Source organism: Artibeus jamaicensis, unplaced genomic scaffold (assembly GCF_021234435.1).
Source record: "Artibeus jamaicensis isolate MK-2021 breed Jamaican fruit bat unplaced genomic scaffold, CSHL_Jam_final contig_465, whole genome shotgun sequence".
Classification (NCBI taxonomy): Eukaryota; Metazoa; Chordata; class Mammalia; order Chiroptera; family Phyllostomidae; genus Artibeus; species Artibeus jamaicensis.
The window spans coordinates 29,313,391-29,437,215 of NW_026521843.1; the positions used below are offsets into that span (position 1 = coordinate 29,313,391).

General features: G+C 54.7%; 1 protein-coding gene across 2 annotated transcripts; it reads left to right on the forward strand.

The window, feature by feature from the left end:
* Window positions 1-4,710: 4,710 nt before the first annotated feature.
* TTC7A (tetratricopeptide repeat domain 7A) lies at window positions 4,711-118,885 on the forward strand. 2 transcript variants are annotated; one of them, XM_037161180.2, is made up of 20 exons: window positions 4,711-5,205; window positions 14,636-14,799; window positions 19,867-20,035; window positions 35,726-35,856; window positions 38,359-38,474; window positions 49,606-49,684; window positions 50,456-50,613; window positions 51,219-51,282; window positions 60,313-60,450; window positions 62,065-62,148; window positions 66,041-66,145; window positions 73,381-73,498; window positions 74,551-74,608; window positions 75,777-75,849; window positions 78,696-78,856; window positions 92,483-92,599; window positions 96,249-96,346; window positions 97,915-98,049; window positions 105,711-105,913; window positions 116,788-118,884. In XM_037161180.2, the coding sequence occupies exons 1-20, from the start codon at window positions 5,022-5,024 to the stop codon at window positions 117,007-117,009; spliced, it is 2,577 nt and encodes an 858-aa protein (XP_037017075.2). In that variant the 5' UTR covers window positions 4,711-5,021; the 3' UTR covers window positions 117,010-118,884. The 2 variants fall into 2 exon arrangements, with proteins under 2 accessions (XP_037017075.2, XP_053522979.1); XM_053667004.1 differs by lacking the exon at window positions 14,636-14,799 and having other exon boundaries at window positions 5,132-5,205; window positions 116,788-118,885.
* The last annotated feature ends 4,940 nt before the right edge of the window (window positions 118,886-123,825 follow it).

A 123,825-nucleotide genomic window follows, 5' to 3' on the forward strand; every position in this document is an offset into this window, starting at 1 on the left:
GAACTGCAAATGCATCAGAACACGGTTGGATAAGGCCTAACTGTGAGGGTCATGAGTCACAAGAGGCATAAGTAACTCTCAACCCACCATTCCCAGACTCAGTATAAACCTCAGTCCATGACTTCCTGGGGCCCAACTTTTGCTTCTCACGTGTATTTATGCTATGGCCCAAATTTGTGCACTTATCTTCCTCAATAGCATCACCTCACCAAGGATAATTTACAAGTACAGTGGCCACTACAAGTAGTTTTTGATAAAAGAAAGTTATTCACTTGAGAAGTGACTAGAACAAAAAGAGAACACAATTCCTAACATCCAACGATCTTTATTTTTTTATTAGGTGAGAAAGCTTCCAAAAGAAGTTGGATTTCAAAATTACTTCCGTAACAGATTCCTCAGCCAAAGCAAAACCAAAAAAGAAAAAAGCAAATGTGAACAACCTGAAATTATCAGTCCTGTACATCCCGTCAAATCACAACGCAAACCTACTGTCCTCTTCCCCATCCTGTTACAGGGGAGATCTGGCCAGATCACTGGGAAGAGGGGAGGGAACCCCGAAATGAATTGAGAAGTACTAGAGGCTGCAGGACTGAAATCGCAGCTGGCATGTGATTGACTTCCATACCCCGGGGTAATGGTAAAGAAACTAGAGCAGCTTGTGATACAGCAAGAAGAAGCTTGCAGAGAGTATGTGCGGGCTGGAACGGTCATAACACAGGTGTGTGGTGGAGATTAACATGGTAACCAAAGGAGGGGCAGAGACACTGCGCCAGCCGATGAGCACGATGGACGCTAGCCTGGATCGGAGTGGCTGGGAACTTAGATGCTTCTGTAGTGCATGGGATTAGGGGCCAGGACTTTCAAATGGAGGGCACCCAGAGACTTGCCCTTCTGCTTCCCTCTCGATCACCCAGTTGGGTCCCGAGCATTCCCAGGCCAGTGGGCCCCAGAGACTGCATGGTCTGGCAGCATCCTGGGTGACTGGCACCGTGCTGCATGATCCAGTTCCACCAGGCACATGGACGCACTGGCCAGCCTATGGCCAGAGGGACAGAAGCAGGTGCTAGGTCAGTAGGCAGCCCAGGAAAGCAAGGTGAGTGTGCAGCGAATAGTCCGCCAGCATGCACAGTCTCCAAAAGACACCTCGAGCCAGACTGTGACTGGGAGCCAGCTCAAATGCCTGGATGATTATGATGCAGCCACCTGCATTTCCCAAGGGACAGTATTTTTAAATGGGAGAAGGAACTCAGGGCACAACCTAGGACTGGTCTGGCATGGCAAAGGGTGGGCAGGGTTGTTTTTCTTTGGGGGTTTTCAAGGGAATGGGCTCTAAGGCAGAAACCTGTCACTCTGTTAAAATTATGTAGCTTTTGAATAAATGACCCCTTTCCTTTTTCACCAAACCTCTGCCTCAGAGGCTTGCCTATTGGGCGGTGGACAATAGAACTCCAAGTGCTTTTTGGTAACAATCCTATGCTCCTGCTGCCCCATCTCTCCCTTTGGCCTACTCTCCTCTCCTGGCCAGCCAGATACACCAAATGTCATTTACCTTTTTAAGGTAAACCTCCTTCCACACAGAGAAAACCTCTTGTGGTAGTTTTTAAGTTCTGATTTCATTCTTAGCTGAAAGTCATTATCAAAGACTCTCTTCAAGGCCTAGAAAAGACAGAACATCACAGAGGAATTTAGGATAATTTGAGGGACATAAAGTTTAGAGCATCCAGATATCTACCAAATTAGTCCATATGTTTAGGAATGTCAGATGCAAAAAGATCAGTGAAAAAGTCAGAATTGGAAAACTTCCACTGGTGACTTAAAGACCTCAAAGTGCACTGGAGGCTGAAGAGGCTTAGAAAAGCTGCAGGTGTCGGTCGCTCTTTGAGAACTATCCTTTCTCTTTCCTGTGAAGATAGATTGTGGTCTGATTCAGCTGTTTGAACAAAAAAAAAAAGAGAGAAATCTGGTGGGGACTTCAGGAAGAGATTGTTTAATACCTACGGGCAACATTTAGGAATTCTGAAGCAGACATGACCTTGGCTCTCCCTCTTATTTATTTATTTTATTTTTTTTGTGAATGGCCTTATACCAGAAATAGGGAATATATTATGCAAGCAAAAAGCAGAATGGGAAAGAGCACTATGGTCAATTCTCTGAAACCTTGAAACAGCTCTATATTGAAAGAGCTCTAGAACTAAGAGAAAGAAAGAAAGAGAAAAAGAAAGAAAGAAAGAAACAAAGAAAATAAATTATCGGTGAAGGTGTTCAATTTCCCATTCTACTCTGAAACCTACAAGGAAACATTTCTCTAAAAATTAAAGGACAACTTTACAAATTTTTTATTGATATGGGACAATAATACTAATAATCTTCAGCTCAAGCACTACTTATTATACGGCCTATTCCTTGGAGTCAACGAACTACTCTGGTGATGCTCATGCATCTAATAATGCATACTATCTAATAATCCTCACACCTTCTTCCAGCATCCCCACCCCCAACCTTAACTGTCAGCCTTGAACCTTTAACCCAAGAAAGTTTTCTCCATTGTGACTCTACACTCATTAACTTAACAGCAAGGGATTTACTGTGTGAATGCTCTCCTGATGGCCTATTCCTTCCAGTCCCAGAAGACCTCCCTATTCCTAATGAGGTTCTGGCTAATTTGGATATTGATTTACCAGTACTTTTCTGTATGGCTCAAGCACAGATTGAAGCTCTTTGTGGGCAAACAATTCTACTGATATTCTACCAGACTAAACCCATCAATGCTGGTCACACCAGGACTGGGGTCTTGTTTCTGTGGGAAAAGAGCCAAGAAAGCAAGTACTGTGTCCCACAATAATGAGGAGCGCAGCCCATCAAAAGTTTTCATCATAATACTTGGCAGGTCTTCCCCTGCCAAGGTGTGTTCCAACCCACAAATATTGGAGCCCTGGGAAAAACAAGCAGCTGTTCCCCTCCAGAGCCCTGCAACCTGGAGGCAGGACTGGCAAAGGAGTGGAGAAAAGGGGGAGGAGGGAAGGCTTTCCTTTTTCCCAAAAGATTGCCTCCTTCTTATCAGCTCTGCTTTTCTTTGCCTGCCCTGGGGCTGACTGTGGGGAACCAGACCAGTAGTAAATCACAGGGTGCTCTCAGGCCACTGGCATCCTAAGGACATGCACAAATCACTCTCCTAGCAAAATGCGGTTCTGTTAACCAACCGAAAGCCAGCTAGAGGAGTTGACCAGAGTAGGCAAGGAGGAATGTATTGGGTAAGTTCTAACTGCCAGAGCTGTCCTAATTTTCCTTCACCTGTCTCCTGGCTTCGGAGAGTTCAGAACAGACCCCAGGTGCTCAGAGCAGCCTCCAAGGTGAGGAAATCTTGCCTGCCAATGGAGGAGTGAAGCTGCATTTGCAACCTGGAGAGGAGGGTACCCCGGGGGAAATTGGGGGTGGGGTGGGGGGGCGGGGTAGGGCAGGAAGACTGCCTTCAGTAAATAACCTCGTGTGGCTGCAAAGGGCCCAGTGGGACGAAGCACCAGGAGCCTGGGCTCCGCTTGACAAAAGGCCCTCCCACGGTTACGCTTGTTTAGAAGCGCCAAGCAGTCAGTCCCCTAACATTGAGAGGTCAAGCTCACTCCCAAGTTCACGTGACCGGCAGTGGTAAAGACCCTCGTGGAGGTGTCTGAGGAGCCTACGCTTAGAAGTTTGCTCTGACTCCCGTTTTTTGGAGTCTTTACTTAAACACAGGGTTTTGTTCGTTTGCTTGCTTGCTTTTTGTTTTGGTCTTGCTGTGATTTCTTGCGTGAAGACCTCAGTTTCTACACGGAACTGTAAACCATGTCACTGAGGAGGCGGGGCCACCATAACCTGTACCAGGGAAAGGGTGTTCGTGTGCCCCCTGCCTTCAGGCCACCAAATAATCCTTAAACTTCTTAGTACCCCACAGCGCCGGACTAAATAAACCCTCCAAAAGCTCAGTAGAGCGTTGATCGCAGTATTCGGACACCAGAATTAAGAAATAAATACCAAGTTGGATTAACCATTTAAAACCTTTAAGAAACCCAGGGAAAATGGATTCTGCAGAGAACAGGCCAACCGGTTAGTATGGGAGAGTCAAGTCGGAAAGAGGAACAATACAGTTTAAAAAAAAAGTTAAGACAAAATCTGTAGCAGCGGAGGCGTCCGGAGTCGAAGGACCTGAAACCGGCCAGTTTTCTCTCGCTTACGCCGGGGGTGGCGCTCAAGACCAGCGCGTTCTCAGCAGGGAGCCGGCCAGGTCACGGCCGGCAGCAGAGGGTTCCCCGGAAGGCTGGTTCTCGGAGTTGGGGACTCCGGACCGGCGGGCCTCTCCCTGGATTTGTGACGTGTCGAGGGCAGCAGTGGTGACGGGGTCACCACACAAAGCCGAGACCTTGGGGCGGAGGCCTCCCAGGCTAAGAGCCCCAATGGGATGGGAAGGGGGCGGGGAGCAAGGCGCCCCCGGGCGCCGGGGCTCCCGACAGCATTAAAGTGAACGCGGAGTCCGCTGCTTGTGGGGCGAGGGGCTGGCGCCGGGGCGGGCGCGGGCGCGGGCGCGAGCGCTCATCCCGCGCCCGGCTGCAGTGGCCACGGTGGCCGCCAGTGCGCCCAGCTCGCCGGGGCCACGCCACGCCCCCGCAGGGGTGGAGCAGAGGCCAGGGGTGGAGCAGAGGCCAGGGGCGGGTCCGCAGCTGGAGGCGCCCGGGCTCGGGGCGGGGGCTGTGGCAGCTGCTGCAGCAGCGGCGGCGGCAGCAGCGTCAGGAGCTGTTGCAGCAGAGGCGGAGGCTGCTCTTGGACGCGTCCCGGCCGCGCAGCCGGAGCCCCAGCCCGGAGGCTCCGAGCGGTGCACTAAGTGCTGCTGCTGCCCGCCCGCGGCCCCCTGGGGTCCCACCGCCACCAGGGCCCTTGCTGCCGTCCGCTCCCCCATCGACCCCGCCAGCGTGTGCACCCCAACCGGGACGCCGCCCCCGGCCGGGTCTCCCCTTCTTGGCCGCACCTCCCATGACAGCACCCGCTCGAAGATGGCTGCGAAGGGCGCGCACGGCTCCCACCTGAAGATAGAGAGTGAGCTGGAGCGCTGCCGCGCCGAGGGCCACTGGGACCGCATGCCGGAGCTGGTCCGGCAGATGCAGGCTATGGTCGTGCCCAGTGGAGGAAGCCACCGGCGAGCCATTCCGGGCACCTCGTTCACCTCTCTGGACACCGGTGAGTGAAGGAAGGGGCTGGTTCACCAGCTGGAGCGCGCGAAAAGCGCCGCCTCCTCCAGGAAGCGCACCGCGACTGCCCCCCAGCCCGCGACGGCCGTCTTCGGTATTACTCGTAGTGCTGGTCTGAGGAGTGCCAAGTCAGTTAGAAAGGCTCTTCTGGCCCAGGAGAAAAATCATGCAGATTGGGTGTTTTGGGGGAGAGCGATAAACGTCTTCTACTCTGTGCTCTTTAGGATCATGTGGGCAACTCCGTCTACTTTGAAATGATAGTATCAGCATGTGCCAGATTAGGGCTTGAGGTGGACTCTTGCACCGCCCGTCCACTACTCGCAATCCCTGCCCAGGTCTTTAAACTCCACCAGGTGAAGGTTGTGTGTCTGTCCTGGCCTTACCTCTCCTTCCCCCAAGTCAAGTTGACAGCAGAGCTCTGTCCACAGCAGACCTAGTTGGAAAGGTTGATAAGCACCAGGGTGGGGTGGTGAAGAGTGAAAGAGGACTGGTAGGCCTCAGTTTCCTCATTTGTGGCCAAACTGGGGAGCCTTCTAGTTTTGGTAGCCGGAGGCTTAAGCAGTAGGGTTGGTTTGGCTAGGCTAGACTCATTCTGCACTGAGGTGGGAAAGCACCCGGATGAGGCAGAGGGGGAAGCCCTGCCCAAGTCTCCAACCTCTACTCCTGTCCCTGGTGCCTTCAGCTCCATCTGGAGAGCCCTCCCTGAGCCCTAGCTTTGAACACTTCAGAGCCCTGTGGAAGTGGGTAAATAAACAGAGATAGAGAGTTTTGAAGGCTGCCTGTGGAAGGCTCTGTGGGGGGAAGGAATGAAAATAATGGGAATAGTAATCGCCAACACTTACCTAGTAATCACTATGTGCCAGGCACTGTTCGAAGCACTTTAATCACTTCATTAAGTCCTCCCAACAACCCTGTGAAGCAGGTACTCTCGTTTGCCTCACTTATAGATAAGGGCACTAAGGCACAGAGAAGTGCCTTGATCATCCAGCTGATAAGTGGTAGAATCAGTATTTGAACCCAGGCTTCTCAGTACATCTTTTTAACCACTTGCACTCCTACCTCAAAGGTGTGTAGTGCACAATTCCAGCTTGAAGAGTTGCCAAGGTGGATGGGGAGGCAGGGAGGTGGTCAGAGGGCAATTGTGTGTTAGACCGTGGAGCTCAGAGGAAGGGGAGAGGGTTTCAGGAAGTAGCAGAATGACCTCTCCCTGGTGCTGGGAAGAGCAGAGTGTGTCTGCCCAATGAGGAGGAAGGGTAGAAGGACACTGAGGGGGCCTAGGTGGCTGATGCATGGTCAGGTTGAACCTTTGAGGTAGGTCTAAGCATGACAGTGAGGGACAGTAGCCAGAGCTGGTACATATATGGGAGAAGCTGGTGAGCACCCATTTTCAGGGAAGAAGAGAGGAATTGCAAGTTCCCTTCTCTCCCCTACATGGGGTGATGTGCTGGGGTGAGTCTGGTAAGGGTGGAAATGGAAGTGACCTATGCAGAGGGCATTGGAGCCTGGGACAGGCATGGGAATGTGAGTGAGGTTGGCACTACGGAGAAACACACTGGGGCCCAGACAGGAACCGGGACTCCTCGAGTCCATGCAGTATTTCCCAAGTTCTTCTTTAGAGAAGTGTCCCAAGGGACACTGACTAGTTAATTCATTCGTACCCCAGGAAGAAAGGGTTCAGAGAGCCACTAGTTAAGAAATTGGACCTCATGGATTAAATATCGTTAACGGACTTTTTTAAACTGCAGGACTTCTCAGGGCCTTTAATAAGCTCACCTGCCCGTGATGTGCAAGCCGAGGGAAGAGTATAAATACCAAATTTCCCAAACTTACCATATTCTATGAAGCATTGTTGGGCAAAAATGCTATGGCCTCGTTTCTAAATGGTACGATATAAAGTGCTTTCTCTCTGTATTTTTAAATTTTTGTAAACAAGCCTGGGAGAAAGGCAGAAATTATTGTCCCCATTTAAACACAGGGACACCAAGACTCAGAGAAGTCACGTGTGAATGTGGCAGAGCCTCTACCCAAGCCTGAGTCCCTGCTACCAAATCTGCCAGTGACTGAGTAGGGTGCACGGAGCCCACCTTGGCTTCTCCGTGGGTCTCACCAGCACAGGGGAGACTGAAGGACGGTGGGGGAGTCTCTTCTGTCAGCTTTTGGGTTTGGTTCTGTGAGTGACTTTCCACCCCCTGCTAAACCCAGATACACTGTCCCAAAATGCACACACGCACATGAGCAAGGAAAACAAGTGACTCCCAAAGCCCGTGCATGGAGCATTTTGGTTCTCTCTCCATGGGGCTCTTTTCTGTGTATGGGTGTGATTTATCTTAGAAAGAGGAAAGGAAGAAAGGAGAGAGAGAGAGAGAAACACCGATTCGTTGTTTCACTTATTTATGCATTCACTGGTTGATTCTTGTATGTGTCCTGACCCGGGGTCGAACCCACAACCTTAAACTATCAGGATGACTCTCTAATCAACTGAACTACCCAGCCAGGGCTCTCCACAGAGTTCTTAATCACTGTGGGGACTGAGAGCCTATTTTCTGGGATGGGGAGGGGTGTTTGTGGTGATGCCCCTGCAACCCAGGAAGGAGATTCTTACAGTCCCACACCCGGCCTGTTAGGCCCCTACAGTCAGTGACCAGAAGCTTCAACAGTTATATAATTTGGGAGGGGGAGGAGGGTATGGGGAGGGCCCAAACCCCAGCTGAACCCCACTTTACAGACAGAGGCCCTGCTGTATCTGTGGGTTTTTTTCCAAAACCCAAAATCCCAGAACATGGATTTCACTGTAGGGAGTAGGATGTGAAGGCCCCGCCGGGGGTGCCTCTTTCTGGTCTGCTGAGAGTGAAGGACCAGGAGCACTCCCTCAGGTGGGGCCCCCACCCGCCTTTCCTGTCTGGGGACGCTGCGCCCCACCACCCACCCAGGGGGAAGGTACTGCTGCTTTTTGTACATTTACTTTCAAACTCACATCCGGTTTAGAGTTGGTCAGGATGGAGCAGAGTACGGCTGTTTGCGGTGAGGTTTGTTTGTGTAGAAAGAGCCCATCCAAGTGGTTAAAGAGAAAGAAAAGCAAACTTGATTATGAGAAATTTCCCAAACATCCAAAAAGTAGAAGTAGAGACGATGAGTGTCGCGTGCCCATCCATCAGCAGCGTCCCTGTCATGATCAAGAACAGTCTGTTTGAGCTATTTCTATCCTTGTTTCTCCCTTGCGCTGCATCATTGCAGTATGTATTATACTTGCTAAGTAAGAATTCTTGAAAAGTGTCACTGCCCTGCCATTATTGCAGCGGCCTCTCCGATCTATTTTTTATTTTTTATTTTTTTTATAAATTTATTTATTTTTTTTGAATTGATTATGCTGTTACAGTTGTTCTATTCCCCCCTTCATTCCCCTCCACCCTGCCCCCCCAACCCCACCATTACCCCCCTTTAGTTTATGTCCATGTGTCTCAAGTCCTTTAGGTTCTATATTTCCCATACTATTCTTGCCCTCCCCCCATCTATTTTCTATCTACTGTCTATGCTACTTGTTTTCTGTACCTTCTCCCCCCGTCTCCTCCTCCCACTCCCCTGTTGCTAACCCTCCTTGAGATCTTCATTTCTATGTTTCCACTCCTGATCTAGCTGTCCTTTTAGTTTGCTTTCATTTTAGGTGTGGTTGTTAATAACTGTGAGTTTGTTGTCCTTTCACTGTTCATGTTTCTTTAACTTCTTTTTCTTAGATAAGTCCCTTTAACATTTCATATAATAAGGGCTTGGTGATGATGAACTCCTTGAATTTGGTCTTATCTGAGAAGCACCTTATCTGTCCTTCCATTCTAAATGAAAGTTTTGCTGGGTAGAGCAATCTTGGTTGTAGGTCTTTAGATTTCATGACTTGGAATATTTCTTTCCAGCCCCTTCTTGCCTGTAAGGTCTCTTTTGAGAAATCTGCTGACAGCCTGATGGGGACTCCTTTGTAGGTGATTGTCCCCTTACCTCTTGCTGCTTCCAGGATTCATTCCTTCATTTTAATTTTGGCTAATGTAATTATGATATGCCTTGGTGTGTTTCTTCTTGAGTCCAACTTTTTTGGTACTCTCTGGGCTTCTTGGATTTCTTGGAAGTCTATTTCCTTTGCCAGATTGGGGAAATTTTCTTTTATTATTTGTTCAAATAGTTTTTCCACTGGTGGTTGTGTCTTTCCCCCTTCTGGTACCCCTATAATTCGGATATTGGAGCGTTTATAGATGTCCTGGAAGTTCCTAAGCTTCTCCTCATTTTTCTGAATTCTTATTTCTTCATTCCTTTCTGTTTGATGATTTTTTTCTTCTTCCTTCTGGTCCACTCCATTGATTTGAGTCCCAGTTTTTTTTTCATCTCTATGGGTTTCCTGTGGAATTCCATTCATTTCCCTTAATTTAGCCTTCATATGTTTCTCTAATTTGTGGCTATAGTCCACCAGATCTATGAGGAAGCTGATGACCAGTGTTTTAAACTGTGCGTCTGAGAGATTTGCTATTTCTTCGTCACTTAGATTTATCTCTGGGGCTTTGAGGTCTCCCTGTGACATTTTTGGTCTGTTCTGGCCCTTTAAGTGGGAGGAGCGGCGCCTTGGATTCCCAGGTCGCTGGGTTGTGACGTTGTATGTGGGGGCGTGGTCAGAGCGGGGAAATGGCCGCTGCCGCCGCCGGTCCAACCGCTCACTCCCTCACCCGTGTGCAACCAGGCAACCACAGTCAACTCGCTGCCACCGCCTCCCCACTGTCTCCTCCGTAGTCGCTCACCCGGTGGGCCGCTCGGTCGCTCACTAGGTCCAATCCTGGGTTTGGAACCCGTGCGACTGGATTCGCGCGTCTGGATTCCGCGCCCTGGTCGATCGAGCCCTCCTTTGTAACTCCTCAGCCGACGCCGGTTTCGCCCCTTACCGGTCGGGCCGAAGAATTTGTTGTTAGCGGACTTCCGAAAAGTTCAGTTTTCCGTGTTCTGGTTGTGTTTTCTGATGCTAATATTTAGTTGTCCCTAAACTTGGTTGTGTGAGGAGGCAGGCACATCCACCTAAACCTCCATCTTGGCGGAAGTCCTCCTCTCCGATCTAATCACTGCGTTTTATAGCTCCTCTGTCAGAACCAAGATCCAAGGAAGGCCACACATTGCATGTGGTTAATAAGTTGGGTCTCTCTTTTTTCCCCAACATTTTATCGTGACAATTTCAAGCATGTAGCAAAGCTGAAAGAACTTCGCAGCTCACCTCCTTGATTCTGATGTTCTTCTACTGCACTCGCCATGTCAAACCTGCCCCTCTCTCTGTCCGTCTTGAAGTCTTTCCTAGTCTGCATTCACCACCCTCCAACCTTTGTATTTTAACTGAATAATTCCTTTTGAACTGGAGATTGTTCTGAGTGTTTCTTCAGGTGAGTTAGGGGGGATGTTTGAGGCAGGTGGCCTCTCACTACTTTCGGCCTCTTCCTCGTCCATTGATGGTTGGAAAGCCCCACCGCTCTGCAGTCCTGTGAGGTGAGCAGCTGGGGACACCGCTGGGACCCCATGTGACCTAGTGAGGAAGGGCCTGGTCTGAACTCCAGGCTTGCTGGCTGGACCCAGGTTTCCAAACAGCCAATTGGCAGACTGTGGAGAGGGGGTTACCTTTCTGCAAATGGGGGTGCCGGGAGGAGGCAGGCGTTTTGAAGTGGCTCTCTGACCTGGCGCCCTGAGAGAAGCCTGGACAGGGGCGGGAGCAGAGAGGAAGCCAGCTGACAGAGGCCTGTCGAAAACAAGATGGGTGGGCAGACTGGGTGGCCACCAAGGGGTGCCTCATTCAGGTCTCTGTCAAGGGCAGGGGGCTGGGCTGGGATCCCAGAGTCCGTGTCACTCGGTTAGGAAGGCCTTCCTCATGCCCCTGGTGGGGGCCGGGAGAAAAGAAGCTGGAACAGTTTACCCAAACTGGGTAGGGGGTAAAATTTGGACAACATGATGATAAAAAGCAATTTGTTTCTCTTTAAAGAAGGACAGGAAAGCCGCTGTCCACCTGCATTCTTATTTCACAACTGAAAAATCTAGAACTTTTCATTCCAAAATATCCTTCAGTCCCATAGATTGGCCAGTTGAGAATAGTGGGATGGAAAGAATGGGGGGAAGGAGAAAGAATGGCACAGGGAGAAGAGTTGAGGAAGGAAGAAAAGAAAGTAAATTCCCAGCACTTACTGAGTGTCTGCTCATCCTAGCAAAGAGATCGAGCGGGGGCTGAAGAGGAGTGAGAAAAGCTCTGGAGAAGGACCTGAAGTGTTTACAATGTAGTCGGAAGCTTCTAGGTATAAAACAGTGAGAGCAGTTCTCATTCCTGTCCTTGGAGTTACTGTTCACTTTTTCACCCCCTGTTTATAGCTCTTACACTGTTCTTCATTTGTAAAGGCCCGGAGACTGCTCTGTGGGGTATGAAGGGAGAAGGACTCTTCTTTGGTTGTGTCATGTTACTGTTATGGGCTGTGGCCCATGGCGTATCTCCATTATCATCTATAAAATGGGAATAATATCTACCTTTGTGCTGATTAAATGATACTGTGTAGTAAAGTACCTGGTACTCAGTGGGCCCTCAACAAACATTAGTCCCCCTTTCTCTTTTTCCTACCCTTTCGCATTAAAAGGCCCTCTCAAGGTTTAGAGCAGCGCTTCTCAACTGGTCTGCGAAGGATCTCTTTTATGTTTTTACGTTCCCAGTCTGATGTGCTCCAGTACTTTCATGAGATACACAAACTTCTACCCTTCCAGTTTTTTACTGTTCAACAGATTTAAAATCATTCTGCCACATTATTATCAACCTTTGTGAATGTGTACTCTAAATTTCTGCACTCCCCTCCAGCGCCTGGGTCACAGACCCTCACAGACCTACCCGTTCCAGGCCACTGACAACACTTTGAGCAGCAGGTGTTCAGAGGCCACGCCCATCATTTTGAGGAGTGGCACTGCCCTGGGGAGTATTTCCAGATTGAGGGTTATCTGGAAAGAAGCTGGCTTCTCTAGGCTGGAAAGGAGTGGAGCCAATGAGCCGTGGGGAGCTCTGGGCAGGGCAGTTGGCTGGCGGAGGCAGAGCCAGGAGGCAGGAAGGCTCTGCTGCTGTGAACTGGGTGGGGAGCTGGCTGTCCCCAGCACCTGTGCACTTGAAGGAGGAGGGCAGGGACCAACCGCACAGCCCAGGAAGGGGCGGTGCCCTTTGAGGAGCAGGTTCCTAACCCCACCCCTGGTTTTGATAGAGGCAAAACAAGTGAGGAAGAACACTCTGCCTAGAGGCCCGCCTCTCGGGACTGCTGCTCAGACGCCTGCTGCTAAGCATCCCACCCCAGCTTCTAGCTGAGATGAGTGCCTTTCATTCCGGGGTTGATTTCAACTTTCATCTGTGAATAGGTGACATGTCCACAGGGGTCAACCTTCCAAAGGTACCCACTGAAAGTAAAAAGTCTTCCCGTTTCCACCCCCTTTCCCAGTAAACCAGAGGGATTCTCAGATATTTGTGTATCTTTTTCACATACAGACTCTGGCAGAAGTAACACCATTGAGCGTAGTTGGCAGGGTATGTGAATGTCTCGCACGAGATGGACAGCAATTTGAACGTTTCACCTAAAATATCATATGGTGTGCTTGAGTGTGATAGTGTTATGTTACAGAATTACATGCTTATGATTTTGTAATAAAATATTTTCATATAATAAGAAAGGGGTGTTATTTGTGTCGGACCCTGTATTTTTATGGATGCCTAAATACCAATGGCCCATTATGTCCACCGTGTGGACTCTGCTTTCATATCAATTTAGTTAGGAGTTTATGCCCTAATAGCACATACTGAGCTTCCTCACCCCTTTTTATGGCAGCGTGGTGTCCCTTTTTATGGGTGTACAATGCTTTGTTTGATCAGCTTCCTGTTGATGGACATACAAGTTGTCTCTAATTTTCAATTTATAAATAATGCTGCAGGAGTGACCTTATATGTAGGTGGCTTTACACATCTGTGGGAGCAGAATTGCTGGGTCAATGGGCATGCACAAAAATGATTTTGATATGTGTTGCTAAATTGCCCTTTGTAGATGTCCTACCAGCTTCTCCCCTGCCAGCAACGGATGATAGTTGGAACCCGGTACTTGCCTGGCTATGTCCTCCAAATGTTAGTTTTAGAAATTGTGAGGTGGGTAGAGGAAAGGATTGGCTAAAAGGTTTTGGTGTCCTCAGGGGGACTGTCTTCTGGGATCTGGGCTTTGGGGATGCTCTCTGCATGGAATCTCCCCTGCGGATGGAGAGTCTTCTTCAGAGACATGCAATCTGGGGCCAGTGGCTTTGAGTTGTGAGCAAACTGCAGTGCTCCTGAAAACGAGGAGTCAGTGGCATCCCCAGGCAGGTCTGAGGATGCCTACCTGACAGCAGAAAGGGCACTCTGAAGAGACGGGACCAAGCACACACTCCGCGCGCCATTTTGGATGCCCACGTGACTACCTGAGCCTCCTGGCTTCTTCCTGAGGTAGTAGAGAGGCTCCCATTCACTTGGCAGCTGTTTACTGGGCTCCTATATTGAGTGGTGGGCCTGGCCCTCGCCCTGATTGAAGGAGGAAGGTCAATGACCCAGTCACATTGGTCACTGCCACCCGAGGCCATCACGAAAGCACGCTTGACCTCTGGCCCTGCACAGTGAACACCTGAATCCCATCTCCACCCAAGTTGCTTTGGCCGTGGATAGCAGGAATATAATGGTCACAAGACTGGAGTTTTTAGTGTGGTAGGGGAGGCAGCAAATTAAACCAAGCAGTATAAATTCACCTGCTGAGTGGTGAGGTCTGCAGATAAGCTAACATAAAGGAGAGAACTCCAAAAAGTGTGTCAGTACTAAAGCTCTTCAAGGAATTGCCTTGGTGCACATGTAAATCTGCTTTCTACCTTCACTCTGCACTTCATTGCTAGGTTCCCCACTGGTCACATTAAATAAAATACCTCCAGAGTGGAGAAAACCCAGTCAGTATGGTTACATGGAAATTGGGAGCATGTGCAAACGCATTATTAAACTGCTTCACATTTTCTTCTACTTTGGCCATTTGGAGAAATTCCTTCTTTGTTTAAGAACTTGTTACCCACAGTGGGGCATGGGTATGACTTTGTCCCTCATTTTAAATTCTGGAATTCTGGGAATTTGTCCCAAGTCCTAGGAACTCTGCCTTCCCAACCATGAAACTAAAAAGCCAAAAGGGTGGTTTATGCTGGTACAATGGTAGAATGCCTGTTTTTGTTTTTTTTTCCTCGAGGCTATTTAAGTTTATGGAACTAGTGTCTTTATTGATTTTCTCAAACCTGGGCCATTTACGTGCTGGGGTGAGCGGTGGTTGGGTCAGTACAGGGACAGGTACCAGTCTCCACATTTGCCAAGTTCAGGGGACCACTGCCCCGTTTTTCAGATGACTTTGGAAAGCTGCTCCTGGCGGAGGCCCTCCTGGAGCAGTATTTGAAGGAGAATAATGCCAAGATAAAGGACTCCATCCCTTTGCTGGAAAAGAATGAGCCGAAGATGAATGAAGCCAGAAACTACCTGAGCGGCATCCTCAACCATGGGAGGCTGTCGGTGAGTTGTCAGCCCCTCCAAGCCTGCGGTCCCCTTTCTCCTCCTGCCTGCTGTCTGCCGTCAGTCTCCCTGGGTCGTTCGGTCACCCGAACAGCAAGTGTCTCTCAGGGTTGGCCTTGTGCTATTCAGGACAGTAGCCACTAGCCACACATGCACTTGAGATCTGGCTAGTCCACACTGAGATGTGCTGTGAGTATAAAACAGACACTGGATTTTGAAGACTTAGTACAAAACAAAGAATGTAAAAGATCATGAATTCTTTACATTGGTTACAGGTTCAGATGATACTGTTTTGGATAAATTGGGTTAAAGTGTTATTAAAAACTAATTTTACCTGTTTTTACCTTTTTTAATGTGACTAGAACATTTTCTAAGAAAATTTAGATTACACATGTGGCTTAAGTTATATTTCCATTAGATAGCGCTTGTTTGACCTGGTGTGTGCATGGTCCTGTGTGCTCCTTGGGGGTCTCGGGAAGGAAACCTGAGTGAGCCTAAGGTCTAGTTGGACACAGGCAAACACACAGAGCTGGCCAGTGACAGAAGAGCTTAGTAACAGGGCAAGCCAGTTTAAGTCCAAGTGCATTTATTGAGCACCTGCTGTATGCCAGGAACTGAGGGGAGGCATGGAGGGAAGTATAGTCACGGCTTTCTCTAGACCTTTGCTACTGAAAGCACGTCCACCCGACTGCAGATTGAGCATGATCTGGAAGCTGCTTAGGAATGCAAAATCTGAATTAGAACCTGCATTTAACAAACTCTATTGCACATTAAACTTTGAGACAAACAGATTACAGTGTATGCTGAGCTATAGTGCAGGTATTAGTATATCATTAGAGACCCAAAGAAGATGTGATTTTCAAGAGATGTTCTAAAGTCATGTATTTATTGACCTAAACTTTTGATTGCAACCAGCTATGTGAAAGGCATTGTGTTATGTACTTCGAGGGCCATAAAGATGAGTACAGATGGACCCTGTCCTCTGGGAGCTTGCAGGTCTCCTGAAAGATAAGTCCTATCAGCGCATTGTCCAGTGTGGCCTGTGACATGTGACATAGGCCACAGGCATGGTGTACATGCACAGGCAAGTCCAAGGGGAACACTCCTTAGAGTGATGGTAGCACTAGCACTGGACCCTTGGGGGAGAGCTGGACCTTGAAGGGTGAGGGCGACAGACACACAGAGGTAGGACAGGGCATTCCAAGCTCAGGAAGCTGTGTGTAATCTAAGGGTTCCTCTTACGAGAATTTCACTAAAATGCGTCAGTGAGCAAGAGTGAAAGGGAATGGTGGGCAATTGGGTAGTAGTACACTGGGGCCGGAGAAGCATCTGGCTTTTTCTGTAAGCCATGCAGAGAGGGTACACTGGAAGTTTGAGGTGCCTGCCTTTAGACTCCTCGACAGGGATTATTGTAGCTCTGGGAGACTTTGTATTGGATTAAAACAGCCACTTGACCCTGAGCATGTCCCTTGACCTTTTGGACCCTCCAGCTCCCCATCTGTCAGTCAAAGGGGTTGGATTTGATTGGCGCGTCCCAAGGTTTTCCTACTAAGACCACTTTTAATTTTTTTCTTTCCAGTAGACTCTATGAAATATTTTTAAGTTGTTTTTAAAATAGAGACGATTCTGGCTTATTATAAAAAGTTCACTATACAAACAAGTAGTTCGAATAATAAATCAAAGACCTTGTATGCCAGCCTGGCTCCCACACTCGTCCCCACCCCCAGTGTGGAGCACTGGTCCCCACCAGGTGTGTGACCCTCACTCCTTCCTCTGTTTTTTAACAAACACACATACACACATATAAAGCTTTCTCTCCTTACTAGAATCACAGGGTACATATTTGGCAGGCTGTGCTTTTGCACGAGAACTTTCACCTGGAGCTTTCTGCATGCCAACACCTTGTTCTTTGTATTGGCCAAACAGTATGCACATGTATTGTTGTGAAAATTGTTTTGCTCATCACATCACATCTATTAAATGCAAATTGGACCATGCTTTATTCATCAAAGACATACATAGGCACCGATAACATTGAGCAAGTCCCTGTTTTCTAGGCCAAAGCCAAAAAGCTTAACGCTGAACAGGCAAAATAAAATATTAAAAGTAGTGTATGGGATTCTCCATCTTACCCCAAACGCCAGGGTGTAGCTGGGGGAGGGGATGATCTTTCCTGGCAGCAGATGCAGCCCCAGGTGGAGTCCCATATATCCTGGGTGTCTGATGGGACAAGGAGAACAGAGAAGTCGGCCCTCAGGCACCTCCTCAGGGTAGCTTCAGACCTACTCTCGGTGACCTCTAAGATCCTGCCCAGCTCAGTTCTGTGGACTTCAGTGAAAAGGAACCATTTGTCATAACTTGTCATCCACCGAGCCCAGGCATCACACCATCTCCTGGTTGCCTCGTGGTAGTCCTCTCAGTGGTACTTCCTCGTATCCCCATTTTCCAGGGGAAGAGACCGAGGCCCAGGACAGGCCGGTCACTTAGCCAAGGGCCGGAGTCGCAGGTCCAGGACCCGAGCACAGGCCTGTTTGTCTCCCCCCTGAGTGCTCTTGGCTACTTTTCGGGGCTGTGTCCCTAAGTCCTGCAGTGGAGATAAAACAGTGACAGGGAGACTTGGATTAATGTAGTGATGATGGTGGCGACACTCCTGCCCTGACCGGTCCCAGTCTGCCTCTGTGAAGTATTTCCTCATCTGTTTTCCCCTACCCTGGGGATTCACATGTGGTCGTTCTTCCCTTTTTATTGACAGAGACGCCGAGGCACAGAGGCTGGGTGACACACCCGCTGCCCAGCAGAGGGACTGTTGCCCAGACTGAGCGACTTCCTGCACGGCATCCTCACCCTGGGCCAGGGCTCTGGGGTTCCCTGGCCACTGCTGGATTGACAGACCAAGAACATTTCAAATTCAAGTGCACGGGTCCCACAGCGTGTAGCCAGCTTTCAATGCTGCCAAATATGGGCATTAAAAAAATAACAGCCACACTGTACCATTTTCTGTCACCGTCACTCCCTAAAAGGGAATACATCTTAACACCAAAAAAAACCCAAGACAAACGTGCTTTCAGAATTGATGGCAGCTTTTTGAATGGTACAGATTCAGCTTTATGGAACATTCCCCACATGGTCCTTCATTTTTCCCAGTGAGGTGGAAGCTCTGTTGCGAACTGTCATTGGTCTACCAGGAACCACAGGGCTCCACCCTGGTGTCACCTTGTGCCCCGAAACTTGTCTCTCTGAGCTCAGCTGCCCTTTTCCCTGTTTACGGTAGAACCGGATGATAATAATTACTCATGCCCTGTATTTATCATGCTTCTTTCTAAAGAAAAGTTCAAAGCTCTTTTCTGGACTTTGCCCCATTCATGCTCTTGGCATTGTTGCAATGGGAGGTGAGGGGTGGGTGTTTGGGTGTCGCCCTCACGGTGGGGAAACGAGGCTGAGCAGGGAGGAAATGTGCCTGTGGCTTGAGACCAAGTAGAGAGAATGGCACAGGTGTTGCCTCTCTCGGAGGGACCGTGGGTGGCGTGCCCCTGGGGGGGTGTGACCTGTGGCCCTGGCCCAGGGAGTGGGTGGCCTACTGGGGTGACTAGCAAATGCCCTTGAAAAATTTAGCCTTTAAGAGTTAATCAGTAGTCTGAAGGTCAGGCTTATGGGAGCCAAATGGGTCCATTTGGTAGAGGCATTGTAGGAATTTAGCAGAGAGGAGTCCTCTGGTAGGTAGTCAGGGAGACTTCCAGGAGGAGGTGGGCCTGAGCCAAGTCCCAAAGGATGGAAGAGAATCTGTATATCTTGAGGGAAAGGGCAGACTGTTCCAGATAGGGGGCCTATGTGAGCAAAGGCAATGGTAGAATGTGTATTCACAAAACCCAAAAAGACCAGTGAGGAGGGAGAATTTGGCTGTGCCACACGCCATTTCTCTTAGTTGGCTTCTGAGAGGGCAAGAGCTAATGAATGGGGAGTGTGCAGGCTTCCCCTGGGGTCTGTCACCAGCATCTGGTCTCCCCCCACATGGAGTTAGGGGAAGCACCTTCCTATGTTACAGAGGCTATTGTGGGGCCAGTGAGACACCTCCAGGGAGCTGTGTGGACAGCATTGATGCTGTGTGGTGGGGATGGTGCCCAGACCCTGGCCGAAGGGGATGTGGGCATAAGCAACACCTGAAAAGTAGGGCAAAGAGAAGTGAAGTGATTCTGCGGATCACAGAAGTGAAGACGGCAGGCTCAGCAAGTAGCCTCGAAAGGTGGGCAGTCTTGTCCAAGGCCACGTAACTCTCGGGCAGGGCCAACCAGACTTCCTCGGGGCCTGAGCGTCCTGGTGTGGGGTAAAGATCTGGGCATAAGCGACACCTGAAAAATAGGGCAAAGAGAACAGGTTTGAATTTAGGCCCTTGATTGGGCACTTTTTTACCTGCTTCTGTTAAAATGGGACAGTAGTCCAGTAGGCCTTTCCTCTCCTCTTCTCTCCTGGCCCACACTGCTGATGTGGCTGTTCTCCCCACAAAGGTCCTACTTTTGTGGGGGCGGGGGGCTTCAGCTTGGGGCCTGTCATCTGTGTAGGCTCTTTCCAAGACTTTTCACCCATTGTGTATTTGTTAGTATGTGTATGTATACCTCCCAAATGGTATCAGGTCCCACAAAACTTGGCCTAATATCATGTGTGTGTGTGTGTGTGTGTGTGTGTGTGTGTGTGTGTGTGTGTCTATGAACAAGTGCCTGAACTCCTGAGTGCCAGCCTTGGGCTGAAGCCACTGGGGGCTGCAGGAGAGAGAAGACAGGGCCGGGTCTGCAAGCTGCCTGCAGCATAGCTGGGTGCATAAGACACACATGTGCAAGGGCTGGAGACTCATGAGAATTCCAGTAAGTAGGCCACAGACTGCAGGTGTGGAGAGAAGGGAGCCCTCAGCATGTGCTCAAGGGTTGGGGAAGGCTTTCTGGAGGAGAAGGAGATTTCTGAGCAGGGTCTTAGGCGAATTGTCATGGTGCTGTGAAAGGGTGTTCATGCTACCTCATGGGGGTGGCAGCAGGGACTTTAGGCAGGAGCCTGCTGATGTGGCCTTTGTCCTTTCAGCCACGGTACATGTGTGAGGCCATGCTGATCCTGGGCAAGCTGCACTATGTGGAGGGATCCTACCGAGAGGCCATCAGCATGTACGCGCGGGCTGGGATCGACGACCTGTCCGTGGACACCAAGCCTCTGTATCAGATGCGGCTGCTAGCGGAGGCCTTTGTCATCAAAGGTAGGTGTGGGTGCCGGATGGGACTCCCCCCCCCACACCCAGGCCCCCCTGTGCTGGGAGCAGGTGGCAGCTATAGGGCAGCAGAAGATGCTAGGTTGAGGGTGAGCCTGCTGTGCTAATGTCCAAGATATATCACCCCTGGTAGTGCCCAGGCACTGACCAGCCAGGTGGACACCAGTGGTGACCGGGCATCCTGGCTACCGACCTGCACTGGGCTGGATGCCAGAGGACTCAGATTCTCATGTTGGCTCTGTCAACAGCTGGCTGCCCACTGTGTACCTTCGGGTGAATTACCTCTTCACCTTTTGTAGCCACAGCTGATGTATTTGGAAGACAGGGTTGTAATACCTGCTCTCACCAGGTTACCATGACCAAGAGGAATCAGTTGTGTAACCAGGTTGAGAAAGGCTCGAACAATGTGCCATCCCCTTGTCAGGCTGGTGCTGGTGCCTGATGGTATAGAGCAGTCTGTCACTTCTTGGGCTTGTCAGGCACCCGCTGTGAGTGGCCCAGGGAGCTGGTACCAGGGTCCAGTGATGGGCAGGAGAGAACCAGTTCCCAGGGTGACAGGTGCTGGGGTGGAGACCCCAGCACACAGGGTCAGTGATGTAGGGATTTCCAGGTATAGGAGGCTGTGGGTGGCCTGACGGGGGTAGTAGTGCCACTGAGCTGGACCCTGAAGGTGTTTCACGCTCGTAAAAGCCCTATGCCCGCTTCGTGCGTCAGGCTTCTCCTCCCTGGATTCAGATCCCTGGGACCAGAGAGCCCAAGGCTTGGCCCCTGATGGCAGTGAGGTTCCGCGAGCCCTTCTGCCCAGGAATCGTGAATGTTTGATCAACTCCCTACTTCAGTACAAACCAACCCCCAGAGAAAAATCTAGAAATGCGTGTAGACCTGTGGGGATTTGGTGTCTGGCACTGGCAGAGTATCTGTCGCCCTCTTTCCATCACTGATAGGGATGTTCTCCCCATCTCATAGGTGGGGAAACCAAGGCTCAGAGAGGATGCATATCTTGTTCAGAGTTACCGAAAGATGTGAGATGGAGCCAGGACAGGAGCCCCCACTCTGTGACATTGGCTTTGGAATATGAGTCCCCCAACCCCATTCCTCTGTCTCCCTTGGACCCCTGTGCAGGGCACAGCCTCCTTGTCCCTGTTTGTCCACTGCTGGGGCCGTGGACCCCTTTCCCCAGTGAGAGACTGCTCTCCCCGTCCCAGGAAACCCGCTGAGCATGTCACCCTGGACGGACCCAGCACCAGCCTGCGGAGGGGCAGGTGCCCATCTCGGGCGCTCCAGTCTGCGGGCTCTCCTCCTTTTGCTCTCTCGTCCTCTCCTCTGGGCTCCTGGCACAGGCCAGTCTTGGGGTGGTCTTTGTTTGGTGTTTGGGTCTTTCAGGCCTCTTGGAAACCACTTCTGCTTCAGACTTCCTGAACCTAACACCCCTCCTCGGGGGTCCTTTCCAGCACTTCTTTTCCTGTAGAACTGGCGCGGTGCCTACCGCTCCCTGTCTCCTGCTCTCTGCTCTTTCCAGCACTCCTCCAGCTTCTTGGTGGTCAGAGGTGCTGCCGGGGAGGTAAGGAGCCGGGCGTGGGCTGCTCGGTCTTGTGCTGTGCCAGGTCCCCACCCCTCACTGACTGCGTGTGACCTCCCACTTGCCTGCTTCCTCTCTGCCTGTTCTCCCTGTCCTGTTGCAGTGACTGTGCCCTGCTGCTTGGCATGCTGAGGTTCACCTGACTATGTGTGTGCTTGAGACCATGCATGCGGCCTCCTGATATGCATGATGTTGATTTTCCTAGGTTTGGGGGGACCCAGGGGGTCTCCCCACGCAGAGACTAGGGGACAGGATGGCTGGTCATTGGTCCTGACTCCATTTATGAGCAGGAGAGTTGTATTAGTCAGTTTTATTACTCTCAGGAAGCTGGGAAGTTCAAGATCCAAGATACCAGTAGGGTCAGTGTATGTGAAGGCCGCCTCCTCCCTTGGGTTGCAGATGGCTGCCTTCTCCCTGTGTCCTCACATGGCCTTGCCTCCATGTGTGGGCATGGGGAGATCCCTCTCTCCCTTCCTCTTCTTATACAGCTGCTAACCCATCACAAGGCCCCTCCCTGGTGACCTCACCTAACCCTAATCACCTCCCGGAGGCACCATCTCCAAATACCAGTTCACTGGGGGTTAGGGCTATAATGTGTGAATTGGGGCATGTTGGGGGGACATAAACGTGCAGTGCGGAGAAAGGATGGTGGCAGCAGGCGGCCACAGAGTTCACATAGTGATAACACTTCCTCAGCCCTCACTACAGCCACACGGAACCCCCCGAGTGGGTGTTCTCTTCGTTCCTACATCGCTGTCGAGGAGCTATGGTCAAAGAGGTGGAGGGACTCATGTGGATTTCACAAGAGGTGGCAGGGCCAGGACTTGCACCCAGGCAGCCAGAGCTCCCAAACAGCCGTGGTCAGAATTCTAGACTGAGAGGAGTCACAGAAATGATCTAGGTCCCTGCCTTGCACTGTAGATGAGGAAGCCGAGGCTGATGAAAGTGAGGCGACTCACCCAGGACGTCAGGGAGCTGGTGTCTGCACTGGAATGCTCCACCCTAGGCAGCTTCTGTGCTGCAGGCTCTGTCAGGCCCCTGGTGGCCTCCGCGGAGCCTGCCTCGCCCGCTTCCGAGCACTGCCCCTGGCCAGGCCCTTACACCACAGCTTATTCGCCACTCTGCACGGGATTCTGCTCTGTGGTTCTGTTTGGTTCCACGCAGTGGGGCAAGGAGTTCTCGGGCACAGCAGGCTGGAAGCCTGGGCATGTGACCTGGGGGAGCTGAGCAGGCCAGGCCTGGAGACTCAGTGGGGACACTGAGTGGGCGTCTCTGTTGTGGAGCTCCTGTTCTCATCGAGGGGTAGGGAACAGGCTCTGGGGTTCTTCCCTCTCACCCCCCCACCCCCTAAAACATAAAAACTCACTGAACTCACCTGCTTTTGCCTTTAGTGCAGAGGGCTTGGCAGGGTGGCCCTCTGAGGCCTTGCTTGAGGACTTCGCCTTCTTCTGATGTGGGAGGGGTGGGGGCAGGGGGGCACGGATTGGATCAGAAGGTGCCTCCTGACTCTCCGGGAGGGCATTAGACACCGACATGGGGACAGAGAGAAGGAGGCGGTGGTAGCAGCCTTGAGTTTCTCTCGCCTGACACGCAGAGCCGGTGCGTGCGTGTTTGTGTACCCTGGATGGAGGGGTGCCTGACCGCCTCCTGTCTGGGAAGAACATTACCGTCCATGTCATTCTTGTTCAGAAACAACGTCAAACCACAGAGTTTTCCCTAAGGTAGAAGAATGAAACGGTTTGCCTGGGAAGGCCTGTTATTCCCTGTCCCAGCGATTTGTGCCCAGCCCCCAGCACTCCCTGTCCCAGGCGTTTTAGTCACACCTGTGCTCAGACCAACCTGGTCCTGCCAGGAGTAGAGAACTGGATTTTCGGGCCTCCGAGTGGCACCTGGGAGGTGGGCGGGGCCCGGTCAGAGCCTCTGGCTTTGGAGGAAGAACTTTTTTGGAGGTCCTGCTTCAGCCACGTTCACTTGTCTGCCACTCCGTAATGGGCCTGTCCTGTGGCCAGCTGCTCCCAAGTCGCATGTCTGCCCTGGGCAGAGCCAAGGGCCCTCTCTGTGCCTATCGGAGTCCCCTGTTCATTCAGTCCTTCATTCCCCAAGTGTCCTTTTCCCGAGCCCCTCTGGTGTACCCAACTCCAGTGGTGGGCCCAGAAATGGGCTGTGGACCCTTCCTTCCGGAACCTGAGGGCCTGATGGGGGAGGGGGACAGCACTACGGCTTGTGCACCCCCCAGGAGTTTGACAGAAATGCAGACTCTCAGGCCCCTCCCCAGACATATTGAATCAAAACCTGCACATCACCGGCATTTTCCCGTGATGGGAATGTACTTTGCAGTTTGAGAAACGCTGCCCTGGAACTCTTATTTAATAAACATTTGTTGACTGGCGAATTTGCCTCCAGCTCATCTCTGTAAGATGGGAGGTAGTTCTTAGGCTTGTTCTATGGATGAAGACACTGAGGCATGTCCGGTTACACTGCCTGTACGTAGCAGAGCCTGGACTGGGGCCAGGTGGTTGTCTCCCCAGCTTGTGTCCTGCCTGTGACAGAGGAGCCCAGCACAGGGTGATGAGGAGCAGTTATAGGTGCCCCTGAGATGGGTTCGAACAGACAAGGAAGATGCAGGAGGTGCAGGAACGCAGAGAAAGAGAGGTTCCTGGGATTACTGCAGAGCCTGGGGGGACAGTGCATTTGGGCACCATCATTCTGTCCCTGAGGGTCACCGAGAAGGGGCCCTCACTGGACCTTGTGGAGAAAGGGGACTCGAGCCTCTCCCTGCCCCGTCCAGCCCCCACTCTCCCGTGGGTCTGCTTAGTGCAGAAGCAGCCCAAGGCTCTGGTGTCAGAGGGCAAACTGTCTAGAAAATTTGCTTTTATATGTCAGCATCAGTCACCTTGGTTCAGAATGGGGACCCTGCCCCCTCCTACCCTACTCCCTTGGCCCTGCAGTAGCCCTACTGTGACTTCTGCCAGCCCTGTGCCCCCGGACCCAGCATGTCAGCTTAGCAGGGGAAGGCCCTGGGCAAGGAAGGCTCCTTACCTGGTCCAGGAGCAGAAGATAGATGGGGCGGCCCACCTCCATTTTGGTTTGTTGCGGGGGACACTGCCATTTACTTCGTATTAAAAGTAATACGAAGCCCTGACTGGTGTGGCTCAGTGGGTTGGGCGTCATCCCACAAACCAAAAGAAAGGTCTCTGGTTCGATTCTCAGTCAGGGCACTTGCCTGGGTTGCAGGCCAGGTCCCTGGTTGGAGGAGTATGTGAGAGGTAACCAATTGATGTTTCTCTCGTTCATTGATGTTTCTCTTTCTCCCTCTCTTCCCCTCTCTCTAAAAATAAATTAATAATCTTTGATTTATTTAAAAGATTTTAAATCTTTTTTAAAAGCCAGTCCAGGATAATTGGGTTTCGAGGCTCTTCTCAGAAGGCCTGAGTGCTGTCCACTCTCATGAGCCCGCAGCAGAACCTGCATGTTTGGCTTTGTGTGCTCGTGGCTGTCCGCCCTGTCTCGCCACTGAACTTGGAGCCCCATGAGGACGGTGGTCATTTCTTCAGCGCCTCCAGTTTCCTCTCCCTCCTTGCCCTCCTGAGGCCCCATGCTCCCGCCCAGTGAGGTCTGCTGCTGGTATACAGCATGGTCCACAAAGTTCTGCCCCTTCACCTGTTTTGAGCCACTGTCCTCGCACGCAGAAAGCCCTGACAGTCCCTCAGACGCAGCTCAGGCCCCTCTGCCTTCCCTGGGTGGTTCAGCCCACAGCGTTCTCTCCCCAGTCCAGTCTCACTGGACCTTGGCCCGGAGTGTCTCTCCGGTCACAGGCCGGTCAGCATGTTCCTCCTGCCAGGGGCCTGGCCTTTTGTGGTTGAGCCCCTTGAGGTCCCCAGCCCAGCTCCCACAGGAGAAAGTAAAATTTGCCAGGGAGGTAAAATTCAGCAAGAATCTACCGGGGACACCGAGATGAACAGTTCAGGTCGCTTCCTGTGAGGGAGGCGGGCAGGTGAGCAAAGCCTGCAGCTGGTGCGAGGTGTCTGGGGGACGGCGGCTGCTCGGTGGGAGGGCTGAGCACAGGCAGAACTGATGAGTCAGGAGCTCCCTGGTGCCACCCTTTCCTGTGCAGGCTCTGCACCCGCCGGCCGCGGTGCCAGTGCAGTGGGCACGAGAACGCCCCGCGGGTGACCGGTCTGTGGTTCACTACCATGGCTTGCTAGGGCAGGACAGGGGGCCTGCTGCCTGGCTGTGGCGCCCTGGCCACGAGCTGCCCCTAGTTCTGCGCTGTGGGGAGCTCTGCCTTGACACCCGAGAAGGGCATCTGTGAAGTCCCCTCTGGGGCTGGGCAGCCCACTTCCTAATGGGCCTGTCACACCTGGGGTGGCCTTGTGGGTTGAGCAGCCCGAGGCCTCTGCCAGGTCTGGGGTCTGACTGCCTCTGCAGCTCCTGAGAGCTCCCCAGTGATAAGCCTTCGGCATTTGGCTTATCTGGGTCATCTCTGTGAGGAGAAACTAGAGCCAAAGACTGTGTTGACCTAGGGTTCTGGGATCTAGATCCAGACCTAGAAGTTTCTTTCTCTCAGCACCAAACCCCAGGCTCCTCCCAGCGCCCCCGGCCCTCAGTGTGATAGGTAAACCATGGGCTAGGCCAGAATTGGCACACTCCTGGCCCCTCTGGTTGTGCAGCAGCCTGTGAGAACCACAGTGGGAGGCCTTGTGAAGTCGGGGGCAGGGGTAGGGGGCGGTGTTGGGCCTTCCCCAGGCCCCAGCCCTGGCTCTGATAGGGTCTGGTCTTTCTGCCTCCTCTGGCACCGCCTTCCGCAGGAGCAGAGTGTCCAGCCCTGATTCTGACTTGCCCCTCAGCCTGAGTTGTTGTCCACAGGGAGAAAGGGACCCTTAGCAAAGCTGCATCATTCAGAGGGGCTACCAGGAGTGAAGCTTGCCCACTTTTGTGGGCCCCACAAAAATATCCACCATAGGCTAATACCCTGGAATGTTTCACCAGGTGCCCTAAAGCTCCAGCTTCCGTGGCCCACGGTCTCACCTAAGACAAAATGCATTTTAACTGGTGCTGCTGCATTGTATCTGGAATTCCAGTTTCATATCTGAGAGACGGCAAAGTCCTCACTCCCAAACTTGACTTCCACTCAGCCAGTCCTGTACTCCAGGAACTGTCCCCTCTGACATTATGCTTCTGGGGTCAGTTTCCATATCGCCAGACTTATGGTTGTAATGACAAAAATGCAACTCCAACTATCTGGAAAAGCAGCAACCTAAAGGGGAGAGACTAGAAATTGACAGGCTCCTATAACTATTGAGCCGTTGGGGTAGGTGGCATCAGACATAGCTGGATCCAGAGGCTGTGTGTTGAGGGCTTTCTCTGTAGCTCCAGGTTTACATGGTCCTGCAGCGCAGCACTCAGCCTGGGACGGCTGCCTTGGGGCTCAGTCCCCTTGACCTGGCTTGGTCTCCCGCCCCCCTGGAATGAGTTACAGTGGCCGGCAGCCAGACTGCTGAGTTGGTGCCGAGGTGGGGTTTCTTCTCTTGAATCTCGTGCACGGTGGTTGAGGGATGGCTCCTCATAGGAAAACCAAGGTGCTGCTAACAGAGTAGGAGAAAGTCCTCTTTGTTCAGGGAGCAGAACCTCAGGGCCAAGGTAGAACTGGCTCACCTCAGGTTACACCAGTAGTAACCAGGTCAGGATCTGAACTTGGCTCTCTCTGAATCTGGCTTTGGGCTCATCCAAGGAGCAGTGGTTTGATCATAACCCTGAGTTCCAGAGAGGGGAGTGAACGAGACAGCGAGTGCGGAGCCTTCCCAGGTGGGCTGGGAGCTGAGCCCGATCTTAAGGGGGGATCACCTGCAGATGAGTGTGAGGGGCGCCTTCCGGTAGAGTCCAAAAAGGAGTGGCGGTGACTTGTTTAAAGGTTGGGTGTAGTCACACCTCCTTTCAACTAAGAGGGGACACATGTAGGAGTGAGTGGGACGTAAGGGGCACAGAAAACCCGGCAGTATGCTCAGGTGCCCCTTTCTGCCAGTGTTCTAGAACTTTGGCCCCAGCTACCCCACCATGTGGCCTGCAGTGCTGCACTGTGGCGGTGCTGTGAAAAGTCAAAATGTAAAAAACACTAGGCAGCTGTGAGAACTACAATCTGGAGGTTCTCCTCTCCTCGCCCCTCAAGATCTTTTTTCTCTTTTTCAATTCTCTTTTAGTTAGTGCAACCCAGCTATTCTGCTCTCACCTGGGATTTTGTGGCTAATAAAAGTTTTAAGAATAAAAGAACACCAGGCCTCCCCTAGGACAGATATGGTGACAGATTTGGTTCTGGTTTTTATTTTTAGTCTTGGTATGGCAGGAATTAGCTGTTCATTTCGGTTTTCTTCTCAAAGGGGTGTGGCCTGTTTGCCTTGCGGGGAAGCAGGTCAGCACTTGTGGCTCCACAGCCCTGGCCCCGGACTGTGGTCCGTGAAGTGGGAGCCTGGCTCCTGGCTGGCGAGGCAGGAGCAGGCGCTGCTGGGGCATCTTGGAAGGAGGGGGGTGTGTTCATTGTGTCCACACCGAGCCTTAATTGTGTGCCTTCCTGGGCTGCGGGATACAACACAGGACAAGGTGGTGAGCAGAATCACAGGAGGGGGCACCACGGGGCTGCAGGAGAAGAGGTTGAGGCGGCCTCCCCATATCTCCTGCTGGCAGCCTTTCCTCCACTGTGGGAGGCCACCCAGAGAGTAGTTGGTGGGCGTGAGGAGTGCGGAGCAGGCTTTGAAGGGTACATTTGAGAAACCGGCTTCAACACTAAGGTAGACAGCTGTAACTAACTCAACTGTCAGTGGGAAAGGTGAGCCACTGTGGGCTGGCCAGCAGCTTGAGATGTGGGAACCCCTGAGGGACCTGAGTGTAAGGAAAGACAGCTGGAGTTTGGGCCAAGAGAACAGACAGAACTGAAGCCGGAAGACCTGGATCTAGCCTGGACTCTGCCACTTTCAGCTAAGTGGCGTTGGAAAGACTCTCTTCTCCCTTCATTAGATTTTTCCTGTGTCCTTCTAGGGAAGGGCCCAGCCCCTACCTAAGAGGTCATTGTGTGAGCATCACCCCAAAACGTTTTCTAAAAGCATATGTTCTGCGCTTTATAAAACCGCCTGATTTAATTTCCCTTCACCCTACGAAGTAGCCATTGCTAGTTAGGTAATCCCATGTGTCTGGGGAAACTTTTATTTCTGCAAACATTATGAGGTAGGCATCCTTCCAGTTGCTTTATTTCTATAGGGGTGTGTGTGCGTGTGTGTGTGTAACAAAAATAAGTCCATACAATTAAATTTTTGAAAGTTAGTATTTTTATGAGCCAGTTTCCAGTACTCATCTGCATCACTCCACAGCAAGCATTCGCTGTAAGATCTGTTGTAATTGAGCAAACTTGTTCCCTGTGAGTGGACCTGTAGGCTAAATCTCTCTCTCTTTTTTTTTTTTTTTTTTGGCATTATAAACAGTGCTGCGGTAGGTATCCTTGAACCTAACTTTTTGCATATGAAGGGTGACCCCCCCCCCATACTGGAATTTATTTCTTAAAAATGGTGTATTCTCACATGTGCAAACTTCAGTGCCCTTCAGAGCACTCTCCACTCGATGCAACAACACACCTAATACACCTGTCGAGATGGTTTCTCCACTACTCACAACAGGTTTTGAACTTGTTGATTTTTATGCCTTTTAGTGCTTCTGCCATTTTTTTGTTCCACCTCTTCCACATTGGTAAAATGTTTCCCTTTGAGGACTTTTTTCTTCAGGGGAAGCAAAAAAAAAGTCACTTGGGGCATGATTGGGTGAATAGGGAGGGTGGGACAGGGGCTGATGCTGTTTTTTGCTCAAAAACTCAAGCAGTGTTCAAGCAACACTCAGTGCAGGGTGGGCAGCTGCACTTGTAAATCATCCATCATGAAATGGCCAAATGTGTTGCAAAGTCTCCAAAAAAAATTCACTTAAGCCGAACACAGCCTCTCACAACAATGCCAGTTGACACACAGATATAAATGGGTTCCTAGAACACTCACTTAGCATGGGAAGCCTGTATTGTACTACAAGGGACCCACCCTGCAGAAGATAATTTGAGGTTTTTTTGCCCCCCACCCTTGTACATCATTAATTTAAGATAAATTCCAAGAAGTAGAGTTACTGCATCAAAGTATGTGCAGTTTTTGGAGACTTTGAAAGAAGTCAATTTGCCTACTTTAAACAAATATATTCCATTGGTAAAATATACAGAACATAAAATGTATTGTATTAGCCACTTAAGTGTTTTATTGTGGTAAAACACACATGACATAAAACTTACCATATTAACCATTTTTAAGCGTACAGTTCAGTTGTGTTAAGTACATTTGCATGGTGCAGCCAATGTCCAGAACCCTTCACCTTGCAAAAGTGAAACCCCATGCCCTTTAAATAACTCCCCATTCCCCCCACCAAGCACCTGGCGACCACCATCCTACTTTCTGTTATGAGTTTGACTACTAGATACCTCGTGGGAAGTGGAATCACAGAGTATTTGTCTTTATGTGATTGCTTATTTCGCTTAGCATAGTGTACATAGGTTTATCCATGTTGTCCTGTAAGGCAGGACTTGCTTCTTTTTTAGGCTGAATAATATTCCACTGCATGCCGAGACCGCATTTTGTCCATCCATCCATCTACCAGTGGGCACGTGGGATGCCTCTGTCTTTTGGCTATTATGAATAATGCTGCTATAAACATGGGTGTGCAAAGATCTCTTCTTAGACCTCCTTTCAATTCTTTTGGGTATATACCCAGAAGTGGAGTTGCTGGGTCACACGTAATTCTATTTTTAATTTTTTGAGGAACTGCCAGGCTGTTTTCCACAGCAGCTGAACCATTTCACATTCCCACAGTTGCCAACTTTTGCATGTGATTTATGAGGGTTCTTCCCTACCTGGCCTCGAGGCTTCCTCCCTAGGGCTGAAGCAGTGACTTGCTTTTCTTGCTCTCCCAACCCTACCCCACCCTGGGATTCCCAGCTCTGGGCTTAGCCCTCCCTGGGTGCCCTGTGCTCTTGGATCAGCTCAGAAGGCGACAGGGAGGAGGTCCACCCGTGTGGAAAGTTCCACGCAGAGGAAGCACTGTGTTCCCCACCTCTGCACCCAGGGATCCCAGGGTGGGGCTTCTTGGAAGGGGCAGCTGTCGGGGATGTGGTGAGTCATCCCAGAAGGAGGAGGCTGGCACCAGGCTGAGTGCTGAGCCCCGGACTGTGCCAGGTTCGGCTTGCCTCCAAACCAAGAGTTTGGAGTTAATGAAAAATCGAGCACTTCTCTTGAAAGGGGCCCTCCCTTGGCTTATAGAGCTGAGTAGTTTCAGACAAAGGTGCCTCTCCCAGTGGGGACTGGGAGTCAGCGCCTGGCACTTCCTGGCAGCCCTGGCTTCCTGCCCGATCGACAAGGCTGTGCTTGGGCCACTGGGACCCTCAGAGGGCCTGGCTCAGGAGCAGTCTGTCTCCATCTGGATCCAGGGGTATAGTCTGGCCACTTGGGCAGAAATGCTCAGGGGCAGAGGGTGAAGGGAAACCCAAGGGTTGGAGTCCCCAGCCCATTTCCGATCAGATGTTCGTGGACAGGAAAAGGGACCTTCATATAAATCAAAGAGCAAATGGAAGGTGAAGACACCCCCTTTTTTTAGAGGGGGACTGGGTGATTGGACTGTGACCCTGACCAGGAAAAGCCATTGCCAGCTCCAGGAAATATTTGGTCTTATGTGTGTTGGAAACTGAGTTACAGAAGACCACCTCAGGGACCCTTTGGTTCTCCAGAATCAAAACTGCTTCCTTCTAAAAAGGCATTATGTCCACTCACTTTAGGTGACTTGTCATACCGTAAGATGCACAGGCCTTAGGTGTGTAATTTGACAGGGCAAGTGTAGACACCCCTACAACCTGCACCCCAGTAAAGACGGAGGCTGCTTCCATCACCCCGGAAGTGCCCTCAGGCCCTTTCCCAGCTGGTCCCCTTCCCAGCCCCGCCTCAGGCAGTGATGGGTCGGTTTCTATTCATTTAGATTGACTTTGCCCTTTTTTGAATATCATCTGAGATATTACAGCATGTCCTTTTTGGTGTCTGACTTCTGCACAATATCTCTGAGAGATTCATTTGCGTTGTGTGTATATCAGGAGTTTGTCCTTTTATTTCTGAGTGGTATTCCATTGTATAAACATGCAGTTTGTTTGTGAATTCTGCAAGGACTGTTTTTTAAGTGCAGACGGAGAAAGAAACCCGCTGGGCTGGACACGCAGCAGGAGTGTGTGTGTACATTCCCTGCGCGCCCCTCCACTTGCTCAGGGCCGGGCCCCCCTCCTCGGTGCAGAGGTCAGGCAGAAGTGGGCAGAGAGGATGGTGACAATGTAGGACAGAGGCCACACAGCTAAAACGTTTTGCTGGTTCAAGGTTGGGAGGCTTAAGAAGGTTTCGGAGAGGAGGTGGTTTGTTTTGCTGAGAGCTTTCAAGGAGAATGGGGTTCAGAATCCCCAAAGAAGCAAGGTGGAGAGGCCTCTGCTGGGAGCAGAGGGAGCAAATGAAACACAGGCGGCCCCACAGACAGATGTCACTAAATTCCCTGCTTTGCAGCGGCCACTTGACTGGAGGCTTGGGAGCTGCAGCCTGAACCTGCCGGGCAGCTGGCATCATCCTTCCCAGTTTCGGGCCCGGAGGAGGGGACAGGGTAGCCATGTGAAAATAGATCCCTATTTTCTTCTAGTGTTAGCAGTGTCCTGCCATCTGCAGTTGGTCCCCCAGGCCAGGCCCCTGAACAGTGCGTGTGACTCTCCCATCTTCCTGCAGGGTGGACAGGCCACATGACTGGGCCGGCGGCTGGGCCGACACGGCAGCGCACGGCGGGGCCTCCTCTGCCCGCCTTCTCTCTGCGTCTGCTCCAGTACTCCCTCGTTCCTCCTCCCCCTTCCGTCCTCTCCGGCGAGGAGCTGAATTAGCTGTGAGTCATTTGGCAGGAAGCACACTGACACCCAGTGACACGGGCAACAGTCTTTGTGTCGAACCAGGGCCTTCACGTTCTGCACCTGCCTCCACCCAGGCCGAGGCACCCCAACCTTCGGACCTGTTCACACCCCAGCCTGGCAGAGGGCAAGGTCACTGACTCTGTATGAGTTGGGATGTAGCCAAGAAAACAATAATAATCCCTCACCTGGTATTGGCAGAGCACTTTGTACCGTCAGACATGATCGGGCTTGCTGTTTCTTCCGCCAGCCGGTGCTTGCTGAGTGCCTACTGTGTGCCGGCTTGTGGAAAGGTGAATGCAATAAGGTCAATGGCTTTAGGGAGTCTACAGTCTAGCTGGGCAAATGTGTGAACAGATAAGTCTAAGAAATGGTGGGGTAGGTGAATGTAAAGCATAGACTGCGGCCCAAGAAGGGACAGTTGGTTATACCAGGGTTATGTTGGGAGGGGCTCCATGGAGGCGACTCTGGGGCAGAAGGGGAGAGGTAATTTGGGGTGGACTCGGCAGGGAGAGGGTGCGTTCTAGGTAGCAGGAGCAACCAACCAGAGCAGGGTCTGCAGTTGGGCTCGGGAGTTTGGGTGTGGGTGTGGCAGTTAAGGGACACTAGACAGTTCAAGCTGCAGTAACAAAAGACCACAGACTGGGCGGCTTATATACAACAGACATTGATTTCTCAGTTCTGGAGGCTGGAAGTCCAAGATCAAGGCACTAGCCTGGTCAGGTTCTGGGGAGAGCTGTCTTCCACACTGCAGGCTGCTACCTTCTTGTGGTCTCCTGTGGCGCAAGGAGGATGCAGGGAGCTATCTGGGCCTTTTTTAGAAGGACATAGTCCCATTAGTGAGGGGTCCACCCTGAGGACCTGCTGTAATCACCTCCCAAAGGCCCCACCTCCTAATACTGCCACACTGAGTGTTAGGTTGACAACAAGTGAATTCGGGGTGCAGGGGAGATACTGACACTCAATCTACAGCATATGTTTAGAGACAAGGCTGGAGGAGTGATGGGGATGGATCTTGGAGGGCCTGGTTGGGAGCAGTAGGGTTCAGACCTCACCCTGAAGCGGTAGACACTCCTGGAGGGTCGTTAAGTGGTGGGACTTGGCGGCCTCACCCTAGGAGCCCTGTGCAGGGCGGATTAGAGTGAGACTGGAGGCAGGGAGGCCAGTTAGGAGGCTGACGGGGTCATGCTCTGAAGAGACAAAGCCTGAAATAAGGAGTACGAGGAGGGAGGGGAGCGGAGGCTGAAATGTTAGGGGCCCGATTATCCGTGGCATGCGGGGTCGTGGGGCAGGAGGGAGTTGAGGACTCTGTTCTTACAGTCTCTTCGGTCAGTTCGACTTGAGCACCCAGTACATGCCGAGTACTGTCGGGGCGCAGAGGTGAGAGTGTCCTGGATCCCGCCCACCGGGGGGCGCCCACAGCCTAGGACAGCACCCCCGTCGGGTCTGTGTGAGTTGCACACGACGGAAACTCAATTTGAAATGACTTTGACCCAAAAGCGGGTGGCAGGGAGGGTTTATTGTCACCTGTGCTGGAAAGTTTCAGAGGCTAGAGCTTCAGGCAAGGCGTTCAAACAGCATCTTTAATTCCCGGGTTTCTCTTCAGATGGTGTAAATCTTTCACCTTTTACAAACAGCACCTTTAAGAATCTGCCCTTTTCCATTATATCAGTCTCTCATCTTTACTCTGTGCAGACTTCTTTGCTTTTTTTTTATGACTAAAACATTATTCATTCTTTCCTGTCTTAAAAACACTCACACAAATACAGTTGTTTTCTTTTACAACCTTCACTTCTAGTAAGTATAACAACGTTTCCCCTTCTTGCCTTCCTACAGTTTTTTTTTAATTTATTTATTTATCTTTAGAGGGGAAGGGAAGGAGAAAGGGAGAGAAACATCAATGTATGGTTGCTCTTTGCGCATCCCCTGCTGGGAACTGGCCTGCAGGGAACCGGCCTGCAACCCAGGCATGTGCCCTGACTGGGAATCGAACCGCGATTGTCTGGTTCGCAGGCCCGAGCTCAATCCACTAGCCGCACCAGCCAGGGCTCTTCCTACAGTTTTTTGTTTTGGGTTGTTTTTTATTTGGTTTTGATTTTTGCTTTAGAGCTTTGCTTTTATTTTAATTTCAAAGAGATATTTAATTGTGGTAAAGAACACATAACATAACATGCACCATCTTCACCACTGTCGGGCATGTGGTTTGGGCATGCAGTTTCCGTCGTGTTGACTGCGCTCACGTTGCGGAGCTGCATTTGAAGACAGGCTCCCCCCGGCACTTCCAGGCCGGCCTCTCACCAGCTCACCAAGCCCAGTGGAAAGAGGGAAATCTCCGGGATTGGCTTGCCAGGCCATGTGCTCCTCCTCAGCCCCTGACTGTGGCCCGATGTTGGCTCCTGTGCCCCTCTGGAGGTGCAGCGGGGTCATCGCCCTTGAACCACACAGGCTGAGACTGCACAGGGTTGCTCAGAGGGAAAGGGAGGTGCTGCTGCTGAAAGAATGGGAGGCGGGTGACCGGGAGGCACACACAGCAGATGTCCATCCACTCTAGGCAGCTAAGGCCTGAGCGCAGATCGCTTAGGCAAGGTGGCAGTTGGTTCCATGGGAGAGGTTCATGTAAAAAGCTGTGTAACTCAAGTATCTGCTGTGTGCCAGGGATGCGGAGGTCCAAAGTGAACCACGTTTTGTCCATATGGAGTTTTTAGCTGCTGGCGGAGAGGGAGCTGGGCATAAATAACCGCTCTACAGTGCAGACCTGGTGAGGGCCTGGAGGGTGGGTGAGTTCTTCTAGCAACTGGAAGGAGGGCTGGGAATGGTTCCTGGGGAGGTTGGTCTGGCTGCATAGGCACGAGTTGGACCTGGGGGTGTCACAGTGTGGCTCCCCATGTGGGGCATGGGTGCCTGCCATCTGCCCGCTGCTTGATTCCAGCTGCTGCTAATACCACCAGCGCTTAGCCTCCTCATTCCCCTCCGCAGACCTCCACCTCCCGCTGACTGCTCCGGAATGTAGGCCTCCTCTGTCGAGCCCACCCTGGGCCCGTGGGAAGGGCCTGGAGGCAGGGGGGCCTGAGCAGGGCAGGTCTGAGGGACTCTCCTCCTCCCGCAGGCCTCTCCCTGGAACGCCTGCCCAACTCCATCGCTTCCCGCAACCGCCTGACTGAGAGGGAGGAGGAAGTGATCACTTGCTTCGAGAGGGCCTCCTGGATCGCTCAGGTGTTCCTGCAGGATCTGGAGAAGGTGAGCTGGGAATCAACAGCACCGTGTTCATAGCTGCCCTCTACTGAGAACCTATACCCAAGGCCCCCACTAAGCCCATAGGTCCGCCTTGTGCAAATAAGAAAAAAGCACCCTGTACCCCTCCAAAGGCACGCTACCTCACCTATTGGAGAACTCGTAACAAACTGCTTCTGTTAGAATGAGACTCTTGACTGCCAGGGTATAGTTTTAATAAATAGATGAGTCCACATCATCTGAGTTTCACTCTCCTTGGTGAGCTCAGCTTGGACAACCAAATGTGACAGCCCCGTTTGTGCCCGTTCGCTTGGTTACTCCTCACATCTCTGAAGTGGCTCTTCTATTCATCCCTGGTGAGGTTTGGAGAGGTCAGACCATTTGCTCACCACGGTGCCCTTGGAAAGGGTACAGTCAGGCAACCCTGCAGGCACTGTCTTGTTCTGGGGCACCCAGGCAGCTCCCTAGGGGCTCCCCTGGGGGAAGTGAGGTCTGGGGCTCATTCTCCAAGCCTTGCAGAGCCTGGCAGGGAGACTGGGAGTTCTCAGGCCCCCTCATTTCCCAGCTCCCCCTGGGTGGGGGGAGGCATATGAACTGTGTGGGATGGCAGCACACTGTGGTGTTACCCCCGTTCCCCTTTTCTGCGGGGCTCTTGGTTCACTGGGGGCAGAACAATCAGGCATATACAACAAGGATACTGCTGACAGTCACCAAGCCCCTGCTTTTTTGTCAGGCATTGTGTGAGTACTTTCGAATCCTTCTCTAACCCAACCCTCGCACCGAGGCTGGATGGAATAGGTACCGTACTCATTCCCAAACTGAGAAAACTCAGTTTGGCGAGGAATTAAATAGCTTCTCAGAGTTCAGACAGTTAATATGTGGCCTCGGCAGGATTTGGACCCTGGGAGTGTGGCTCTGGCCCCTTGTGGGGGAGAATCTGGGGGTGGTGCTCAGGCATTCTCTGTAGCAGATGTTCATGGCCACTGGTGCACAGGCGTGATGGCAGAGTAGGTGAGGATTGGCGACCTGCAGGAGGAGGTGATTGTGAGCTAAGTGACTTAGAGCCCTGGAGACACTTGAGCCTCACTCACCTACATTGGCAAATGTCAAAATGTCAACCCATCGCCTACTTTAGTGACAGGGCTTTCTGGAGGAGTCTTCCCCAGGCCGGGCCAGTTCCCTTAGAGCAGGGTTTTTCAGCCTCAGCACTCCTGACGTTTGGGGCCTGATAATTCTTGGTTATCGGGGCTGCGTTTCGTAAAATGTTCAGCAGCATTCCTGGCCTGTACCCACTGGATGCCAGCTGCCATTTTTGTTGGTGACAGGCGAAAATGTCTTCAGATACTACCACATGTCCTTAGAGGGCAAAATTGCCTCCCTACTGAGAGTTACTGCCCTTGGGTCCCTGTCCTTGATCGGACTTCAGGAGGAAAGGAGCAGAGATGGACGGGCTCAGCCGACAGGAGTTCTGGCAGAGGTTCATGTGCAGAGCTGGCAGGGTCAAGCTGACCTCTGCTGAAGTCAGTCACGTGGATCACTGCTAGCCTGCAATGTTTTAGGTGCCCTTCACATTTGAATTGCATGGGTTTGGAGGAGACCTTCCTGAAAAAGATCAAGGTCTCCCATTCAGCCCAAAGCCTAGGCTTTGGACTTTTGAAAGGGGATCACGGGGATGAGCTGTAATGGTGCCCAAGCCTGGAGTCGATGCCCATGGCGGTGGGCACACCAGTGGCCCTCCTGGCGGGTTGTCCTGGGTTGAAGGAGAGCTAGCCAGAGAGAGAACCCTGTGCGTTCCCAGAAGTGCTGTGTGTTCCTCCTAAGGCCCAGCCCCAACTGCTGAGGAACTGAGAACATCTACCTCTTAAATCTGCCTTGATTTCTGAATGATAAGGTGGCTGGCTCATCGATTTTTGTCTTGAATCAGAGAAGGGAAGTGACATCATAAAAGCAGGCCGATTGGGCTGGGTGGCCCTCTTAAAGCTGCGGCCTAAGGACAGCTCAGTTAATAACATAATTGTTCCCCAGCTTTTCTAGAAGCCGGGGTGCCTGCCCTTCAGCTGGTTTGATGTTTCATGATTATATAACAGGGACCCTGGGGCCTGGCATGTGGTAGGCACTCAGGTGTTTGTTGAATGGATGAACCGATAAGTAGACACGGCCTGGAATCTGTAGCTGCCCAAACTTGAGTTTGAAGTTGGGGTGCATGCCAGCTTTGTGACTTTAGAGCATTTTCTGAGCCTCAGTTACCTCATCTATAAAATTCAGACAAAACCAGTTTCATAGGTCTATTGTGGTAACCCAGCCTTTGGATGGGGAGAGGGTGTTATAGACATATTTTAAATTCAGGCAAGTTAGTTTGGATTTGGTCTGAAAATTACACCACGTTCCCATTGAATGGCTGGGGACTTGGGACAGTCCGTGGGGCTGCCTGTTCCTGGGCTGACCCTCAGCCCAGCCCCTCTGCCACAGAACTCTGAGACAGTGGCTTTCTCTGTGCTCTCTTCCCAGGTCACAAATAACACCACTTCTCGGCATCTGAAAGGCTATCACCCTGTTGACTACGAGCTCACCTACTTCCTGGAAGCTGCCCTCCAGAGCGCTTACGTGACGAACCTGAAGAAGGGGTAGGTCGCCGGCAGCCGAGTAGGGACGTGGAAGTTTTTCTCGGGTGCTCCTGGCACTGGTGGTGTTTAGTCTGGTCTCCCTCATCTCTGTGTGTGCATGTGTTTTGGAGGGGACACGTGTTGCCAGACCAAGCTTTTCAGGAGGGGGAGGGCCAAGCGTCATGAGCAATAAAGCCTGCATGTGCTTTGGGGGAGAGCTGGGACTCTTTAGAAGGGACAGAGCGAAGGACAATGAGCTGGGCAGCAGGTGGCCATCGATATTGTTCACTGTCACCTCAACTGTTAGGTAAATAATTTTGCTTTCCTGAGCCTCAGTCTGCCCAAAAATGAAGTGAGGAGGTCGATTCCTGCTCATTCCAGCTTTCAGGGAGCAGTGAGATGTGAGAGGGCCTGTGGTGAAAATAAAGGCCTGCCGTTGTTCTGGGGGTGCCAGTGTCTCCGCTGATGAGGTGGCGGAAGAGGGGAGGCCGTCGTGCTGTGTGTGGACAGGGGGACCTGGGCGTACTCGCCTGCCTTGGACCCGGGAGCCCTGGTGCTGGACACCTTCCGCAGTCTGGGCTCTCCCACCTGAAGGGCCCAGTGGGTGCTTCTTCTCTGGGTGGGAGGGGCGATGGCGTGAGTGGCGAGGACAGAGGGAGAAGCTACAGAATCAGGAGGACGTGTGACAGGCAACTGGCTGTGCGGTGGTTCCTCCGAGGTCAGTCCTGCCGGCAGGAAATGCCACCATCTCTCACAGGTGGGCCTGGGGTTTCCTGTCTGTCTCTGCAGCAGAGGCCTTGTGCCCCGGCAGCCCCCTCCTTGGCATCAGCACCACGCTCCACAGACACCAGTCTGGGGCTCTGAGGACGCCCCGGGCAAGCCAGGGTCTCCGTGTGCTCGGGACACACCTTGCCCCACGTGAGCCTTCCTGGGGCCTTGGGCAGCCAAACAGGTATTAGTTACCTGTCCCTCACAGTAAGGGAACGGGTCAGGACCACAGAGCATTCTCCACTCTGCTGGCTAGAGCCCTTCGGAGCCTGTATTTTATTTCCAGTATGCTTTATTTCGCTAAATTTCACCCTATTCATTCTTTCGATTTAACATTTTTTGAATAGGCCATTCTTGTACATGATACCATGCTTGAACTTTATACCTGTAGCTTTTCTTTTTCTTTTTTAGAAAATTCTCAAGTGCTAGGCCAGGGAGGCCGTGGGGTCCCCGTTTGGGACTTGTGTACAAGGAGGCTGAGAGCAGTGGCAGCTGGGGCAGGGGGAGGGGGGTCTGGCCCTGCCACCCTGAGCCCCCCAGGCCAGCCTGGGGCCCGGGTGGAGGGTCTTGGGGGGACATCACCAGGACGCTGGGGAGCACGCTGCTTCTGTAGTAGCTCTACCACCTGGGGGTTTTTTTGTCCTTTTTTTCATTGCTGAGCTTCACTTTCAGAGAGACAGTGGCCCAGAGGGCTGGCTCCTATTTTTCCTGCCCAGGCAGCCGTGCCTGGCCACCTAGTTGGAGACCACCATGGCCCCAGCTGGGGCCCTCCCTCGGCGTGGGGGGGGGGGCAACCTCAAGTCAGCAGTTATGGCTCAGGGGGGACGAAAAGAGATGCCACCCTCAGCCCCAACCTGCAGAGATTTGGAAGGAGGGAGGGGCTGCTGAACCTCTGCAGTCTGCTTCTGCAAATAGAGTTTCATTGGAACATAGCCACGGCCCATGATTTACATATAGTTTCACCTGCAGAGCCGAGCAGTTGAGAGTGAGATGCCATAAAGCAAAGCCTGAAATATATACTCTCTGGCCCTTTATAGGAAAGTGTTTGCTGACCGACACCTGCTTTATGTTTGAGAAGCCCTCCCTCCCGAGGCTCTTGCAGAAGAGGTGCCCCCCTCCTTCTGCGTGGGAGCCCTGTGGGGTAGATTTTTGTGGGGAGGGGATGGTTCTAATTTCAGTGTTCTGTCCCCTCCATTCATTCATTTAACGAATATTCATTATACTGATTCATGGCACTTACTGAGTGCCCAGTTTGTACCAGGGACTTAAGTGCTTTGCTCACATGCGTGTTTAGTTTCCCCAACATCCCGTCACAGTGCGTGCTGTCGTCAGCATCCCCGTGGTACAGGTAGGAAACTAAGGAACAGAGAACATAAGCGAGTCATGGGCAGAGCCAGGATTATGGATGGATGGATGCAAGGCCCTTCTGACACTCTTACCCGCCAGGTACCCCGCCCACAACAGAAACCCTGGGGTTGACAGGACCCTGCTTCTGACAACCCTGAGTGCACTCAAGCTTGGTAGGTGTGGTCCCAGCTTCTGGTTCGAAGAGCCTGGTGGGCGCCCTCACCTAGAGGCCATCGGGACAGGGCAGGGGAGATGGAGGCCACTCGATGGCCTTGAGCAAGTCCTCTCTAGCCTCCAGCTCTGCTTCCTCCCCTCTAACAGGGGGCTTCTGTGTGTCCTGCATCCCAGGGTGTGAAGGTCCAAGAAGAGGGAGGGAATGAAAAGACACCTTGAGCACAGGAGACACTACTGTGAGCTCCCTCTGCCCTGAGCACCCTCCTCTCCGCCCCTCAGGGCTGCCTGCTTCCCTTCCCCACACTGTCTTTCTGCAGGTGTGATGAGGTTAAGGGGAACAGAAGGACAGCTGGGAGGGAGAAGACCAGCAGATTCCAAGCACCTGCTGCATGCCAAGCTGGGCCACATGCTCTGTGCACAAGGTCATGTGGCCCCACTTCACTTTCAAGGGGACGAAGGCTCAAAGAGGTTGAGTAGCTTGCCCGACCTCATCCACTGGGATTTCACCTTCAGTTCTGAGTGGCCTAGAAACCCATGCCCTTTCCAGTTTGGGTTGTGGAAGGGCAGCCAGAGCAGCCTGTGGGGGGTGTAGGAGAATGGTGGCTATGAGTCTCTGGGCTAATTCTTGGTGTGCTGACCAGGGGCTCCCATGGCCCCTCTGGGACTGGAGTCACCATAGCCAGAAGTGGTGGCTCCTCTCCCTTTAGAGGTGCCACACCCTTTTCAGACTGGGCCTGCTTCCTCCCCTGTCTTCTGCATTGTACACGCTCAGGCTGTGCGTGCATGCATATGTGTGTGTGTGTGCCAGCAGTGAGCAGAGGCATTAAGCAACCATCACTCTCCAGGAAAGCCCAAGTAATTTCAGTAACCTCTCTGTTCCTGTCACTCTGTTCCCCTCCCTTCAAACTGTTTTCCTCCTGAAGCACAAACTTAAGTCCTTGAAACTGGGATGCTGACTCTCTGCCCCCTCTCCCTCCCATCCTCTGGCGCCTCTCAGATAGAGAGGAATGGAAATTGAATCATCATTTCTTTCCAAGCAAACAGCCCAAACATGTGGACGCCTGGGTGTGAGCAGCAGTCTCCAGGACACGTGGCAGCCACTCAGCCCCTCGGTGGGTTTCCTGGCACCACACCCAGCTCAGAGGTGGCCCCAGAATGTGACAGCAGGGGCTGCAGCCCTGTGTGGCCAGTGGGGCTTTAATTAGTTTCCTCATGTCTTTCTTCTTGATAGTAGCTAACTATCTTCTTGATAGTTTGTTGAGTACTTACTGCATGCCAGACCGATGCTGTGAAGTAGGAATACTGTCCCCGTTTTACTAAAGGGAAGGTGAAGGACTTGCCCAGTGTCACAGGGCTGCCAGGTCGCGACTCTGGCGGAACCTGGTCTGTGGGGCCCTTTCCTGTACCTTGTGGGTCTCAGTGGCCTCCACCCACAGATACTGGTGGCTCCCCCGCCCCAGCGTGTGACAGCCAAAAAAAGTCTCCAGACACAGACAAGTGCCCAGGGGTGGGGTTCACAACGTTGCCCCCGGTTGTAATCCACTGTCCTAGCCTGACAGTGAGAAGCAGAGGTCAGAAGGGGAGACTGCGTCCCAGATGGCGGACACTGAGTCTTCTCCGCCAGTGCAGCTCTGAGAAGTTCTTCAAAGGGCTCCAGGGCCATTTCCCTCTGGTTACATTTACACACACACACACACACACACACACACACACACACACTCACTCACTCACACACTCCCGTTTGCTGGGCTCTGGGTTTGTTCAGGGGGATGTCAGACCAGTCGGGGGCAGGGCCAAGGTAAGAGCCCACTGTGTGCCAGGCACCCTGCCTGACTTGCAGGGTTGGAGCTGGGAACAGGACCAGGTACCCTCCTATGGAGCTTACATCCCAGTGGGAGCCAACAGTGAAGAAGTAAAAAGTGGTCTCTGACCTTGAGCTGTGCCAGGAAGGAAAAGCAGGGAGATGGGGATGCTGCCTGAACAAGGTGGACCCTGAAGACATGAGGGGCCAGGTGGAGTGGAGCTGGGAGCTAAGGTGCTGCTTAGGTATTGGAAGAGGCTCCTTAGGGCCTAAGGAACAGGGAGAGATGGTGGGACCTGCCTCTGGGTAGGAATCTGAGATCTGGAGCTCGTTCCCACCTGGGCCTGGGGTGGACGCAGCTTTCAGAGCTCCTGCAAGAGCCCCTGCTGAGAAATAGTGTGTCTTTCTGTGTCTCTCCACCCGCATCCACCCAACCAGATGGCTGCAAGCTGTGCCCTCTGGTAGGATCCAGCCCTGTCCCTCCAGCGGAGGGTTTGACATAACCTAAAGGGTGTGGTGTTCTCTGCTGTGCAGAGTGGGTGACGTTTGCTTGAGCTCCAGACAGCACTTCCTTTCTTCTGGGCTTCAGTGAAGCCTGGGCCCCCCCAGGCTGGCTGGGTCTGAAACCACTGCCCAGTTACTCATTTAGTGTGTCTGAGGGACGTTAATTTTTTCCAGGGGCCTTGCCCTATTGATCCAGCAGTTAATTCCCCCCAGATAACTCCTTCCCCTTGCTTTGTGGCTGGTGACAGGGTTACTAATTGACCTGGAACTGTAGGTGCTTGACCAAAAGGACAATCATGAATTGGGAGCTCCCACACACACACACCCAAAGGGCAGGGCCCCCCCCTCCCACCAGACGCCTGGTGTTCGAGTCCCTTCTTGGCCACAAGGGGGCAGCCATAGACTCTGGTTGGAGCCTCGCCTCAGGCAGTTTTGATGATGCCAGCTGCCGGGAGGGGGCACCTTTCTGGCATGTTCTCCTGGGGACAGTGGTAGCTGGGCCCAGGGCACTGGCTGCGAGGGAGGCCTGGTTCTTCTTTGTAGGAAAGAGCTCCAGAGGTGAGGCAGTAGGGGGGCTGGGACAATGCAGTGCCCCAGAAGCTGACTGTCCCTCCCTCTGTGGCCTTGACCACGAGGTCCAAGTCTCCAGGCATATCACAAGAATAAGAATGTGAGCTGAGTTGCCTTTTTTCCCCCAGAGTGAGCAAGGGGCCATTTTTCTTTTGGGGTTGTTTTTTCTCTTCTTTCTGCCTAGCCTTGCAGAGCCCATTCTTGGCTCAGAACTGGGAGTGTGCTTAGGCCATGTGTGTTGAACCAGGTTGGCTGTATGTTTTGTGCATGTTCTTTAAAAAAAATTTTTTTTAAATAGTAAAGCAATATGTACTCATTGTACCAAAACCAAACAATAGAGAAGGGAGTGTGGTGTTTTCTAAGGGAGTTCCCAGGAGCTTGGCAGGTTGCTCAGCCTTATAAAAGCACTCTCCCCTTCTGGGGGTGTGTGTGTGTGTGTGTGTGTGTGTGTACGCACACATACTTCACCTTGCTAGCTAGGTGCTGGGTCGAGAAGCCACTAAGGCAGTTCAGGCTGCAGGTGGCTCTGCAGAGGCACCTTAGAAAACCCAGGCTGCCTTCTTCTCAGCAGCCACCCGGGATCTGCAGTGCTGGGGGAGGGCTCTCGGGGGATGTACAGGCCAGAATCACTCAACAGGGAAGCCCGGGAGAACCTCCTGGTGACCTGTGTCCCCCACTGTGGGACACAGGGAGATCTCTGAGCCCGACGGGGGAGAATGTGCTCTTCCAGCCTCTCTTACTGCACAGCCTTTATTTATCGTTTCCGCCCACCCCCACCTCACTAGAAAGGAAAGAGCCCCTTGCCCGGAATGTCTCAGTGCCCCACAAGGACAGTGTCACAGCCTTTTTCTGGGGCTGGGGGGTGAAGAGGAGAGCTTTAATTTTTAAAACGAATGGTGGGGATCTATGACAGCAGTAAACAGCACCTGGCTGTGCTGAATTTCACCTGACTGTCTCCCGATGCAACCCTTCTGCTGTCGGGATCTGTCAACCACCTGTGCTCTTCGGAATCTCTGACCGGAAACCTCTCGCGCGCAGTTTCCAGTGCCAGCCCTGAGACAAGGACTTCCAGTCCGGGGTCGTGCGCACTGCTGTCTGTGTAGGTTCCGTTCAGCCTGTTTCAAGTAAAATTAAAAGCCCCAAATTATTTTGTCGAGCACCTACTATATGCAAAACACTTTGCTAAGCTCTGAATGCATCAAGGATGTGGAGAATTTAACAGACTGAGCTCCTTCCGTTCAGGGCTATGAATGAGATCCTCGTCCACTCCTTCAGTCTCCTGGTTCATTCCACCAGGACTTGGGGGACGCCTGTTGGGAACAGGTCTGATGACCAGGCGCTCGCATGCAGTGGGCACTTCAGAAAGACTCAGGTAGTTGTGTCCTGGGAGTCCTGGAGTTCTAATGGCTGGGACAGGAAAGCGTGACCACGCGAAGTGGAAAAACAGGGTGACACTGCCTGGTGTGGCTCTGTGGACTGAGCATCAACCTGCCAAACAAAGGGTTGCTGGTTCGATTCCTGATCAGGGAACATGCCTGGGTTGCGGGCAAGGTCCCCAGCTGGGGGCAGGCAAGAGGCAACCAGTCAGTGTTTCTTACACGTCTATGTTTCTCTCCCTCTCTTTCTGCCTTCCTCCCCTGCCTCTAAAAATGAATAAATAAAATATTTTTAAAAATGAAAAATAAAAACAGGCATCTTTCTCAGGGATCTTTTGAGTTAAAGGGGAGTAAAAGCTGAACATCTAGGTGCCTGTGGCAAGCCTGCCTCGCCCCTTGGGTGAGTGACAGGCCAGGGAAACAGTGGGGGGGGGTATTTATTCCACCCTGATTTCTCGAGTGCTTTCTGTTACAAAGCCTGCCTCACCCACCTCATCAAAAGCTACACACACTGAACGAGATGAAGCACTTTGAAGAATCTGTACTGCTGCCCGCTGCCGACGAGGGGACCCAAGAAGCTTGCCACCTCCCTGCATGTCCCACCGGGAAGCCTCCCTAAAGCGAGCTGGTGTCCTTGACCCCTCGCTGCATGCTCATCTTTCTTTCTGCTCCTGGCCAGCTGTTAGTATATTGTTAAAAGTGGCAGCTTTGCTCAGAAAGGTCAGGGTGAGAGACCAGAACAAAGAGATCTTTCAAGCTACCCTCTCACGAGACTTGGAAGAGCCCCAGCTGCACCTGGCGCGGGCAACGGTAGACCTCGAGGCAGGATTGCTCAGGCTGGTGGGAGAAACCCCATCTGGTTTCCCGTTTTCCCAAGGGGTGAGCCGAGGGGTGCCCCCAGCCCTTCGGAACAGGTCAGCGCCAGCTGAGAGCCTGAATCTGTCCCTGTTCAGTCCAGGCCACTGGAACCCCTGTATTAGTTTTTCTCTATGTGCACTTAATAAAATTCGGGATTTGCCCAAAAGGTGTCTGAGGGTGATTGTTTTCCTTAGCTAAAGAATTCTAAAATTCCTCATTGATTTGAAAATGGTAAAAATGCACAATTTTTTGAACACAGGATCTTGTTTATATGTGGTTCTAATTCCTTAGTTGTGTGTGTGCTTTGGGGGAAGCAGGGACTCTGAGATTCTGCCCTTCTCTCAAGCCCCCGGGCAGTGCCAGGGCCGCTGGCCTGGCAGCACTGTGGAGTGGGAATGATGTGGAGACTAAAGGCAGAGGGAGGACAGTCCTTGCACTGGACTGGGAAGATGGGGACACTGTCCCTCTTGGCTCTGGCCGCCTGGTCTCAGCCTGGGCCAGACTCCAGGAAGGACGCTGGCAGGTGGCCCACAGAGTAGAAAGTCACCCCCAGGTCCCAGGAGCCACCAGCCTCTTCAGCCAGTGGGCACTGGGGCAGCCCCCACCTCCAGCTCATCTCAGCCCATGGCCATTGGGCCCAGCGGCCGGGGCGGAACTCTCCAGCAGCCCGAGTTCCCAGAGCTGGCCAGTTCTGCTCCTCTCGGAGCTCGTGCGCTCTGGGTCCTTTTTCTCTCTCCTGGTGGTGGCCTGCTGTCCAGCTCCGGGTTCCTTCCGAAGGCGGAGGTCTCAATGGCACGGAAGAGCCTCTGCCGTGAGTTCTTCCCACTGGACTCTAGGGCCCCCCCCCCCCCCGTCTGTCCCCGGGTGCGGTTTGTCGACCAGGGAATCCTGTTCCGCGGCCTCCGTGGGTGGGGGATGGTGGAGTGGGAAAGACGAATGCAAAGCTGGAGGGAGGGTCTCCCCGGGCACGTGCTCTCTCCCCCTACTTCATTAGCTCCTGGGCATCCATGCAAAACAACGTGGCAAATTAAGTCATAAGTAATACATGAGGCTTAGGGCCCAAATTAAAAGGGGAGAGGAAAGTAGCTAACATTTGGTGGCCCTCTACCGCCTGCCTTGGCGTGCTTGGGGCTCCTCAAGTATGCGTCTTCCCAACGCCCTGGGAGCAAACGAGGAGCCTGCCTGCCGTGCGTGGGGAGCCAGGACTCAGAGGGGCTGCTTTCCTTCCCAGGGTTACAGATTTAGGATCTGGCTGCAAAACTGGGTTTTTCACGCCTGGTTGTCCCTTCTACAACCTGGCTCTGTGGCACAGGAGAACTGGAAGACCCTGGGGGTCCTCTAAACCCCAGTGGTTAATGGTTCTCAAACTCGAGTGTCCATCAGAACACTCTGGAGACTTGGAAAACCCAAGTTGCCAGGCCCCACCCTGGAGTTTCTGATTCAGCAGGTCTGGGTGGGGGGGTCACAGAATTTGCTTTTCTGATAAGTGTTCAGGGTGCCGATGCTGCTGGTTCAGTGACTTTGAGGACTTTGAGAACCTATGGTTTAAGTTAATGTCTCTCAAAGTATAGGACGAATAGCTCTCACCATACACAAGGCAGTCTTAAGTGATACACAAACTTTTTAAAAGTGCTTCTATATTTAATGTCTGTTAGCAATAACAACAACAACAGCTAGCACACGAAATCCATGATTTTGGGTATTTTTTAAAGATTTTATTTATTTATTTTTAGAGAGTGGGGAAGGGAGGGAGAGAAACATCAGTGTGTGGTTGCCTCTTGTGCACCCCCTTCTGGGGACCTGGCCTGCAACCTGGGCATGTGCCCTGACTGGGAATCGAACCAGCAACCCTTTGGTTCGCAGGCCCACACTCAATCCACTGAGCCATGCCAACCAGGGCTAGGGTATTTTTGATTAAGATAAGGTAGCTACTGAAGTAAAAAGAAGCTATAAAGACAAGCGTTACATGAGTAATAACTGATGGTGTGCAGCTAGGAGGAAAAGCTGTAGATGCGGTATGCAGACAACACAAGTCTGGAGCCGTTGGCCCAAACTACAGGCCTGACTCTGTAGAGCAGCCGACCACACACGGCCCACAGGGGAGAGCCTGCCTCCCTGGGCCACTCGGCTGAGAGTAGCAGCGTCAGACTTGAACCGTCTCCAAGGACACTGTGGTGCCCTGTCCCACTGGCCCCTCCCGGGTCTCAGAAGCTCAGGGTGGACTAGAGAGGGTCACTGTGACTCTGACTCCGCCTCACAGGTCTTCATCTCTGTCCTCAGCCTCCCAAACAAGGCTCTGTGTTCTCTAATGCTGGTAGTTTGCACATTGGGAACTTGTTTTTGTACAACCAGAGGCCCCAGAAGACAGGACTTGATCTACACACCTGTCCCTTTATGGCTCCAGCCCCCGAAGCCCCCAGGAGTCTATCTTGTGTGTGAAAGTTGCAGGAGGGGCCCACGTGACTTTCCTGGCTGCTGCCTTTGGCCTTTCACCCTCTGTGATCTTTCTTAACTTGCGGGCCTATCAGCCTCAGCTTTCCCTTCTGTACCATGACACGGAAGCCCCAGGACAAGTGAGAAGAGTGGCCCTCAGACACTGGCCTTGCACATGCTGTGCACCAGGGCTGTCCCAGGGCTGAGCTTCTGGAGCAGACAGGAGTCTTCAGGGCTCCAGGGGCCAGCCTGTAATCAGAAAAAGACTGAAAAATGCTGTGCCTGCTCCAGAAGAGGAATTAACAGGGTGCAAGAATGATACAGCATGGCCAGCGGCCTGGGAAGGCTGCAAGAAAGAAGTAATATTGGAACAGTGTTAAAGGATACATACAGGAAAGGCTGTTGAAGGCCATGTGAGAAGCCTGTGCCAAGACTGGACATGGGGAACCGTGGCCAGTCACTGAGGAAGGACTTGAGTGGTGGGTGATAGGATGGGAGGGAGACGGGAGGCCAAAACAGGACCCCGTAAGCACCAAGGGCACCAACAGCGGGGCCGGCCTGGGGAGGAACGAGATGACTTCTGCATGTCAAGCAGACCCTTCCAGGGACAGCGGAAGCAGTGTTTCAAACTGCAGGCCACAGCCCATTAGCAGGTTGCAAAATCTATTTAGTGGGCCTCAGCCCACGTGTTTCAAAAGGGGGAGTGGGGGAGGCATAAAATAGAACTGTTAGCGTGGATTGCAGGTAGTAGAGATAGGTAGTGTCAAGAAACTTGCTTCAGTTGTGTGTAAGGAAAATGTGTATATACCCCGGGTTGCAATGTCAAATATATTTTTACTGGGGGTCACACTTTTAAAAACTTGAAAATTATCTTAAGCACAGAGGGCTGACTGGAAGGGGTGAGACTGGCCAGGGTGGTTATCCAGGCCCAGGGTGATGCAGGCCAGTCTGGGCCCTGGCGGAAGGGACCGAGGTGGGGATGAGTTCTAGCGTTGGCCCATTGCGGAGTGAGGGTGGAGGATTTGAGACTGACTGAAGTCAGAAAGTCTGACACCAGCTCAGGGCTTTTGGGCCAAAATAACCTCTCGTTTGAAACACTTGGTCTTGGTCTCCTTCAGGGGGACCTGGAGAGAAAGATCCCCCCCTTCTTTGATGGCTGATGACCTGGCCTTCTAGGGTCCTTGTGTTACAAGTCTGACCTCCCATTCCAATTACTGAGTGTTTTCAAATAAAACTCAGGCAGGCGCCTGGTTTGATGAGGATGTCCTTGGGGGAACGAGGCTGGTGGTGAGTGACGCCGCCTGTGCTGTCTTCCCACTAGGAACATCGTGAAAGGCATGCGAGAGCTCCGGGAGGTCCTCCGGACGGTGGAGACCAAAGCAACTCAGAACTTCAAAGTGGTAACGTGGAGGGCCGGGGCTGGGGGCTGGCTGTAGCTGATTTATTCAGGGGTCAAGTTCAGGAGCAGACAGCAGAAGTCCCAGTGGGCAGCCCCTGAATCAGGGACGGCAACATGTCACGTGTGTCCTTTTACTCTCCCTGTTTGTGCTTGTGGTGCACACTGTTTATTGGTCTCGGTCCTTCCCGCTGAGCCTGGGAAGCACCTCAACACCCCTCTCATCTCAGCACTGCAGGGGCCCTGGCCTTGGATCAGTTGAAACCTACGGCCACCATGTCCTGGCAAGATGGTGGGCTAATTCTTAGGGATTTTTGACTGTAGTAAATAACCTTGACTCTGCTTTGCTGCCCAACGCAGGCCCGCCTTCTTGGGCTTTCAGTCACCCCAAATCAGAGCCAGAGCTGCTTTTCACTCTAGAACTTTTGGTCAAATATGAAAAAGGCATTGGGTAGCGAGAGCTGCCTGAGCCTGTGGCTTCAGGCTCTGCAAAGGCCTGTGAATACTCCGAGTTATGCCAGGCTCCACGGGCCCAGGAGAAGGGGGAAAAGCACTCTTGTCTAGGAGAGGATCAAGTAGGAGCCATCAAAAGCCAATGGGAAGATCGGGTAACCTCAGTGCTGGAGGGGGCCCGTGGGAGTGGAGTGGTGGGGCCCCCTGGAGGGGCAGCACTTTGCAAGGCTGGCGGATTTGGTTGGGAGGCGGGTGGAGGACATTCTGGCCACATCAGGGGAGAGCCAACCTGTGCCTGGGTCTGAGCCTTCCTCTCTGCCAGGTGGCGGCGAAGCACCTGGCGGGGGTCCTGCTGCACTCGCTGAGTGAGGATTGCTACTGGAGCCCCCTGTCGCACCCTCTGCCCGACTTCATGACCAAAGAGGAGAATTCCTTCATCACGCAAGCCCTGCGGAAACCTCACCTCTATGAAGGAGACAAGTAAGCTCTGCCGGCCCCACCGGACCACGCCTGTCTCACCCCACACCCAGGGTTCTGCCCCTGCTGGGGCCCTGTCTCTGCCCCATGCTTTCCTCCAGCTGCCACCCAGCTCTCTGCCAGGCAGGCTCTTCAGGGTCAGCAGGAGCCAAGCAGACTAGGCAAGGCAGGTCTCAGGTGGGTGTTGGCAGGAGACTCCTATGGGGAATCCCAAGGCCGCACAAATTATCTGGGGCTTTCCTCTCTGTCTTGCTTAATACCCATCTCTCTTGTTCGTGCCGGTGATTGAAGGTGGGGTCTGTGCCCGCCCAGTGGAGCTCCTTGCCCCAGCCTCTTCATGTAGTGCTGGGCACCGAAGGGGCCATTTCTTCCCCGGGAGCATTTGCAGCATTTCCAGCCTGGCTGCCCACAACAGCCTTTCGGATCGTAACTCTGGGGCGTGCTACAGGCTGCAGGTAGTATCCGGTGCCTGTGAATTATGCAGGAGGGGGTCACCTTACGGGGGCTGGTGCTGACTCCAGGGCAGAAGGGCCAGTGTGGCAGGTGTGGCAGGCCAGCCGTGCTGCGTGGGGTCGTGCTGCAGCCACGCCACCTTTTGTGTCTTGCAGCCTCTACTGCCCAAAGGACAACATTGAGGAAGCCCTCCTGCTGCTCCTCATCAGCGAGTCCATGGTAAGCAAGCTCCAGGGCCTTGCTCTGCCCCATGGCGGTAGGGCTGCAGGGCTCACCACGGGCCACCAGGTCCTGGCCGAGCTCCACCACTCAAGGACATCCCTGAAGCACGATCTGTAGGTCTGCCCTCCTCCCGCACACTCAGGGGTGAGGTGCACAAGGTGTGGGTCAGGTGCATAGGCTGCCTTTGGGAGACTGGGTCCTGCCTCCAAATGAGTCAAGACTGAGCCAACAAGTCCCCACCCACTTCTTCTGGGATTACAAGGGATGGTTATCAGCAAGTCGGCAGTGCATGTGGAACAACCTGTGCTGGGTCTGGGGCCAAGTACAGGAGCGGAAGGAGCATGTGTTCCCAATGCTCGTGGCCTGGGCTCAGGTTCCAGCCCTGCCCCTCACTCACTGAGGGCCCTCCACAAGCCACCTAACCCCTCCGAGCCTCAGCTCCTCACTATGCAATGATGGTCACTGCCAGAGTAAGTGCGCCTGTAAGAGGAACTCACTTGTTCGCAAAAGTGTTTATCGAGCCTCATCTACTTTGTGGCAGGCCACGTGCTAGCTGCCAGAGCTGCAGTGGCAAACAGAACGGAGAAAAATCCCCGCCCTCCTGGAACTTGCATTCTAGTGAGGGAGTGGGGAATAAATTCACTAACTGCTAAAATATCCCGGGCACCAGTGTCTGCGTGCCATGGAAAAATAAAGCAGGGTGGGGGGAAAGATGTGCTGGACAAAGCACATGTTAAGTGCTCTTTAAATTTCTTTTTACGAGACCCATTTCCCCTGGCCTGGGCAGGGAGACACGTGCACACTCACGCACACATGAGCACACACACAGGCCTGGGCCTGGGAGGCACAGCAGAGGAGAGGGGTGTGGCTGGGTGGCCCAGGAAGTGGTGAGATGACGCTTGCCCTGCACTGGTCCAAGGGGGTGGAGTGGGGAGGGCAGGAGCCGCAGAGGCCAGGTGTTGGAGGTGCCACCGATACGGCGTGATGCTGGGGAGTCTTCTGACTGAGGGGCCCCTTGGAGCTTGTGAGCTGGGGACCCCCAGGTTGAGAACTCAGTTTTTAAAAATGGTGCATGTCATGGCAGTGTGTGGAAGTGAAGTTTAAAAATCTAAGACCTCCTGAGCTGGATCCTTGAGCAGCCTGATACAAATGTTCTTTTGGATACCCGGGACCGTGTGGTGGTTTGGAGGACTTGGGTCAGTGGTTACCTTTGGCCCGACTGGTCCTCCGGCAGAAGGAGGGACGCTGGGCTAGGGGGCAAGAGAGTGTGTCGTTCCTCAGCCAGCTGCATTCGCATGTGAGAGTTGCGGTGGAGGGGCGTGGGTATTTGTGTCCGAGTGCCACTTGGCCAGGGCGCAGTCCTGACAGGTTTGCAGGGTGTGGGCTTGTGAGGGGGAAGCAGTTGCTGCAGGGAGGGGACACCTAGCTGCTTAGCCTGATGTCACAATGGCAATACCAAGTGCCAGACCGGATTTTCACTGGAGAACAGTACACTTTCCACAGAAGAAGGATCCTCAGTCTCACCTCAGACTGAACCCCAGTTTCTATTTATAGAATGTCGGGCGTAGACCAGTCCCCACTGGGTCCCCTGCACATACCTCAGTTAGCCATCTCACCCCTACACCCTCGGACAAGGTTGGGCTGAAGTCGCCTGTCTCAGGAAACAGGGGTCATTATCATCGCCTTCTTGAGCTGAGGGTTACCGTGCGGTCCACAGGTGGGGTCAAAGGGGAAACAGGAGCAGTTCTCCGGTCCTTCTCCGCCCGGTTCCACGCTGATACTGCATAGAGGCAGGCACTGTGTTGGCCCTGGGAGAACTAAGTCTCACATCATTCAGTGTAATAATTATGTTCCTGGCTTACCGATGAGATAAGTAAGGTCCAGAACAGGTACGTGTCTCGGTTAAGGTCACATTGTTAGAATCCTTGCAACCAGGATTCCAATCACATCTGTTTCTCTAAATAGCTTCCAAAGCACAGGCTGGGATCAAGGCTGTCTCCCCATCAATTTTCTGTGGCCTCTGTTTGATCTGGGTGCCCAGGGCCAGAGTTCAGATACCTTTCCATTAAGGTTATTCCTCCTCAAACCCTCAAGCTGCCCTAAAACAAGGCAAAGAATGCCTTTTTCCGAAAAGGTGGCCCACACTCGGAGCCAAGGTGAGTTTTCCTGAATGTGTGGTTTCCCCTCTACATAGCTCTTTCCCTTCTTCGCAAGGCTGTGTGGCTGGCTGGCCTGCTCAGGAGACTCAGAGGGTCCAGGCCTGCAGGCCAGGTGGTGTCCTGGGAATTCCCTGCAGCAGGCAAAGCAGAGGAGGTGCTTGGATGCTGGGTGCACCGCAGCTAGGAGGAGGCACCTCTCCCGGGACGGGCTGGCTGGCTACCTCTTCCTCACACCCAACCTGTCACACACATGTAGCAACCTGAGCAGTTCTGGGGGAGAGCTTTGACAATGGACTTAGCTTTGGTGTCTCATCTACAGAGGGCTTTCCACCCGGGATCTGGCTGTGTCTCAGAGCACTTTCTTAGAGTGACCAGGCCGCTTCTGGCTTCTCTCTTGTACTTGTTGCCTGGGTGTCACTGTGCGTGCCTTCTGGGCTCCTGCTCTGACCCCTCCAGCAAACCAAGGTTCAGTCTGGCCTCCTTGTACCTGCAGGGTTTTCCTTACCTCCTGTAATGCTGGCTGCGTTTGCGTGCAGCAGCGGGCTGCTGTGGCTGCTATTTGGATTCCCCTCATACCTACAGAATTCACTAGGCTGCAGTGAAAGGTCTTTCAGCACAGCCAGCCCAGGAGGTGGCATCCTAGCGTTCCACCTCCAGGATCGCCCGGGCAGCTGCTCCAAGGAGGGGTGTCTGCATGCTTCCTGCGCACGCAGCCCCTGTTTTGTGGTTTGGAGCTCAGAGGAGTAGCCTGAACGGGATCTGTGTGTGAGGCTGGTGCCTGGGGATATGGTGTTTGTTATGGGCCGACTGAGTGTGGTCAGAATGAGTAAGTTCTTGTCTTCCAAGAGGTAAATAGACATCCTACAAGTGCTTCCACGGAAACGCAAGAGATGTGAGCTGTAACTGGTTGAAGATTTGTGTTTTGGATTCAGTTTAGGGGCCAAAAGAGCATTCTAAAATCCACTCCCCCACAGCCATCTCTCATCCTCCCAGTCTGGTTTGAGCAGCACGCCAGGCCGTGCTCAGCACTGGAGACACAGTGGGGAGCAGCTCAGTCAGACCTGTCCCACACGTGCTCCCAGCCAGCGGAGTGTGTGTCCAGAGCCACGGAGGGAATCCTGGCCCCCCAGTCAGATGGAATTAACTCCAATCTTCTGAATCCCAAATGCATAGTCTCAGTTTTTAAAGAACCATGTGTCAAAACCGGCTTGATTTTTCTCGAACAGTTGGGAAACCAGGGGACCAATTTCTAAAATACTGATCTATGGCATAAAACTATGTGCAACAGCAAAGTAAACCCTTGGGTCCCTGTTCATCAGCTGCCGGAAAGGTTGCTGCCGCTCTCAGGGTCCTGGGAACTGAAAGAGCAACAAAGGCCTGGTGGGGAGTGATGGGGGCGGCCCTTACTGACTGATTTTTTGCCATACCCAATGTCAAGCATCCGCAACTTGAATCTCAAACTTGCCATTCACAGCCTCCATGGCCTGTGAAGAGGAGTTACCTTCCTGATCCTCAGGTTTCTCATTTGTAAAATGGGGCTAAGAGGCCTCTCCTGCAGGGACTTGAGCAGATTACGAAAATGATCATGAGAGTACCTGGGACACTGGGGGTGTCCAGCACGTGTCTGTTTCATGCTTGGTTTGACTTAGTCGTTTTAGAAAATGTTTAGGTTCGGATCTGGTTGGGAGAAAAATTGGTTTGAGAATACCATTTGGTTTAAAAAAAATAAATAAGTGAAGTGCTTCCTGGGCTTGATTCCATGTGGGACTCAGCAGAAGAGCACAGACTGTTCCAGCTCTTGGCACCTGCTCCGCGCTCACCCGAGGCCCGGCTCTGCGACGGGAAGGGTCTGATCACACTGCCAGCTCAGAACACTCAGTTCAGTGGGGGGAGAGCCTCTCGCCCTGGCTGGCAGGAAGAGCTGTGATTTCTGCGGCAGGAGCCCGATGCAGCTGGCGTGGGCCTGGCCCAGGGCCTTGGGAGATGGGACGCGTCACGGGGCATGCTATTTCTTGGCTCTGGATGGGCAGCTCGAAAGCCGGTGGTAATCATGTCTTCCACTGGGGGACAACAGCCTAAGTGGACCATGACAGCGTCCTCCAAGGAGGGGCAGGTGCCACACACGGATGCTTTTGGGAGACTCCTTTCTGGGCCAACTGCCGTGGGAGGCCCTGAGGCTGGGTCCTTGGCCAGTGGAGAAGCCATGTCTGAGAACAGGGCTGAGTGGGACCCTGGCCCCATTGCCCGAGGCCCTAGTTCTGTGCAGAGAAGCAGAGGTTCGGAAAGCCTGGCCTTGGATTTTGCTTGGGTTCTTCCATAAGCAGACGTATGCGAGGCCCTCTGATGAACTGGGCGAGCTTATTGGGCACTTTCTCAGAGGTGCCTGGAGGCCAGGAGAGAGCCAGGGAGTGAAGCCAAAAGCCCAGGCCCCGATCTGTGTCCCAGCCATCTGTCTGTAGCCCCTGGCGCCCCTAGGCCTCAGCCTTCTCGTCTGTAAAATAGGTCAGTGGTATGTGAAAAAGTCATTGTGAGAATTAAGAGAAGCCACTTACAAAGTGTCCACAAGTTCATTCCCTTTCTTCCTCCTGCCCTGTTTGTGCCCAGGGTTAGAGAGGAGAGACAGGGCTGGACAGAAGAAAAGGTTATTACTCTCTGGCCAGTAGAGGGTCAGACCAGGGCTGGCAGAGGAGGAACACAGGGTAGCAGAAGCCGCCCTGAACTGGCCTTAGCCTGAACTCCAGGGACCTTCCAGGGCTCAGTTTCCCCATCTGTGAAGGGCCCACAGTAATTTCATCCTGCCTGTCTATGGGGTCACCGTGAGGCCCGAGGAGGTGACGAACTTGAAAATTCAGCTCCTGAACGGTTGTTCATGTCACACACAGAAGGGATGGCCGTTTGAATAGGAGTTGCCTGCCTTACGTTTCCCAGGGGCTGGCCCACATGAGAAAATGCACAGTCCCTCATGGACCTTCTTATAAGGCCCGTGTTTGCTTCCTGGGTATTTGTCCAGAGACCAGATGTGGTTCACACTGGCCGCGGTGATGGGACATATTGAGGAGCACATTTCTTTGGCGTTGTCTCTTCTGACCTTCTGGAAGGCCTGGGATGAATGTCTGTTGGTTGAGGGGCAGCCACCCCTGGAAGAACAGGCAGAGCATCCAAAGCTAGCAGCAGGGACAGTCCCAGGAACCCTGCCCGGGATTAAATGCACGGGTTAAACAAAGCAGGGCATCCCCAGAGGCTGGTGGCCTGGGGGGGGGGGGGCGGTGGGGGCTGGGGGTTATGCAGGGAGAATATTCTGCCATGATTCCAAGACTAGTAAGGACCATGATGGTGAGAAGAAAACTGAGGGTCTGTGTTGCTTTAAGGGTCACAGGCACATTCACATTCATCACTGCATTTGATCTGGAGGATTTTCTAGTAAAACCGTTTAAATGGGGGAAGGAAAAGAGTGTGACTGGGCAGGTTCCTGATGGAGCTGGGAGCATTGCGGGACTTTAATGGTGGTGGCCCCCAGGGAGGAGGGACCGGGACAGCCAGGGCACCCCGGGCAGGGACTGGAAGCTCTCGAGTGTCTGGGGCCCTGTCCTCTGAGGCTTCCTCGGGCCCCTGAGCTGCTCACGAATCTGATCTGACCCTGTTGCTCCCCCCACAGCTTAGGCTTCCTTCTTTCTGCCCCATTTCTCCCACCCCACCCTGTTGCCATGGTTACATACACAGGCCAAGCCCTGCAAGCACTGGAGCATTTCACCGCAGCCCTGCCCCGGAGCCATAGCAACCACAGGGCAAACTTCTGCTTTCGGCTTTCCTTTGGGGAACCACGCTTCCTTCTTGGCACAGGCCTCAGGTCCTGAGGACCCCTGGGAAGGTGCTCTCAGCCGAGGAGATGCTGCTGCAACCCCCTCTTCTGTTCCTGTTCTTACGACCTAATTCCTCCCCAACGTGCTAGAAATCCACCCCTCCCTCCTACCAGGCCCACACTGGGAGACACTGTGTTCTTAAAGGTCAAGGTCTAGAGCAGACAGGAGGAAGTTCCCACACTCGGCCCAGAAATGTTTCTCTCCCAAATATCACTCATTCCACGCACGTGAACGGAGGAAAGTGATTTGTATGAGCCCGTACAAGGCCTGGGAATCTAGAGAAACGTCTCTGCCTCAAGAACTGGGGAACCACTGGATGTGTGAGGGTTGAGGTGGGTGCCCGGTGTTAGGGCAAGACAAGGGGGGGTCCAGCCTCGCCTGGCAAGATAAGTCAGGGATGTCACTGAGGGGGCGAATGCCCTCGTTGAGTGGTGAGGAGGCAGCAGGCATCCACATTGACGGAGGGTGGCAACAATGATAGGCTGTGGGGTGGATAGGGAGCCGCAGGGTGAGGATGGAGAGCTGCGGGGGGCATCCCACTTGGGGCTTGGAGGACCTTGACTTCATCCTGGGGCAGTCTGGAGGGGGTTGGGAGCTGGGTTCTGGCAGGGGCTACTCTTCAAGGACAGACCAACCAGAGCTGAGACCTTGTTGACCGCTTGCTGCTCACCTGCCCTGAATGAGACTGGTCCGCATGGGCAGGTCCCCAGATCCCAGATGTGCCCTGCCAGACTGCTCCCTCTGCCCCACAGAGAAGCTGCCCTGCAGGCTGCCTGCCCTGCTCCCTCCGTATCAGGACTGCTCTTCTGCCAGACCCCTAGCTCAGATCCCACTCGCACATGCCTGTGTGCTGCTGCTGAGGGTGGGGACCGTGTCTCCCAGCCTCTTGTTCCCTAGCACCCCATACCCCGAACGCTGCCTTGTGGAAGCTGCCTCTCCACCTCGTCCTGGGCAGCCGGAGCTGGGGAGCTGCTGGAGGTAAAGGCTGGAGGTGGGGGAGTGGGGAGGAACATGGCTGGGCACAGAGCAGGTTCTGGAGTTTTATGTTCCTACTCAGCTCGGTGAAACAGCTCCTGCCAAGCATCTCCTTAAAATTTCTTCTCCCTTCCTGCTGGTGCCTGTGTGGGTGGATTGCACCAGGAAGGAGGGGGTTTCTCTGGCACTTTCCCTCTCTACGCCTCTCCCTTAACCCTTTCGAGCTCCTGACCTGCTCCTGTTTACCAGGCTGGCACCAGTGCTCAGCCCTTCTGGGGGTCTCCTGGCCTCCTGTGCCCTCTCCTAGGGCTGGTCCAAGTCCATGGTGGCAGTGGGCAGCTCTCGCCTATTGTGGACCCCTGGCCCCTGGCCTGCCTTCTGCCTGAAATGCCCCTATGGGTGAGTCGCTTCCTTGGGTCTTAGAGGCATCGTGACTTCCAGAAGCCTTTATTGGAATGCAGTTCAGGTCCGCACAGCAGGACATTCAGAGCCTGCAGTCCAAAGGCCACTGGGCTTCTGCCTCTGCAGCCATGTGGGAGCCTTAGCCCCTGACCTGGAGGGGGGGGGGTTAGTCCTGCCCAGGAAGAGGATGTGAGGACCGTCAGTGATGGGAAGTTTTATCTGGAGCTGACCAGAGGGGTCTGGCTTTTAGGGGCCAGCAGTTCCCCTTAGTCAGGAAGGCCGGTCCTTGGTCTGAGGTCTGTGTGGAGGAGCTTCTGACCTTCTAGAGAGGGTGGGAGATGCTGGCCAAAGGACAGGTGGGAGAGGGAAGGATGCTGAGAGCAGCCAGTGGGGGTGTGTGGTCGGAACTCAGCTTTGCCTCAGTTCTCGGAGTGTGTGTTGGGGAGTGGGGTCCCTGCCCTGTAGCTGCTCTGCTCAGAACCCCCCATAACTTCTGTTCAGCTATTCCTGAACCCGGGTGCCATCCCCAGGTATGGGTCCCCAGGTAGGGCTACATGCCACAGGCCACAGAACAAGAGGGTCTGGGATCCCTGATGGTGAGATTTCAGGCTTGGTGAGCAGACTGCCCCCTTCAGAGTGTGGGCCTCCCTCCCGAGCAGCTCAGAGCTATTGAACTCCTTCCTGAGTTCTGGGCGCCTGCTCAGAGGCCTCAAGTTTAGGGGAGATACCTTGGGGAAGAACAGAGAGGAGAGAGCTCCATGGTTAGAGGGAGTCAAGAATAGACCTGTGGGTGATGGGAAGGAAGTAGGGGGGTCCTTATCAGAGGGACTTGGTAAGGGGGGTGCGCCGAGGGCCCACCGCCCGAGCTTGCCTCTGTGATCAAGCAGCAGAGCCACCCACCTGATCTGGACAATGCCACATGTTCTCTGAAGCTGTTTCTGTGAGTGAGCAGTTACTGCACAAACACAGGGAGCTCTTCCACCAAACAACTGGTCTAACTCCTGAAAACTGCCAGTGTCCCGAAGGCAGGGTGAGGCTGACCTGGCGCCCGAGTACAAGGCATGACCCTGGGTTGGATCCTAAAGTAAGGAAAAGTAAAGGGCTAGAAAGGTCATCAGTGGGACGGGTGGCAGTCTGGACGTGAACTGGTATTGGGCGATAGTGATGACAGTGTCGCATGCCCTGACTCTGTTGTGGTTCTAAAAAAATGTCCTCTCGTGTTGAGGGGTAAAGGGTCCTGTCGCTATAACTTATTATCGTGATTGTTATTACATATCAGAGAGAGAAACAAAGCAATTGTGGTGAATGTTAACCATTGGGTTTACTGTGATGCTTCTAGGCTTGCAACTTCCCTGTAGGTTTGAAATTTTGCAGAAGAAAGCATTGCCTAGCCGAGCTCGAGCCTTCCGCTCACTCCCTCGCCCCAGCCTGGGCTGAGAGGGGTGGGCTTTCTCTCTGGAGAGGGCCTCTGTGGGGAAGAGAAAGGAGCTGGCTGCTTCTGGGCAGGTGGCCACCTGCTTGGCCTGGGTCAGTGGTAAAATGGTGATGGTCCCTGGGCTGGGGAGGCAGGGGCCCTGTGGGGACAGATTTATTATCCGTCCTCACCTTCCCAAACCCATGTTCCCCCACAGGCTACTCGGGATGTGGTGCTGAGCCGGGTGCCGGAGCAGGAGCAGGACCGGGCGGTGAGCCTGCGGAACGCCGCGGCCATCTACGACCTCCTGAGCATCACGCTGGGCAGGAGGGGCCAGTATGTCATGCTCTCTGAGGTACGGCTGGCCCGTCCCAGCCGGGACTTGGGTGGAGCACAGTGGGAGCCAGATGGAGCCACCAGCTGTCCTCCTCCACCGTCCCTTCCCTGTCCCCACCCAGGGCGCAGCTCGGATCTGGGGAGGCCAGGCTTGGGACCGTTCCTTCTCCAGGGCCGAGGGAGCTGCCCTTCACTGGCTGGGTGTTTTTTGGTTTTGCTAATGGTCTTATGTGTTTTTCTGTTGAAAGTAACACATAGCATTGTACAGGCACAAGAAGAAAACTATGCATCCCTCAGTTTCCCCCAGACATGATACTGTTGTTTTGTGGCTGCCTCTCTTGGCCAGGTTCTAAGCTGCGTAGACAGATGCCCCCCTCCTGCGGGGAAACCCTGCTGGGACCGTGTCCCGTGGGCCGTGCCCAGGGGGCGGAGCCTCTTCGGGGTGGTGGACTAGGAGTACTGAGTTGCCCCTTTTCTTCTGCCCCTGCCCACAAGGCACGTGATACACACATTGTTGAGATTTCCAGTGTAAGCTGAGATGAAGGTGGTTTGGGGGCCCTCGTCTCCTTGTGGCAGGAATGAGCCTCGGAGCAGTAGATTCTTTCTGTGTGTTTTGGAGGGCTCCTGAAAGGGGGGCCATGCCACCCTCCAAGCCCCCGCTCACACCAGGCTCCATACGAGGTGCCTTCTAAGGTGATCCCCCGCTTTAATGTGGAAGGATAAGGGGTGTTCTCTCAAGTTTACCACGAGGAAGGCGAGGCCCCAAGAGCTGGTTTCTGCCTGAGAAGGTGCAGGGAGTGCGCGCCGAGCCAGCACGTGACTCCAGGCCCCTGAGCCCTTCCAGTGCCTGGTGTCTGGTCCTGTGCCCCGCGCCCGTCCCCTGCCTCACCAGACCGTGGCCACATGGAGATCCTGTCCTCAAAAACTGGCAGCCTCTGCCTCTAGCCCCTAGAACATGAAGTACAATGCAGTTCTGCTGGGGGCTGTCGGGTACCATCAGGCATCCCCTGGTGCAGGCTGCCCAGGACTGGCCAGGCCAGCGGAGCAGTAGGTTTTCTCCGTGGGCGCAGAGAACAAACAGCAGAATGAAGAGCAGCCTTTACTTTTTGGCAGCATCCTAACCACCGGCTTTGCAGTCGGCCTGCTCTGCCACTGCCAGGCCCCAGGACTGGCAAGTCATTCAGGCCCCAGCTTCCTCCTCTGAGAAGTCAGGTGACCCACCTCGCAGGGTGGTCGGGAGGAGTGAATGAGTTCAAGCATGTAAACCACCGAGAGCAATGCCATGCGCAATATTAACAAATGTCGGCTCTTACATTTTCATCGATGTCTCCATTTTGAAAGTACTTTCACAAGTCTCGTTTCATTCGCTTTTCACCATTGCCTTGTGAGATCATTCACATGCTATGGAGGTGGGAGCCGAGGGTCAGAGAGGGTGAGAGACTTGTGTGGGCTGACACAGCATGCCAGGTGCACAGACAGGTTTCCCCTGGAGTTTTCTAGCCAGAACCGAGTCCGGGCCTCCTGCAGCCTCCCAAGGGTGGTGACTTGAGCAGTGATTACCCTGGAAGAGGGGGCTGGACTGGGGGGGGCTGTCCAGCAGGGAAGTGCTGACCAGACGTCTCCCTGCCCCCAGTGCCTGGAGCGGGCCATGAAGTTTGCATGTGGAGAATTTCACCTTTGGTACCAAGTGGCACTGTCCATGGTGGCTTGTGGAAAGGTAAGGCTGGGGGTTGCACGTCACTCTCAGGAGACTCTGCTCCCCTCTGGTCCCTCCCAGAGGGGGAGGTGGGGGACGGCAGGCAGGCAAGCGGGTGTTCAGAAATGTTGTCAAGCAGCCGATTTTCATCTCCAGGAGAGTGAGGGCACGGGAGGGCACGCACAGACCCCCGTGTGCATCCAGTGTGCACACATGAGTTACGAGTGTGCCAGATGTGCAAGTACGCGTCTGGGGGTGCTTTTCTCTGAGGATGTGTTCATGATGGGGCATTGGGGCAGTTCCTCAGGTGAACTGACGGGTACAACGGCATGAGACAGGTGTGCGGAGTAGGTTCCAGCAAGGGGAACATTGTTTCATTGAGGTTGTAGCTGTCTTCCGGCCCCCCGAGCATGGAGTCAGGAAAGGACCTGCCCGTGGACCTGGAACTGACCATATCCCAAGTCGAAGGGCTGCATTTGCTCTCCACCCACCAATTCCTGTTTTAACACCCCTCATTTTTCCTCGGATGAGAATCACACTTACATAAGCCTCTATTTTAAGTAGTGACATGATCGGAAAAGCTTTCCGGGGCTGGGTGCTGGGGCTCTTGGAACTGAGGATGCTTCGAAGGCAGGAAATAAGATGGCATGAGCTCGCAGATCATTCCAAGAGCTGTAAACACCCAGGGCCCTTTCATGGGGCTGAGGGAATTCCTTGCCCGCCCGCCCATCTGTGCCACCTGCCATTTCTAGCCCTACAGCCGTCTCCAGGGGGGGCCCTCCTAGGCTTGCCAGCTCCTCCATCACGCATGGGGGCTGTGCAGGCTGGGTCCTGGCAGGGAGAGGGAAGGAGAGCAGGTGCTGTAGCCTGGCAGGTGGGAAATACAGCCGAGAATCAAGGGGGGAGCCTTCTCTGCCCCCGTCCCGCCTGGCACTTGTCTCAAACCTCTTCGCCCTCCCCTACGAAGCCGTGGCATGATGTGCCCTGGCTCCACGCTTAGCAGGACCTGGTCAGGGCTCAGGGAGAGCTCAGAAGAGATGGGGAAGCAGGAGCAGGGGCCAGAGCATACATGGAGCTGGGCAGCCAGCTCATGGTGGCACGTGACAGTTTCTTCCTGTCCCCAGGAAACAGAAAATGCCTCTAGTTTTGTAATAGTGAGCATGGACCAGGCTACAGGGGTCCATAGCCTTCTGTGAGTCACAGGCCCCTGTGAGATGCTAAGGAAAGCTGGCGACCCCTGCTCAGAAGAATGCATCACACGCAGGAGTTGGCTTTAATTTCTGCAGTTGCTCCTGGAAGGCCCCAGGCTCAGGAGAAGGTGTCACGTTGGCCTGGGAGGGGTGGGGTCTTCCACCTCCTTACTGAGAAGAACCAGGCACCAAGGGGTCCAGACACAGTCTGGCGCATCCCGGGATCCAGGGAGCTGGTGTCCCGGCCTAGCTCCTTCACATACCAGCAAGGTGCACGTGAGAATGGGCTCAAGATGGGAAGTGGGGTGATTGATGTGTTCCTCACACAGGAGGCCAGAGACCTTGGGCTATGCCCACCCTTGCATTCCAAGCGGCAGGGGATTTTCCCAGAAGCACACTCTCCACCTCCCTCAGGAACCCTGCCTACCAGATGGGTCGGCCTGGTTGGCCAGACCTTGCTGTTTCCAAGATCCTAAGGTTCAGTACCTGTGATTGTGCCCGAAAGGTCTTCCAGGAGGTGAGGGCGGGCAGATATAAATACCTCTGGCGCGTCAACCTGCAGGAAGAAAAGATGAGTTCCATGGCACAATTTAGGCTGCTCTTTCTTTTGGTCTCCTCAGCAAGCACATTGGCTGTGTTGCTAGGTAACCAGCATGACAAAAAGGAAGAAAAGAGCCGGCTGCTCTGACTGTGGAGTCCGCAGATGGCTCCTTAAATAGCAGCGTTCGTGGTCTGTGTAGGGGTAGATGTGAATTTGGGGGGTCAGGGCTAGAGAATGCTGTATTTTAACGATGCAGAGGTCAGTGGCCAGCGAAGGAAGTTTGGAAGGGCCTTGAAGCTTGCTGGGGTTGTGGCCAGAGGGGCCGTGTTGAGAGTGCTGGGAGCAGCGTTCACAGGACAGGGTCTCGGAAGAGGCGGATGGCCTGGCCGCTTGTTCAAGCACCTCCTGCAGCCTCCCTTGCTCCAGCCTGCGCAGGGCACCCTGTGCAATCTCCCAGCCTGCCAGAGAGTGTCATCTGCTAACACCCTCTTGTGCATGGTCCTCATGTTTCCTGGGAGAGCAGTGGGGGATGGTGGTATTTGCTCTCCCCAGCTCTCCTGACAGCCGAGAGCCAGGGCCTCTTCCCCGTTCCCACAGAGACTCCACGAACCCTTGCCCGGTGCTGGGCACAGAGCTGGCTATTGGCTGGGACATCTGGTATTGGCCTAATAAGCCTGAGCCCAGAGCCCAGGGAAAGCTATCACATCTGGGCTGAGAAAAGCTCTTCTTCCTTAGCTAGTGGCAAAAGGATGGGTAGTTAAGAGGCAAGGGTCGCAGGTCTGCACCTGCCGGTTCCTCACACCGCGCTGTGGCCGGGTGAGTCCCCAGCTCCTCAGCACCACCTCTAGAGGTGCCAGGGAGGGAGAGAGCTGATTATGGTGAGAAACGCAGCCCAGCAGCCCACGACAGGGCCCCGCACGTGGGAACCACTGTAGTCACAGACACATATCCCTGCCTACCTGGGGCTCACATGGGAAGGGGAGTGTACACACGGGGTGGTGGGTACTGAGGATCACTGCTGAGTTTCATGGAAAAGTACTGGACTCATTCAAAAGGTTCCAGCCTTGAGTGAGTATGTGTGAGGGGTGGGGGGACACACAGGCCTCCTCTCTGGCCAAGTAGGCACCGCAGAAATAGGACAGGGCAGTGGATACAAGCTAAGAGCCAGACTGTTCAAACCCCCCCCCCCCAGCTACTTGTGGGCATTGTGGCTTTAAATAAGCTACTTAACTTCTCTGCATTTGTTATCTCATCTGTGAATAGGGACGTAGCCCCTACCTCATAGGAGAGTTGTGAAAATCAAATGCTTTATTATTTATAAAGCACTCAGAACAGGGGTGAGCAGGCTTTCTCTAAAGGGTCAGAGAGTTACATGTTTGAGTTTGCAGGCTAAACAGTTTCTGTGGGAACCACTCAGCTCTGCCTTAGCACCATGGAAGTAGCCACAGATAAGACGTATGTAAGTGGACACAGCTGAGTTCCAGTATTTACTCACAGGAGCAGGCGGAGGGCCAGTTTGGCCCTCTGACTTACAGCTGCGTTTGGTCCGTAGTAAAATCTAGATACGTGTTGCCGGTGTTCTTCTCATTGCTGTGATTGGTTATATCCCTGTCTGGCTCTGGATGCTTTCCCTGCCTTGGCCCTCTGTCCACACTCGGCCACCCTCGGTGGGCCCAGTGTGACCCCATCTCCATGGCTGCAGGCCCTCTCTGGCTCTGCCATTGCGCCTTCTCTCCTTGTCTGCCAGCCTTTTCACTTCTACCCCACCCCCCACCACCGGCCCGGCCTCCACGTCCCCACGTGGTTTGGGCCTGATCTCATCATCTGTTCACCTGAGAGCGCTGGACTCAGAGGTTTACGAGAGCTCCTTTCTGCCTGTCATGTATATGTGGTTCACGTCTGAATTCCTTTTAAGGAGCTTCTACCTGTTGTCACCTTAGCTGCTGTCATCTCACTCTGGGCAAGGGTCACAGCCTCCATTCTCCAGATGAGGCAACGGAGGCCCAGGAGGGACTTGCCTGCCCACATTGCCTGGGTTCCTCCTGGGCCCTCTTCCTGGCCCTTGGGAGGAAAGGGGTGCAGAGCAAGGACTGGCAATTTTGGAGCTCCCACACTGTGTAGGAGGTGCCTGGTCGGTTGCCACCTAGGGCTGTGCATGATGGCATTGCCTGCTCTTCTGCAGTGGGCCTACGCTGTGTCGCTGCTACGGGAGTGTGTGAAGCTGCGGCCCTCGGACCCCACCGTACCCCTGATGGCTGCCAAGGTCTGCATTGGATCCCTGCACTGGGTAAGTGAGCTTCAAGGGCAGGGCAGCAGGGCCCAGGTCCTGGCAGCTTCCTGCAGGAAGATGGCAGCAGGTGGGCACGAGACAGGGACATGTCCATCTTGCTGTGTATGTGAGGGTGATATAAATGACAAAGTATGGAGAGAGCTGGATGGGTCAGGGAGACTTCCTGGAGGAAGAAGCCTTCTGAGGAAGGCTCGGAATTCTGGGAAAAATTCACACAGGCTGGCAGCGAGCCCTTCTGTCACAGCTCGCTTTCCCCAGGCCCGTGATTAGCAGGGAAACCTCTTGCTCCCCAAGTCTTTTCAGGGAGACTGCTGGCGTCTTGCACCCTAGAGGGAGAGCAGCCTTGGGATGTGGGTGGCACGTGGGTGCTGGCAGAAAGGAGCCACCCAGGCTGAGCAGTGCAGCAGAGGATGGCGGTAGAGCTGGAGAACACAGCGAGGGTGGGCTCGCCAACCGCTCGCTCACAGTCCTGCGTATTCCTAGGGCTCCAGAGGGGCCTCAACCCCATCACTGAGATGAAGCCCAAAATACCCGCCTTGCTGAGGTGGGGCGGGGGAGGGCATCTGTGCGCCCAAAGGCTGCCAGTTCTGAGGTGTCTGTGGGTCCGCCCAGCCAACGGCCGCCCTTGCCAGGAAGTCCTAAATTTAGGGCTTCCCGCAGTAGAGGAGCTGTTTCCCTCAGCAGCATAATTACAGTAATTATGTGCATTCAGATTACATGGTAATAAAATTAGGATCAAATCAGTCCAAATTGAAATCAGATGAGTTAGGAGCAAAGTAATCAATGACAACATAAATAGAAAAGCCCAAAAGGAAACTTAAGCACGCAGACTTGTCATCAGAATCGGGGAGGAGGGTGAGTTGTTTAACCTCAGCTGAGAGCATATTTGGGTTAGGGGGCAGGTTGGAGCCTGGGTTTAAATCGGGTGCAGGCTAGGGTCCTGCAGGGTTGGGGGCTGTCCTGGCAGCCTTCCCTGACCCAAACTCACTTCTGCAGCTCCCTAAAGCCTCGCTTATACCTGCCTTGGACACTTAGCGCCTCACATGGTGATCATTGGTATTTCTTGAGGGCAGGGCCTGTCTCTCTTCCTTCTTGAAACCCCAGCCCAGGCTTGATGCCTGGTGCTCATTGGGATGAGCACAGACACGGGGCACCGGGTTCTCCCCCATATGGGACTTGCCTTCCCAATTAGACAGGGAGCTTCTTCATGCACCGTGTCCTGCCCCCTGAGCCCCTCTTCCCCACACAGAACCCTGCACATAGTAGATGTTCACTAATATCTTATAGAACGACGCCTACCCCAGCTGGCCAGGAGGGCCAGGTGTGGGGGGTGTGCATCTGATTCAGTGGTTCTCCCTGGCTACCCGCCTTGCTGCTGGGCCGAAAGCAGGCTGCTGGTAGCCAGGGGCAGCCTGTTCTCCAAGGAGGCCAGGGAGAGACGGCCTCGCACCCTCTGTTATCAAGGCTTCCAGCCGAAAGAGTGGGTCTGACTGCAGCACACTTAGGGGATCTGGTGCTCGGGGCAAGGCGTGGATCCTGAAAGGTGTCCGACATCACCTCTGTCCCCTGCTTTCGTAGCTGTGCTGACTCACATCAGTCCCTGGCAGGCCCAGCCGTTGCCCAGCCAAGCTCTGTTAGCAGGGGACAGAAAGCCAGGGGTGGGCAGCTTGGCCCAGGCTGCAGGAAGGGAGGCTGAAACTGGGACATCTGAAAAACGGGTTGTGCTGGATAAAACCGGACTGGGTGGCTGTGTGCCCAGAGGCGGAGCACCTGCTGTCCCCACGTCCTGTCCGTATGCCAGAGCCAGTGTGGGACATCCCAGGCTGGCTCTGGGCCTGGAGGTGGTTAGGGAGGGGGGTGGCAGAGGGATAGTTACATGCTGGTTGATAGGGCATTTGTAGTGGGGTAGGAGCAGCTGGGGCAGCTGTGGGACAAGGTGGGAGGCTTAGCCTAAAGCTCCCCTGGGTGACAGTCATGTGTGGCCTGCTTTGGCATGGCCAGCATCCTGCCAAGGTTTCCAGCCAGCTACTTGGGGGGGGGGGAGAAGAAGAGGGAGATGTAAATATTTTTTAATATCCCTTCAAACGCAGTTATTTAGAATCCCTGTAATTTGAAGTGTTGACTCTCTTCTAGGAGGACAGAGGTGGGCTAGCGCACGTGTGCTGTGCCAAGTACAGAAAGAGAAGGAGAGGTTGTGAAACAGAGGCAGGCCGTGCTCCTCCTTGGTGGTACTGTCTCTGGGCCTCTTTGCCTGACAGGACTGTGTGGGTGGTAGAAAGGGTGCAGGCTTTGGAGGCAGAAAGGATGGGGTTCAAATCCCTTGCCTGCCCACTCAGTGCTGTGTGACTTTAGGGGAGTGCTTCACCCTCGCTGTGCCTCACCTGTAACCTGGAAACACCGACTGAGGAGTGTCCCTACTTAGCATGTTGCAGGTGCCAGGTAAACGGCCGCTGTCCCTGCGACAGCCTCTTCCAAAGAGCAGGCTCCCGCAAGGGATGTGCTTTTGTGTCTTTGCCTTCATTTTTCAGATTCAGGGGTGGGCAGAGCCAGGGAGAGGGACGACCTGTTGATGAGGCAGGGAAGGAAGAACGGCAGCTCTGCCGCCATGAGCATGTGGGGATTAGGAAGAGTGCCTGCTCCTCCTGGAGAATAAAAGTGCATTTTCGGTGGAGCAGATAACACCAGGTCCCGGGCCCTGTGGGACGGGCCTAAGGAGAAACTGGAGGTGCTCTTTAAACAAGCTCTGCAGGCTCCGAAGCGACTGCTCTCCAGTTCCCAGGAAGGGAGGAGGAGGGTGGAGATCCCCAGGGACGACCTCTCCGGCCCACAGCCGGAGGAGGGAGGCAGCCTGCCGGTGGGCAGTGAGCGCAGCCAAAGCCAGTCTTAGGTGGGGACCAAGTTAGGACACCTAGAGAGATGCAGGAACTTGTAAAGTCACTTTTTCTACTTACGGGAAGCAAAAAGCATGACAACCTCCAGTGCATCTTTCCCCAGAGGGTCAGAGAGAAGAAAAAGGGAGAACCACAGAGGACAGCCGTGATTCGGGCAGCTCAGACAGAGCCAGACGTAGATCAGGAGACCTGGGTTGAACGGCAGTTCTGCCACTTGCTAGCCAGGTGACCTTGGGTGGGTCCCCTAAGCTCCCTGTGCGTTAGAACCTTCAACTGTGAAACAGCGGTCCCACCAGGTGGCCACCATGTCAGGAAAGGTCAGGTGAGCAACAACTCCCTCTAGAATTGCAAGGGAGGCCGGGGACCTCCACCTGGGTTTTGTGCAAAGTTACACAGCTGCCATAGGCAAAGGAGACATTAAAAACAGTGTATCATGGGGAAGGGAATGACTAATAACATTTTTGAGGACCCCTCATCCTACAAGTATTTTGATGAGTGTGCAGGGCCCAGTGCTGTGGCCTGAGCGGGTCTTGCAGAAGCAGGAACCACAGCCACAGAGTTACACGCAGTTGCTTCTAAAGCCACAGGAGGAAACGTCTGGAGATTGGAAAGGACCAATGAGGTCCTGGGTAGGAGAAAGATACGGCTAGGGTGGGTGTAGATGGACAGATGCTGAGCCAGCACCGGGCAGCTCAACCCAGGTTGACACCCATTGGCGGGTTGTGAAATAGAACTGTTTAGAAAATGGAAATAGACTGTTAGAGAAGAGGATAGAAAATATCCACGTGTGCCCCACAGTGGGGGTGAGTGCTGGGACAGGGGGTCAGTAGTGTGTGTGTGTGTGTGTGTGTGTGTGTGTGTGTGTGTGTGTGTCCTGGACCACCGGTCAGGGGTTGGGGGTCGGGGTTTGGGCAGCCTGGCACAGTGGACCGCCTAGGGCTGTAGGGACCCAGCCTGCCCTCATGCAGTCGCTTCTCTCTGGTGACTAAGGGTCAGGCAGAGACAAAGGCAAGCAGTCATGTTCCCTCTCTGGATTCAGGAAGGTCTTTGATGTCACTTCTTGATTTGTCGCTGAGATTATGTAGTACAGGGGAGGGATCTGGTCAGATGGCACTTGTACATCTATCAGGTTGAGACTAAAAATCCTGGAAGATTGAACTAATTATAGGTATAAAATTACAACTCATAATGACAGTTTATACTTATTCAGACATTGCTCTGAGCATTCACCATTGTCATCTGAGAAGCCCTATGAAGCAGACAAGCATTATCCCCAATTCACAGAAGAGGGACCTGCCCAAGGTCACACAGTGGATAGCCACACTGGGATTGGAGCCCAGCAAGTCTGGCCCAAGAGCATGGAGAGCTGTTCCTGGGTGTGGAGCTGACTCTGGACTTAGGTTGGATGATATAGTCTTCAGGACAAAGGCGGAAAAGCCACGTTCTCGAGGGCGGTAGGAATCCCAACTCTTGTCTTAGATGAAGGGGAATTGTGCACTCTCTTTTTCTGTATGTGTATATATATGTATGTTTTCTTTAAATATATATATATTTTGTTTTAACACATTTTATATTTAAAATGCATATGCATGTGGGGGTTGTTTACCATTGTATATTATCATACTTAATACACCTGATTTTATTTCTTTTCTTTATAATCACTGAGTTGGCTCCACATGTGAAAAGCTGCTTTGTTTCTGGTAATGGAAATCAAAATAGTGTTCACCATGTAGGAAACCGGTGCGCTGAAGCCTCGTGAGTTTGATTTGAGACAAACACCATGCTTAGTGATTATTTTAAACACGTGGACTTCGGGCTGGCGAGTAGTGGTGACGGAAGGCTGCTGGCCTAGGAGTCAGAGTGGACCACAAGTTGGACAAGGCAAGGATGTACGTTTTCAATTTTTAAAGCTCAAGGATGGTGAGCTCTATTAATCTAGAACGTGATGTGCTTAAACTGGGCGGTAACTTTTCCCTGCTTTCCAGTCACCACTGGGCCTTCTGCCCAGCACCCTCTCTACGTGGGTTGCAGGAGGTAGAAGCTGCAGTTGGCCGAGTAGAAGGGCATGGGAAGAGTGTTTACACTTGGAGTGCAGTAGGTTTCTGGATTCTTTTTATAACTTGTACTTGGAGGTTTATAAAAAAGCCTGTTCCTTTTGCATGAGGCATAATGAGACCCAAAGACTGTGCAATGAGTTGCGTCGCAATGGGTTATGAGGAAGGAGAAAAGGCGCCGTTTGCTCACTCACCCTTCCTGAGGTTCCTTATGCCCCCGACCCCCCACTGTGAGGCCTCCTTAGACACCCCCAGCCACATGATGGCCCCTCCGTGAAAGCTCCCGTGTCCCACGCCAGCTTCGTAGCCTTAGTTAAGAGCCACCTTGTTCTGTGGGATCTCGCCCTCCTTTGTGTCAGCACATAGGGTCCCATGAGAGCTCTCCAGACATCCTACCCTCTTGCCACTGGGCAGCCCCAGCCGGGCCCAGCACAGAGTCTGGTGCCCCAGAGGTCTCCATGGAGGTTTGTAGGGCGGAGCAGTTAAAGTGAGGGGGGCAGCTCCACGCTGTGCAGGTGAGGATCTCTGGGGCCCGGAAACTAAGTGATTTGCTGAAGGTCCCATGGCTCTCAGGTGCCATGCCAGGATCAGAGCTGGTATTGAGCGGCCTGTGCTTTCCTTCCAGCCTGGCTCTGACTCGGGCCCCTGTAGCCCTCCTTAGTCTGCAGGGCCTGGTGCTCCCGAGACAGATCTCAGCATCTCCAGCCTTGGCCCTACCCAGCCGGTCAGGGCTGGGCAGTGGGCAGCAGGCAGTTGTGGGGTTTCCTAAGCTACTGCCTCCCCCTTAAACCCCAGATCCTCGGCTCTGATGGAGTCAGAGGCCCAGCTCCCCGACTCCCTCATTTTTTTTTAATGACCAGCCTGTCAACCTGGAGGTTGCCCACTGCCCCTGGTCAGCATGTGTCACGGCTGGTGGTTGGGCCCTGGAGGGATTCAGCCCCTCCCAGCTATCTCTCTCTGGGCTGTCTGCTCCCCTCTCAGGCTCCATTGGACTTTGGTTTTCCTCTCTGTTCACTGACTGGGTTCTTGGCTCCATCAGCCTTCTTCCTGCAGGCAGCTCACACAGCTACGCCCAGATGGTGGACTTAGCTGAACTCACTTTTTCATGCTGCCGGGCTCTGTCTCAGCATCTCAACTGCATGCTCCAGGGAGAGAGAGTCCACTGTCCCCTCTACCCCCAGCTGTGACCAGTGGTCAGACCACAAGATGCACGGAGCTGCTCCTCTCTCAAAGGAGTGGGGCTGGGCCTAGGCAGGAACACGAGTGGGCCAGGGCACACTAGGTTGGCTGGAAGCCACTTTAGGTGCAACTCTGCTCCCTGGTTGGTTGACTTCGTGGGCCTCTCCTGGGGGAAGACACCCCACAGGGGGCCTTGTGTGTGGCAGTGGGCTTTGGCACCGATTTGGTAAGCCCCCTTCTTTGTTCTTGGTGACACAGACTTGGGTACACTGCCACGCCAAGCATGTAGGCAGTTAACATTCCTGGGCATGGGGGGGGTGAGGTGGGCAGGGGCGAGGGCATTTCTTAGAGGCCTGTGGGCTGTGAGTGGGCACGGCTGAGGCCCCCAGCTGTCCCCTGCCTCCCTGACTGGCCTGGCTGCCGGGGTCACCCAGAGGTCTCAGGAGGCATGCCTTGTGGATGCCCCTGTCTTTGTGTCACATGTCATATATGATTATATGAGCACATGCAACCCGTGCCAATTGGTCCCTTTCCAACTGGAATAGGACAAAAACAGCCCCCGGCCTTTTCCCCCCCGAAGAAGTTGAGTTCCCTGTGTCAGGGAGTGAGCTCACAGGCAGAGGACAGGCAGCCTGACCACTCTGCAGGGTGGGTAGTGTCCCCCAGGCCAGTCTCAGACCCCTGCCTGTCCCCCCCGCCCCTGGCTTCCTTCTGCTGAGCAGGGACAGATCCAGGGACCTACAGAGGCCAGACGAGGAAAGGAGCTGGCACGGACTGGCCTGGTCCTGGGTCCTTGTTCTCAGCAGGGCAAGTGATGGGAGGCGGCGGTCCCTGGGGCGAGGGACGCTTCCTGTGAGAGACATAGTGCCCTGCAGCTGAGAGTGCAGGCCCCTGGGTGGGTGAAAGGGTCCTGGGAGTCACAGGTAGAGGTAACAGCTGTGATCCTTCCACTCTGGCTGCGTGGCCTCAGACACGCTGCCTGGCTTCTCTGGCTGTGCTGCGCACACAGGGGGACCTGCAGTCCCGAGTGACCAGGCTGGGCTGTGAGTGGGCCGCATGCTGAGGCCAGTGAAGCCCTTCCAGTGAACTGTGCCTCTCCTCTTCACAGCTGGAGGAGGCCGAGTGCTTTGCCAGGATGGTGATCAACCTTGGGGAGGAAGCTGGGGAGTTTCTCTCCAAGGGCTACCTGGCGCTGGGTCTCACCTACAGTCTTCAGGCCACCGATGGTGAGTGCCACCTCGACTTCTGCTTGGGGTGACCCTAGCCCCCCAGGCCTCTTGTTCTATCAAGTCCACCTACCAACATACCCCCTGGGATCCTCCCGGGCTCCTCCTGGGTAGGTGCACACACATCTCAGTCCCAGTTCCACTCTTGCCCAGACTTCACCTCTCTCAGGGACGCCTTCTTCGTCCACCAGTTCTTCCCGCCCTTCAAGGCCCAGCCCAGCTCCTGGCAGAGCCTCTGCCGCCCCTGCCCCTGGGACTCCAGAGGTGCCAGCAGCTGTAACGGGCCACCAGCCTTGACCCCAAATTCCACCTCATTCTGGTTCACCTTTAACCTCAGCACTGCTGTGATCTTCTGGAGTCTTTGGAATCCTCTATGTGTGGTGTAGAGCTGGGTACCCAGCAGGTGTCTAATAAATGCTTGTGCTTCATTCCTGCTACCCAGAGCCCAGCACTCTCTCCCCAGTCCTGCCAGCGCAGCTGTGTGGCCCCCACGGGTCAGGCAGCCACATACTTCTGTCTCCCTAGAGCTTGAGGGGAAGGGGCTAACAGCCCCCCTAGACTACACATGGTATAGGCATCAGCCTCTGAAAGTACAACAGAGGTTACTGGAGTGGGGGTGGGGGGCGAGGAGCAGAAATCCAGAGGGGAGAGGGGAGTTAGCGTTCAGTGAGTGTGGACTTTCTGTTGGGGGTAATGAGAGTTCTGGAGGTGGATGGCGGTGATGGTTACACAGCATTGTGCATGGACTCACTGCCATTGAACTTTACACTTAAAATTTGTTGGCCTAGGTGGTGAAAACCACGGTGGAGGGGAAGGGCGGGCCCGGTGTGTGGGAGCCCTGCTGGGAGGCTGGGGCCAGGTGGACTCCTCGCACCTTCGCTCCGTAACCGGACCACGGGGTGGCATCAGTTTGGAGCTGCTTGAGCGCCAGCATTTGCCAACAGGGCCTGATGGGGTCTCTTCATGCAGAGCCCGTGTGGCCTGCAGTGAGGCAGGGCTGGGCCGGCACCCCTCAGCACCCCTCACGGCTGTCCCCACCCTGTCTCCTGCAGCCACACTGAAAAGCAAGCAGGATGAGCTGCACCGGAAAGCACTGCAGACGCTGGAGAGGTGAGGGGCCCGAACGGCGCTGAGGCACAGGTGGTCAGTGCACAGAGGACCCTCTGGTGTGACGTGGCAAAGGTCTCCGTCCCCATGTTATTGACCAGGCAGCAGAGGCTCTGAGAGCTCACACACAAAGCGGGGCAGGCCTTTGGGGTTGAGGGGCCGGGGGGTTGAGTCTTTCAACACCGGTGGACCATCCCCACCCCAGGCTCAGCCCCAGCCCTCCTGAGTCATGGCTCTAAAATGGGAATAATAACCCATTAGTGTTGTGATAAATACCTGATGTAAATTAGGAAAAGCACCTTGCACAGTGCCTTACCTATAGCAGGAGCTCAAAAATTCAGGGGCTGTGAGGACCCTCCACCCATAGTCCCCCCAGGAGGTTTGCTGGCCACCCAGGGTCCAGAAGGCAGGGGGGGAGGCGGAGGCAGAACAGCCCCTCCCCCGGCATCGTCCCTCCCGCCCTCGAACCCATGCTGGCCGAGCCCTGTCTCCGCCACAGGCCTAAGCCCTGTCCCCAACATCACTCCCCACTCCTTCCTCAGCCCTGCGTGTCTTGTCCCCCACACCTTCATCCCCTAGCACCTGTGTGGAAGCTGCCGGGCAGGGCCTGCCCCAGACTCCTTGTGCCGGCCTCCTCGGGACACATAGCACATCTGACTCCCTTCTGAGGCAGGCAGTTCCCGAGCCCAGGGAGGTCGGACAGTCCCGTCCTGGGCACCTGGGACAGGGGAGCGTTTCCTTCCGTCCCCTGCCACCTCTTCACTCCTGAGGCTTCTTGCCCAGAGAAGCCATTCCCAGCCCCTCCACCCTCAGGAAGGTGTTCCCTTCTGTCCCGTGGTGGAGAGGGCAGCTCCAGACTCTGCACAAGGCCATAGCAGGGCCACAGCCAGGGCCAACAGCTGCCCAGAGGTGACAGGCTTCCCCAATCCTCCTCCTCCCGGGAAACCCTTGCCCCTCCCACCCCAGCCAGAGCCAGCCCTCTAGGAACCTACTGCTCCCGCTGGTGGCTTTGTGCCCAAGCCATAACCTCCCAACTGGTCCCTGTTCTAAGCGGGGCCAGGCAGAATCCCCAGCAATTTGCCCCACAGCATGCTGGTGTGCGGGAGGCTCCTGTCACACACTGGTCGCTCAGCCCCTGGCGACTGACCAGCTGCTCCCTTTCTCCATACAGAGCCCAACAGCTGGCGCCTGGCGACCCCCAGGTCATCCTCTATGTCTCCCTGCAGCTGGCCCTGGTCCGACAGGTGAGTCCTAACAGTTTCTAACCCCCAGGTCTCTGGCACCACTGCTTTTACCAGCTGTGTGACCCTTTGCAAGTGAGCTGACCTCTGTGAGCCTCTATTTCCTTACCTGTTACGTGAGCACCTTCAAACTCCTCCCCAGACGACTCAGTAGGACTAAATCGGGCAATGTGGTACAGCCCCTGAGCCTGTGGCAAGCACATGGTGGGCAGATAATTCTCTGCCTTCCTTCCCCTTAGAACATGTCATACTCATGAGAGGTTGACAAGAGGTCACAATAAGCGTTTGTTGGTGTCCTCACCTACACCGAGCTTTCTCCATGGATCGGGGTAACCAAGTGCATTTCCCTGACACTCTGGATACCACCGTCAGTCATGGCCTCTGGGGCCTGATGGGGGGGGCTTCTGCCCACTGACCACTTTCACCCCACGGGGACCACCACCACTGCCTGAGGCTCTCTAGGCTGGCCCGGCTCCCTTCCCCACATTGGTCCCGAGAATGAGACCAGACAGTCGCCCGCCCAGCAGGCTTTCTTTCAGAAGAGAGTCAGAGCTTGTCCCAGGCCCTTAAGTCACTGACCCAGGTCCTGGGTCCTCAGTGCTCTGTGCCTCAGAAGCAGGACCTCTCGGTGGCTTGGCCTAGTGAGCACGGACTCCGGACTGCTTGGGGACAGCAGGCAAGGCTTGACTCCTGCCGCACAGTCCTCACCTGCACCTGCAAGGACACACTGGGACTCCACATTGTTGGAGAGAAGCTAGCAGAGCCCCACCTGCTCGTGGTCAGGTGACGAACGGCGCTGGCTGATGTGGGTGCTGTTGCACCCACCCCACTGACCTGGGTGAGCCCTGCATCTGGTGAGGAGGCCCTCAGCCCCATGTTATACCTGAGGACCTCAGGTTCTCCTGAGCCTGGTCACAGGGCACTGGCCAGGCCAGCCCTCAACCCAGACATCCAACCCAGAGCCCATCTACCTCAGTTAAGAAACTCCAAGTGGCTCTGAGTGTCCTGTTTGGAGATGTGGCACTTGGGGCCTTGTCCTCTGCCCTGGGGGTTGGTTTCACTGGTCCGAGTCTCTGGTCTCATCTCCACCTGGCTTGCCGCTACTCGTCAGGTCACTGTTTGCTTCACCTTCCCCTCAACCCTGCAGCGGCCTGGCTTTCCCCCTCACTGCACCCTGACCACCATTGCTGGGACCCTTCCCTATCATGTCCCCATGCCCCTGTCTGCCACGGCCTGAATTGTCACTTGTCATTACCCTACTTCTGAGTTATCTGTCCCCCTCTCTGGGCCTTTCTTTCTCAGCCATTTCTCTCTAGCAGCCCACCCCTGCCCCCAGCTCACTCTCCCCTCCTCCATGTCCAGGCTGCTTACCGCTGACTGTCCCAGCCCCTCATCCACTGTGCCCACGGCTCCTGACGTCCAGGCCCTGGGTGAGGCCCTTGGCACCTTGCTGCCACTCTCTCCAGGAGCATCAGTCCACCCTGGTGCTTCGGGAGCATGGAGAGCAGGACACCTGAGACCACTTTATTTTCAGCCCTCTGTGAAAGAACCAGTGCTTTTCTTGCCAAATTCATGATAAACCTTTTGTGATGCATTTTTTAATATCTTTAATTATTCAGCTACCTGTGATGAATGACATCTGTTGTCTCAGAGAGATGGCTGGGCCAGGCCAGTGGAACCTGGCACCCAGTTTTCTTGGGGACCCCAGATCTTGGTAGCATCAGGGGACCAAGGATGTGTGAATGGACTGTAAGCGGGAACCTGGCCTGCCTGGGTCTCGGGCCCACTGGCCCATTCTGCCCCAAGCATGTATAGCTGCCCAGGCAGTGCAGGCTATGGATTGGGTTGCCCAGCCCAGGACGATGGGTCCACCCTGCAGAATCACTGGGGTAGCAGCAGCTGCCTTTCCTTTCCTTGACCTTTCCACAAAGGGAGGTCCCCATGGGAAGACTCAGGGCCTGGCACTGCCCATGGCCTGTGCAGAGGCCACGTGGAGACCAGGCAGGGACCAGGCCCACCGGGACCCACGGCCCCAGCCAGCCTGCACCATGGCCCCCTCAGGGAGCGTGGTGGGGTGGGCTGTAGTGTCTGAGGTTTGATAAGAAGCAAGTCTTTCACGAGGCTCCTGGGAGGATGTGGACAGTCACAGAAGTTGATGCAAAGGGCAGACATGAGAGCATGAGACAACATGTCTCTCAGGACTAGAAGGAAGAATCCTACCTGGTCATTAACTGCCAGGCGTTGAGGGCTTGAAGAAGGAAACGCATTTCAAATGTGTGTGGTACTCTGCAGAGCATTTGCCCATGTCCCCTCCGCCACTATAATGGGTATGGCTATTCTCATTTCACAGCGTAAGAACTGCAGCTCAGAGGGGTGAAGTCCTGGCCCTAGGGCACCAGCTGGAACCTGGCAGAGCTGGAATCCACGTCCCTATTTGACCCCAGAGTGGCTCTTGCCACTGTGAACCTCTGAGGAGGAGGCACATTGATTTGTTGGCCCCTGTCAGTATATGGGCCAGCTCAGAGAAGAGGGCCTGGCCACCTCTGGGTCTGTAGCTAGTGGCCCGGTGCTTCCCAGCAGCTACCAGATCTTCTGCGCTGCACCGCACACCTGCGCCTCTCCACTAACCGGTGAGGACAGGGGAGGCTTCCTGGGCCTGGCTTGGGGCAGCAGATCCCTCTTGCCATGTGACTTGGGGGCATGTGTTCTCACCAGAGCACCAGCCCCTCTCCCAGTACCCTGGGTCTCACTTGAGTCTCGTGTCCCTTTGATGGCGCCTGGCACCAAAGTCCTGAAGTGGGGTGTGGGTCTTGGGGGAAGGCCACTGAACTGGCGGTTTTCTCTGGCAGATCTCCAGCGCCATGGAGCAGCTGCAGGAGGCCCTGAAGTTGTGCAGGGATGATGCCAATTCTCTCCACCTGCTGGCTCTCCTCTTCTCAGCCCAGAAGCACTACCAGCACGCCCTGGACGTCATCAACATGGCCATCTCGGAGTACCCCGAAAACTTCAAGTGAGTTCTCAGTGGACGCTGCTGGACTGGGGGCGGGTTGGGCACAGTGCAGGTGCACATGCATACCCTGCCCTGCCACATAGCCAGCCGACATACACTAACTGAGCCGCTCACTTGCATGCACGTTCCCCGGCTGGAGAGTCAAGGCGGGGTGAGGACCTCTAGGGTCGGAGAATTGCTCTGGCTCTCTGTGCCCAGGGGCACCTGGTGGGGAGCAGTGAGTTCTGGGCCTCACCCACAGGCCCCACTGTGGCTGTGCAGATACAGAAGGGGCTGTGCTGGAACAAACGTGCTCAGGCTGCTTCCTCCCTGCTCTGGGTTCTGCACTGGAGCCTCCTGGAGACACTAACTTGTGTAACTCAGTCACAACCCTGGCGCAGCCAGCCAAGGGTGGATTCTAACACTGGCTAGGCTTCTGGGGCTCAAGGGAGCCATCCCCCTGCCTCCAAGCAGGTCAGTGGGCAGTATAGGGAAGGAGTTCTCTCCGTCCAGGGCAGTCCTGGCCTCTCCCTTCATCCTTAGCTCCTGCACACACATACCCCACCACCACTGTTTACAGCATCACCCAAGTGCACACTGCACCTGGCCCAGGTGGTAGACTATGCCCTTCCGCCACCACCGGTACACAGAGGACCTGCTTTCACCCAGCTGGGACACTGGGAACGAGAGCCATGCTGGGCCAGCGGAGGCAGAAGGGTGCGCTGCTCTGCAGGAGGGAACAAGGGGGAGGGCAGCTTGACTTCTGCCCTCCTCCCCTCAGGCCGGTGACGCTGGGTGTAACAGATGTTGTTTCTCTGAATCCTGTGGTCCCAGAATGGGGGGCCTCTAAGCACCCCACTCCCACCCTGTCCAACCTTAGGTCTGTAGGAGGGCTATTTAGAGTAGTCAGTGCTGCCGCAGACGGCAAAGAGAAGCACAGTCCTGGCCACCCCGAGAGGTGGCTCGTGCTGGCTATGAAGCAGGTTCCCAAAGCATTAGGGGAAGTTGGTGGGTGCCACAGCCGGGCGAGGCGAGGAAAGCTGCGGTTTGCTCAGCCCAGAGAGGTTCCCTTTATGTGGGGAGCCCGGTGACCACCTCTGTTCATCCCTAGCCCACTAGCGACAGGGCTGACCCTCCGGCCTCCTTGGGATGACACCATCAGGGGCTTGGCAGTGGCGGAGTGTCCTAATCATAAACTTCCCAGTGTGCCTTACTGAAGAGGGAGCCCCGGTGGCTACAGCCTTGGGTGGGCATTCATGTTGCAGGTCGGCCTGCTCACTTGAGCTCTGGCCAAAAGCCCCAACCAAAGCACCCTGTCGAGCAGATGGGAGCAGAGCTGTCCTGACGGAAACAAAGGAAGGGGATTCATGCGCCACCCGCTCCGCCCCTCCCCAGGCCCCAGTCCCAGCTCCTGGCACCTTGCTGCATGCTCTCGCTTCCTAACGTCTAGGCAGAGAGCTTTTCCCTGGCAGTCACCTTCCCTGGCCCGATGTGGGGAGGCTAATGCCACTTTTTGAAAATCTGCTTAAAGGCCATGCTCTTTGAGGCACAGCGGGAGTGGGGTGTGTTCAGGATGTGGGGGGCCCTCTGGTTCTCCCCAGCCTCCTCCCCGTGCACCCATGGGAGGCGCCTCCTGCCTCCTGTCAGCTTCCTCCATCCCCGGCTCTTGGGCTGGGGGAGGAAGACATCTTCTCCCCAGTCTTCCCTCCCTCACCGCCAGTGGATGCACCACCCACCCCTCCCTTCGACCTCAGTCAGGGCCTCAATTTTTCCCCTGGGATGTGTCGCTCACTGAAAGTGTCTTCACGGGCAGGCGGGGGAGGTGGCCCCTGCTGTGAGGCTGGTGATGCCCTTGGGAGGCCCAGGGGCGGGCATTCGGGCCTGACCACGCAGATTCGCGCTATGCACACGTTCAGGGAGATGCTTTCAGCAGACCCTCAGAGGAGCCTCGCCCAGAGAAGGTGAGAAGTCCTATGCGGACTGTGCTCTTAGGCAATCTGTGGGACAGTTATGCCCCTCTGTGTCAGCTGTGTCCCCACTTCTGCAGGCGGGAGCCTTCCCGAGGGGCAGCCTCCATCGTGGGAAAAGAGCTGCCCGTCCAGACACCGCAGAGCCATCACGGGGGCCTCAGGGGCTGGGGATGTGGGGCCGGCAGCAGCAAGACCCTGTTGAGGTCTGAGCCCCAGGCAGGAAAGTGTTTGAGCGCCATCCCCAGAGGCCTCCTCAGGGTTCCTCTGTTCCTTCATCACTACAGAGAGGCCTGCTGGGGAGCTTTTGGGAACCAGAGCATCCCCTCCTCTGTGGTGCCTCACTTTTCGAAGTCAGCACTTTGGGGCCGACAGGGTGCAAAAGCCATGCCGGGCCACCGTGAGCCCCTCACCTCCACGACTGGGAGCAACTCTTGGTCTGAACCAGCCCTAAAAGGCTGCAGAACTGGAAAAAATACAGGGGGCTCTGGCCTCCACAACTGTGAGAGCGCACATTTCTGTTTCTTAGGCGGGAACAAAATCCATCTTAAAAAAGTGGGGGTGGAAAACCCACCTACCACACGACTCTGGAATGACTGTGGCGTGTGAGCGTGGCTTTTTGCAAATAAGTCAATACTGTTCCCCACAGATGAAACCCCAAAGCACAGAAACCCACGGATTAGCAGGAAATGTCACTGAGTCCATGACCGGGCAGGGATCACTGAAAAATGTCATTGCTCTTCAATGGAAACTGCATCCTGCTTCCCCAGCTGCTCCCTGCATTGGGAACAAGCTGTGTGACTCTGGCTGTTGCCACGGCAGTTAATTAAATGACTGGCCCAGTAAATATCACTGCAGCGTAACAAAAATATCAAACCCCCTTCACCCTGACCTCATCATTCCCAGCAGGGTCCATACACTCAGGGGCACGTAAAGGCCCACGATCCGGGCCTGTCTGCCACTGAGCCCCTCCCCGGCAGACCTGTCCCAGGTCATTTAAAGGCTGCAGAGCCTGCCTTAGTGAAGAAAGAGGCGGCAGGTCAGCGTCAGGGGCGGAGGAAGCCTGGCACCAGGGAGGGTGCTGCTGGCAACAGTGGACCCCTTTCCACATAAGCTTATCCCCTTGTGAGCCATGCCCGTCCCTTAACCGTGTCCCCTCCAGCAGCACGCTCCTCCTTTCCGTGCCAAGAGACTGACACCCGTCCCGCCTCCCTCTGCTTCCAAAGTCTACCGTGAGACCCAGGCAGGAGAAGGTCTTAGCGTCCGTGCACAACTGTGGTGCGGGGCAGCAGTGGGGGTCAAGGGGGGTCTGGAAGTCAGCCCACACACAGTGGAAGATTATAACATAGGACCCGAGTGGGGCAGTCACGTGGGCCGGGCGATGGAGGGGGTGCCCTGGATGTGAGGGAGGGTGTGGACGCTCTGCGGAAGGTTTTTAAGCTTTTTAGCTGCATGAGTGGCCACTCTTCCTGCAGGCAGTCTCAAGACTCCAGGAGAATAACTCAGCTTTCGTGGAGTTGAACTTTTGAAAATCTGCCTGAATTCGGGGATTAGAAAGCAAAGCAAGGAAGATCTTGATTTCCGTGCTGTGGGATGGCCTTTGTTTAATGGAGTTTGGGTTTAAAAAGGCAGGAACGTGATGAGGCAGAGACTGATGGCCACAGGGACAGTGTGACCCTGGCATGGGGGGAACCAGACACCCTGAGCAGCTTCCTGAAATCCTGAGGGCTTCTGACTAAGCCCTGGACACATGTGCTGGCCAGGCGGTCCTCGTTAGCCTGCAGGGGGCCTCACGGGGGCAGCAGCCACCCTGTTTGGACCTGGTTGCAAGCCAGGCCTGGCGGAGGAAATGTGAGAGGGCCCGTGCAAGCAAGCGTGGAGATGCATTTGCTAGTCTTTTCTCCTGGTCCCGGGTATGGGAGGCAGGTGGGAGGCCCAGAGGAGAGGGGCAGGAATATGGGGTCAAAGGGAACTGACTGCTGATAAGCTGGGTCCTGAAGCCCAGGGCTCCTCAGGGCTCTGGTTTTAGGTAACAGATTCCATGTGCTTTAGTCAGGCCACTTGTAGTGAAGGTCGCCATGGTAACCAAACAACATTCGTGGGTTAATGATGGGAGCTTTCCAATAACCAGCCTGTCAGTCACTGCCCCCGCCCCGGGCCTGGCAGCATTCCAGGCAGGTTTCGAAAGCCCAGACCATAGGGCAGAGGAGCCAGCTGGCTTTTTCTGCCCAGCTCCTCCGAGCCACAGCTGCCTCCTCCCACCCCTGTGGGTCAGGATAGGCCCTCGCGGGAGTTTCTGCCAGACCAAGCCCAGGTCCAGGGGGACTTGGAAGGGCCCCCGGGAAGGTGTGTCAGAGCCCCAGGGGGCACTCCCCAGCACAGGAACAATGCAGCCCTCTGGACAAGCTGGAGCTCGCTGTGCAAACAAACGGAACCGTCGAAGCTGTCTCCCCAGGGAAACCGGGGCTGTTTTGGAAAATGTTTGAGCTGATAGCTAGGCGTGGGCTGGGCCCAACCTCAGCCTTATCTGGTTAAGGCTACCTTGAACCCCAAAGGCACCTCTCTGACTACCTGGCCTGCCTCGCCTTTTGCTCAGGTGGCATGTGACATGGCAGAAGATCAGGGTCCTGGGGCTCCTGTGAACATTTCTGACTTAAGCACAGTGTTTATTGGATGGATCTTATTAGGGACTCACAGTAGATCAAAAGGATGCTTAACATACCAACCTTCCAGTGAAGGGGCCGGAATCAAAGGTATTAGCACAAACCTAGTTTATCACTTTGCCGCATTCATTAAGCATGTTTGGCTGCTGCAGCCCCCTGAGGACCAGAGCCAGGGCTTAAACTTGCAGGCCTTGCGGTTGAGGGAAGTGTTAAGCCCGGCATAATCACTGGCGCTGCGTTCTCTTCCCCAAAGGTCAGTTCCTCGTTGCTAAGCTGCCGTGACATTCAGCATTTCCCTCGCTGGCTGCTCCCTGCGGCCTCCTGTGATCTCGCCCTGTGTGACGCTACAGTCTACAGTCGCACACGGTCCTCAGTCTCTGTCCCAGTGGTCTGCTTACACTCAGACCAGGAGGATGCGTGCACTTTTGTTTTTTGTTCGGGGATGAGAGGAAGGAAGAGTAAGTGTTGTCTGCAGATTTTTCCAAAAGGAACTCTTCGTTTGTTTTAAAGTGGTTTTAGCCCTTTGCTTCCTGACTCCTTGATCCTCTGTCCCCAGCCTGTGCTGCAGGCAGGCACTGGGGCGAGGGGCGCACCATTCTCTAGCAGGAGTGGCCCAGCCCCTGAGAAGAGAGGGTGAGGGGCATCTTGCCTGTAGAGCCAGGCTGGCTTCCCTTTTGCTGTGAGTGGTTGTCGGGTCCCGAGGGTCTGCTCGCAGGCAGAGATAAACCAGGACCAAGGAGTTTGCTTCTTGGTGTGGTATACCTGGCCGGGAGCCTACCTTTGTTCCACCCGAGGGCCTTCCTTCTGGAAGTTCCTCCACCCCTGAATGGTTATGGAATGGCTCTGTGTGGTTTGCGTTCTTATCCTTCAGGATCTTGAACTTGTGTTTGGAGAGTGATCTGGAGGTCACCGGAGGTGGCCTGCAGCTGAGGGAAGTGGGCCTGGAGGAAGGGCCGCTCCCCAGTCGGCACGGAGAAGAGGGCCTCGCCACGCGGCGAACGACAAGGTGCAAGCTGGGTGGGGGCTGTCCTCCAGGTGGGGCAGGCCCTTTGAAGTAGGGACGGGCTAGCTTCAGTACACACAGCTTACATGCTGTGGATTTTTAAAGCTTCCAAGTTAGGTCACATTGGGTGAATTTATTAATAGGAAGATCAGCAAGAGCCTTAAAACATTCAGGGACATGGGACAGGGTAACCCTCCAGACCCAAGGGAAAATCACAACTTTGCAGGGCTAGGAAAAGCTGCTGTGAGGGTCCCTTTCACACTGGGGGTCAGTCCGTGGGAGGCAATAGGGCTGGGTCTGAGCACGGCCTTTTCCTGTTCCAGTTGGGGCTTTAAAACGATGCCCTCTGAGGGCGCCGTGTGAGATTTGAATCAGTAAGTTGCCCTGGCGGAGTCCGTCCTGGAGGCCTGGAATCCAGGGGAGTCAGGGAGACCTGGGTCCTTCACTGATTCCCCGCATTCCTGCCCAGGCTCTGAGCCGCTCTGAGTGCCTAGTGAGCTCAGCCAGAGTCCGGGCAGGGGAGGGGCCTGGACTGGTTGGCTCCTGTTCAGAGGGGCCGCTCGCTCCCCTCTCCTTTCTGCCCCCACCTTGTCCTGGAGGGAGGGAATCTTTTCCTGGTCAGGCTGGCCCCTCCCAGCCCAGCTCTGGACCTCCGTCCCACCAGTCCAGTCCTCTAGAGTGCCCTCCTCCCCTTACTTTGCTTCTGAATCCCACCCATTCTCAGAGGCCGCCCTCAGTTCCACTTGGCCTTGAAGTCCACGCATGTTCCTGAGAGCTGAACCACTCAACTGAGTACTTGGTTCTCTTCTTCTGTTTTGTTTTCTAATTGTCTGGGATGTGTTGTTTGAGCTTCCCCTGAGTTTGGAAGCACCTCTGGGGCGGAAGCTGTGACTGTCCTCTGCCTCCCGTCTCCTGTAGAGAGCCCACAGCCGGGCACCCGGCGCCCAAGCAGGCCCTCCGAGGGGTACACCATGAAGGCGGGGGCCCACAGGGATGTTGGTGTCCTGCAGCCCTCCGAGCGCTCACCCCACTTACCCTGTCTTGTTGCCGTTTTGGTTTGATCTGTGTTTTGGTTTTTACGACTCTCCTACTTCAAAGGGGAAACAGCAAATGGGGAAGCCAGGCGATGCCTCCAGGTCAGGTGACTGACGAGTGGTCGGGGCGGGCAGAGCCCGTACCAGGGGGCGGGCTGAATGCCCCTGGGGTGCTGGACCCCAGGAGCTCGGTCGCAGAAAGACAGCAGGCCGTCCAGTGCCTGCTCTGTGCCGGGCACTGCTCTCAGCACGTTGCCTGCATTTCCTCACCGAATCCCCTCAGCGGCCCTAGGAGGTGAGGGGCACCATATTTCCTCCGCACCGATAAGGAAACGGAGGCGTGGAGGCCGTCAGTAAGCAACTGGACATGACGGCAGTGAGGTGGGGACATGGAAATGACAGGGCACATGTGGACCGGGCCCTTCATGAAGCACCGGTCCCCGACCAGGCCTTTATGTACCTTATTCCCACATAAGAAACCCCCAAGGCATATAGAGACTGCCATTCCCATTTTATAGATATGAAACTGAGCTCGGAAAAATGACATGACTTGTCCAGGAGCACATGGCTGGAAGAAGGGAAGTTGGGATTTGAACTTGGGCCATAAAACCTGGACCCTGCTTTTCACTCCCACTGAGTCGGACCTGGGCGGCCTGGGATGGGGCCCACTTCCTGCAGAACCCCATGCGGTGGGCAGGCTTGGCTTCCTGGCCGAGGAGTTAGACTTTCCAGAGGCATGGCTGCCTGACTCAGAGAATAGCCTGCTTTCTCACTCAATTATGTGTTTTCTATAAAAATAGAACGCTTCATTAAAACAGCACAGTGCAGCCATCAGCTGGAATTATAAATTACTGTCCTTTAAAGAGATAATGCTTCCTTTTGTGCTTTTGCCACACCTGCGGCCACCCCTCCTCCTAGGGTGGAGGGCTCCCATGATGGCCAGGAGCCAGAGGGCCCGGGCAGAGCTGCCCAGGGCCTGGCGGAGGGAGGGTGCATGGGTGGGGCCACAGAGAGGGGAGAGTTCTGCAGGACACCCTGCAGCCTCACTGCCTTGGAGTTGTCTGCTCCTGGGAACGCCCGCAGCTCTCCAGAGAGTCCTTGGGACCCAACCTCCACCTCCGTGATTCAGCGAAGATCCACTGAGTGACAATAGGTCAGGTATGGGGGATACAAAGAGAAGAAAGATGTGGTCCCTGCCAGATGACAGCTGCTCCTTCTTGAGGCCTGACGGTGCACCAGGACGGCCTTCGCAGGCCCATAGGCCTCCCTCCTGGGCTGTGCCATTACTGTCCCTGCTCGCCCAGCAGGCAGAACTCGGGGAGGCCAAGGCGCTTGCTAGGAAGCGGCAGAGCCTGGAAGTGCACCTGCTTCGTCTGATGCCAAAGGCCATGTTTCTGCGCAGCGCCCTCCTGTTTGACAAGCAGGGAGCCAGGGGCCAGAGGTGGCTCCCTCAGGTGCACAGCAGTTTCTGTGTTCGAGTGTTCATTCTGCGTGCTGAGTGCTTTTATAGGGAGCTGCTTTCCGGAACATGAAAGTGAAAATGTGGACCCATTGTACTTGCCGCCCACACGGCCCAGGTCCTTCCCTGCAGCCAGCTCTGCTCTGCCAATAGAGGCCCTGCCATGCCATCAAGAGGTGGGGGGAGGGGACATAGGGATGAATGACCAGAGGCTTCTGGAAATGGGAACGGATGAGATGACCTCTGACCCCCAAGCTGCGCTTGCTTAGCCAGGACCATTGTTACAAAAATATCCCCTATTCACAAAATAATTCTTTAAAAAAAATAGAAATGGTTTTGGAACGACTCGTGCTCACCCAGTTCTGAGGAAGCTCACCCTGAGATCCTCTCCATAGGCGTGGAAAGAAGGCTCTGCGTTTGCCTCAGATGGGAAGGGCTCCAACCCTCAGTCCCTGCGACAGGTAACAAGCAGGCCGGTGCCGGTGCTGCCGCAGGAACGTGCACCGCGCAGGGCCTGGGCAGGGCAACAAGGAAGAGGAGGCGGAGGCCAGGCCTGCCCGAGCCTTCCCCTGGGAACCTCCGTCGTCAGCCCTGGCTGGAGCGATAGGGAAGGTTGGCCAGGCTGGTGACCTGTGGGGACACCCAGACACTGACCTCACTGGTGTCTGTCTTCCCCCACGGGAGGGGGGCTGGCCCAGACGAAGGCAGGTGGACCTCGGGGCTGAGATGTCTCACTATTCAGCAGGGGCACCCTCCTGCCCACCCACAGTGCTGGACTGTGAGGGTGATTTCGGAGGTGACGGGTCCTTGCCTTGACTAGAGTGCCGCAGTAGATGAGGTGGCCGAGGTGCCCCCCGGCTGTCAAGGCTTTAGTGGCATTCTCAGGGAGGACATGAGCTCTCAGAAAGTGGGCTTCTGGCCGCACTGGGCCTCCCTACCAGCACCAGGGCACACAGGCAGTTACCGTCGGATTGGGCTGTGGAGAGCGCCAGGGCCCAGGACTGTCCTCCCAGCAGCCCCAGCAGCCTCAGCCCGAGAGGGACAGAGTGCCTGCTGTGTTTACACTGACCCTCGCTCTTTCCCCTTCCCCAGAGAAAACACTCACTTTCACATCTGCCTTCAGAGGCAATGGCGTGGCGAGGGCGTGTGGCCTTAAAAGACCTCGGTGTTTATTCCACATGGGCTTGCGCAGCTTAAAAAACAGGAAAGTGCTCTCAAGAAGGGGTCACGGCCAAGGTTGCCGTGGCTCTGGCCATCCCTCCATCTTCTCCCTTTCTGCTACCAGTCTCGAGTCCCCGGAGCCACGAGGAGGACCACTTGCCTTGCCGAACAGGCCGTGAAGCTCGGGGGCTTTCTGAGAGCCTTCAGAGGTGCCTGGCTGGACACTGCTTTTCCAAGGCTGCCGGGTCTGCAGTTTCAAAGCAGGAGTCCCTTCCTCGAGCCTCGGGCAGGCCTGTGCGTGAGGACTAGATGCAGCTCAGCTGCTGCTTACGTTCATCTGAGGGATCTCTGGGCAGACGGGGCAGGGGACCTTGCTCCTATTTCACAGGTCTGGAACCTGTGACATGCCCAGCTGGGCAGCCACAGAGCTGCGACTTTGGCTCGGATTTCTCACTCCTGGGCCAGTGCCTGTCCACTCTGAGTCAGGTCACAGTGCGGGGGCTAAGCACAACCACGTGACCATTCCTGTCCCGGAATGGCTTTGGTCAGTGTGTGAGTGGGCTGCTAGATTCCAGTGTCATAGGCCTTCCTGTCTCAGACTCTTCCTGGTTATTCTGTTTGGCTCTGCCGGGGCGATTGTCCTCTGGGATGCAGACCCCTAGTGACAGGGAGCCAGGCATCTTCACATCGTGCCCAGAGCTCCCTGCTCCTCCCCAGGCCCTGTACAACTTTACTCCTGAACAAACTAAAATGGAATCGGCTGGCGCATTTGCTTGTTGTACAGCTCACAGCAGTGACAAAGCGGCGAGTGATCAGATTCCTCTCCTACCGTCCGAGCCAGGCCCCGGCAGCAGGAAGTGGTGTCGGAAATTCGCTCTGATTTAACAGGGATTGTTGTGAGGCCTAGACCGTGGCCTGGTGGTTGTGGTGACATGCATTTTCACAGTCTGAAGCGAACGTTGTGGGCTCAGCTCTAAGCCAGGCCCCGGGGAAGCTGGGACCCTGTCGTGGAAGGAGGCAGGGCCCGGTCTTCCAGGTGGGGGGACAACACACTGCAAGGCACGGGCCAAAATAAATGGTGGTTTTAACACCCGTAGGTGAGACTGGCCACATACTGTCTCCAGTGTCTGAATTTTAAAATGCTTGATGTGAGTTCATCTTCATTATTAAACTCGTAAGTCTCTGTAGCGAAACACAATGAGTATGTATGTGTGTGTACATACACATAGTGATTAAGTGCTAACTGCACACGATCCAGACCAGTCAGTGAAGGGCAGAGGTGGTCAGACTTGGAGCAGGAGGGCTTGGAGCCACTGGATTAAAACAGTAGGCTTTTAAAAATTCTCAGAATCCTTCCTTCCAGTGACAATTTAGGTTCATTCAAGTGTATAAAACACGTAGGCCAGGGGCTGGCCTGGTCGGAGGAGCTGGGCAGCTGGGCTTGCCCCTCGCATCCCCCACCCCCACTGCCAGCCGCCAGGGTGGCCCACCACAGCTCCGCCAGCCTTCCCAGGCTGTTGGAAGAACTGAGCCACCGTCCTGGCGGCGGAGGTGGAGAGGCAACCCTGTGCTCTGATGGGCCTGGGGTGCTGACGGTCTCGGTCAGAAGAGCAGCAGAGTCGCTCCTTCAGAAGGAGCAGAGTTGTTTGCTGGCCCCATTGCAAGAAGGGAGAGAGACTTCCTTGGTGAGTTAGAAGCACACCAGCAAGTGTATACAGATGACCACATCCCAACCTCGTGACGTCCTGGAGGGCAGCCCCGTGGGCACGCACAGTGGAGGGTGACACTGGCTGGGCCTGGGCAGAGGGTGGAGGAGGAAGGGCAAGTCCCAGCAGGGCAACATCATGAAGCAGAGCATGGACGAGTCCGGGAGCCTGTCCTGCAGTTCAGGGAGCTGCTGATACCTATATGAGCAGTGCATGGGTCCCTGGAGTCACGTGGAAAGTGACGGGAGAGGAGAGTGGCAGACACAGACACTGGATGCTGTCATGGCCAGTCGGGACAGGGCTTTCTGTTGAGGAAGGTCTCATGGCCATACTGAACTGTGACACCAGGGAGATCACAGGAACTAATCTGGAGCCTCCCAGGATCTGGGAGTGAAGGATCCGACCGGGGACAACTGTTGGAGCACTCCCCCCAGCCCAGATAGGACACAGTTGGGCTGAGAAATTCTGCTCCGGATTGCTCCTACTGACAGAACGTCAATAGTGTAGCTGCAAGGATAGCAGCTGTGTGGGTAGAAGGCACCGGAAGGCCAGCTCACTTCTGTCCAGGCGCACGGTTGGGCAGGTCTGCCACGCCCCGTCCTGGCTCCCGTCCTGGCTCTCGGGGATGCAGGGAGTAGGACTGGCAGAGAGAGCGTTGCTGAAGAGGGGAGGGGCTGGAGAATGCTGCAGGGCTGGTCTGTCCAGAAGCCATCCTGGAACCAGCCCAGACCAGTTGCCCAGAGCAGGGGACTCTGCTGCCTAAGGGGAGGGCAGCCTTGGAATGGACTTGAGCCTGGCTGTTTCCTGCTCCCTCGGGCAGAAACTTTCACTCCTCACGCACACCTGCTGCTCTGGCCACCGGTCTGCTACCCCGCCCCCATGCTTCTCCTCTTCTCCCCAACTTGCAACTATAACCCACCTCACCCTCCTCTTCATCAAATACAGCGAGACCCCTTCTCTGGTTTTTCCTGGCACTGAATCTGATCCAAAGCACTCAATTTTCTGAGCAAGTTGTCATTTGTAGCGGTAATTGTCACCTTGAGGGCAGAAGTTGTCTTGCGCTTCACGTTCCCTGAAGCGGAGGCTCCTAGTGTTCGTGGGGTGTCGGCCCCTTGGGAATCTGGGAATGGGGAGCAGGGGGAGCAGGACCGGTTCTTCCCCCAGTGGCTGCCCACCAGGGTGCTGCGGGGGCCACAGTTTCTGCCCCGGGGACCTCGTAGGTCAACAGGGTATCCTGAGAGTCTAGGAAGGCTTCCTGAGGGCGGTGAGGTTTAAAGTCCATCACGAGGGAGGGATGGAAATGTGGAGAAGAGGCCATAGGGGTGGGTGGTGGTACCCTGTGACGGGTACAAAAGGCACGTGGCATGTTTGGGGAAAAGTGAGGAAGAAAAATAATACTTGCCCAGACCCCGATCCCCTCTCTGAAGAGGACTGGGACAAATTCCACCCTCTGCATTCTCTACCAACACATCACAGTCTAAGGAAATGAGGTGTAGAGCAGGGGAAAGAAAGGGGGGGGGGTGGGCAGGAATAGGGACAACTGTAATTGAACAATAATAAAAATTTTGTTTAAAGAAAGCAAAACAAAGTGTGAGAAGAAAGGAGCAGAGTGAAGCCATCAAAGTCCTTCATGAGGCTGGAGGCCCAGGTCTCGGTGGAGCCCAGGGCCCTGACCGTGGGAGGTCAGAGGAGAAAGCTCCCAGACGGGCAGACACCAGGACTCCCTGTCCAGGGCCTGCCCCTGCCACACCCTTAGACCACAGGGATGCCCCCTGTCTAGGTGCAGGACTCAGCTTCCACGAGGGCCTGTGTGCCGAACTCAAGTGGGCTGGCAGAACCACTCAGCAGCAGTCCAGCTCAGGGCGCGACAGTCCCGTGGATTTGCCCAACAGCATGCTGGGAGTAGAAGGGCCTCACCGCCCACCACCCAGTGAGAATGTGCCCAGGCTGCTGGTGTGCCTACATGATGTCGGCAGTCCTTGTGGCGGAGTACTGTGTCTCCATACCCACTGGTACATGGCCACTGCCTTCAGCCTTGTGAGGGTCCCCAGATCTCCCCAACAACTCAAAGTCTAAGGCACAGCAGGGTGTCCAGACTCCACCTGAGTCCTGGGGGGCCAGGTCTCCGCTGTGTCTTGGGCAGAGGGGGTAGCCATTTGCCTCTTCTGGAGCCCCGCTTCCTGGTCGAACCAGCAATTTCCCTTTCTTCCCAGCCCCTCTGGGGGACACACCCCCACAGCATCCTTACATCAGAGGTCTTCCGGTTTTCAGGTTGAGGTTCCGAGTCTGCTCTCCCCCTTTTCATGGTAACTGTTCCTAAATGGTGACTGAATAGGACTTCATGTAGCTTTAACCCTATTGAATATATAAAGGGACCAGGCTATTTTAGGAAATTCATGAAGAATCCTTTGATAAAGTCAAACATGAGTGTCCTCATGTATCCAGGGCCAGGAAACAAGGTTTGTAATTGAATCGAGGCGATGCTGATTGAGCAGCTGCTGTGTGCCGGCAAGGTGGAGAGTGGAGTGCTGCCCTTCAGTGACCTTTTACCAGTCCGTTGCTTAGCATCTTTCCTTAACTCAGAGATACTTTTTGGGTCTGTCCCTTATCCAAGGCCCACGGGGGCGTGCTGACTGCCACACTGTTTTCCACAGTCTGCTGTTCACCAAAGTGAAGCTGGAGCAGGTACTGAAAGGCCCAGAGGAAGCCCTCGTGACCTGCAGACAAATGCTGCGCCTGTGGCAGACCCTGTACAACTTCTCCCAGCTGGGGTGAGTGGCTGTCATTATTGTCCCTTGGGTTGGCTAGAGTTGACAGGGAGTGGTTACCGGGGCAACCACCCACTGGAGAGTGGCCACATGGCTGGTGGATGGGGGGTGATGAGAATGTTTGAATGAGAACAGGGGACTTACTGCTCCTGAGGCCTTTTACATCCTGGTCTAATTTTAACCATGTGACAGTACTCTGTGAAGCACGCAAAGAACCTATGTAGGATACTGACATTCGGGGCAGTAGAGGGAAGAAAAATCATTATCAAGCATCTGAGCCAGGTCCTGGGCTTGCTTCTCTATCTTCCACATTAGCTGCTCATATCTTTTTTTTTTTAAAAATATTTATTTATTTATTTATCTTTAGAGGGGAAGGGAAGGAGAGAGGGAGAGAAACATCAATGTATGAGAGAAACATCAATGTATGGTTGCCTCTAGTGCATCCCCTGCTGGGAACTGGCCTGCAGGGAACTGGCTTGCAACCCAGGCATGTGTCCTGGCTGGGAGTTGAACCGCGATCCTCTGGTTCGCAGACCTGTGCTCGATCCACTGAGCTACACCAGCCAGGGCTAGCTGCTCATATCTTAGACATTATAAGATTTTATTCTCACCCCAGCGAGGAAACTGAGACTCAGGGAACTTATGTAATTTGCCAGAGCCACTTGCATGGTAAATGGTAGTGCTGCTTGAACCTGGGTCTCCTGAGTCCCAGCCTGTGGAGCTCGACACTTCTTTTTCCATTTGAAAGCCAAAAGAACAGGAGGAAGCAGAATTCTTCCCCATGCACCCTGTCTCCTGCTGCAGTCCCCAGCCTGGGCTCTGGGGTTTTCCTGGGCCAGAGCAGGGCACTCTTGTCTGAGCTAAATCTGTAGAAAGTCTGTTCAAACCCACTGGTATGCTAAGGTTCAGCCTGTGAGCCCAAAACGGACAAGGGCGTCATGCAGGGTGGAGCCCTGCCTCTTCCTGGGTTCTCGACCCCACCTCCTCCCCCTTCTCTGGGACTGCTAGCTGATCACCACCCCAGGGCCTCAGGGGATCCGTGCTAGTGAATGCACTTGCATTTTCAGTGGGACTCTGGGAGCCCAGAAGGCTTCCACTGCCCCAGAGGCAGGTCTCTAATGGTGAAATTTACAGAGGAGGTCCCAGGGTAATCCCATGGAGCAAAACCCTTGGGCAGGGTAGAATCAGCCTTCTCCTTGCAGGCCTCTGAGCCTGGAAAATTCCAGGGCAGAGCAGGACCAGTGGGTAGAAGCTGCCATAAGAAGGCTCTGGGATAAGGGACTTTCCAGAAAGGAAAAGAGGGGCCATCTGACCGATGTGAGGGTGAGGGCCAGACTCATGTTCAGATGTGCCTCGTTCTGCAACTTACTGCCTGGGGCCACTTGGGCAGGTGTGCAACCCAGTCCTCTGAACTGGGTGGCGGTCTACGGCCATACCACCCTGAACGCGCCCGATCTCGTCTGAACTGGGTGGCGGTCTGCCTGCTCCTTCAGGCCTTCTCTGCTCCGCAGCCTTGTCTCCAGGCATACAGGGCCCAGCTGTGCTCCCCCTGGGCCGAGGAGTCGTGGGTCTGTGGGGATATTGAGGTTTGCCTTGGGGTCTTTTTAAGTCACCGCTCACACTGTTCTGTGATCTGAGGGCCTGGCACTCCTTGGGGGAACCTTAAGGAGGGGCAGGGCTCAGCCAGGCCAGCTACCTGTAGAGAAATGGTTGGGCCTGGAGGCCTGGATCCAGGATCCTCCAGGCTTTCCCAAGAATAGGAAACATCCTTTCTCAACCTGGAGCCACAGAGCAGAAACTAGGTCCTATAAAGTCTAGTTTGGGTCAGCTAAGAATCCACTGGAATCCACAGCCTGAGGGTCTGGCCTGCCCTGCCCCACCTCCTGCTGTGCTCCCGCTGGTCCACACTCTCCCCCAGGCCCTGCTCAAACGCCCCTCCTCTTAGTGCCTCCAGTCACGCTGCCTCCTGAGTCTGCTCAGCCCTCTCCTTCTGGGTCTTGCTGATTGCTCAACTTCCACTGTCTCTTTTCCCCATCTGGCTGTCAGATTCTTTAGGGCAGGAGCAGTGCTGTATATTGGCCTAGAACCGAGGAGCAAAAGGCGCCCAAGGCGGGCTGTTTCTGGAGCTCTAGGGAGGGCCCCTTTAGGGGCTGGGAGGGCGGGTGGGACAAGAAGCTGTACTTGTGGATCTGCTCCAAGCCCACACGTGCTGGGCACCTGCCCACATTCTCACACTCATTTAAAGGTCAGACAACTCATCTGGAGAACTCACCCTGAAAGGTGGCTTTGCTGAGGGTCACAGAGCTAAGAAGGGGTTGGCCCCGTGGTTTTAACCCAGTGTCCAGCACCACACTCGGGTGCCTCCTGGGAAAGAGAAGAGGGTGGGAGAGAATAGGAATCAGCCCTGACACAGTGTGTTTTTGTGGGTGGTTTCCTCTAGGGCCCACAAAGAGGGCTGTGCGTCCACAGGCCCACGTTCAGGCCACTGTGAGCCTGGGTTATGATGGCAAGGGTTCCCCAGGCTCCACATTCTTCATCGGACCATCATCTTGGTTCCCTTCTGCAGGGAGAAGCACCTGTCCCCAGGCTGTGCCTGCCACCTCTCCCACCCTTTCCACCTCACTCCTCCCTAGTCAGTGGGTTCGAGGGCGATAGGCGTCCCTGGCAGTGGGCAAGGACGGCTGGAGGGTACAACAGGCTGGGCTGCCTTTCTGAGCCGGTGACTTCCCCATCCTCCCACTGAGAAAAGGGGAACCTCCCTGGCAGTGTGGGAGCCGAGGGGACCTGGGGAATTGGGGCGCAGGGGAGACTGGGACCACCATGCTGATTTATCTGTCCTGCCAGGGGCCCCTTTGGTCCCTCCGAGGCCACACCACCCTGGCAGCCAAGGTAGTGTGCCTGAGGCAGAGAGTAATATCTAGCCTTCCAGCCTCGGGAATGCGGGGGTGGGGGGCATGGCTCAGTGCAGCTGGGGACACTTCTAGTGGCCTTCAGACCCAGGCTTTCCTTGGAAGCCAGTCCTCAGCAGTGTTTGGTATCTGTGAGGGCAGCAAAAGATAGAAAGATGCCCCACGCCAACCCCCACGGTGGCCTGGGGCAGCTCCTGGCCAGAACTGGGGAATTTGTGATCCTTGGCATCTGTGGTTGGGGGAGCCGTGCCACCAAACAGGGAGCAGGGAAGGGAGGGTGGCCACCGCGAGTGGCAGGGGAGCCACAGGACGCTTTCTAGACAGGTGAGGGGCACTCCAGCTTGGGTCTGTAGGTGGGGGTTGGGCTGGACCTAGAAGGACAGCAAGAACATTCTTGGTGGCTGCAGCATTAGCAAGCGTGTAGCTTTGGGAATGAAACATGGTGGTGTGGGGGACTAGTGAGGAGACCAGTGGCTGCACAGTGCAGAGCAGGCAGTGTGTGCACGTGTGTGACGGTGAGTACCACTGTCAGCTGAGCCTCTGGGGTGAGCCAGATCCTAGCACCCCAAGCCTGAGCTCTGACCGTTCCTGGTGCTCTGGTCATCTCCATCCTTCCTCCCGGGCCCAGCTTTGGCTCTGTTCTGCGGCCTGAACTCTCAACCCTGGAGCCTGCCCGGCAGAGGCTCCCTCGCTCTCCTGTCAGCCTCCGCTTCACTGGGGCCTGGCCCTCTCTTGCCTTCCAGAGGCCTGGAAAAGGAGGGCAGCCTTGGCGAGGGCCTCACGCTGAAGAAGCAGAGTGGCATGCACCTGACTCTGCCTGATGCCCATGATGCAGACTCTGGTAAGACTCTGCCCTGTGGGCAGCTGTCCATGGGGCCCACACCTCACTCTCCCAGCCTGAGCACCAACAGGGAGAGTGACACCTTCTCACTGCTCCTTGTTGGCTGCCGCCCAAGGGCCTTGTGCTAAAGGAGCTGCCCTGCAGTGTATTTCAGGTCCCATATGGCTCTGGGATGAGATGGCTGCTGGCTGGGGTAGGCAAGGGAGGGACCCCACCTCCTGGGCGGAGGTGAAGAGAGAGGGGATACTGAAGGTGAATGTCAGCATAGAGCACAGAAACCATTTCCTCTGAGGCTACACCTTCGGATCAGGGTCGGCCATTACAACATCCCTAGTAGATGGAGTCAAGTAGGAAGGAATGAGCTGAGCTTGAACGTACAACTCTAAGCCTGAAGCTGACTTTTAACCAAGGACCTGATTAAAGCAGGATGCCTTCCTCAAAGACACAAGAATTAGTCACAGGAACAAAAGTGTGAGGGAGGCATATTTTGTGGCTTTGCTCATTTTTCCCACTTCTGTGGACATGAACCAAGGGGCACCTTCATCGTGAAGCCATGGCATTGACTTCTGGCACTGAGACCAGCACCTGACTTGAGAGGCGCATCTGAGGGGTGCAGGTGGCCTGTGGGGCTCCTGACTCCAAGGAGGGCCTGGCGAAGAAGGGCATAGGGCCCTTGCGATGAGAGGGAGGAACCTTGAACAAATGTTAGGATTCCGCATGCATTTGTCTTATCAACGGAAATCGTCTGTGGTTTGCCCTGAGGTCTCCTGAGTTTACTGGAGCCTGTATTGCCCCTGAGAGAGAGAAAGTGCTCACACTTCACTGGCATGTGAATCGTGAATGTCAGTTTGTGTGTCACACACAGGGACCCATGTCACCCAGAACAGCCACAGGGAGAGGTTCTCCAGGGGGCACAGGGTCTGACCTGAGCTGCTACCTGTGGATCCTTCACAGCATAACTTCACATGGGCCCTTGTTGTATAAGAAGCAGTAACACTAATTTGTGAAAACAAAAATAGCAAAAGGAAGAAAAGAAAAATCAGCCATAATTTCACCACCCAGCCCTTAACATGTGGCCTTTCAGGCTTTTTCTGTGCACATCTTCCTTTCTTGTAAGAACATTGTCGTACCTTTTTTCAGCCTGTGTTTCCGCCTGACTGTAGAATCTGCACATCTTTCTGCACCGATGTCCATACGTGTGTGCACTGTTATGTGAATGGCTGTGGAATCTCATGTGATTATACCCTCACTTGTTTTTAATCAGTCTCTGTTGTTGGACATTCAGTCATTTCTGTCAATGTCAAAGTAGCAAGCAGAAGAACCAGCATCTTTGCTGATGTTAATGATTGTGTTCCTCGGTGACAGACTCCTAGGTGTAGACTCACCGCCCAAGGGTGAGGGGACCAGGTGGGCCCTTCCCCGTGGCTCTTGGAGCTGTTTGGCAGCCACCCGGCCCTGATTTGGTGAGCCCTGTCTCTCCCCGAGGGGCTGTGCAACCCCTGCTCTGGAGGCCTTCAGAGTGCGGCCCTCGGATTCCGCTGCTCAGCCCCTCCGCTCTCACTCTGCAGGCTCTCGGCGGGCGTCGTCCATCGCAGCCTCCCGACTGGAAGAGGCCATGTCAGAGCTGACCGTGCCCAGCTCTGTTTTGAAGCAGGGCCCCATGCAACTATGGACCACGCTGGAACAGATCTGGCTCCAGGCTGGTGAGTATCCCTGGCCCCAGTGACACCCGCTCATGTCCCAGCAGGCCCCCAGGCTCTCGGAGCTGCGTCCTGTCCTAGAGAAGAGAGTATGGGGTGGTGGGAGTCCCTGACAATGGGACTTCACTGCTCACAGAAAAGCCTGGCAATCAGGAGCCTGGAGCTGTAGTTCCAGCTGCTTCTTCTTTGCTTGGCCCAGGGAAAGTCACTTAATCTTCCTGGTCACGGGTTTTCACTCGGCCAACGGGGCCAGTGCCTGTCTGCATGCCCAGGAGAAACCCTCTGGCAGCAAAGACAAACATGAGAGGATGTGAGGAGAGGTCACACAGATGAATAGTCTTAGTCTCAACAATTTCATCTTGCCCACCTTGTCCTGAGTAAAACTAGTTAGGGCCCAAGCCCCGAAAGCTCACGGAATAGCTAGAGAAGAGGTGGGGAATGGCGGCCCCCAGGAAAGGGAGGTGTGGTGGTTGAGTCCATTGAAGACAAAGGGCTGGTAACACTAGGGTTGTCACTTAGGACACAATCCCTCTTGATGGCTAATCGGTCTTGTTACTACTGTGTAGTTTGAGCGCCAGTTAATGTTGGGAACATCAGAATTGCAAAGAGCTGGGTTCTAATGCCAGCTCTGTCTTGCCTGCCGTGGTCTAAAATGAGTCAATGTGGGCAAAGCAGCACAGTGTGGGGCACATAGTAAGTGCTCAGTGAATGGTGTTTGACTTTTGTTCCATCCACTGTCACTGTGGGGGACACAGGAAGCATGGCGCCACCAATGGTGACTGCCCTCAACTAAGGAATGCCAAGGATCGACTCACTGGAGTGATCGGAGGTTTAATCAGATGATGGTGGGAGAGATGGATTAGGGTGAAAAGAGAGTCAAGGCTGGAGATGAGCCTGAGATAAAATGGCAGCAGCCACAGGACAGAGAAGAAGGTGACAGAGTAAATGGAATCCTGAAAATGCCCCACGTCAGCACGCCTCCTGGTCTGAGATCTGCCCAAGCGAAGCTCCTCAGCCTTTTTCCCACTACCTTCCTATCTGCCCCCTTTCTGCCGAGGAGCTGGAGCCAGTAGCTCCCGAGGGAAGATGGAGAAGAGACCAAAGTAGACAATCAGTTCCTGGGACATGTGGGGTTTGCAAGTGAGTCTTGGAATGTGTTTAACTGAGAATCCGAGGTTTCCTGCTGCATGGAGCCCACATATGGACACATTAGTATGCAGGACGCCCCCACTCTCCCCACCACAGGCTCTGAATCTGGAGAAATAAAATTGGACGAGGATTCACAGAAAGGCTAAGCAGAGAAGCATTTTAATAATGCAAATATTGCCCCAGTTTCTATATCAGGGTCCCTCAGGATGCCAGGGATGGGTCCAGGCTGTGCTCCACAGGCAGCTTCTTGCATCTGAAGCAGGAAAAAGGATGTTGAAAAACTCAGAGGACTAACAGACATGGTATCCTCTTAGGCAAGTACTGCTCTGCCTCCTTCTAGGATGTGGAGCTGTAACAGCCCTGGAGGGCGTGCTTGGGCTTCGTCAGCTTCAGGGAAGGCAGCACAGCGACCATCCAGAGCTATGTGTGGCCTACTCTGGGGCTCCCAGGGCCTTTGTTTTTAATGATGTGTCTTGTGTACAATATCAGCAAATGAAAATATTTTTGCATCTTACCAGCCTGCTTGCATTTCGCAGATATGCTGCTTTATGTTAGGGGTGCCAGGGTGTTCTGGTAACTCCAAGGAAGGTTAAAGTCATTCCTGAAGCCAGTGATTAGACGGGAATGTTGGCATAAACACATGCCCTTCAGTAATTCGCGCGTTAGCCTTTCTTTTCCAGACATTGTCCTAGACGTGCAGCCCGCAGAGAACTCTGGGAACAAAGTCTGAGCACTCTGAATGTCGTGCCAGGGGAGGGTTGGGCAGTGTAGCATTAGGAGATGGGTTTGGGTACGTGTGACCGATCCAAAATCACAGTGGCTTCTACGAGGTGCTGCAAGTGTCATTCCCCCACCTGGGCTCACAGCTCTGCTCTCCTGGTCCAGGAACCCGGGTTTCTTCTATTTTGTTGGTTCTGCTCTCCCCTTGTCACTTTTTAAAAAAAGATTTTACTTATTTATTTTTAGAGTGAGAGGAAGGGAGGGAGAAAGAAAGGGAGAGAAACATTGATGTGCAGGAAAAAACATCGATCGGTTGCCTCTCCCATGCCCACAGCCAGGAACCTGGCCCACAACCCCATGTGCCCTGCCTGGGAATCAAACCAGCAATGTTTGGGCTCATAGCCTGGTGCTCAATCCAATAAGCCACACCAGCCAGGCCACACCAGTGCTCCTCTTGCCACTCTTATCCTAGTGATCCAACACAGCTCCGCACCATATTCACTTTCCAAGGCATAACTTGGAAGATTGGGAAAAGGGGACACCCCCTCCCTTAAGGACAGGCCCTAGAGTTTACGCACATCACTTCCTTTACCACCCATTGGTCAGAACTTAGTCAAACGACCACACACCTAGCTGCAAAGGACTATGGGAAATGTCATTATTCTGGGTGTCCGTGTGCCCATTAAAAATCAGGACATCTATCATTCTAGAAAGGGGAGTAGACTAGTGGGCAGTGGCCACAACCAGAAAGGGAAATGAGAGCAGTCCAAAGTCTTCCATTCTGAGCATGAAAGATTCTGGAGCGATCTGCATCCCATGAGCCCTCTCCTCTCCCCCCGCTCACTGTCATCTCCAGCAAGCATGCGCTGAGCACCTGCTGAATGAAGGGCTGCTGGGAGATCACCAAGGCAGTAACTTCTCCCTAACCACCACCCTTCCCCACACCAGACCCAGGTTAAGAGTATTGACATCAGCACCCCCACCCACCTAACGATGCCACCAGCTGCAGCTATTTTGCAAGAAGGGAAAATATTCCCCTTTATGATTTTGGAATGAGCTAATCCCCTTGGTTTGGTGCAAGATAAACTGCATCCCAGTCTGTTCTGGCAGTAAGTTTTACCATTAACCCCTCTCTTGGGCTGGGAAATGTGTGCTTCTTCTTCTCCCAGCTCTCATTGTCCTCAAGTTCCCTATCCAAGGGTCCTTCTCCTTCCAGTGTAACTTGAGAAGCTTCACCGAGGGTTTCCACTTAAGAGATGAATTTCAGAAATGTTGCCTCTTCGGCAGCAGGTATGTGTGAGAATGGGTGAGGCATGGCCCCACAGATGCTTCAGGGTCCTGAGTATCTACAGGTGCTTCCAGGACAGCAAGATGGCCCACCTCCCTCTCTCGCTATTGCTCACACCTTGGAAACTGAGTGTGCTAGAGAGAGGCAGATGGATGAAAGGAGAGGTCCCTTGCCTGGAATTCCAGGGGCCCACAGGTGGCCAAGAGCTTTCCCTGGGTTGGGGGAAGTTGGCCCAGGTCTTAGCTCCCAAATGGCAAGCTCACACTACCTGGGCATGTACCCTGGCTCTTAAGGTGGCCCTGCATGTGGACACCACCCCAGCTGGCAGCTGGGCAGCCTGGCAAACTGCAGTGGGGCCGTCAGAGCTGTGTCCAAAGGTCCTATTTGTTATAAAATTATAGTCGGGGAAGACAATGCCTTACCCTTGGCCCTGCGTTGCCTTGTTCTTTCTCATGCCTTTCCTTATCTTCACTCTCTCCTTTTTCCCAGCTCCCCACCCCCCCCCCCCCCCCCCCGTCTTCTTCTTGCCTTCTGAGCCTTCTTGCCAAGTCCTCTCCTCCCTTGCTCCAGTGTTTTTCTTCTTCCCTCCTTTCTGCCTGTCATTCACTGCTCTCGGGGTCCTGAATTAGTGAGAAGAAGCTCCCGGGACAGGAAGTGAGGGACCAGGCCCAAGCAGTCTTGATTCCCTTGTGGCAGAGGCAAATTGTGTCCCTCTCTGGGCCTAGGGGTGGAGGGTCTCAGACCAACCCCCAATTCCCTTAGATCTCTAATTCTCCGGCCTTCTCCCTTCTGCCTGCCCCCTCCCCAGCTTCTCTTTCATTCCTCCCTCGTCCACCCCCACCTTCTCCTTTATCCTTGGTGTCAATATGTCCTGAGGGCCTGCTCCACAGGAGGGATGCTTATTTTCTATGGGGAGCAGTTTTGGTGAAGACCTGGACTAGCTAAATCCAGGGGTAGGGCTAGCTAAAGTGGATTTTGAGGGCCCAATGTTTACTTCTCTCCTGCCTTTGTGGCTCTGCCCTTTTAGCTGGTGGAGGGTCCCTATTTCTTCTGGGAAAGCCTCTAATAGGCCTTAGGTGTGGCCCTGGGCTCTCCCTCCCCTGGCTCCTTAGCTCAGAACAGGGGGAGGGCGAGGTCTTCCCTGCAGAGAGGCTATGCAGACGGCCCTTGAAGAGTGACTCTGCCCCCCAACCTTAGCAGGTGAGGCCTCAGCATTGGCCAGAATGGCAGGAAGACTGGAACCAGCTCTGGTACAGGGTTAGAGCAGGATGCCTTAGAAAAAAACAATAAAAGGATGGTTGCAAAGCTCCAGGGAACAGATGTTTTCCATTTGGAGTCTGCTGAGAGAAAGCGAAGAGGGGGTGGGTGGAGAGAGAGGGAGGGAGGAGGAAGAAGAGCTGAGACAGGAGGTCTTGAACGGGCTGCGAGGGGGGTTGGAGAAGCGAGAAAATTAGAGTAGGGAGAAGGAGTAAGGAACCGAGAGAGGGTCAGGAGGGCTCTCTGGCACCAAGGGGCAGCGAGGCCCCAGTTACCTAGGATGATGACCATGACTATGAGAATCTGAGGAAAACCTGGTAACACTGAGCGCTCATCCATCCGGCCCCGGGGCGGGGGGGGGAGGCCGGGGGAGGCCAGGAGGGTCGTGAGCACCTTGGGGCCCTGGCAGCCAGGGCCTGGTGGTAGCAGACCAAGGCAGTGGGTGGGCACTGTGCCATGTGGCTGTCTGTGTGGTAAAACAACTGCCTGGGGACACTGAGGCTGGAACGAAGGAGTACACTGCAGCCCCCAGACCTGTGAGCCTGACCGCAGGTCAGAGGCCCCGCTCTGGAGGCCGGACCTGCCAGGAGCTGTCTGCAAGGCCGAGCCAGCAGCCTGCAGGAGACTCTGTTCTGTGTCATCTGGTTTCCTGCCTAACTGGTAATGAAGTCCACTGGAGCAAAGCAGCCCTGTCTATTTTTCTTTTTTTTTTTTTTTTTTGCCCTGTCTATTTTTCAGGGCATGTTTTCTGATGTATGGCCAGCCCAAGGCCCAGGGCCCCAAAGAAGGAGGGAGGTGGGGATCCTGTCGTTGAAATCCCTTGATGTCAGGCCACTGTAAGGAATCCCCAGGGGAGGGACCACGGGCAGCCTCCGGAGATGAAGCTCAGGAGACAGAGCAGCAAGTTGTAAACAGCTTAACGAGCTGCACCAAGACCAGGTGGGCAGGCGGACCAGGCCTGGGGCGGGCCTGCTGGTGCAAGGTCTGGGGCAGTGGAGGGCCCGGCCTCTGAGCCGAGCTGCTGGCGAGGGAGGAAGCCACTATGGGAGCTGATGCAGGAAGGCCTCCCCACCCCCAACACTCACACCACACACTTCCTTCTACTTCTCCACTATTCTCTGTGGCCCTGGGAACTTCTGCCAAAGGGAAACCCAGGCCGCCAGGTGAGCCCAGTCTCCCTTCTCTCTGCTAGTCCAAGTGCCTCTGTGCCTTCAGGCCTTAAATGCTGCCTCCCTCAGGAAGACTTCCCTGACCATACCGGCACAGCTGACCTGACCCCTCCTGAGTGACCAGAGCACTCAGAGTTGGCACTTGTCATTCCAGTGCTCTGGGTCATTCCAATAGTTTGGTGGCTTTACTCTTTGACCTCGTGGGAGGGCCAGGCATCATCAGTGATCAATAGTGGCACGCTGGACATTTAGTTATGAAGGCAGCCTGCTCAGAGTGCCAGGCGGTGGCCCCAGAAAAGAATACAACAGCAGAGGAGAGCCTACGCCGAGAGAGCCAAACCCCTGACCCCTGGGCCAGCCCTCCCTGCAAGGCCCCAGCTCAAAGCCTGCCCTCCCTGGCCTCACCTCCCTGTGTTTTCTGTCTTGGGAATCTCCAGTTCAGGCTGGCTCAGGGAACAAGGGCCAGCATTTCTCTTTCTGGCCTTATCCTGGGAGCCTGGCTCCTCTGTGTTTAATTAATTCTCTGATTCTCCCAAACTCATCTCCACTAGTGAAAAAAGTACCCTTGCTCAAAGAGCCCTCTGTAGTATTTTAGGATACGGCAAGCTATTTGATTATACAATGAGCCTTAGGCAACATTCAGGCTGAGTGCTCCGAGTGCTGTGTGCTACAGTCAAAGCCTTAGTTAGACCTCCTTCCTGCTTCTTGCCAGAGCAGGAAGATAGGATGCCTGAGCCTGGGTTTCCCACCTCTTTCTGGGAGCTTCCTTTGGGATGTCTCTTACCCAGCCCACCCCGGGCCTAATCTGAACTCATGTAACCTCAGCTCTCAGCCTTTGTAAGGAACAGCTCTTGGCAAAGTCACAAGCCAGGCTCTGCTTGCCCTTCTGTGCTCCCATGTGTGCACAGGCACCAGCCCCAGGCGGGGCAGCCGAGCTCTGGGCTGTCGTAGAGGAGGGTCGAGTGGCCCGTGAGGCCAAGCTGCAACCCCAAAGAGCTGCGCTGCCAGAAGCATCTGCCGTGGGCGTGTGCGTGCAGGAGGGTTTGAAATGCGTTTATGTGGGCTGGCCCGGGACTGGAGAAACTGCCCCATTTTCCACTCATCTGGGGAATAAGGGGAACCGGTTAGGGGGTGCATTGTACATGTGTCCTCTGTTCCTCCCGGTACTGCAGAAAGTCCTTCGGAGGGAGGCCGGGAGCTGCTGGGGGCCCAGCCCTGCCCTGCCTCTTCCCACTGAGGGGTGGGGGTGAGGTCCTCCCTCCCTCAGCCTGGTTTGTTACAGTGGGGCTCGTGAGAGCACCCACCTCCCTCCCAGACTTGTGAGGATTAAATGAGAGAAGATGCTTCTCACAGTTGGGCTTTGGCCCACAGTCGACTCTCAGTGGGTGCAGGCTGTTTGGGAGCTGTTACTAACACTCCTTGGTGGGGCCTGGCTCTGCCCCTTCACAGGTGCTCCCGGGCCTCTCGCCTCCTCCCCCACCCACACCCATCTTTGGCAGGATCGCCCGGCTCTCCCTCGGGCTCCGTGCACATGGCTAGCCTCCCTCCTCGGAGACTGAGAGCTGCAGGAGAGCCGCCACATCTGCCTCCCTCCCCTTAGCCCAGGCACATAATAATAAACAAGCGACATGAGAGGACACTGGAAAAAAGTCACTGCCACCTGAGCAAATGCTGAGCTCCAGGAGATACCACTTACTGGCATCTCCTACTGCAGGCCCCTACTGCAGGCCTCTGAAGTCTGATGGCCAGATGCCATCTTACCTAACTGACTCTGTGGCCTCGGGTGACTTCCCTACCCTCTCTGTGCCTCAGTTTCCTCCTCCCCGAAGCCTGGCAATAAAAGTACTTGCCCCACAGGGCTTTGTGAGTGTTGGCCGAGAGTCTGTCTGTGTGGAGCACATAGCACGGTGAGCACTCAGAAGCCATGACCTGGTATTAGCTCCGCACCCCAGAGCGAGCCCGCCCTTTGCTGTGACTGGCGGGGGTGGTTTTCCATCACCTGAGACTGGTTCCCAGGGCGGGGGCTGCTGCCTCCAACTTTGTCGCCACTCTCACCTCCCACTGTCCTTCTGGTTTCACAGCTGAACTGTTCATGGAGCAGCAGCACCTGAAGGAAGCAGGTTTCTGCATCCAGGAGGCAGCGAGCCTCTTCCCCACCTCGCACTCGGTCCTCTACATGCGTGGCCGGCTGGCTGAGATGAAGGGCAGCCTGGAGGAGGCCAAGCAGCTGTACAAGGAGGCGCTCACAGTGAACCCCGACGGCGTGCGCATCATGCACAGCCTGGTGAGTCAGCCTCACACCCCCACAGAAGGCCTCAGGGCCTTGCCAGCCTCGCTCCCTCCATGTCTGCAGGCAGGCTTTGCTGCCACGGCTCCCTGGTGATCTGGTGTCTGGACGTGGCTTCCTCCCTGCTCTGTTGGGAACGACGACGCTTCTTCCCTCCTGCGGGGGCAGGCCACTTCCCGAAACTAGAGCCTGCCTGAGTAGATGAAAGAGTCTGGGAGGGCAGGTTGACGTTCTTTGCGACTTGTTGCTCTTAGTTTCTGTATGGCAGTCTGGCCTCAGAGGGCTTCCACGGTTACACATCAGATCCTCTTCCTGGAGACTCTAGATACCGAAGTGTTTTGGGGGGATTCTCAGGCCCCCCCTCCAATCACTGGGCTGCCTTCCCCATTTCAGAGGAGCTCCCGGGCAGGATGCCCCAGGGTGGGCTGTCATTTCGGGTCTGACCCGAGCACACATTGGAAATGGCCCCTGGTGCCCTCAACCTCAGGACGTGGAGCTCAGGACTTGGGCGTCTAAGACTCAGTAACCTTCCTATGGGAAGGTTTGGAAATGGGGAGCAGAATGTGGGTACTCTCGTCTGGGCCTGGCCATTCTCTTCCCGGGTGACTACGGGCAGGTCAGCCCCCATCTCTGCACCTCATTTTTACTTATGTGTGCAGCGGCCCTCTCCGACAGCTGGAACTGTAGGCCCTCAGTGTAACTTCTTTCCCGCCTTCCTCAGCTGCCTTTAGGGAGTGGGCATGAGGATCAGTGCAATGCTCCGAAAGCGTGCGGGCCTGCATACGCACAGTGATTTTCGAAGCATAGTTTAGGAGCCCACAGTTAGAGACGCAGTCTTCCCCTGGTCAGAGTCCGGGTTCCACTTCCTGGCCCCTTTGAGAGCTCCTTGAGAACAGCCACGAGAGGGCCACTCACGTCCAAACACTAACACAGAAGGGTCAGCAGAAGGACTCCAGATGGCCGCAGGGTCATCGCTGCCCAGAGGGGTCTGATCGCCCACGAGCAGAAGTTCCTAGGAGTTGGATTGCAGCCCCATGTCGGGAACATGGTGTGATAACTCTTAGGACAAACTCCAAGCACAAACTCAGGTATCATCCTATGAGGATATTGCTGACAGAAACATTACATGGGGGTTTATAATGAGGTCCTTTCCAACCCCAAAAGTCCTTGAAAACAGATTAGAACAGAGATTCCCAGCTCAGCTATTATTTCCACTGCCTGATTTCTCAAGGGCTTTCCAGTGTGGGCCCATGCGAATGCCCGTGCCACTTGAAGAAAACCTGCACAGGGACATCACACTCTGGCCCGTTCCCCTCCATGTGGCCCCATGTGGCCTTCCAGTCTGCTCAGCAAATGTTTTTTGCAAGGCACATCCTTCCTCCCGAAATTCAGACTTTAGCTCCTCTGATAAATGCCTCCCCAGAGTCACGTCCAGAAACTTGATTAGGGTGGTGGGAGGGAGGATGTGACTACGTCATTAGGCCAGCAGCCAGGCAGCGATGTCGCCCTTCCATTGCACTCGAGGGTAGGAGCCTGCCGTTCAGCTCCTAAAACCCAACGAAATCCAATAACAAGTACAATTTTGAAGTATCAGAGTGCCATTTTTCATTTATGCTTATTATTGTTTGTAGCTATTTCCCTGAAATTGAGGCCGTTTCCGAGGGTGAGTTTCCATGGTAACTGAAGAGCTGTCCAGAGCGGCTCCCTGCAGATGTTTCTGAAATGGCCCCTTTTCTCTTCCCGGGGTGCCTTCCTGATGTGATGAAATGGGAGCAAGTCAGAGGCAGGCCAGCCCACTGTGAAAGTTCTAAGCAACCAGAGGGGCCGTTGGCTCCAGCGTGGGCAGCCCATCTCCTTTCCACACATGCTGTTCCTGCCAGCATCCTACACGTACGCATACAGAACAGCAAATTTCAAGCCTGGGAAGATTTACGAAGTCCTCTTTTCCCAGAGACACATGAACACTGTGGCATGTTGATCTCTGCCTTCCCCAATCTAAGTGTCTTCCCTGGACTGACCTCAGACTCAGGACATCTGTGACCTCTGGCTCTGGCCCTACTTTGCTTGGGTGACTTAGGAAAAGGCACACCTAACTTCAACCCTCCCGATGTCTTCCTTTGTAAATAAGTAATAATCTTCATCATTCCTAGACCTATGTTCTAATCAAATGAGGTGACACATGTGAAAGTGCTCCTAAAAGTCTGCCATGCAGTATCTGAGAAAGCAAAGCACAGCATGTATGCCACCATGCTCTAGTCCCTCACCCGTGACAGACATTACTAATCAATCACAGCACTCTTCCCCATTGAGCACAGATGTCACGTTGGGATCTTTATCATCACAATACAACATGAAGGGATACACTACTCATTGGTTAAGTCAGCCTGACAGTTATGTAAGGGAGTCACTGTAAAAATAGTAGAGAGTGAAAGCAACCTGTTATCTCAGCCTTTGTGAACTCCAGTGGTTGGTGCACCCCTGGAGAATGATCCACAGAAAGCAACATGGAGGGGAACTGGTACTCCCCCACCGTGGAGTCATTGATAAGGCAGGTTCCCAAGGAGGACATCCTGGCCTTGCCATGGCACTGTGGCATTGTGAGGACCCTGGCCTCTTGTAGGGTCCCCTGAGAGCACAGCCACCCATAGCTTGGGCTGGAGGAGCTCTGGGTCTCCCATGAGCCCTCAGAGGTGGTAGTTGAGCCCTACTCCCTGAGGTCTAGAAAGAGAAGGGTAAGGATAGACTCTGAGCAGCGTAGCGTGGTGGCCAGGTTTGGTCCTGCAGTCCTGAGGCAGGATCATCACACACTAGGAGGACAGCCACTCGGCTTCCCCCTGTGGCCGTGTACGGGGCACAGGCCAGCAGGGGACAGGCTGGAGAAAGCCTCTGGGAGTGGAAGGCTGTTGCATTCAGGAGCCAGGGTTCGGGCATTTCTAAGAATGTACACTCTGGCCCAGAAGCAGGGTCTCTCCTCTCCCCACCCGCTGCCCTGCTGCCCTGCTGCCCTGCATGTGACAAGGGACCTCTCCATGGTTCTGGCTCCACTCTGGGCTCAGCTCAGGTTTTTCCACCCTGATCAGGCAGGAAAGAGACACCACCTTGGCAGTGCTCTGCCAGGGAAGCGTCTTCACTGTGCCACAGCAGTGTCCCAGAGGCGTCTGTGTCCTCGAGCCTGGTCCTGCAGGTGCCACCTCTGCCAGGCTCGAGGAGAGCGCCAGAGTACAGACGAACAAAGGCGTGCTCTCTGCAGATGGAAACTCCCAGTGACATCTAATGGCAGTTCCTGGCGGTCTCTGCCAGCTCAGTCCTGGCCTCCCTGCCCGGCAGCTTGATACCGCACTCACTCAGCCTGGGTGTTCAGAAGTTGATTTCCTGGCGGAAGAGAAATCAACTCCCCTTCCTTTAGTGAGGAAGGGGAGGCCTGAACTTCACCTGCCTGCCCCTGAGGAAGCATGAAAAAGAAGGCAGGTCCTTCCCCAGGTCAGCAGAGGAGTGGGCCCCGGCTGGCACTGCTTTTCGGAGAGGGCCCCACGGCCTCAGCCAGAGGAGGACCCTCAGGCAGCCTGCATCCGTCTCTCTGAGCCTGTCTCTGCCCCATCCTCTCAGGAGCCCCTCTGCACACCAAGGGGACAGGGATGCCTTGGGATGGCAAGGAGCCTAAGTGTGGCTGATGGACTGGCCGAGTCACTCAGAGCCCTCCCAAGAGGAAGTTCCATTGAGGTCACCTGACCTTAACGGTAGGAGGGTCACTAGCCATGGCTTCAGGCCAACTCACTCTCCCTGCCCTCCGCTTGGCTGAGCCAGGAGCATGGATGCTTTGGTGCAGCCTGACTCACCACAGAGAAAGCCTCAGCCATGAGTGGGCAGGTGTGGTTGCATTCCTGCCACCTGCATTTCTGGAGGGCAGGTGGGCTTTCCTGATCCTCGCAGGTGCCTGTCCCTGATCATGCTTTCTTCTTGGGACAGAGCTCCAGGTTCCTGTTGCCCCATCTCCCTGGAACCCTTTCTCCTCAGTCACGCCAGCAGCAGAGAGAGACTGCCCCACGTGAGCTTTAGCTCCTATGATGTGATTCCCAGAGATGTAATTTCTGAAGCAATCCTAGCCATGTGACCTGACCTCTTCTCTCTCCAGACACCCTCACAAAGACAGAAGACAGTGTTTCTGTCATCCATTGCCCTCCGATGGGAGCATGGCCATGAATTATTCCCCCGCATTTGTTCCATCTTGCTCCCAACATGAGGCTTACGTCTTGTTCTTGACGTGGGCTGTGGGCTCAAGGCATGGCCATCCCCAGAGGGCCCCAGAGCCTCTTGCCCCACCTCTCCCCAGACTGGAGCGTGCTGCAGCATATCTCAAGTCCCCAGAGCTCCCCACTAGATGCCTGGCCTGCCCCAAGGTGGGATCCGAGTCAGGGAGGACCAGGGTTCTGCAGTGCTCTGGGTTCTGGGTTGGGCCTTTGGCAGGGGCTGCAGGATCCAACAAGAAGTCTCTGCTCTCTAAGGCCAAGGAGGTGGTAGACTGTGGCCACACAGAGCTGCCCCCACCACCCTCCCCTGGTGGGCCCCATCCCCAGTCCTGGAGGGCAGGGTCATGCAGTAGAGGTGGCACATCTGAGACAGACAGCCAGCCCTCAAGTTATACGGCACAGAGATTTCTTCCCTTCGCTGGCTCAGGCTTCTATCCAATGAGGAAAAAATTCAGGGTCTTGTGAGTTCCAGGGAGAGTTTTGGGCTTAGATGAGGTGAGATCTGTGAAAAGGTCCGTTAACAGCAGGCATTTTTCTCTCCATTTGCATGGAAGACTTGGTGGCAGGTAACCTGAGCCCGTCTTTGACCAGGTGGCTGTGGGGTGTAGGTCATTGGTCCAAACTTCCTTGTGCTGCTGGCTGGGCCCCGGTGCCAGCAGGGTGCTACAAAGGTGGGGGGTGCTGGGCAGGGACCAGGGACCTCAGAGCTGCCTCTGGGGCCAGTCAGCTGGCACAGTTCTTAAGCCCTATCGTCAGAGCCAGCTGTGCCTGGAGGTTAGAGCACAGCCTTGAGTCTGACTGACCTGGACTTGAGTCCCACTTTCACAGCACTTGCTGTTTAACCGCGTCTCAGAACCTCCGTGTCCTCCTCTGTAACATAAGAACTGTGGTGCCAAGCGCATGGGGCTCCGGTTAGAATGAGGTTGAATAAATCCCTGTAAAGCAATGGCCCAGTAGCTGGGGTCACTCGTATCTTTTGCTTTAGAAGTGTGGCTCCCAGTCCAGGTCAGATGCTCTTCGTTTGCAGAGGAAATCGGAAGCCCAGAGCCACACCCCAGAGAGTCATTGTACAGAAGCTGCTCAGCCCTCCATGAGCCCACCAAGTGACTCTGGCCGAGGTACAGATGTGTAGGACATCGGCCCCAGCTGCCCTGTGGCTGGGACAAGAGTATACAGGGTGCAAGGCCCTGCTGACCTGAGTTGAGAGTGAGGGCAGCCTGCTCATAGGTGCGGGTGTGAGCTGAGGGACAAGGGAAATTTAAGACCTGGTCTTGCGGTCCACCGAGTTGGGTGAGCCAACATCAGCTAAAGGGACATGCTGAGGCCCTGCGGCTGAGGGAGAGGAAGGGCAGGGGACGCTGTGCTCTGGGGAGTCCTGCTCAGCCCTGCACACTGGCCCGTTGTCACGCCAGGCCAGCCCAGCCTCGGCTACATCCTGACTCAAAGGGGGAAAGGCGTCCTAAGCAGCTAAGAAGTGAGACTCCGAACCTGGCCTCTGGATGAGGCTGTGGTGCACAGAATGGCAGGACTCCGGGGCGGTTTCTTGGGGCCCAGGGGGCCCACCTGCCCTGGGCCTCCTTCCTTGTGGGCTTCCTGAGCTGTGGCAGGTGGCTTAGAGGGCCGGGCAGCCCGAGGAGGTGGGGGGACCCCGAAGTCTCGCACTCTGCTGAGTGTGGGGGGAACCTGAGCTCTTGCATGCATGGCCCCTTGTCAGTGGACTCTCAGTCCACTCCCTTGTCCCATCAGCTCCAGAAGGTGGGGCATTTTGCTTCGTTTTGACAGAACAGTTTTAGTAGGAAAGCCTTGTCGGTCATTTGGCCTCCTGGCGCAGTGGTTGTACTGTGAGTTCTATATTCCTCATCCCTCTGCAGTGCTGCCTGAGGTCTGGAGTCCCTGAAAGGAAAGTGGAGGAGGAAGGAAGTGAGAGAGTTCTGGGGCCTCGATGTGTTGGGGAGGTGGGAGCTGCATGGGCGGGATCCCCCAGCCCAGGCCTCACTGGTGTCAGGAGACCCCTGCCCACCCTGCCTTTCCCCGGGCCTCACATAGCCCCCAGCCCAGGCTCAGGGACTTTCCAGAAGACAAGGGCGGTTCCACTGGCTCTAGACTTTGGAAAGCCGTAGGCTGGTGCGTGGGCTCCTGAAGTCCGTGCCAACCTTGACAAGGAAGTGGAAGGGAAACTTTCTGTCAGCCTGCCATAGATTTGGATCAGAATGATAGTGAGGCACTGTTGGTTTAGCTTAGCCCCAGAGTCCATGGTCTGAAAGACTCACTCTGTGGAGGATACAACTGGGTTCAGCTCCTTCTGTCTTGTCCACCCAGCCAGTACCCCGCACACACCCTGCCAAATATGTCATCACCAGCCCCCGTGGCTCCATCTCCTGGTCCCAGAGTGGGGCTGCTGCGATGGGCCCCATTCTCATTGCCCATCACAGGGTCTTCTCTTCTAAAACCCAAAGTCTAGAAACCTTGCTATAGCCTCCTGACTTAGCCCTGAGGGCTTGGCCATGTCCAGATGGGGTCCCACCTAGACTGGGCTCCAGGTGAGTCTGAGGGCTCCCTCATCAGGGCCCTCTTCCTATGAGACCCTGGAGGAGCTCTGGTTGGGGGGAGGGGGCCATCAGCCAGACATGGGGTGGGATCCACAAGGATTTGTGCCCCTTCCCCCAACAGGGAAGTAGGACCCGTCAGTGGCTCTGGGGCAGCCCCAGCTCCCAGACAGAGGTGGCAACGTGTGGGCTGCTTCTCAGCCTGAAGAGCCTCCTCTTCCCAGGCTGGTTGGTCAAGACTGACACACCTGGGAGAATCCAGCATGCAGAAATGTGGGCCTTCCTCACTGGGCGTGTCAGCACCCCAGGATGGGTGACGGGAGGGAGCCTTCCTGTGGAGCAGCCTCAGAGGTGGCCCCGCCAGGGGCTCCTCCCTGCAGCCCCACGGTCCCCAAGCAGAAGGCTCCAGGGACCAGGAGGCTCCAGCAGCCTCCAGCTGATTCCCGGCTTCCCAGCTGGAAAGGCTGTGACAGAATCCCAGGAATGTGCCTTGAGCTCAGAAAGAAAATTCCCAAAATAACTTCTATAAATACTTGAGAGGAGGGGTGGGGAGGGAGCTCACAGCATGGCCAGCAGCTGGCCCAGCACTGCGGACTATTTCCCAGAGCAGGCCTCCACCAAAAAGGAGGAGAAGGCAGGTGGGGACCTTGCTGCTGCCCTCCCCCCGGAGGACAGGATCAGCCACTGAACTAATGGGGTGAGATGCCGTGCAGTGAAAAACAGGCAGGATCCAGTTTCTTCTGCATCCCCACCCCAGGCTATAGTCCCTGACCGCACCCTGGACCTCCACGGGGAACCTGGGCTCCTGACAGAGAGGGTCCCCCTCAGAGGGCCCATCAGGCTACCTTGTCCGGTGGCACTGAGCAGGTCACTAGGCACCCACAAGTGCCTCTGGTGTACCCAGCTTCGAGCCCAGGACCTTTTCCCCTCAGCTCTGTTGAGCTGCTAGCATGCAGGTCATGGCCAGGCAGGCAGGAGCCAGGGACCCATCCCTGTCAGCCTAGACAGGAGGACAGAGGTCACATTCAACAGCCCACAGTAACGGAGCATAATGTCAAGGTGGTGACGTGGGCAAGGGGGCCTGCCGTCCTCGGGGAAGGCTTATGGGGAGCAGGGCCCCAGGTAGATGAGATGTGGCCAGATGTTTGCTCCTCCCTGCGATCCAAGAAGGGAGGGAGGGAGGAAGTTGGGAATTTCTGGGACTTCCCCACCGCCCTGCCCCTCCCTGAGCAGCTGCCACCAACCCTGGCCCCTCTTGTAGGGGCCGTACTTCATTGCCGAGAGCAGCTTGCACCTCACTTTCTGCTCCCTGTGCTGGGACAGCACAGCTGTGACCTCTCCCTGGTGAAGGTCACCAGCAAGTCTGATTACTCTGGGTTCAGGATGCTCCCTGGCCGGGGTGCAGGGGAGTCCACAGGGACGTTTGACTGGAGGCCTGTGGGGGCCAGGGGTGGCGGCAGACCCTTGGCAGTGCGGGGGCGGAGCAGGTGAGACCTGCAGCCTCCCGGGACGGGCCCTGTCCGGTTGTCAAGCAGCAAACACTCCGAGTTGCTACCAAACACAAACGGGCTGGTGTCTCAGGCAGGTGGCTGCAGATCCTGTTACAGGCCCCAGGCCTCTGGGCCCCAGCCTGACCCCAGCCTGGTGTCTCCTTTCAGGCTCTCAGGTCAGCACCCCAGGGTGGTGGGGACGTGAACCAACCCCAGCCTAGCCCAGAGTCCGCCCCTACAGAGAGCCCTGCCCTCTAGAAAACTCAGCTGTTCCACCCCTTCATCCCCTCCCAGGACCTCTGGTCATCCTGGGGACACTTCCATTTGCTCCCTGCCCACCACGTGCCCCTGCTATGAGATTTTAAATTGGTCAGTAGCTTATGAAAGAGGACCCTTCTGTTCCCCAGCTTGCAGATGAGGAAACCGTGGCTCAGAGACAATGGGCAGCTTGCCCGGAGTCGCTGCACTAGTCAGGGGCAGCGCTGGCTCTCGTGGTTGTGCAGCCCTGGGCTTGTCCTCTGTACAGAGCATGCAGAGGTGCCTGTCCCAGACCCTCCAAACTGAGAACAGCACACACACACCTGTGTGCACTCCCTGGTCAGCCTGCAGGCACATGTGGCCGCTTCCCAAACACCCGAATGCTTCTTGAGAATCGGCGGTTTTCAAATTCATTTTTAGGTGGAGCCCTCTTTTCAAATGAAATCTCATGTGGAAGCTCAATGCAGCAGTCTTAGTGTGTAAAAGCCACTGTGTAAAAGCCCCTTCGGCCCCACCCCCTCTCTGGGAGGCTCCGCTGGCTGGCCCTTCCCCATCTGTCCTCTGTCGCTCCCCCACAGGCAGAACTTACAGGGCTCAAACCTTCCATTTTTGGTGCTTAGTTTTGGCATCTGGCAGCCTGTTGTCTCGCCTTCCTTCCCTCCTCCCTGTGGGCCCTGTTCCATTGTGAGCTGCTCAGGGTCCAGCTCCCAGGCCCTGCGGGCAGAACGGCTTGGCCTGGAGCCCTGTTGACCAGACTGGGCACAGCCCCCTGGTCCTAGGCAGCCCTGAGTCAGCACCACTCCCATCTGGCAAGAGGGGGAGCTGGGGGCCTGCCTGAGGCTCCGCCTGGGCCTGGCCGCAGCTCGCCATCTTCCCCTGTCCTCTGCCTCATCCTCGTGGTTCCCTGGGGTAGCTTCACCCTGGGTTGAAGAGACATCTCCTTCTTCCTTTCCTGCCCCCTGGCCCCAGTACTGCCAGCCAGCAGCTCCAGAGAGGGAGAGGCTTTTCCTAGGGCTTCCTGAGCACCAGCCTTCCCTCTTTCCTAATTGGTCATGTTCCAGGCTCTTTATGAAATCAGGCATGTGCATCGTCCTCAGTAGGTCTCCATAGCAACGGAGGGCCTAACTCTGGGGAGCGTGGTGAAGATGAAAATGTTCCAGCTAAAAATGTACATGGCCGCCGGTGGGCGGGCACCTGGGAGGGGGCTCCCAGCACACGGAAGGCAGCTCCCCGCCCCCACCCTGGCCCCCGCCTCTCCAGGAAGTCAGCGTTCGAGCTCTACCTCATATCTTTGTGCTTTACCCCGTATCTTGGAATGAGAGGAGGCCCCCAGCGCTGCCATCCCATGCCGCCTTTGAGGGCTGGACACAGATCAGTGACACGGTGTGGTGCAGAACAGCCTTTCTGGGAACAAAGGCTGAAAGGAGACACCAGCCCCTTCCCCTGCCCACCCAGCGTGTGTAGAAGTGGACATAGAGGGGCAGGGTGCCAGGTGAACTTCCCAACCCCTTTTTGTAACAATTCCTGTCCCTTCCTACATCTCCCTGGCAGTGGGGTTGTTGGAGCCAAAAATGTAAGGCCCAGCTTCTGACCACCGGATGCACCCTTCCAAAGTCCTCCTTTCACACAGCCTCCATCCCAGGCCCCATCACCTGTCTGTCCTGTGACCCTCACTTGCCAGGCCAGGGTGAGCATCTCAGGACCCAGATGTCCCTAGGAAGACCAGGGATGCAGGCAAAGGAACTGCCACACCCACCCACAAGTTCAAAGTTCTCCCCAAGGTGATAGAAGCTGGGGCCTGCAGCATACATCCCTTGGTCCCTGAGGAGAAGGGCAGCAGCAAGCCCAGGGGTAACAGGCCCATCAAGAGACTCACACAGGCCAAATGCTGTTCAAGTATTTTACATAAATGGACTCCTATAAACTTCACAACAGCCCTTGAGGTGGCTACTGTGGTCTTTTTCCTTTTATAGATGAGGAAACAGAGGGCCAGAGAATGGTGGCTTGCCCAGGGTCCCCCAGCTGGTAATGGGGAGACTCAAAGCCAGGGCTGCTGACTTGAAAGCCCATCCCTTGGGGCCGGGTAGGACACAGCTCCCACAGTGTGTGATTTGGGAGGCTTGCCTGGAAGCAGGTTGGGGGTGGGACAGGTAAGACTTGCATTAATCAAGGGCACAGTCACTTGACCAAATCCAAGTGAGACACCGTGTCTGGTGCCCTCCCGGGCTGGTGGCCAGTGGCCAAGCTGCTTCCCACTCATTGCCCTGATGGCCAGGGTATCCCTTCCCCAGGACACCCTCACTAACCCCTCACCCTGTGCTTGCTTCCAGGGTATGATGCTGAGTCGGCTGGACCATAAGTGCCTGGCCCAGAAGGTGCTGCGGGACGCTGTGGAGAGGCAGAGCACCTGCCACGAAGCATGGCAGGGCCTGGGCGAGGTGCTGCAGGCCCAGGGCCAGACGGAGGCTGCAGTGGAATGCTTCCTCACCGCCCTCGAGCTGGAAGCCAGCAGCCCGGTGCTGCCCTTCTCCATCATCCCCAGAGAGCTCTGACACTGCCCTGCAACTGCAGGAAGAAGGGGGCTGCCCGGTGGGCAGAGCAGGCCGCCAACAGGGAACGTGGGTTCAGGGAGGTACGGGACCTCAGGGAAATATATCTCTAGGGAACACTTCTGCAAGCTGCAGCCCTAGTTCTCCTCGCCTCCCCCATCCCACCCCTGCATTCCCTCCAGGGCCCAGTGAGTCTGGGAGTGAGGCTCATCTGGAGCCTGGTGGACCACATTTGCATCAGAAGCAAATTCCTTGCTCCTTGGGACTCAGACATTGTGGCATTTACGAGCAAGGAAGTAGCTGGGAGGCCACATCAACACGGGGCCCCTCCCGAGTATCTGTGCCTCATCGAAATGGGCAGAAAGGTCTGTGTGGCTTGGTCACCTCCCCATCTAGAAACCCCTGTGTGCACCTGCCACCCTCCCTCAGCATCCCTGACCCCGATTTCCAGCTTTGCACAAGCTTTAGTCTCGAACCTCAGCTCTCTGCCCTCCAGCACCAGCAATGAACCCTGCCGCTACCCTCAGGCCAGGCCAAGAGACGTTCCTGTGCTCTTCCTTGGCTCCTCGGGAGACAGTCTGCTTGAACCCTAAGTGTCATAGTCATGGTGATGCAACCTGCTCCCTGGAGCCGTACGGCTGTGCCTTCCCCCCACCTGTGCCTTGGGGGAGCCCCAGGTCCTGGTCCCACGCCACATCTCAGAACAAGGTTTTGGATCCCCCTCAGTTCTCGCCCAGAGCAGTCACGGTTTGAAGAATCCACAGGCAAATGGGAAGATGGATTCCTCTCCCAGACTTTGAATTAGTGCATAATGCCCGGCGTTGCCCTTTCCCAGTGAGGCCAGTTGGGACTCCCTGAGCACCTTCTGCTGCCAAGTGCCTGTGAGGCCTCTGGTGTCTGGCCAGGGACACTGAGCACCGGCCCTAACCAACCCTCCATTTCTGCCCACCTCCATCTTCCTGGAAATGCCTCCACTAAAGTAGCCGCCTCAGACGCTGGGCCATGGCCCCAGGGTGGGCCTCAGGGTGTGAGCGGGGCCACTGCACCCGGCCCTTTCTCATGTATTACATCAACTGCTCCTCGAAGCCTTACCTTTCCGGGCTGTGAGTACAGTGTAGATCACTCTAGGGATGAAAACGTGGAGATGGGGAGTCTCCAGGACTGTCCCAAATTCATCTCACTACCCGAAGTGCACTTCGCCTTGGGCTTTGTTGGTTAACCCAAGCACCACCCTGGCTGTTTGTTTCTCCTTGTCTGGCGCCTAACTAGTTGAGCTGGCCTCTGTATACTTGACGCCTTTGTCAGCCGGGGTCCCGGGTGCTGGCGTTGGGGGTCTTCCCTGCTGCTCCCCTAGCCTGCTGCGTGATGCTCTGGGAATTCTCCCCAAGGAATCCTCCTGCCCCCTCCACCACCACAAGCCAATTAGGGGAATCCCTTTTTTTACCTGCACTTGGGGTTTTAGTTTTAAAACTGCATCAGGTACATCTCTCATTTCCAGGTGTGTGGAAAGGTGCAGCTTGTCACAGCCCAGGCTATCTGTGGGAAGCCCCCCTTCTCACCACACTGGCTCAGGACTGCACCCCCAGGGGCTTCCCAGGGAAAGCCCACACCTCCTGGCCTCCCGCCAGGTGAGCAACACCACAGAGAACACTGCATCCTTCGCCTCTAGTTTGAAAGATCTCTATATGTGTACGTGTGCGTACAGCAGAAGTAACGCCTGCTTGATTGTGGTTGGTCAGGTAATATTATATGGGTGTAATAATTTATAGTTTTAATTTGAACAGTTCACCTACAATGTCATATGGTGTGCTTGAGTGTGATATTGTTATGTTACAGAATTACCTGCTTATGATTTTGTAATAAAAGACTTTTTAATAAAAACGGGGGGTGTTATTTGTGCCAGGCCCTGTATATGATAGAGCTCTATCTATACTAGAATTCTGTTAGGAGACAAAGAATTAAGACAAAGCAGAAGCCATTGGTTTGCCTTGGGGGACCCAAAGATGTTGGTGGTCAATTCTGGGAAAGGAAAGGCACTGAGTGCACCCTCAGGGGAGGCCTCATCGGTCTAGGCCAAGTCGTCACCAATTCACAGATTGAGTAAAGAGAGCCCTGAAGGGGAAGTAGGTTTGTCTGAAGCAGTGCGTTCATTCAGCACACAGGTAGCTCCAGAACCGGCCTTGAGCGGACCCTGGAGAGGCTGGGATATTACACAAGGGGAGGGGCCCACAGAGTCCTGAAGGCCTGGGCCTCACAGGTGGGAATGGGAGGTTGGAGGAGCAAAGGGGGGGGGAGGGCCCTGATGACGGGATTGTGGTTTTAGCCCAATGAGACTGGATGAGCACAGGGGGGCAGAGGTAGGGGATTTGGGGGGCTTCGAGGTCAGGCTAGAGCCTGGAGATGGGTGGGAGGAAGAAGAGGGGGGTCTAGGCATGTCCAGCTAGTATAGGTCTCATTTTGGCCTGCTACCTGCTCCTGAGTTGGCCCTGACGCCCTGCTGCCTCCAGGGCCCACCTGGAAAGTCAGGGCCAGACTTGCCACCTGAACAGAGAGATTGTTCCCAGGGCACTGCCAGTGGTGCCCCTCCAGCACCTGGGGGGAAGCCCCTGGGAGGGGCATGTGGTGAGGATCCAGGCCGCATCCAGATTGGCCACCTGCGCTGAGAGGGACATACCAACACACGCCTGATATGTTTTACCACATACCAACATGCTACATATAAAACGTGCACTAAAATTTTGAAGGATGACACAAATTTATACAGGAGCTCTATTCGTGTACTCCCAAGGACCATCTGGGGTACACCGAGGCTGCACCCACCCACTGGGAAGACAGCTGCTCTGGAGGCTTTCCCTAGAACCCGGGGCTGGCCGAGACTGAGCTTCCTGCTCCCTGGCCTGCCCCACCCTCAGCCCTGCTCTCATTGTGGTTTTGCTGTCCTAGTGGAGAAGGTCTTTCCCGGAACCTTTAGGTGTCCAGCTCCTTTTTTGCTGTGATGCTTTCTTTGGAGGAAACACATGCACGGTCTTCAGTGATGTAACAATTAGTGTAGATTACTTGTCACACACCCTCACCCCCAGCTCATGGTCCCCTGGGATGAGAATTAAAGGTCATAGGTGATGTTTCATTATCTGCCAGCCTGGGAGGAAGTTTCAGAAGGCTCATCCTTCAAGGAAGAGAATGGAGGCAGGAAGAGGGGGAGAGAGGAAGGGAGGGGAGGCCTTCCTGTTCAATATGAGGGCTGTGCTGCACTGACCTCCAGTTGGTCCGAGGTTGAAAAGTCAGATGGGTGGAGACGTTTCCTGACCCCTGGTCTTCGGGCCCCTTGTTCACACATAACCTCCCTGGAGAAGGAGGGAGCCAGCTGTGTGTCTAGTGCATTGTGCCAGAACAAGGGCTGGAGCCTGGGGACAAGACTTGTGTGCACTGCCACCCCCATGGACCTCCAGCCCACCCACCGCTCTCCAGGACACAGCCCTTCAGTATTAATAGCATTTCTCTGCGGACACAAACATGAATGGAATGTCAGCCTCCACCACCCAGACTCCTCTCTGGTACCAAAGTGCTCATTGTTGCCTTGCACCCCGCACCCCACCGGGGCATTCAGATATTGTCACCATGCAAATATTTCTTGGCCTTGTTTGGGAAGCAGCCAGCTAAGTAAACCTCCCCTGCCCAGCGTACTGTGACCCCAGAGCCCGCTGTCCAACCTGGCCTCAGGCAAGAATCTGGGGACTGCTGGAGCATGGGTGAGAGGCAGCCAGCCTGCCTGCAGAGGGACTCAGTGCCCACCAAGGGCCACAGGTAGGGCAGTATTTCAAGGAGAAGAACGCCCCCATCCCTATCCCAGGTACAGGTTAGATAGATGGTGTGGAGGCCCAAATAACACCCCCAACGAAGTTATCCTTGTCCCAGAACACGCCTATGTGATAAAGGAATTGCACAAACATGATAAAGTTAAGGACCTTGGAGAAGTTGTCTGGATTATCCAGGGGAACCTACAGAACCACAAGGATCCTTAAAAGAGGAAGGCAGGAGGGTCAGAGTCAGGACTAGATGAGATGGGAGTGGGAATTTGAAAGGATGTCAGGAAAGGAAGGTAGAAGCTGGAAAAGAAGGAAACATGTTCTCCCCCCAAGCCTCCAGAAGGACTCACCCCTGCCTCACCTTAACCCAGTGAGCCCAGTGAGACTGATTTGGGGAATTCTGACCTCCAGAGCTGTGAGAGCATAAATCTGTACTGCTTCAAGCAACAAAGTCTGTGGGAATTTGTTATAGCAGCCATAGGAAACTGATACAGGCAGTTTGGATAAAGAGCTACCTCAGGCACAGGACTGGGCACTCGGGCTCAGGGGCATTCTGCAGTCCAGCTCCTATGCCCGGCCCTGCACAGGCTGGGGATGAGAAACCCAAGCAGATATGCCCCTGCCTGGCATGTTTTCAAGGGGCTCCTCTGGCCTGTTGAACAAAATGTGCTCCAGCAACTTCCTTTTCCCTTGGTGGCCCTCAGCACGCAGGACCCCTGAGCTCTGGGACTTCAGAAAAGGGATGAGCCCTGGCTGGTGTGGGTCAGTGGGTGGAGTGTGGGCCTGGGAACCAGAGGGTCATCGGTTTGATTCCCAGTCAGGGCACATGCCTGGGTTGGGTGCCAGGTTGGGGGCATGCTAGAGGCAACCACATGTTGATGTTTTGCTCTCTTTCTACCTCCCTTCCCCTCTCTCTAAAAATAAATAAAATCTTTTTTTAAAAAAAGAAAACGGACAACGGTCAGCCCTCATCAAGCACCAGGCTCCGTCTGGGACCTGCACGGCTCCCAGTGCACTGCCTTGCTGTCCCCTCCCAGGTTCCTCAGTTCCAGTGTGGCCAATCGAATGGGAAGCCTTGTCGGTCTCCGCCGCCTGCCCCTACCCACCCAGCCCTCCCCGGTGACCAGAGGCGCAGGGTCATGGAGCCTGAGCCGCCTTCCCGTCTGCAGTTCTCAGGGACTAAGCCACACTCCCACCCAAAGCAGCCACGTTGCTACCTCCCTTCCCTGCTGGCCGGGCCTCTCTGAGCCCCACCACTCCTCGGAAGGTGATACCTTTCACTGGGCTCTGATATAGCCAGGGGTGTTGTTAACGAGGCAACAAGGAGCACCCGCCGGGAGACATTCTCCATGTGTCCACCTCCCGGGCCTCCCCCCCTCCAGCCACTCCTCCTTCCTGTCTGGCTGCCCGTCCCTGCCTGTTTTACTCACCGCCCCATGTCCGAGGATTCAGCCTTGGCTCCCACTACCATCCAGAGTGGCCTCTTCTCTAGGAAGGCTGCAGGTAAGCCCTGCCAAGGTCTGGGTCTCCTGCACCAACTCCCACAAGCCCACCAAGCCCCTGCCACCCTGAATCCAGAGGCTAACCCCATCCCTTTCCCCACTTTGGGCCCAGCCATTGGCCCGAAACCAAAAATCTGTGAGGAGTCCAGCCAGGGGTCAGGCCATTGCTCTCCTTTCTACCCAGAACAACCTCCACCTGGTACCCACTCCAGGCACTAACTTCACTTAAACGGGCCCTGTGCTGTCTTTTTCCCCTTGGACTCAGCCAGAGGCTAGCATGGGTCAACCTCTTCTTCATACTGGAGAGGGATTTCCAGGGCAAGGGCCCTGTCTTCTTCTTAAACCTTTAGGTTGGGAGAACTACCTGTGCCCTCACCCGGGGTTACTGATGACTGGTGCCCTCACGCCATCCCAGTGGTGGTTCTCAACCTTGGCCTCTCATTGGAATCGACAGTGGTGGGGAAAGGGGGCGAGCTCTGAAAAAACAGGAGGCCCAAGTCCCACCCCCAGAGAGTTTGATGGGATCTGTCTCGGAGCTGACAGCACCAAGAGTTTTAAAGTCTCCCCAGGGGAAGCTAAAATGCAGTTTAGAACAACTGATTCTGAACTTGGAGATTCTGAGCTGTGTTTTCAAGATAACAGGGCCATCAAAGCAATCCTAGGATCGCAGGCCGGAGCTTTGTGCTGCCTGGTGGCATCGAACAGCAGAGAGGTGATGCTGGGGGCAGGACGAATCACCCCCGCAACCTGCGCCTGTGGCCTCTTGTCCGGAAGGTGTCAACTGAAGGCCCAGAAAGCAGCGGGGCAGGGAGCAGGGAGGAAAGAGGGAAAGAGGGGAGAAGAAGCAGGAGGACAAGCTGTCCCCAAAGTGCCGTGACTTTTGACATGCTCTGACTTAACAGAGAGGGAATTTCATATGGAAACAGAAGACATTTGCAACCAAGAAGAGCCATTCCCTTAGGTCGAAGCCAAATTCAGAGGGCAGTTGTGGGGTTGGGGTAGGAGGGGAGAGGAGCAGGGGGAAGCTCAGGGACGCCAGGGCAGGGACCTTGAGAAGAAGCTGGTGTCACAGCAGCCAATGGGGAACGAGGAGGGGTTTAGCAGGGAAGTCTCTTCCCTCCTCACTTGGCTTTTGTGGGCCCTTTTGGACATGTCACTTGATGCGCACAGTAGCCCCAGCTGCCAGCTGCTAATATCCCAATCTTGGGGTGCAAGTTTAAGGTCGACCCGGGTCTGTCAGTCTCTCCATCTTAGAAAGGACAGAAGGAGGCCCTGCTCTTCAAGTAGTGTCTCAATTGTGGGCTTGTGATAAGAAAATGCCAACCAGAATCCCTCTGGTCTCTTTGGGAAAGCCTCTCCCTAACTGTATAAAATTCTACAAAAATGTTAGAATAGGGCAAAGAAGAGAAGTGAAACATTCTCCTCTTACCACCTAGACCCCACCAACACCTCAGCTGATGCCTAGTGTTGAGTCTCCGTCCTACCCCCTGAATCACAGAGGAGGGTGAGGG

What these genes read in the sequence shown, in the direction of transcription:
- TTC7A (XM_037161180.2), top strand. Translation starts at nt 5,022, where the DNA reads ATGGCTGCGAAGGGCGCGCACGGCTCCCACCTGAAGATAGAGAGTGAG. An exon ending in CAACTCAGAACTTCAAAGTG is followed by an intron (nt 49,685 to 50,455) that starts GTAACGTGGAGG and finishes CCTCTCTGCCAG; the next exon opens with GTGGCGGCGAAGCACCTGGC. An exon ending in AGCTGGCCCTGGTCCGACAG is followed by an intron (nt 75,850 to 78,695) that starts GTGAGTCCTAAC and finishes TTTCTCTGGCAG; the next exon opens with ATCTCCAGCGCCATGGAGCA.